The sequence below is a fragment of the Aotus nancymaae genome, unplaced genomic scaffold (assembly GCF_030222135.1).
Source record: "Aotus nancymaae isolate 86718 unplaced genomic scaffold, 86718_ANA_hifiasm-v0.15.2.pri h1tg000016l, whole genome shotgun sequence".
In the NCBI taxonomy this organism is placed as follows: Eukaryota; Metazoa; Chordata; class Mammalia; order Primates; family Aotidae; genus Aotus; species Aotus nancymaae.
In genome coordinates, this window is record NW_026988428.1 from 40,602,156 (window position 1) to 40,724,051 (window position 121,896).

At 48.2% G+C, this 121,896-nt stretch overlaps 8 protein-coding genes and 1 pseudogene across 16 annotated transcripts in view; 3 read left to right on the forward strand and 6 right to left on the reverse strand.

Moving 5' to 3' along the window:
* GPR182 (G protein-coupled receptor 182) overlaps positions 1-2,891 on the forward strand; it is a 4,292-nt gene extending 1,401 nt beyond the window's left edge. For both annotated transcript variants that reach the window (XM_012469691.3, XM_064377253.1), the window contains 2 exons: positions 1-918; positions 1,724-2,891. The exon at positions 1-918 is cut by the window's left edge. In XM_012469691.3, coding sequence (XP_012325114.1) covers positions 1-876 — 876 coding nt within the window. In that variant the 3' untranslated portion in view covers positions 877-918; positions 1,724-2,891. The remainder of the gene's footprint in view (positions 919-1,723) is intronic.
* LOC105729072 (uncharacterized) lies at positions 970-2,891 on the forward strand (annotated as a pseudogene).
* A 383-nt stretch (positions 2,892-3,274) lies between these two features.
* On the reverse strand, positions 3,275-10,874 carry ZBTB39 (zinc finger and BTB domain containing 39). The gene is made up of 2 exons (XM_012469690.3): positions 10,806-10,874; positions 3,275-9,350 (listed from the first exon to the last, which is right to left on the reverse strand). Exon 2 carries the CDS (start codon positions 9,304-9,306, stop codon positions 7,141-7,143), a length of 2,166 nt encoding a protein of 721 aa, XP_012325113.2. The 5' UTR covers positions 9,307-9,350; positions 10,806-10,874; the 3' UTR covers positions 3,275-7,140.
* A 5,016-nt stretch (positions 10,875-15,890) lies between these two features.
* On the reverse strand, positions 15,891-23,191 carry TAC3 (tachykinin precursor 3). 2 transcript variants are annotated; one of them, XM_012469796.3, is made up of 7 exons: positions 22,535-23,183; positions 21,829-21,947; positions 19,758-19,854; positions 19,533-19,568; positions 19,002-19,055; positions 18,562-18,636; positions 15,891-16,177 (listed from the first exon to the last, which is right to left on the reverse strand). In XM_012469796.3, exons 2-6 carry the CDS (start codon positions 21,940-21,942, stop codon positions 18,563-18,565), a joined length of 375 nt encoding a protein of 124 aa, XP_012325219.2. In that variant the 5' UTR covers positions 21,943-21,947; positions 22,535-23,183; the 3' UTR covers positions 15,891-16,177; position 18,562. The 2 variants fall into 2 exon arrangements, with proteins under 2 accessions (XP_012325219.2, XP_012325220.2); XM_012469797.3 differs by lacking the exon at positions 19,002-19,055 and having other exon boundaries at positions 22,535-23,191.
* A 10,521-nt stretch (positions 23,192-33,712) lies between these two features.
* Positions 33,713-64,547, reverse strand: MYO1A (myosin IA). Of its 2 annotated transcripts, none has more exons than XM_012469694.3 (28): positions 64,500-64,547; positions 52,833-52,966; positions 52,612-52,727; positions 52,254-52,348; positions 51,932-52,036; positions 51,693-51,739; positions 51,495-51,558; positions 51,197-51,295; positions 48,783-48,886; positions 48,533-48,680; positions 47,917-48,035; positions 47,749-47,835; positions 46,153-46,218; positions 45,892-45,996; positions 43,614-43,676; positions 43,212-43,412; positions 42,815-43,041; positions 42,269-42,469; positions 41,964-42,057; positions 41,340-41,489; positions 41,170-41,238; positions 40,715-40,789; positions 35,878-36,012; positions 35,396-35,502; positions 34,923-35,055; positions 34,628-34,780; positions 34,324-34,451; positions 33,713-34,073 (listed from the first exon to the last, which is right to left on the reverse strand). In XM_012469694.3, exons 2-28 carry the CDS (start codon positions 52,944-52,946, stop codon positions 33,947-33,949), a joined length of 3,132 nt encoding a protein of 1,043 aa, XP_012325117.2. In that variant the 5' UTR covers positions 52,947-52,966; positions 64,500-64,547; the 3' UTR covers positions 33,713-33,946. The 2 variants fall into 2 exon arrangements, with proteins under 2 accessions (XP_012325117.2, XP_012325116.2); XM_012469693.2 differs by lacking the exon at positions 64,500-64,547 and adding an exon at positions 54,506-54,595.
* On the reverse strand, positions 52,891-83,301 carry NEMP1 (nuclear envelope integral membrane protein 1). 5 transcript variants are annotated; one of them, XM_012469696.2, is made up of 10 exons: positions 82,939-83,066; positions 77,736-77,860; positions 75,427-75,646; positions 73,392-73,464; positions 69,240-69,333; positions 68,668-68,782; positions 67,549-67,774; positions 65,397-65,570; positions 64,500-64,680; positions 52,891-52,966 (listed from the first exon to the last, which is right to left on the reverse strand). In XM_012469696.2, exons 1-9 carry the CDS (start codon positions 83,063-83,065, stop codon positions 64,500-64,502), a joined length of 1,335 nt encoding a protein of 444 aa, XP_012325119.1. In that variant the 5' UTR covers position 83,066; the 3' UTR covers positions 52,891-52,966. The 5 variants fall into 5 exon arrangements, with proteins under 5 accessions (XP_012325119.1, XP_012325118.1, XP_012325120.1 ...); XM_012469695.2 differs by lacking the exon at positions 52,891-52,966 and adding an exon at positions 54,650-54,727; XM_012469697.2 differs by lacking the exons at positions 52,891-52,966; positions 82,939-83,066 and adding an exon at positions 83,283-83,301 and having other exon boundaries at positions 59,681-64,680.
* Positions 83,302-95,134: 11,833 nt separating this feature from the next.
* On the forward strand, positions 95,135-101,111 carry NAB2 (NGFI-A binding protein 2). 2 transcript variants are annotated; one of them, XR_001110184.2, is made up of 8 exons: positions 95,135-95,337; positions 96,779-97,652; positions 98,101-98,234; positions 98,569-98,620; positions 98,715-98,847; positions 99,059-99,250; positions 100,246-100,553; positions 100,660-101,111. XR_001110184.2 is itself a non-coding variant. In XM_012469700.1 (7 exons), exons 1-7 carry the CDS (start codon positions 95,303-95,305, stop codon positions 100,353-100,355), a joined length of 1,530 nt encoding a protein of 509 aa, XP_012325123.1. In that variant the 5' UTR covers positions 95,135-95,302; the 3' UTR covers positions 100,356-101,111. The 2 variants fall into 2 exon arrangements, 1 of the variants encoding a protein (XP_012325123.1); XM_012469700.1 differs by having other exon boundaries at positions 100,246-101,111.
* Positions 101,112-101,452: 341 nt separating this feature from the next.
* Positions 101,453-116,529, reverse strand: STAT6 (signal transducer and activator of transcription 6). The gene is made up of 22 exons (XM_012469699.3): positions 116,278-116,529; positions 113,649-113,785; positions 113,143-113,281; positions 112,769-112,852; positions 112,236-112,374; positions 112,072-112,124; positions 111,736-111,884; positions 111,008-111,139; positions 110,680-110,868; positions 110,259-110,346; positions 109,990-110,112; positions 108,932-109,024; positions 108,394-108,600; positions 105,643-105,737; positions 105,414-105,550; positions 104,937-105,083; positions 104,677-104,740; positions 104,455-104,565; positions 104,173-104,265; positions 102,712-102,777; positions 102,494-102,622; positions 101,453-102,405 (listed from the first exon to the last, which is right to left on the reverse strand). Exons 2-22 carry the CDS (start codon positions 113,762-113,764, stop codon positions 102,216-102,218), a joined length of 2,544 nt encoding a protein of 847 aa, XP_012325122.2. The 5' UTR covers positions 113,765-113,785; positions 116,278-116,529; the 3' UTR covers positions 101,453-102,215.
* Positions 116,530-119,222: 2,693 nt separating this feature from the next.
* On the reverse strand, positions 119,223-119,660 carry LOC105729078 (large ribosomal subunit protein eL42-like). The gene has a single exon (XM_012469701.3). It carries the CDS (start codon positions 119,617-119,619, stop codon positions 119,305-119,307), a length of 315 nt encoding a protein of 104 aa, XP_012325124.3. The 5' UTR covers positions 119,620-119,660; the 3' UTR covers positions 119,223-119,304.
* Between the last annotated feature and the right edge of the window lie 2,236 nt (positions 119,661-121,896).

A 121,896-nucleotide genomic window follows, 5' to 3' on the forward strand; every position in this document is an offset into this window, starting at 1 on the left:
CTGGAGGTCATGCTGGACTACACCTGGCTCTGGGGCAGCTTCTTCTGTCACTTCACTCACTACTTCTACTTAGCCAACATGTATAGCAGCATCTTCTTCCTGGTGTGCCTCAGCATCGATCGCTATGCCACCCTCACCAGCACCTCCCCCTCCTGGCAGCGTCACCAGCACCAGGTGCGGAGGGCCGTGTGTGCAGGCATCTGGGTCCTCTCTGCCATCCTCCCGCTGCCTGAGGTGGTCCACATCCAGCTGGTAGAGGGCCCCGAGCCCGTGTGCATCTTCATGGCACCTTTTGAAATGCATAGCCCCTGGGCCCTGGTGGTGACCCTGTTCACCACCATCCTGGGTTTCCTGCTGCCCTTCCCTCTCATCGCAGTCTTCAACGTGCTGATGGCCTGCCGGCTGCGGCAGCCAGGACAGCCCGAGAGCCGGCGCCACTGCCTGCTGATGTGTGCCTACGTGGCCGTCTTTGTTATTTGCTGGCTGCCCTACCATGTGACCCTGCTGCTGTTCACACTGCATGGGACCCACATCTCCCTCCACTGCCACCTGATCCACCTGCTCTACTTCTTCTATGAGGTCATCGACTGTTTCTCCATGCTGCACTGTGTCATCAACCCCATCCTTTACAACTTTCTTAGCCCGCGCTTCCGGGACCGGCTCCTGAACGCCGTAGTCCGTTACCTTCCTAAGGACCAGGCCAGGGCAGGCACACATGCCTCCTCTTCCACCCAGCATTCCATTGTCATCACCAAGGTGGACAGCCAGCCCGCTGCAGCAGGCCCCCACCCTGAGCCAAGCCTGTGCTTTCAGGCACCCCCTTTGCTTCCAAATACTTCCCCCATCGCTCCCCCTCAACCTCTTACATCCAGCTGAAGTAGAGGCCAGGCTCCTCCAACAGTGAAGGAAAAGGCACAGGTGAGAGTGTAGGTGGGAGATTTGGGGGTATGCAGTGGGAGGGCCAGAGGATTCATGTTCAATTTTGAGTCTATCTTAAAATACTGAGGTGGGGAGAGGGAGACAGGGTGGGGAGGGATAGAGAGCAGGCCTTCAGTGTTGTACTATTTGTCTCCGTCCTTGTGTCTAAGGGAGCCATGCAGGAAAAAAAGGTGAAATAAATGGGAGAGACAGCCATGGGCTCTGGATCTTTTAAAAATCTGTACTTCCAGCTGGGATTGGGAAGGGAGCCGAGGCTAAAGAAGTGCTCAGCAGAGGAAACTAGACGCATTCATTTCATAAATCACTCTGGCTGGAAAAAGTGAGCTCTGCAGAAACCTCACAAAACTCCTTTTGTGTTTGTGAGCTTGTTGATTTTCAGTTCACTATGCACGTTATGGGAACAAGAGGCCAGAGGCCAAGGAACCAGGCGGCTCCAGCAGGACGTTCCCTAGCTGTGCATCCTATGCACAACTATGATAAGTGAAGGGGGATGGGGACGGCAGGGGTGGGGCGAAGCCAAGGTCTGAGACCTGCACCCTGCAGCTGGGTCGGCAGGATAGTATCTCCACCCACCGCCATCCAGGAAACACAGCTCCATTTCCTTGCTGACACCCTTCCCTCCCTGTTGTCCATCCTGCTCCCTCCCCACAAGCAGAGGAGCTGTCCCAGAGCCAGCTGCTCATAGTTGACCTCCTCCTGGCTTTAGGTCTAGGACACTTCCAGACTTCTAGGGAGACACCGAGCTACCAGAAAGCCTAACGCACCCTCATCTCTTTCTTTCCAGATAACAGGACAGTATCAAGGGATGTCATTCTGGGAGCAGCCCTTGGGACGGCCAGCAGCAGGTGCTGACAGATGCTCTGTCCTTCACCCTCTGTCCCTGGCACAGATGGGTAAGGCCACATCTCATTCCGTCACAGGGCAGAGCGCTGACGCTGTTATAAGTCAGTTTTCCCTGGCCACGTCTTTTCATAATTTTCCTGTCCCACAACTTACGTTCCTTGACATTTGTTCTATGGATGAAACAAGTCCTCTGTTAACAAGTAGGCCTTCTGGAAAAGGATCACTTACATTTGGGAGACCGGGACCCTGTCCATGAAGAACTCTGAGGTGAAGGCCTAAGAACAGGATCTAGTTTCCACCCTCCAATTCCATGTCCTTTGCCTCTTAATCCTGCCTGTGGTGAAGGGACTGGATGGAATCACTGATAGCCTCTTCACCATCTCCTCTGTCCTGCTCAAGTGCTTGATGTGTCCGGAATGTTTAACTTGGAGTAACTACTCACTGACCCTGAGACCACCTGTTCTGCTTTGATAAATCAGAACCTGTTCTGCGGATGCACTGACCATGTGCTCCAATTGCATATACACCCTGGTTTACCAGGAGCATGGAAGGAAACCTGCATCTGTCATCCATTCCCCTCCTCACTGGGCCCAAACCTGAAAGGGTCTTACACTGCAGACAGCTGCTCAGTAGCACAGAGCTGAAGGCTTTTTGAACCAGGAGTCTGGGTTGTGGGTTGGGTCACAGTAAGGGCTTAACCTACCAACACAGAATTCACATTGAAAAGACTTTCCTCCCTTGTCCCAACATAAAAAAGCAAGCCAAGATCTGATGCGCATATCACTGCCTCCTTTGACTTGGGCTACAGGAGTTTCCCAAGGGAAACCAAATTTTGTATCTATCACATTCCAGGTCACCTCAGAGGCCACTCCCCCAAGATTAGTTGTCACCCTGGCAGTATGAATACTTCCCTAAGGCCTCCCATCCATGGAGGGCAAGAGTGGGAACCAGCTGTTATGCTCAGCATCTACTGAGCATTGATGGGTGCCCTGCCCGGGCCATGTGCTCTGGGACCAAATGGACATCACTCCCTGACTTCTTGAGGTCTGTCTCCTCTGTGGAAATACCCGTGTATCAACTTCATTAAACTACGCCAAACTTTTGCCTCCTCCCTGTTTGAATCTGACTTGCTCCGATCAAAGAAACATGATGTCCCAGCAAATTAAATGACACTGACAAGATAAATTGTAGCCAAATCTCTCACTTGGTAAAAATTAGTTCAACTAGACACAGGCAGAGACCCACCACTGTCTCTGGGCTGATGGAGGATCCTCTCAGGGACACCCCCTGAAAAGGTTGAGTCTTTGACTTAATTTCCCACTAAAAACGGGTCAACAAGTTAATCCTGGGGAATTCCAGCTATAGGAAAGGAAAATGTGCTACCTGAGAGAACTGTGGCATCTGCTGGGCAGAAATGTGCTACTGAAAGGGTGATAAGCCCAGGTATTCTTAACTCCAGGTATGTGCATATGATAGCAGACAGGAAGAGAACTCCCATTTCAAATTTCTTTTTTTATTCTAAATAAAAACCACACTTTGTGCTCAACAATGGAATATAAAAGAATCAGATGTACAACGATTTTAGACATCTACTATTTGGGGAAAAAAGTTTACAAAATATACAAAACTTTACAGCGATAGTAAACTTAAATATTAGGAGGTCAGTACTTATTAATTTAATGGAAGGAGTTAGACATCGACTCGTATCTGTTTCATAGAAGACTTTAGCTATTCAAGGTGGGGGTCGGGCAAGTGGATTGGACGGGGCAGGGTTATAAAGAAACATCAAAATCGAGAGTTTCATTTTCATTCTGATGTTAAGCTTAATAACCACATTGAAACTAAAGCTGTGCACCCTGCCTCCTGACACATTTGGTGCAGGATTTAGGGAAAAGGGTCCCAGATGGGCACAGACCACTCCATAGAGCCCACTCCCCTACCAACAAATTCAGCGTCCATCTAGAAAGAAGTTTAAATTGGGGAAGTTGAGTAGTCTGGGGCCTGGTGAAGGGGGCACAGCAGGAGGCCAGAGGAGGAAGAAAATTCAACAGTAGCAAAAACCTGTCTAGGAAAAAGATATTTAAGCCCAAAGGTTTGGCCTGGAGACAAATGGGTACTCACAGATCAGAAAAGAAGGATGTCAAAAAACCTTTTACCCATCTCCTTGTTCTTACAAGTCACCTGGGCCTGACCCCATCCCACCTCCCTTCTTCCCAACTAGCCACAGACTATGGGAACTCCACAGAGTCGTAAAATTTAGGACCAAATACTAAGATTTAGCAGAGCTTCCCAGCAGGTGCTGTGGCATCAGTGCAGTGGGCCACTGGAGTGCCAGGATATTAATCTCTGCCTCTGGCCACATGGAGGCTTTGCTGTTTAACCCCAGGTGCCACACAAGGATTACCATTTTCCCTTCAGAAAACAAGTTGGGAATGGCCTCCTATTTGGTTTGATGCTCTATGATCACCGTCTTGAAATTCTTAATAATTTGTGAATAAGAGGGCTCCACAAATGATGTGGCTGGTCCTGAGTACATACCAAGAAAAAGGGAGAAGAGGACATTCAAGGCTCAAACAGAACTTCAGAGGAACACAGAAGACAGTACTAAACAGGGCTCCAGGAGAGAGGGAGCAACAAAATCAAATGAACAGAAAGTCAAAACAACTAAAAATGCAAAATAAAATGAATACCTTCTACCAGGTATCCCAGGGTGCCCTCTGCCACAATGTAGTGTTTCAAGTAAAACCATTCAGAAGAGGGTGAGCTAGAGGCAGCGGAAGCAGACATAACTTGGCGGGGGTGAGGAATGGGGAAGTATAGGGGTTTAGTCAACAAGTCTCATGAGCTACTGATCCTTCGACATATCTGACTGGGACCAACTGAGCCACCCTGATCAACCACCTAGCCCCAGGGGGATCAGGAAGTGCAGTTTTTTGTTTTGTGTTTCAAGGGCAAAGTTTCAAGGATCTGCTTTTTGGTTTACTGGCAAAAAGGGAAAACTTCACAGTTTCAGTTTAAGTATGCAGACCACCCAGCATCCATGCTGCCCTCTGCTAAGGAAAAAGATTTCTCCAGCACATTTATCCACTCTCAGCCACTTGGATGGTTCCAGTAATTACTGCCTCTCTCACACCAGCATTTTAAAAATCAGTCCTCACCAACAGTCTTGGAGGGATTGCTCATGCTTGAAAATGTAGCAGACACTTGATTGTAGTCTGTTACACATCTCCTTTATAAATTCTAATGGTCAGTGTCAGAAAGGGAGCCAGTCAGTAATGAAGAGTCTCAACACTGCTTTCCTGATGAGAATGTCCTGAGGGGACACTGAATAAGGTGGGTTTAGATGGTCTAAGGTGGACCTTTAAACTGGCCACTGTACAAGTCCCTTCATCTAATAGTCACCCCATCAGAGAGCCATACACTCCAACTCTGCGGCTTTATCAGTTCAGGGCTGGGGAGAAGCAGCAGGTCCAACGGGATGGAGCTTTGGTTTGTCTGACGTCTAAATATAAATAAGGACAGGAGGCTTCCAAACTGTGCAAAAAGGTCCTTCATGTCACTTGTTCCCTTCAACCCCATCCCCAATCTACTCCATCACAGGATGGAAGGGGATGAAAGGCCTGGAATTAAACTGGTCCAAACTTTCTAGAACATATACCCATGGCCTAAAGGCTTCACTGGTTTTATTATGCTAGAGACAATCTGGAGAATAAAAGAATTTGCTTAAGGGCTTAACATGTCCTCCCTTAGTTATATCCCTGGTTCTCCAAATCTCTGGTCAAGACTGTTCTCTGGAATATGGCTACGTGCTGGGGAGAAACTCATTTTTCTAAAGTCTCTTACACAAGAGATGCTGGATAATAGGTATACAAAAACAAAAATAAATAAATATTAATGTCCAAAAAGGCTTTGCGAGTTAATGAAAACCACTTGCTTGTGAAACATCCCGGGGTGCTGTGGAATCCCACCAGGGGCAGTGTCAGGGCTGAGGCCAGGGCTCACCTGAGCAGGGTGAGGTAGTATGAGCTCCTGAGGTGACACCTTGCAAGTATGCAAGATCAAGGGCCCTCTCCCTCAAGCCTTCTTTGGGCAAAACCCCTTAGAAAACCAAGTAAGAGTGAGCTAACCAGCTGCATGGGCTGGGCGGACACACTCTGCAGCCACCCAGGGAGGGCCTGAACCAGCTGCCATCTAACAGCGCCCCCTGGAGGTGACAGCAACGACAGCTCAGGATAAATTCCAGCAGGTCAAAGGTGAGCTGCCAAAGCTCCTGCACTGTTAGCACAAAGTAAACAGGTTACCCGACTAGCACAGTCAGAACGCACCCTGCTACACACCACCAGCTACCCAGGTCCCTTTAATCCCGAAGGGCTCAGGATCCACCACTCCACTAACTCATGGAGTCAGCTTATCTACACCACAGGCCAAACACTTCTGGGTGGGAGGCCAGATATAAATTAAGGCAAGGCTGCTGCTGTCAGAGACATCCCCACCTCTCCACCAGGACACTCACGGCCAACAGGAGTAGCCACAACAGAAATGACTATATCAAAGTGGTTCCCTATCCTCTCTGCCCCACAGGCCGGACATCCCGGCCCATGACTCCATAAAATCATGTTTCTTTGGAAATGAGGAGAAAAGAGAAACCTTTCTTGTCCATCCAGACTGCCACTTCTGGTAGCACCACAGAGCACCCCTTCTGGCTGGCAGGGATTCAACCCAAAGCTTTCTGACTTAAATAGAAAGTTCTGTCCCCAGTGTGAATCTAGCTGCCAAAGATTTTCACTGTCCAATCAGCAGATTAGGGCCGTAAAGTAAGCAGACACCTACATCCCTGATACCCAGCTGAGGGCTGGAACCTGAGGGGACTGCCCTGCTGACCTGCCTTTTCTGAACAACCGCATTCCCGCAGTCTTTCTCAAAGCTGGTCATCCCAGTTGGAGGCCTGGCAGTACCACCCACAGTGAAAAGCTCCCTTCACCTCCTCTGTTCAGTGAGGCTGTTGGTTGGATTCTTAGCAGCATAAAACCTATCAGTAAATTAAAACTAGAGAGGCTGGGGAAGGGATCTAGTTGATACCAACTGCTTGACTAGATCCCAAAATCAGCCTCAAAAGAATGAAAAACGCAGCCCTTCATGGGCAAGAACAGGTATGGAGGTAAATGTGATAGGGCTGTTGCTTCTCAAAAACAGTAACAGCTTATGTGCTATTTCTTCTTCTTTCTTCTTTAAACACAAACACAGAACAGAATTCCTACCAAGGCAAAATAATAACTTCAGCTGGGGAGGGACCAACAGCCCTTAGAAATCAACGTCCTGGCCGCTGCTTGGGTGCTCCCCTGGCTCTGCGGGACCCAGTCAACTGTCTGGGTTCTTTTCTGCCTCTTTGGAATGGATGATGTACATGAAGGTCTGCTCGATGGTGAAGTCAGGCGGGAGGCTGCCTTTGTGCACACCGACATGCTTGCTCATGAGGTTCAGGGTGGAACTGTAGTGTCCACAGACTGTGCAGCGGTACATGAGGGCCCCCGAGTGTGTCTTGAGGTGGCATTTGATGGTTGAGCGGCCTCGGAAGAACTTGTGGCACACCTTACATTGGTATGGCTTCTCGCCTGTGTGGATCCGCCGGTGGTAGTTGAATTCACTTGTGTGGGCAAATCTTTTGCCACAGACCTTGCAGCTATACTTGCTACTCCCAGGTTGGCCCTGCAGTGTCAGCTCTTCACTCAGCAACTCTGCTGGCAGCTTCCGCTTCTGGAGAGCTGGGTGCTGTAGCCCCAAACCAGGCCATGCGTCAAGGCCACTGTTACATTTGTGCTGGCTGACGTGGTAGTGATAGGCAGCCTCTGACTTGAAACTCTGGCTGCACAAGTGGCAGTGGAAGAGGGCGTCTTCCAGGCTTTGGTGCACTGCCATGTGCTTCTCTAGAAGATGACAGTCCACAAAGCTGTTGGCACAGACAGAGCAGGAGAAGACTGAAATGCCGAGATGGGACAGCGTGTGCCACATGAGGCTGCACAGGTTAAGGTGACGCTGGTCGCAGACACTGCAGGCCTGGCCCTTCAAGTTCAGATGGTCAAGGATATGGCCCCGGACCACATGAAAATCTTTGGCCAATGCTTTCCCACAGGCAGCACATTTCAGCTCTGGGGAGGCTGCCCCTGAAAAGAGACCCAGCTTCCCTGGCAGGGGATCATTGGGGTGGACAATGATGTTGTTCTCAAATATTCCATCCCGTCGGTGAAGGGTCAGCTGCCACTGGGTAAAGAACTTAGTTTCACACATGTCGCAGGAGAAAAGGAAAATACCAATGTGGGACAGGACATGGGTTACCCGGGAGTTTCGGTCCTGGAAGTGGGTCTCGCAGACCTTGCAGTTGCCCGTCAGCAGGTCCACGTGGTCCCGAGCATGCTGCCGGATCAGTTGAATGTTGGGCTCTAGAACTTTCTTGCACACCTGGCAGGGCATGGCCTTATTCTCCCGATTGTCATTCTCTCCAAAAGTCAGTTCATCCTCACTGTCATCACTTAGCTCAATCACCTCCTCAGCTGTGCCTATATCCTCAGCAGGGTCTTCAAACTGCAAGTCATCATCCCCAAGGTCCTCCATCTGGAGCTCATCCATCTGCCCAAAGCCTGGATCTCTGGAGTGCTCACTATTGCTCAGATAGGAGTTGGTCCCAATGGTAATGTCTACTGCATCGTCAGGGGTGAGGAAGCTGTTTTTACTGAAGTCTCCATTGCTTTGAACTTTGTATGGCTGGCAGGAGCTCGTGCTGGTCTGGATGCCCGTGCTGCTCTGGATGCCTATGCTGACAGTGCCTAGGACTGGCTGGGTCATCATGCTAGGAATGGACGTGAAGGGAGCAGGGGTATCATGGTCTTCTGTCTTTGGTGGTGGTGGTGGTGGTGGTGGTGGTGGTTGCGGCAGAGGCAGGCTATTGTTGGCGTCACTGGCAACATTCCTCTCTTCCTCTTTATAGCTCCCTCCAGCATCACTGGGCAACACATAGTTTCTATCAGCACCAAAGTGGTCCCCACCACCTCTGAGTTCTCCAAAGGGATGGGCAGATTCTGCCGAAGGACCACTCAGGGTACTAGGGTGACTCTCACTGGTGCTGGTCAGGGGCTTGGCCCTGGCAGTGCTCTCCAGGTCAGGAAAGGTAGAGTGACAGGCCTGGAGGAGGTCCTCCATACCCAGACGCTCAGCCACCTCGTAGATGACCCCAACATTGATCAGGTCTGTAAAGAGCTCTGATGTGTAGACAAAGCTCAGAACCTTCTCAAAATTGGCAGGGGTGATGAAGTCCACCACATAGGTCCTGGCAGCATCAAGCCCAGTATTCAGGAAGAGGTTCTGGAAGTAGCCAGCTGCGCAGGCCAGCACAGCCTTGTGGGCCGGGAAGGAGCGGCTCCCCACCACAATGGTGACGTCACACATGGTCTCCGAGAGCCGGCACTTGTTGAGTTCCTTCAGCAGGTTGTTGGGGTGGTTGGTGCTTTGCAGTTTGATCCTCATGCCCATCTTAGCAGCTCCTATGAAATTATCTCCTTATCAGCACGGTTAATCTGTGGACAGCAAGAGAAAAAGACGGATGGCCAAACACATCTGTGCAAAAGAGAGGCTATGGAGGAGAAAATACCACCACTCCCAATTCTTCCAAGCCCCGGGTGGGAATCAGGAGTAAATGGGCATGGAGAGTTCCTCCATTATGACAAGGCAGTGGCATCTCCCCCTGCATATACTCGAAGAGTTATAACAAAAAACAAAAGGACTGATGACAATCTGACAGCTTGGTCTTAAGCTAGTGCCTAGAAATGAGCCAGAGGCACTCCCTCGGACACAATCTTATACTTCATTACCAGAGCCACTGGATCAAATTTTTCTCCTATTAATTTCCTCCTAAATACAAGCTTCCCTAATTCATTGAGGATATTCTTTTCCCTCATGATGCCAAATGCCATACACATGCTTGAACACAACTATCAAAGCTCCATTAGCTACCGAGGAACAGTAAGGGGGTTCCATCTTTTAGCTTTGTCTGTGCTGCGTCTTCAGCCTCTCAATAAATCTCTAAATAAATCTCACATTCTTGAATCCCCATCTCTCTCTGCCTATACAACATACTTGCTCTCGGGACTTTCGATAACGCAGAGCCACTCCAGATACTGGTTCATCACAGTCCCTGTATTCTGTGAAGTTAAAACACTCAGAATGCACAGTAAAGCAAAGTAGAACACAACTGTGGTAGCATTTAATGTCACTTTAATATGATGTATTCTTTTTTTGCCACCCTTTTCGGGGTCTATGCTTTGTTGGCCCTGTGCTAACAGATTTACTTGATGCCGCAAGAAAGACTTCTGATCATACAGTTAAGACTCCTAGAGGCTAGTTCATTACCACTTTCTGCCCTTTCTGACTCTTGCACGACTAAAGAAGAGCTACTCGAATCCCTGTTCAGTCTCACAACTCTGCGCAACACAGCCCCTTTCTCCACCTCTCCAGATTCTACCAACAACTCCCAACTTTTTCTGGGGCCCAGGAAGCGTCTGAGTATTGTGGGGTACCGGCCAAGCATCTCCCGGGCCGTGGTGGCCACCCTTGAACGATCGGCGGGTCGGAGCCCTGAGCAGCCGTAGTGCGGGGGTGGCGGGAGGGGGCAGGCTGGGAACTTCCGAGAAGGACACCCCAACAATCCCGGGGAGCGGCGGTCTCCCCTCCGGAGAATCGCATCTGGGAGGGAAGGGCACGGGATCGGCTGGGGCGCTCCCTCTGGGGGGCACCGCGCGCCTCGGTCCTTCCACAAACAGCGTCGGGGCTCAACCGGGTGAGCCCGGAGGGGGCACGGGGCTGAATATGGGGCCAAGGGAGGGGCGGCGGGCCCGGCCGGGGTCGACGCGCGGGCAGGGAGGATGGGTCCGGTCGAGGGGAGCTGGCAGGAGGGACCCCAGCAAGAGCAAGAGAAATACCGAGCCGGGGGTCGGGCCTCGGCTAGCGGCAGCCCTCTGCCCGGCCGCGCTTACCCGGCTCCGCGGGGCCCCGAGCACCATCGCCGCCGCCGCCTCACACAAAGGCCCCAGCCCGCCGTGCCCGGCCCGACGAGGAGGTGGCGCCGCCGGCCGCGGCCAGACTCTCCATCCGCCGCGCGGCTCGCCGCGCCGGCCCGGGCCGCCCCCGCCGCCCGGCCCGCAGCGCCCCCCGCCGTCCCGGAGGAGGCAGCGCCCCCCGCCGCCGGGCAGCAGCGCCCCCCGCCGCCCGGGAGGAGGCAGCGCCCCCCCACGGCGGGGCCGGGGCCGGGGCCAGGACCCGCTCGAGCGGTGCAGGGGCTTCCAAGCCCCCAGGCCCGACGTTTTCCAAGCGATGTTTCACTGTGTGGGGGACCTGGTGCCTGAAGAGTGAAAAACCCTATCGAAACCCTCATTGCTTCCCCTCTTCTGAGTTCACAGTTCCTAAAGCGTCTCCTTAGGACATCTGCTATGGGCATTTTACCAAAAGTTGTAAGATTGTTTGATTACTGTTTAAACACGCGCTTTGAATGAAGAGACCCCCCCCAAACAGGCTTTGTGTGAGCAACATGGCTGTTTATTTACCTGGTGCAGGTGGGCTGAGGCCGAAAAGGGCGTTAGCGAAGGGCGGTGGGATAGGAGTTGGTTTTATAGGTTTGGGGTGGGCAGCGGAAAGTTGCAGAGTAAGATTAGTTACAGTGGTGGGGGTAGGGGCAAGGAGTATACATTACTGTAAGTTCAGTTACAATGGCGGGTGGGGTAAGAGTAGTTAAGATGGTAGGGTGGGGTGAGGAGGACTATTACATTACCATAATAACAGTTAAGATGGCAGGGTGGGGTAAGCCATCTTAACTGGGGGAAGCTCTGCTGGGCTATCAGGGATAATGGCGAATTCAGGCAGTGGGGTTGGGGGATGATCAGCCGAGGCAGGCAGGACTTCAGACTTTCTGGGTCCGGGCTTGCACATGGAGGCTTGACAATTACTATATATCTCCTCCACTAGGCTGTGGGCTTCCTGGAGGCAGGCATCTGTGACTTTGCACACGGCCGCATCTCCACACTGATTCCTACCACACCTCCTGGCACAAGAAGTGCTCAATATATTAAGCTTGTTTGAATAAATGAAGGAGCACTTGACGGCTATACCGCTACTACCAGACCCTTCTGATAATCCACTGCTGTCCCTCCTTCCACCTGTCAGGTCTCCATGGGCAAGCCTGGACCCAGAAAGTCTGAAGTCCTGCCTGCCTCGGCTGATCATCCCTCACCCCCTGCCTGCGTTCATTATTATTATTATTATTTTTTTTTTTTTTTTTTTTGAGACGGAGTTTCGCTCTTGTTACCCAGGCTGGAGTGCAATGGCGCGATCTCGGTTCACCGCAACCTCCGCCTCCTGGGTTCAGGCAATTCTCCTGCCTCAGCCTCCTGAGTAGCTGGGATTACAGGCACGCGCCACCGTGCCCTGCTAATTTTTTGTATTTTTAGTAGAGACAGGGTTTCACCATGTTGACCAGGATGGTCTCGATCTCTTGACCTCGTGATCCACCCGCCTCGGCCTCCCAAAGTGCTGGGATTACAGGCGTGAGCCACCGCGCCCGGCAGCCTGCGTTCATTATTATCCCTAATAACCCGGTGGAGCTTCCCCCAAGGAGCCTCTCACCCCACCCTGCCATCTTAACTATTCTTATGATAATATGAATACTCCTCGCCCCACCCTACCATCTCAACTTTTACTCTTACACCTTACCCCACCTGCCATTGTAACTGAACTTATGGTAGTGTACACTCCTTGCCCTACCTCCCACCACTGTAACTGATCTTACTCTGTAACACCCCCGCCCCCCCAAAAAAATTGCCCCAACCTATAAAACCAATTCCCACCCTTACCCCCTTTGCCTGCTGTTTCTTGGATTCGGCCCGCTTGCACCCAAGCAAGAAATAAAACGGCCTTGTCGCCCACACAAAGCCTGTTTGAAAGATCTCTTTATTAAATGTGTTTAATATTCGGTACTATTGGACATGAATAACACCACCTAGATGGCTAAATGAAAGAAGTCACTGGATCTCACCGTACTTTGGTACCCAGGCTTGTTTCCTGAAGCCTGCCCTCCCCAACCCTCTGTAGAATTTGATCACTCTTCCTTCCCATCCTTCTTCCAAATCATCTTCTCAAATGCTCCTGCCCAAGAATTGTCATCAAACCAAAACCACCTACTCTGCCTGCCCCACCCACCACCACCAAAGACATTAGAAGTCTTGATCATGTTACCCTCCCTCCACAGAACAGAGGAAGCTGTTAGGCTCCTAGACCCTTCGGTTTCATCCTCTCTCCCATCCCATCCCAGCCACTGCCTGAGAGTAGCCTGCACCAAGCACAAACTCCCAGCATAGGTGCATGGAAGAGTTCAGTAATTTCTTGATGGATAAGTGGAAAGGAAGCGACACACTGAATGTTACAACGAATCTAAGCTAGTTTGGCCATTCAACAATTGTCCATTCTCTTAATGAATTTGGGAGATTGTGTGTTCTCCTTTTTACAACCTCACTAACTGGTGGTAGATTATACTGAAAGCAAACACTATATCAAATGCTGCCAAACCGTAACATTTGTTAGCCAGGAGACACAAAAACAGCCATATGACTGCTCTTATACTTTGGGAATGAGAAATCTCACTTTGCCATCTAGTGAAAGGGTCACTTGAAGTCCGACACAATGTTTCAATGGCAGACCCAGCTCCCACAGTTGTGCAAGGTGACTGAGTCTCCTTAAAGTGGAATATCACTCAACTGGCAGACCCAGACCTCCAGCATGACTCTGGAGACCTAGGGCTGCTGGGCTTGCAAGGGCCTGGGCCTGTTCAGTCTTTCCAACCAACTGTCCCAGCAATCTCTGGAGTGTTGACACTGTGACATGGTAATTGCCCCATAAGCTGCATACTTCGACCATACCTCGGCTTTCCATTGAAACTACTCTCTGTAACCCTAATATGACAGGCAAGCAGTCCAAACCCACGCCATCCTGGTCCCTTCAACTTGTAATAAGTAACTAAGGTCTGTAATTTCCACCCTGCCCAATGTGTAAACTAACACTTTATCTTAACTTCTGTAAATCACTTAAGTAACAATCGGAATGTCCGAAGCCCCTCGCACTCACCCCCGCCCGGGAGGTGGTTTATGGGCATAAAAGGTCTTGACACCCTCCTTTCGGGGCCACGGGTTAGAGAGACGCAAGTCCTCCATGGCCTCCCATTTCGCGTTCACTGGGTTACAATACCAATAAGCTTCACATGCAAACAAAGCACCCAAATGGTGTAGATGAAAGTATATACCACTTATACTGAAGTCTTTTTAAAGTAAATCACCATATAGTCACAATAACACACATATACAAAGTTAAATGGAGGAGAAAGGGCCAGGAATTTAGTCAAGGTCTTGTTGACCAGATCTCTCTAGACATCAACCATTTTACAACAGGAAGGGGAGGGTCAGGATCCCTTCACACATTCTTCAAATACAAAAACAGGAATCTAACTTAACATTTGTCTTCATTTTTTTTCTGGAGTCCCCAGTACTGCAATTTTTGTCAGTCCCACTAGAGAGCAATCTTTCTGCATTTTTGTTCCTGCTTGCAAAGCAATTGTCTCATCTCAGCCTACGTGCCTAACTCCCACCAAGTCTGAGCAGAACCAACTCTTGCAGCTTTCAGGATCCAAAGAAAGCCCCTAGACTCTGCAAAAGTGTCTCCAATGTTAAGCCCTACAGATAGATAATTTTGAAAAGTCAAATTGATGACTCACTGGAAAACGTATTGACCCCAATAAACTTCACATGCTCTGGTGTAGAGGCATTCTTTGACCTCTGGCTATAAAGCTGACATACTGGGGTGATTATTCCCTCCTTTCTCCGCCTCCCACTGCACAGTTGTCATTCCAAAGTGGGCCCAAGTCAGGCTCTGGGAAGACAGAACTTTCACTGGAATGAAAGGACTGTAGGAAGTGGCCTTTGGCTCTGTGGCCCTGTCCTTACACTGCCTTGGGAAATCCACATGTGGATGTTGTATCAGTGCAATTCAGGGGCATAACCAAGGCCTTTGTACCAGGCTAAGAATAAGGAGCCTGAGGATTTCACTGGCTGTTCCATTAGGGTACCGAACCCCCCTTGGGATGATAGGCTGATAGTTGACATCTCAGCTTAATAAAAGACACCCATACCCATGCATACCACATGTAAGTGCCTTACACATTCTGGGGACTGTCAGGTCAGACCTGCAGGGGCTGGTAACAGGCACATTAGAGAAGAGTCAGAGATAAATGTTTTCCCCTTTATGATAACTAAGGCAGACAGTTAACGCTGAAGGTATCTGCTCCTCTCTTTCTTGGTCTCATTAGTAACTTCCCTGTCCACACCCCATCCTAGCTGGATCAAGTTCTGTTTGCTCATCCACAGCCCTGCTAGACTGTAAACTCTGTGTATGAGTCATCATTTCATCTGCAGGATCTGTCACAGAACCCAGGCTTGGCATTTGGAGACAGAAAAATGGTATAGTATTATAGATTCCTCCTCTGTGGCTAGGTCTCTGCACAGCCTTTATCCCCATCTCCTCTAATTAAGTCAAATCCGATTCAGGAATGCATGTCTCCCAGGCCCATCCTAGTAATACAAGTCATTCGGAATGTTTTTTCTTTATCTAAAACTGGTCTGTGAATATCTTTGTGTTAGAAACCATCTTCTGAGCCGGGCATGGTGGCTCATGCCTGTAATCCCAGCACTTTGGGAGGCCGAGGCGGGCGGATCACGAGGTCAGGAGATTGAGACCATCCTGGCCAATATGGTGAAATGCCGTCTTAGAAAAAAAAAAGAAAAGAAATCATCTTCCATTCACATATTTATTATTTTAATCACTAAATAAATCTGATACTCATCATGCAAAGCACTGTGTAAGGCACTGTTCAGGAAATAGATGTATACAGAAAGATATGTGAAGATATTTACATTTAAATATGAAGGTGTGTATCATACGTATGTGTGTATTTATCATGTAGCTGGAAGAGTCAAGGAACAGAAAACCCGCTAACCAAACAAGTAAACACACATATCACATCATTCATATGCAAAAATCCTTTATTGTTGAGGAGTAGAGAGACATTCTATTTTTAATGTAGGACACTTCAGGAACTCTAGGGGACTCTATACTCAATGCTCATTGGGATTGGGGATATTCACTATGCAGTTTCCACGCCAGGGTCAGGTGGAAAAGATGGGGAAGGAGTCAAATCACAAGAATGTTACAAGAATGGGGAAGAAAAAGGGCAATAGGAGCATGTGCACCTGGGGATGGGGGCAGGGAGACAGGTCTTCCTGATGTAGTCCAAGGGTCCAAAAGTGGAGTGCTGAGGACCAAAAAAAAAAAAAAAAACACCGAAATCATCTCTATGTCCTGTAAAAAACTTCCACTAAACACCTGCTAGGGCAGCAGGAGAGAAGGGAAGGGGCATCGGGGACAGACAAAAGAACAAGAGCCTTGACCCTCAGCCTCCCCTCCAGCCTTTGGGCCTGAGGATGGAACTCTCCTAGCAGCAGGTGCTTGCACCTTCCCAGCTGCCATATTTACATTACTATACACACCTGTGTGCATGGCCAGTAGGGCCCATGTGAACCAAAAATGTAGAACCAAGTTCATGCCATTCTTGCACCCCCATAAGCCAAACAGACACACAGCCCCGTCCAAGGTGCCCTATTATGAATGCTCCCCTCCTCTTCCTAGAAACCTCCCAGAGGAAGGACAGGCCCAGGAGAGCTTCCTTTTTCAACAGTTTCACATGAATGAAATCAGATGACACAATGATTGGTGTTGATCCATCTCATCTCATCTTTAAATGCCAGCTCCCAGAAACTTTATGTCCTATTCTGCCTGCCACCTAACAGGTTGAGAATGCTCCCTCAGTGGTAAGATTATGAAGGCTGCAATTATGGGTCCCTCTGAAAGAGCCTGGATACACAAGCAAGCATTGAAAGTAGATTTCCACAATGCACCTGTTTTTGCCATTTATATAAAATACTATGGCAAAATTGCACTGTAATTATCTTTATGGCCAGTGCATAACGCTGGAGGAGAGTATGTCATCCAGATATAGCTGCTCGTGTAATTATCTGGCCGTGGGTAGGACTGAAATAACCATCTAATGAGAGCAAAATGATACGGTAAGTACCATGTAATCAGCAAGTTACAGTTATTATAGCTCTTTGTGCCCTCTCACCCAACACTAAATGGGGGGCCAGACCCAGTCTCTGGTCCCAGGAAGTCATGCATAGGCAGCAGCATCAAGCACCAGCTCCTTGGGTCTCAGGCATGCCACCTTGAGACTAATGAGTATGTGTAACGGGGACACAGGGAGAAAGGCAGGAGGCTCTCCATGATTCTGAGGCTTCCCAATCCCTCTCCCTCTTCTTTTTGCTTCCCCCGCCCCACTTCTTTAGAAGCTAGTGAAAAGAAAGCCATTGGCGGAGCTGCTATTGCTGTGTGTGGGAAGACGGTGTCAAGGCGGAAGGTTCATGTTTTGACTAGACACTTCCCCGGGGGACTGTCACGCTTGCATACCAAATGAGGAATCTGTCATCCCACTCAGGCCTGGGGTCCAGACAGAGCCAGTCAGGGGAAACATTAGGACATCCCCCACACCTCCCAAACTGGGACAATCACCAGAAAATTGGCACACAGCACTGTGCACCAGGCACTGTTCTGAACACTTTACCTATACTCTATCCTCAAAACCACAACCTTGCGATGATACTATTATCACTTTCATTTTTCAGATGAGAAAACTGAGGCACAGAAGGGTTATGTAACTTGGCCAAAAGGAAACAGATAGAGAGTGGCAGATCCAGGATTCATATGCAGGCCATGTTCTTATTCATTATGCTAAAAAAGAGAGAGATTAGGCCGGGTGCGGTGGCTCACGCCTGTAATCCCAGCACTTTGGGAGGCCGAGGCGGGTGGATCACGAGGTCAAGAGATCGAGACCATCCTGGTCAACATGGTGAAACCCCGTCTCTACTAAAAATACAAAAAATTAGCTGGACATGGTGGTGCGTGCCTGTAATCCCAGCTACTCAGGAGGCTGAGGCAGGAGAATTGCCTGAACCCAGGAGGTGGAGGTTGTGGTGAGACAAGATCGCGCCATTGCACTCCAGCCTGGGTAATAAGAGCGAAACTCCGTCTCAAAAAAAAAAAAAGAGAGAGAGATTAAGATATGGTTTCCAGCTACTCCCCATTAGATTTCAGAGTTCCTTGAATTTCTTCCTGAGTCACCCTTGTGTATGACTACCCTCTGGACCCGGTAACCCAGGATTCTGAGTGATCTAAAAACCTCAGCCTGTCCGGGAAGCAATGCTTGCCTGTGAATTGGTTGTGGTATTTGTAATTATCAGATAATAATCTCTCCATCTTTTTGCACAGATCACAAAAGAATGAAGTCCAAACAACAGAAGTTGCCATCTAGGAAGCTCCTCTCTCCTCATCTCCCAACCCTCACTCCTGCTCAAAGCTGAAGTCTATGATCCAGGGCGAAAGAGAGGAAAGACGGGGGAGATGTGCATGCACACACATTTGCCTCCAAGTGTCTGTGTTTGACCGACAGTGTGCTGGGCACTGGCAGTGTATTTCAGGGCAAATCTATGAGCTTTAATGCCTGTAGTAGGGGAGGAAATGCACAGCTGGCAACCCCCACAGCTCCCTCCCCAGTCCCCTCTCCCCTCTCTAAGGAACAATCCTTACCTCATTTTGCACTGGGGGGATACTTGAGGGTGCCGAAGCTAGGGACACTCTCTTGATTCCCATCAGTAGGAGAGTCTAGAGTAAAGTGAACAGTGTAAGAAAGAGGCATTTTTCTCATAGCCAGCCTTACCCAACAGCAAAGGGCTGGCTATGAAGGGCAGCATTCAAAGACAGAGTTGGAAGACTGGGGAGGAAGCAGAATCTTCCTGTTCTTCCTCCCAGCTGCAGCAAGACTACCTTATAAAGGTACCCCCTCCTCTTCTCCCAGGGAAGGCTTGCCTGTGAATCCAAGCTGATTGGGATGAAGGGACTGAGGAACGCTCACTAAAGCTAAGAAAGGTCCTGTCTTTCCCTCTGGTGACAAATATGAGGCATGTGACTTCTATCATATACTCTGCCCATACCCTAAACCCTTCCAATGTACCCACACACACTCCTACCTGGCTGGACGTTCCTCTTGCCCATAAGTCCCACAAATAAGTCCTGCATGTTGCCTATAGAAAAGGGCCAACATTGTCAGCAGTGATGATGAGAAAGTGATGCATTTCCCCAGACATGGGTCAGCACTTCCAGATTTCTGGTCTCTGTTCCTTTTTCTTGTCAAAGCATGACTCCTCACATTAGCAAGTGCCTCCCCTAACCACTCTCTCTGCCCACCTTTCCCTCCTCCACATTTCAAGAATTTTCTGCTCTAGCAGGTGCTTGGCTTGGAATCTTCAGGGCCACCAAGAGATCCTCTTGTTTCCCAATGACCAGCCAGCAGAGAGAGAGTCCACCATGCACCTCACACTGGCTTCCTCCTAGTTCCTGATAGCCTCTCCTTTTCAGGAAAGGTTGGCTGAGCACTGGCAGCTGGCATATTGTTTGTACCAGGTGAGAAGGAGCTGGACAAAATGGCCCCTCGGCCCAATGCCCCATGGAGCTCTAGGCAAGTGGTCATCAAAGATAGGGAGGGAGAAGAGGCTACTCACGCTTCCGGCGAAGTGGTATTTTTGATCCCCTAGAATCTGTGAAACCAAGAACAAGTGTCTAAATGGGGAGAGAAGTTGGAAAGTGAGGAGAGGGGGGTTCGGATCACACCGTCACCAATTCACTAGACTATCCCCCATCTCCCTCCCAGCTGAAAGGGTCTACCAGGCCTTTCAACTTCAGAATCCTGCCCCTCACTCCCCTCTCTCCCTAAGGCGGCCTCCTACCCAAGATAGCCTGGCTCAGGGCTATGAGCAGTTCCTCCGGAAAGGAGGAGTGGATTTCGTGGAGTCTCTGGACCATCTTTTGGAGATTCGTGTCTTTCTACAGAAAAAACAAAGAGGGCTAAGGCAGGAGGCTCCCACCTGGATTCACTCATCCTTTTCCCACAATAAACTGCCTCTTCCTGAACCCATCCAGAATCCGACACCCTATTTCTTTCAGAATTTCCTCTGGTTCACACCGGATGAGAAGTAGGCACTCCAAGAGTGACCTGTGGACCAACAGCAACACCAGCCCTGCATGGAGCCTGTTAGAAATACAGACTTTTGGTCCTACCCCAGACCTCCTGAGACAGAATCTGCATTTTAAGCAGCCCCCCAGGTGATTCACATGCATGGTGACCTGTGATTCCCCCACGCTGCACAATGTCCACGGATGTTTCTCTCCCTGTTTTCCACTGCCTCTTTATTCTTCATGGCTTTCTGCCTCTAGTTTTCTTCCCTTTCCTTTTTCAGCCCTGGGTCTAGAATTCCAGGAAGGCAACATGCTCAGAAGGTACCCCTTCTCCTCCCCACAACTGAACCCCAAATTCTAGAGCTGTTGCCCAGCAGGGGCTCTTGATTGTCCCTGTGATTTTTTTGTTAGCAACTTGGGCACAGCAGGATGGTGGGGACACATAGCACAGCCAGTTAATTGCAGCTTCAGAGAGACAATAATAATGATCATGGTTGGAGAGTCTCACCTCAGATCTCAAGTCTTGGCAGTGCCTCTCTTTCCAGAACCCAGGCATCCTTGGGCTGTTGTGCACACACAGAAGTGCATTTACACAGAACACACCCCCCACACATACCAACCCAGTTGCCTAGGCACACATACATACTACCCTCATCCTGCCCCAATTTCCCTCATTCTCACAGATTCTCAGGGAGAAGGGGTAGGATAGAAATCCTTCTCTTTCATTGACCAAGAGGGGCAGAGGGGACATCTCATTGGCTAAGGTCCTGCAGCAAGTTTGTCTCAGAAGAACCCAGATACTCTATCCTGGGCTGGAATTTTGTGGCTCCAAATGGTGTCCAGCCGTACTTGGTACTCCCTGGGTGTTTTCTGAATGATTCTGGTCTTTTGGATACGGCACAACTGCTGCCACCTGCAAGGCTGCCCTGGCAATATCTCCCTTGGCCCAGCATGTGGCTATCAGGCAGCCGCTTTTCCCAAATTGTTGAATACTCTGCCCACCTCCTGTAATGAGATGCTAAACAGATTTGAGCTGAAGAGGAGGCAGTTAAACTTCACACATTGAATTTGTAATAAGTCCCACCTGTGATCATCTTAAAAGCATTTGTACTGATGTAATTGCTGTCATTTCAAAACCTTGAAAAGGCTTCCTCCCTATCCTCCCCCGTACACCCTACCCTGACAATTCCTATTCTTTTTCATAGAGGAACTGTAGACATGGAGCCTCAACCTGGTTTTTTTGCTGTTGTTGTTTTCCTATCCTGACTAAGCAGAGGATAGAGGTGGGCAAGGGAGAGGAGAGAAGAAGGAAGGAGTTGGGATCTTAGAAGCACCTGAGGTTACTGGGGGCAGATGAGCAAAAGATAAGGGGATTTATTTGCATTTTGAAAATAAAACAATACACATAACTGATAGGTAAAATAGCACACAAATGACCATTTGGGAAAGAAATTCTGACTGTTTCATACCATCCAGAAAATAAAAGGGATCTGTCCCCTGCAAAGGGACCTGAGGTAGACCACAGAGAGCCTTAGACCACCCTAGCTCACCCCTCATAGTCCCAGCAAATCACCAAGTCTCCCATCAATCAACCCACCAAGCAACATATTTGTAGGGCACCTTTTATGTATAAGGTGTCAAAGACATGAAGAGATACAGAGACACAAACACACCTGGAAACAGTGGGAACATGAGAGGACCAGAAAAGCAAAGAAATCCAAAGGGAGGCAAAATGCCCTCTGATGGATAACCCACCCACCCCAGCTTCCTCATTACAGCTGTCCAGACAGCCAGAGTCCCAGGTTCCCGTGATGTCCCCAGTACTCTACTGGGGGCACATACCTTGTTGTGGCCCCTGTGAGAAGCCACCTCCTTCTGTGTCCCATTACAGATGGCCCCAAAGCTCTGAGCTAGGCTGAAGGCCAGGATGGCTGTGAATAGCAGTATGATCCTCATGGTGCCTGGGAGAGCAAAGGGACAGGACTCAGGTTAAGGGGAAGAAGAGGAGGATATAGCATGGGTGAAGACACAAGAGATATTCATTACCAACAGCTTGGTTTGACCCTGCTTCCCCAGCCCCCAACTCCGTTGTCTAAGCCCTGGTCTGGAGAGAGGATGGAAAGTATCCCTGAGAAGTGGGTACAGCCCTTGGGCTTAGTTTCCCTCCTCCCCCATCAGACATCTCTGCAGGAGATGAGCAATGGTATAGTGATGCCAGGGGGACTCTAGCTCCCAAGGAAGATGATAGATTTATAGGACATGGGCTGGTGGTCTGTTTCCTTAGTCAGCTGGAGGAGGAATCCTGGATGCTATTCTCCAGTACTAGATAACCCCAAGACTTAGACAAAAACTTTCTGGCATGAAAGAGTTAGTCTGTAGCCACAGGCTCCAAACACTAACCAGCTCTCAGCCCTACAGGTGCTTTCTGCTCACCTTCCCAGTCCCCTGCTCCCCTATCAAAGGCTGCTATTTCCTTTATTCCCTCCTAATGCTGGCTTCTGTCCCTGGTGCCAACTCCAGTCCATCCAGCATTCTCCCGCTCACCTACCTGTGGAGCAGCTCTGTGCCTGGGGCTGGGTGGTCTGGCAGTATCAGGGAGCTGGCTGGGAGCTCTGCCTGCTCCCCTCACACACTGGTGCTGCCTGTGCTGCTGCAAAGAGACAAACCGAGTGGAGGGGATCTGGGAAGGCGGCAGTCACTCAGTCCCAGCTCCCTGATAAACGCTCTGGGAGGGTCTAGGGGAGCTGAGGGGCGGGGCTGAGAGTCACCAATCCCAGGGTGGCTGGAGAGGAGGCGGGGAGGCTGGTATGGGGAGAAGGATGCAGACAGCAGCCACACACCCAGACATACACATACCCCATAGACCCAGCCAGGAGCCCATTTCCTAACAGTGCTGTGTATGGTTTGTGTACACTTTGACACTGTTGGGGCTTAGAGGACAATACCCCAAAATGAAGCCCTCAACAGCAGCCTCAGAAGCAGTGTTTCTCTGACCCTCTCCTGTCCTCTTGTCACTCAGTTCCATTCTCCCCAAAGGCCAGCTATAAAAACCAGAACCCCTTTTCCCCAAAGCCAGCCATAAAACCTAAAATTACTCTATGTAAAAACTGGCCATAAGAAATTATCTGACAGGCCTGGGCATGGTGGCTCACAACTGTAATCTCAACACTTTGGGAAGCTGAGGCAGGCGGATCACAAGGTCAGGAGATTGAGACCATCCTGGCTAACATGATGAAATCCTGTCTCCACTAAAACTACAAAAATTAGCTGGGCGTGGTGGCACATGCCTGTAGTCCCAGCTACTCGGGAAGCTGAGGCAGGAGAATCGCTTGAACTCAGGAGGCAGAGGTTGCAATGAGCCGAGATCTCACCAATGCACTCCAGCCTGGGTGATAGAGCGAAACTCTGTCTCAAAAAAAAAAAAAAAAAAAAAAAAAAAAACTGACCTACGTTATTTGACTTAGGTCATAAGACCTCAGTTCCAGAGAGGATCCTGCCCTACACCCGGAAGGAAGGAATGCAAAAGGCCAGGAGGAATCTCAACAGACAGGCCTTGCTGGGTTTCCCCATTCACTCTGTTAACATTAGACCTTGAAATTTCTGTCCGGTCATATTTCTACACAGCTGTCCATAGTTCGTAAAACATAAATATAAAAAGAGACAATTTCCCCTATATCTTCAGGGCTTCATTCTAAAGGCTCCCATTCATATTAAATAAATTTGTATGCCTTTTCCCCTATTAATCTGCTTCATGTCAGTGATTTTTACTGAAACTTTAGGGGGCCAAGACCACAGTTTGTCATCACAAATAAGATCACCAAAGTTACTGCGCTTTTCTGGAAGCCGCAGAGAAGGAAATACAGGAATTTGACAAGCCAGCAGAAGAGTAAGAATTTCCTGCCAGACTCCCAGTTTTCCTCTCTCTTTCCGTGGACTCTGGATGAGTAGACAGTAGAAATCGTTGTTTCCCTTGTCCTTTCCAAATGTAAGATTAACGAGAGAACGGGTTTTGTGTGTGACTAACCTTGGTATAGTGACGCTGATATATTTTTTGGTATTTTTTGCTATGAATATTCATGTTGTTTGACCCCGTTCTTTTCAGAAATAGCCTTTTTGTTGTTGCAGTTTTCCTTTGTCTTTGCCTTTTGGTGTTCTGTCATAAGGAGGGGTAGGTACCCTAGGGGAGAACAGGCCTGCAACCCACTGTTTGAGTAGGCCCTGCAAACCCGTCAGTTTCGTGGTTCTGCTTAGACCGACTTCTGTTACGACAAACTTTGCTGCCCGTCCCTGAAATAAAAACAGGGTGAGGTTTCCCTCTTGTCTTGTTTTATGTCCTTGAGAGCATGACATGACTAGATGGGGATATTCCCGCTTGGTCTCCACCATCCAAAGGATGTGATTTTTCAGATAACATCACAGCCTGTATGAAATGATTGGGAACCCAAGACGTCTTTTCAAACATTCCGAGCTCTTAGGGGCGTGTCGTCTTACAAGGTCTCATCCCTACTAGACTTCTGTCTTCTTTGACATAAAGAAACTTTTCGATTAAGTCACTATCGGAATTAAATACCCCATTAAAAATTCTAATTGTCAATGGTCAAAAGATAAATCCTTTAGACTAAAATTTGTAAATTTTTAAAAAACACTCTTAACAATTGATAGAAAGATCAAATTAAAAAGACACATAATAGTGTCATAGCTATCCTTAAAAATTCTCTTGATTAAAGTACAAAAACCTGACCTAAAATAATTATACGCTAACTGCTCACGTTGGACTGCTCACGTTGGATTCTATACAAAATTAACAACGGAGGCTGCTCCATTTTACAGTTTAATAATTAAAATTCCCACTGTGGCTTAGGGTCTCCTTCCTAATCAGAAATCAGTCCTTTTCAACTTAATATTTATGTGACTTTTAAAATATCAGCTATTTGGCCCAACTAAGATCTGGTAACAAGAGATTTAAGGCCGGGCACAGTGGCTCACACCTGTAATCCTATCACTTTGGGAGGCCAAGGCAGGCAGATTGCGTTAGCCCTGAAGTTGCCCAGGCTTGAGACCAACCTGTGTTAACATGGTGAAACCCCAGTGTCTATAAATTATAAAGTTTTAAAGAGGAGGGAGAGAGAGATTTAAAAGAATTTTTGTTAAAGAGCTCCATGGTTAGAAGTCAGCTTAATTAAAAGCTAATATTCAAGCTATGTGTCTATTTTTAAAGCCTTTCTGTGTTTTCTTTTTAAATCCTATTTAAAAAATTTTTTTTCAGTAGACTAAAATCTTTTTTAAAAAATATGTTTGATATCTCTATGCACTTCCTTTCTTAAAAATTATTCTCCCATTTACTTTTATTCTGTCCTATTCCTCCTTCCTCTTTGCCATCTTCAATACCATGTTTTTAAAAAATCTAGAAAAGACTTCTAATGACTCAGACTCCTTAAAAAACTCAGAAAAGGCCGGGCGCAGTGGCTCATGCCTGTAATCCTAGCACTTTGGGAGGCCAAGGCAAGCGGATCACCTGAGGTTGGGAGTTCGAGACCAGCCTGGCCAGCATGGTGAAACCCCGCCTCTACTAAAAATACAAAAATTAGCTGGATGTGGTGGCGCATGCCAGTAATCCCAGCTACTTGAGATGCTGAGCCACAAGAATAGCTTGAATCCAGGAGGTGGAGGTTGCAGTGAGCCAAGATCACACCACTGCACTCCAGCCTGAGCAACAGAGTTGAGACTCTGCCAAAAACAAAAAACACCTCAGAAAAGATGTCACTCTCCCCTTGTTTGGGGTCTCCTACTTTCCTTGTGGAGTTTCAAGAGTCATGGGCAGATTCTTCTCAGGTCTAAAGCTCTGCTCTCCTCTACACTAGATTACCTAATCTCTTTTGTTTTAGAGGATACCAAAAATTTGTATTATTTAAAAAACTATACAAATAGCTAGTCATATATAACTAGATAAAAATACAGTTTTAGAGATGACATGACAGTTATTCACAACAAATTATTACTACTATACAGGGCTACTTCTTTGCGCATTTAAATTTTTTAAAACATGGTTTGGGACACATAAAGACAATAAAAGCAGTCCCCACAGAGAGATGAAACTCCCATTAAAAATGGGCCAAGCACGGAGTGGGCTAATCAGCACTGGGCTGCCCGCCAGCCTTGGGGGAGCATCTTTGCAGTGGGGCACTCAATAAAAAACACCACACATTTTGTCCCTCTTTTGGAGGAACCAGGATTCAATATAAAAATGGGATCCTTGATGGGCGGGGATCTGTATTCTACCTTCCAGCTATGCCTGCTTTACACATTTAAATATGAGGCCCTAAAAACTACGTTTTCTTCCCCCTATTTATTAAAGGGCTCCACCCCAAAGCCAATAATCTAATTTTAAAAAGCTAGTTAAAAAGCCCAAAATACAGCTTTCTAAAAAAAAAAAAAAGCCAAAGGCCGAGTGCAGTGGCTTACACCTGTAATCCCAGCACTTTGGAAGGCCAAGGTGGGCGGATCACGAGGTTAGGAGTTTAAGATCAGCCTGACCAACAGGTGAAACCCCTGTCTCTACTAAAACTACAAAAATTAGCTGGGCATGGTGGCAGGTGCCTGTAATCCCAGCTACTCAGGAGGCTGAGGCAGGAAAATCGCTTGAACCCAGGAGGTGGCAGTTTCAGTGAGCCAGGATCACGACACTGCACTCCAGTCTGGGAGACAGAGGGCCTCTGTCTCAAAAAAAAAAAATCTCCATTTGTAAGGGCATCTCCCTCTCTACATCCAAACCTCCAAAACCTTTTAGAATAGAAAAGACAATGGCTTAAAGTTTAGATAACAAACCTTACCTTTATTTAGATCTAAATTCTGTGCCTTCGAGATACACATTTTCTACCTTCTTATTTCACCTAAAAGTCATGTCTTAGAGATACAAGTTTAGAGTTGCCTAGTTAATAATTAAGACATAAAACAGATAATTTAAAAATTGATAGTCTGAAGTTGGGGAAAACTACCTAGAAACTGACAAATAAAAAATTCTCTTTTGGAATTACTGATAGAACAGACTAAGTCTGATAAGAAACATACATTTATTTATTTATTTATTTATTTATTTATTTATTGATACAAAAATGCCTCTTACTAAATAACTGATTACTGATATCACATAGAGGCCTGGCTTTGGTGGAAGCCCATCTGCAACACCACTGCCTAAAATGAGACACAATTAATAACTTACTAGACGAGCCTATTCTTAGGACTAAGAGACTAGTTCCATGGCTTATAAGACAATTCACCAACTCAATTTCTGGACCATAAAATTTCTTTTAAAATTTTCACACTGAGGAATGCCGGGACTCAGAAGACAATACCCTAAAATTAAGGCCTCAGTAGCAGCCACAAAAGCAGAAGTTTTTCTCTGACCCTCTCCTGCCCTCCTGTCTCTGGGTCCCATTCTCCCTCAAGGTCAGCTATAAAAACCAGAACCTCTTTTCTCCAAAGCCAGCCATAAAACCTAAAATTACACTATGTAAAAACTGGCCATAAAAAATTGTATGACGGTCGGGCGCGGTGGCTCACGCCTGTAATCTCAGCACTTTGGGAGGCCGAGGTGGGTGGATCATGAGGTCAAGAGATCGAGACCATCCTAGTCAACATGGTGAAACCCCGTTTCTACTAAAAATACAAAAAATTAGCTGGGCACGGTGGCGCCTGCCTGTAATCCCAGCTATTCAGGAGGCTGAAGCAGGAGAATTGCCTGAACCCAGGAGGCGGAGGTTGCGGTGAGCCGAGATCGCGCCATTGCACTCCAGCCTGGGTAACAAGAGTGAAACTCCGTCTCCAAAAAAAAAAAAAAAAAAATTGTATGACCTACCTCATTTGACTTAGGTAATAAGGCCCCCATTCCGGAGAGGGTCCTGCTCCACACTCAGAAGGAAGGAATGCAGGAAGCCAGGAGGAATCTCAACAGACAGGTCTTGCTGGGTTTCCCCACTCAGTCTGTTAACATTAGATCTTGCCCTTTCTGTCCAGTCATATTTCTACACAGCTGTCCATACTTTGCAAAACATAAACATAAAAATTGGCAATTTCCCCTATATCTTTGGGTCTTCATTCTGAAGGCTCTCATATATACATATTAAATACATTTATCTACCTTTTCTCCTATGAATCAATGAGTCTTATGTCAGTGTTTCCATGCCTGAGTCCAGCTCAGTAGATGTGGACCCTGGGCCTCTTTCCCCACCTTGTTCACCCACCAGCTCCTTGCCATTTAGCCTTCAGGCTTGACTCCTGGGCCCTAGCGACAGTCTCAGGCAGGTGCCCCTCCCAACCCAGGACAACCAGGCTCAGGCCCCTGAAGGTTAGAAGGTGAGTTTGGCATTCCCTCCAGTCCTCTCCCATCCTCCTCCCAGAGGGAGCTGCCCCATCACAGTGGTCCTCAGGAGTGGCACACCCCTCCCCTGCCATTGGGCGAAGAAAGCTCCAGTGTCGGCCTCCCTCCACTCATCGTCAGTGGTCATGCCTCTCCCACCCCAATCCTTTTTGACCCCTGAAGCAGCTGGATTTAGCTGCATCCTTCTAGAGTTCTCCTGATATAATCTCAGAGAAGATGAACAGAACTTGATGGCTGCACTGCCCCCATCCCCTCCCAGGCCTTGATCTCTTAATTGCTTCCCTTTTTCCTCGAAGTTACATTTTCCCCACTCTAATTCGTCTCCCTGCAGTTCAGGTATCTTCTCCTCTGACCTTTCAAGACTCTTGTTGACATCCCACACAAACGAGGGGGATTATCTGCTTATTTCACACCCAAGGGAGAGAGCCCCAGGGAAGAGTCAGAGCCAGGATTAGAGCCAAGAGCCAGAGCCAGATGCTGCTGCTCAATGAGACGGGGGAAATGCAAAATCAAACCCAGAGCCATCAGTCAGCCCAGTGTTTGTAATGGGTGCAGTGTTTGAATGTTTGCAGGGTGCTTTGGCATTGAGCAGTCCATCTGGTTTTCATCACCATGACCATGTAAGTAGGAAATATTCCCATTTTCCAGATGAGAAAACAGGCCCAGAAGGTTCAGTCATTTGCTCCAGTACATATGGCTACTAACCAGTGAAGAACAGCCTCAAATCCAGTTTGTCTCACCCGAGATCTCCCACTCTTTTTACTGCACTGACATAAACTTTGATCTGTGAGGGAACTGTTAACTGTGCCAGAGGGAATGGGTGGCCCATCTCTCCAAGAGACTTGAAGATTTGGAATCTGCTACTCTTCTACATCTTGGGATTGGGAGAGAACTGTATTTTTATATCGTATTTACTACAAAAACAATCTGTTCAACAAGGCCTTCCCCAATCACCCTATTTAAAATTATCACCACCCCAAAACTCCATATATCTCACTCCAGTTTTTTCCTTCATGAACTTATTACATCCACCATGCTAAGTATTTTACTTATTGTCTCTCTACCCCCACTCCCACCCAGAAATATAAGTGTCATGGTGGCAAGAATTTTTGTCTGTTTTGTTTGCCATTTTATCCCCCATTTTATGTTTAACATATAATAGGTGTTCAATAAAAATATACTTACAAGCCTGGGCGTGGTGGCTCATGTCTATATTCCCAGCACTTTGGGAGGCTGAGGTGGGAGAATTGCTTGAAGCCAGGAGTTCTAGACCAGCCTGAGCAACATAGCAAGTAAGACCCCATCTCTACAAAAAAAATTTTTTATAAAAAAAATTTTTTTTTTTTTTTTTAAAGATGGGGTTTCACCATGTTGGATAGGCTGGTCTTGAACTCCTGACCTCAGGTGATCCACCCGCCTTGGCGTCCAAAGTGCTTGGATTACAGGCGTGAGCCACCATGCCCGGCCCAAAAAATTTTAAAAAATTAGCCAGGGATGGTGGCATATGCCTGTAGTCCCAGCTACTCCAGAGGCTGATGCAGGAGGATCACTTGAGCCCAGGAGGTCAAGGCTGCAGTGAGTTATAATTGCATTACTGCACTGCAGCCTGGGCAACAAAGTTAAGACTCTCTCTTAAAAAAAGAAAATGTTTACAAAATGAACAAGGAAGCCAGAACCAAGTTTCTTGTATCACAGTCTAAAAATGGATCCACCATGGAACCTCTCAAGTGCTGCTCGGGTCCTGAAATGTTTGTCTCCCACCCCACCCACCCTAGAACTTAAACTGTACTGACAGAAGTCACTGTGGCTACATAGGGCCCCATGTTCATCCCAGAGTGAGGACAGCAGCTGGGTCTCAAGGCCTCTTTATTACGTGAGATGCTAATAGGGCCTCATTAAAAGCTTCTCATTACCCAGCTAATTACAGTGCTGTGTGGGTAAAGAACATGGGCCAGGACCCAGGGTTGGGAGCATTTGGTAGGATGAGGAGAGAAGTGAGAAGCTGTTTACATGCAAATGGCATGACTGGTTCATTCCTGTGAGAAGCCCAAGTGCTGTTGCTAATTGGATCCATCCATCTCCCTCCTCCTTCTCTCCTAACCCCACCAGTCTGGAGCTGCAGTCCCAAGCTAGGCAGCCTGGAGGAAGCTGGATATCCAAGAGGAGGAGGTGTTAAGCCAAGAGCTGAGGACCAAAAGCCTCCTGGGTCCAATCTCTGCATCCATCCCTGCTCCCAAGCCCTGGCACCAGGGAAGCAGCGCTTCAGCAAAGGTCCACTATAAATAATGTCCTTTGATGATGCACCATCTCACAGAGGATGGCAGGAGCCGAGGATGGAGGGTGGGAGGCAAGGCGATGGCAGGGAGAGCTGATCACCCCTTGATCTCTGGGATTAGCAAAGACTTGAAAGAGCTAATGCTAGGCTATGTTGGAGAGGTGATAAGGGAGGGAGGTACTGGAGGGTTAGGACAGCCTGGGCTTCATTTTGCCTACAGATCATATGGAAATGACATGCAAAGTGGATGTTGCAGCTATAGAGCCCCCAAGTGTCTTTTCTTGAATACCCACTCTTTATTTGAGCCACATCTCAGACGATGTCCATGGCCTAGAGGAGCAGGGTATTTGGAGTCCAGGGTCCTTAGCAGCTCCTCCCCTGCAACTTCCCCTCTTTGCTGCTAGGATGGGTTAGGGATGAGGCCAGGAAAAGGTGTGTACTGTTGTGCTGTGATGAGACAGGTTAGTCAGCAATTGACTAAGGGCCAGAGGTAGAAGCAGACCCTCTAGCTTATGCACACGAGATGGCCTGAATATATCCACCACATGCACAACCTCTGGACTCAAAATCCCAGAGGGATACTGGCGAGGGGAGGGCAGGGCTAGGGTCATACGTGACACTGGGTGGAGATACCAATGAAGAGAGAAAGGATGACAGCATTCTATGTCCTGCCATGTCCTGCAGCCAGGAGAGAGCTGGAGAAAACCACAGACCAAGGAACAAGAGGCCCTCAGAGCCTGGGAAGAAATGGACTAAGCCAGGAGGACTGAGCTAGAGCTGGTTTAAACGGTGAGATGCTAGAATGGCTCCTCATGTTGTTAGGGGAATCCAGGATGGCTTGTGCCCCTCAGAGGCTGAAACAACCCAGATTCAGAGTGCTGAACTGGCCGCCAAAGGGAGGGGGCAGGGCTGGGAGGGGAGGACTGGCAGCAGAACTCCAGCTTCTCCCACAGTGATGGAGCCAATTCCAACCCTACAACACAGGTGGGGAAACTGAGTCCCTATTGGTTTCAGGGGATGAAAATACACACTCCTGGGCTCCAGGCAAGAGAGGCAGAGACAGGAAAGAGGAGGACAAAGGGGGAGATGGAAGAGTAAAGGGGAAGGGAAGTGCCCACCCTTCCTTGAACTCCAGTCTGTCCACATGATGGACACAGAACAGGAGTGAGGCCTGGGGCCCTAGCCCTTCTCCTCTCCCACCACCCCCAGCCCAGGGAACTGAGAGTGCCTTCAGCCCTGCAAAGAGAAATGCAGGATAGGGAGCAGCAGCTGCATGTTCTGAAATTGCTTCTGAAAATGACCAGACACTTCACTGGGAAAGTGACGACAATTTGGGCCCTGGGAGCAGGAGATGAGACAGAGAGCGGGGGCGATCAGGCACAGGTCACCACCCTCCCTCAGCCAGACAGGCTCTTCTTGGCCTGATTCTGAGAAGTCAAGGACAGGGGGAGTTGTTGCGTGTGGAAGAAGGCTGGCCAGAGCCTAAGCTGCTCCTATTCTGAACAGAGCTGCTCTCCTCCCAAACAAGGCAGGCTCTAGCCCCTCACCCGCCTGAAAACAGATGACTCCCCAGGTCCTATCTCAGCTCAGAGCAGGGTGTGCCAGAAGCAAGTGGCTTGTGCTCAGAGCAGATTAATCTGCAGGCAGGAAGAGAAGTTAATCAGGTCTCCTTCACCAGCATGATTGCCAGGGGCCGTGAGCTGCCTGCAGATGGAAGTCAGGTGGAGGGAGACCCCAGCCTCAAGGCACAGTGAGCTCAGGGAAAGAACTGGGAAGAGGTAGGCAAGGTAGAGATTTCGAGAGGGGGAAGAGACAGCCAGAGACAAAGGCAGCCCCTGGTAAACTCCCACAGACCACAGATCTAAATTTTACTGTGAATATATGAGCAGCTTGTTCCCCAAAGGTAGAGGCCAGGATGGTGAGAGGCTGAGACGAGACAGAATCTATGAGAAAATAGATATGAGGGGGAGTAGAAAAATATTTAAAGCATTTCACAAAATACTACATATTAATATTAGTCAGAGCCCACAGAAACAGGGACAATGAAGGCCGGGCGTGGTGGCTCACGCCTATAATCCCAGCACTTTGGGAGGCCGAGGCGGGTGGATCACGAGGTCAAGAGATCGAGACCATCGTGGTCAACAGGGTGAAACCCCGTCTCTACTAAAAATACGAAAATTAGCTGGGCATGGTGGCGCACGCCTGTAGTCCCAGCTACTCGGGAGGCCAAGGCAGTAGAATTGCTTGAACCCAGGAGGCGGAGGTTGCAGTGAGCTGAGATCGCGCCACTGCACTCCAGCCTGGGTAACAAGAGCGAAACTGTCTCAAAAAAAAACAAACAAAAAGAAACAGGGACAATGAGATGGTGTGAGATTATTGGAGGGTGAGAAAAAGATAATGACGATGATGCAGAAAAAATAAAGGAAGAAGAGAGGAAAGGGCCAGTTCACAGGCATGGGAGGGTCTTGATGAGGGAGCCTCCCAGTGAAGTGCTACCCGCTGCAGGCCCCAGCTGTGGGACAGCGTCAAGCAAGATAACCAGCAAGATAACCATCGGCAGCAGTTTGGCCATGGGTGTGTGGGAAGGAAGGGGGTGCCAGGGAGGCTGGTGTGATGCAGCCCTGTGCTGTGTATGGGAGTACAAGGGTGATGGCGTTCCCAGCTACAGGGGACCCTGCAATCCCCCGCGCCCCCAGCATACGTGAGCCCTCTAGCCTTGGGCCGCTTTTCAGGCTAAATCACCAAAGGATCCCAGTTTCTGCCAAGACAGGGATGCTCACTTCTTCAAGAACCTCCAGGGACACACTTAATGAATCAGTCCACTGGCCACCTGCGACCTGAGCCCCATCCTTAACTCTTCCCGCAGCACCCCCACCCCCCTCAGTCTCTCCAAACCCCCGCAGAGCTCAGCCGGTCAAGGAGCCTGAAGACAATTTCCCTTCTTTTCTTTTCTTATTACCTCACTAGCTGGCTCCAAGAAGCTTGAGGAGGAACAAGGGCATGGGGGGCAGGGGTCTAAGTACACCTGGGTGAAAAGACATGGGGAACAGGGACCCACCCACCCTGACCAAACCTTTCCAAGGCACATGTTTTATTAGTGGGCAGAGAGGCTGAGGGTGGCAGGAAGCTACTTTTGGAGGAGAGAACTAGAAGGGTTTGGGACAAGGGTCCTCTTCAAGGTAATTTAATCCCCAAGCTGTGCCCCACGATCAGAGGGGTTAGACAGAGATCTTCCCACACAGGAGGGCAAAGGGGGGTTAGTGCTGGCCAGGAGGAAGCAGCTGCCATCTCTGCATGGTGCCCCCTCCTCACTGCACAGTCACTTCCAGGGAATGACTCCCCTTCTTTTTGCAGCGTAGCTTGCTGTTGTCACCACCTGCAGGGCCCTGGACGACCCTGACAGCCACACTGTTCTCCTTGAACCTCACTGAGAACCTGGAGAGGGAACAGAAGAACCAAATCTAGTGCCAATCCCTTTACCTGACTCCTGCATTTCCATGATAGCTCCCCCATCATGCAAGTCAGAGGACTCGAGGCCCCAGAGAATCTGGTTTGGGGGTCTGAGAAACACCTCCAAGCCCTGCCCTGCCCTGCCCTACATGCTTCGCTTTCTGATCCTGGTCACAATGACCATCAGCCTGGCTGTCTGCCCTAAGCCACCCCTCACCCCAACTCATGGCCTCACTTCTCAGTCACGGTGACTGCAAGCTGCCTCTGCGTGGCATCCAGCACAGCCCGGTACATTCTGGTCAGCAGTTCAATCACATGCTCGCTGACCAGCAGGAAGTCCCCATTGGAGCCCACGGATGACATCTTAGAAAGAGGGAAAAATAGCAGGGAAGGGATTCATTTTTTCTCTCCAGGAGCAGCCTGAGGGATGGCAATGGCCCAAAGCGAAAGGTCTGGTCCCCATCACCTCTGGCCTGCCCCAGTCCTGGGATGCATACCACCTTCTCCAGTCCAAGGCCTGCCCCACCTGACTCTGATACCTCACTCAGATGCAAGCTAAAGAGCCCATCCTTGAGGCTGGTGACTGACACCCCAGCCACATTGTCCAGCCCAATGACAGTTTTGGCCTGGGACTTCTTGGTGTCTGTGAGAATCACATGGCCCTTGGTCAGGAGGAGAATCCGAGAAGAAGTCTAGGGATAGAATAGGAAAGGATGAGGAAAGGCAGGATTATTGCCCCCACTCCACCAGGCAGGGCACACACACAGCCTGCTATCCACTTTCCAGCTGCTGGCCCACAGTTCTGCAGAGGAGTTCTGCCCGCAGGCCCTTTACCTTTCCATTGCCACGATTGACCTTCATCACAGCCTCTGCCATCAGAACAGGGCCTTCCTCCCCACCTTTCAGCTTCTGCAGTTTGGGGTTCCCTTGCAGTCCAATGTAGTCACCACAGAATGGAATGGGGACACTGAGAACACATGGGAGGTGTGTGGTGAAAACAAGGCCCCATAAGGCCTCTCCCCCACCTCCAGAGCTCCCATCCTAGTCCTCCTGGGCCCTTCCCCACATCCATGTATCCTCTGTCAGTGCTCCACAGAGCACAGTCCAGGACCAAGACATCAGCACCACCTGGGGACTTGTTAGAAAGGCGAATTTTGGGCCCTACCCCAAGACCTGCTGGATCAGAGACTCTGAGGAGGGGCACAGCGCCTGGGGATGACAATCCTGCCAGATGATTCTGAGGCAGACTCAAGTTTGAGAACCACCACCTGATGGAACTGGCTGTGCAGGGTCCGGGAGGTCCTCACCTCTGGGGATATGAAGCCTTCTTGCCCTTGAACAGTTCACTGGCACAGAGCTTTTCCCTCAGGATCTCTACCTGCTTCAGGGACAGCTGATCCCGGAACCTCTTGCACTGTGAGGAAGGAGGGACAGGAGCTAAAATCATAGAGTGGGAGGGCAGGCTGGGGAGGGAGGTAAGAAATATGGACTAGAAGACACCAGGAGAGGAGAGAGTTCGAGAAAAAAGGACAGGCACTAAACACCTCAGGGAGAGGCTGGGGCTGCAGGACCATCGAGGCAGTGATGGTTGCACAACAAATGAATGTAGCTCATGCCACTAAACTGTATACTTAAACGCAGTTAAAATGGTAAACTGTATGTTACATAGATTTTACCACAATTTTTTAAATGGGAAAAACAGAGAAGAGGGAGGCAAAAGAGGAAAATCATCAGGAGGAAAAAAAAAAAAAAGACGAAATGAGAGGAGGGGTTCCTGGGCTCCACTTGCCTTCCACTGGTAGAAGAGCTGCTGCAGCTCCTGATTTGCTGTGCTAAAGCACTTGTAGGGGGCTGCTGGCCACGTCTTGTCCAAGACGTTTGTGGATGGCAAATTGTTCTTCAGCCCCAGTAGGAATTTCTGTACCTGGGTTGGGAGCAGGGGGATTGGGAGTGGAGTGATGAGAAGAAACACTTCCTAGCAGGCAAACTGGCACCCAGATCCTGCTACTTCAAAGGAGGAAGTTAACCCACAGTGAGAAGCAAGGGGTGCTGCTGAAGAGATGGAAAGGAGTCACCTCTTAGATCTTTTTCAGCATTAGGTGCAGGCTTGAGGCTGGGAGGTAAGAGCATGAATAGGAGACTGGAGGGAGAGAAGGATTAGTTCCAACCAGAGACCTGCTACCCAGGGCAGTGACGTAAAAGGAACCAATATGAAAGCTGGTCCCATTGTTTTACCCCTGTAGCTTTGTATTCCCTCTGTTCACAATTGCCTACAGGTGGCAGCCACTGTGTCAACTGTTGGCTAGGTACCAAATTTCCCCTCCTCTCACATCAGTCAAGTCCAAACATGTCAGCCTCCATTCAAAGGAAGAAGGAGCAAATGAAGGAGCAAAGGAGGAAGAGCAAATGAAGGTTCAGGGAGCAATGAAGAGGCCCAGAGCTTCAGAGCCCCCATTCCTCTCTTGAGCTGAGGGATCCAGACCCTTGAACTACAAAGAAGTGCTGCAAGCAAATGTATCTCATGTCTGAATGTGCAATAGTCAGGGTCCTAACCACAGTAAAATATCCAATCAGTGGCAGTCAGTTACAATTTGTTCCAGCCTCTGTCCAAGATCCCATGCTCTTCCTCCTTCTCTCTGGCCTTTCCCAAGGTTTCACTGGAAGTGCTTCTCTCTCTCTGGTTTACTCCATGACACTTAGAGCCCAGCCTCATGTCACAGGACCCCTGCATTTCCCAGGCACACCACCCAGATAGGACTCTTTCCCATGCCCCCTCCCCAGCCCAAGCATGATGACTGTGTGGTTTGGCTCCCGCTGCTCTCTTGACTGCCAACCTGAGAGACCAACACAAAGCCCTCCCTGATTCCCCAGGCCCCGGATTGCTGCTCCTTCCTTTGAAGCTCCACAGCACTTTGCATACACTTGTCTTTGTACTATAGTTATTTGCATGGAAAACATCTCCCTCTCCTAGATACTGAGTTGTTATAAGTCAGGATCCCAGGTCTCACTCCAGCCTGGGTGACAGCAAGACTCCATCTCAAAAACAAAACAAAAAGCTGCCAGGCATGGGGGCTCATGCTTGTAATCCCAGCACTTTGGGAGGCTGAGGCAGGTGGATCTCCTGAGGTCAGAAGTTCGAGACCAACCTGACCAACATGGAGAAACCCCATCTCTACTAAAAATACAAAAGTAGCTGGGCGTGGTGGCGCATGCCTGTAATCCCAGCTACTTGGGAGGCTGAGGCAGGAGAGTCACTTAAACCCAGGAGGCGGAGGTTGTGGTGAGCAGAAATCACGTCATTGCACTCCAGCGTGGGCAACAAGAGCAAAACTCCATCTTTATATATATATATATATATATATTAAAAAAAAGCATGACCAGAATCACTTGAGCAGGAAGAGAGAGGATCAGAGAGTTGGTCGGTGCAGATCATGATAGGCCTTGTAGGCTATGGTAAGGAGTGAAATGGAACAGATGGAACATCATTGGAGAGTTTATGCAGAATAGTAGCATAATATGATGTAAGTTTTTAAAATTCAATATAGCTTATTTATTATTTTGAAAGTTTTTAAACTTACAGAAAAGTTGGAAAAATTGATATAATTAACATCTGTATACTGTATGTCCCTCATTTAAATTCACCAACTGATGTTAACACCTTGCACTGTGTGTTCTAACACATACACACATATATGTGCATATGAATACATGCATACACACATTTACACAAATCCTTGTTACCCTACCAACCTAAAGTAGGTTACAGATATCATGACATTTTACCCTAAAATGTCAGCATGCCTCTCCCAAGAACTGGGACATTCTCTTACACAATCGTAACTCTGTTACCACACCTAAGAAAATCAACAAGTTAAAAAATTAAATCGAAGGCCGGGCGCGGTGGCTCAAGCCTGTAATCCCAGCACTTTGGGAGGCCAAGGCGGGTGGATCACGAGGTCAAGAGATCGAGACCATCCTGGTCAACATGGTGAAACCCCGTCTCTACTAATACAAAAAATTAGCTGGGCATGGTGGCGCGTGCCTGTAATCGCAGCTACTCAGGAGGCTGAGGCAGGAGAATTGCCTGAACCCAGGAGGCGGAGGTTCGGTGAGCCGAGATCGCGCCATTGCACTCCAGCCTGGGTAACAAGAACGAAACTCCGTCTCAAAAAAAAAAAAAAATTAAATCAAAAGAGGCAGAACACACAGTAAATTGCTGTAACTGCAGGAACTATCCGAGCTCACTGTAGCCTCAGACTACAGGTCTGGTAGGTTTGGTCCACGGGATCTGGGCCTGGAAAGGCCTCTAATCATCCTGGAGTCCCTAGTCCCTGGTCTGATTTTATTTATTAATAATTCAACAATATGTCTAAGCATCTGTCATAATCCTCTTTGTTCCAATTAGTGTGGAGCTTCTGAAGGCTTTCTTCTTTTTATTATTTTTTTCTAGATCTAGAATGTTCTGTCTTTCCCTATGCAGCCCTCCTGCCCCCAGGTCTGCCTAGAGCCACAGGTTGCCTAAGCATCTATTGGGTGGGGGGGCGGTCTTAGGCAGTGTTTAAAGCTCTAGAGTCAAATAGTTTGTATCCCAGCTTTACCACTTATAGCTGTGGAACCCCTGGCAAGTTATTTAACATCTCTGAGGCTTGGCTTTTTAACTATAAAATGGGAGAAAGAAAAGAGACTACCTCACAGGGTTGTTGAAAGTATTAGAGTTAATTAATGTAAAGAGCTTAATGCATAGTAAGTGTTCAAAAGATAATGGGTAAGGCCAGGTGCAGTGGCTCACGCCTGTAATCCCAGCACTTTGGGAGGCCAAGATGAGCAGATCCCTTGAGCTCAGGAGTTTGAGACCAGCCTGTGAAACAATGGTGAAACCACATCTCTACCAAAAATAGAAAAAATTAGCTGGGCGTGGTGGCATGTGCCTGTGGTCTCAGCTACTAGGGTGGCTGAGATCATGCTTACTGCATTTCAGCCTGGGCGACAGAACAAGATTCCACTTCCAAAAAAAAATAGGCTGGGCACAGTGGCTCACACCTGTAATCCCAGCACTTGGAGAGGCCAAGATGGGCATATCACTTGAGGTCAGGAATTCAAGACCAGCCTGGCCAACATGGTGAAACTTTGTCTCTGTTAAAGATACAAAAATTAGCTGGGCATGGTGGTGCGTGCCTGTAATCCCAGCTCAGGAGGCTGAGGCAGGAGAATCCCTTGAACCCAGGAGCTAGAGGCTGCAGTGAGCCGAGATCATGCCTTGCACTCCAGCCTCAGTGACAAGAGTGATAGTAAATAAATAAATAAAAATAAAACAAAAGATAATGGGTACTATCATTAGCTACAGTCAAGGCAATTGCAAACTGGAATAATCAGAAACACTGGGGGGATCAGTGCCCAGTGGCTGCAGGCTTCTGTGGGGGTGTGATTTATTGAGACCCTGGTCTAAACCCAGCAGCTTCTGGGTTGACATTTAGTAGCTGCCTGACAATATACAGGTAAAACAAAAGGAGGAAGAAGAGCAGTCAGGAGATAAGAGCAAAATCAGATTACAAGTCTCAGGTGTGTAGCAAGACGTACGTACGGTGGGAAGGTGGATGCTCTAGCACCACCACAAGAGGCGACCAGGCAACTAAAGAGACCTGGAAGATGGAACTTCCCTGGGGAGGGGAAGAGGATGAGCAAATGAAGGCTCAGGAAGGCAAAAAGGAGGCCCGGAGCTTCAGAGCACCCACTCCTCTCTTGAGCTGGGGGATCCAGATTCTTGAACAACAAAGAGCAGCTGCAGGCAAATGTGACTCATGTCTGAATGAGCACAGTCAGGGTCCTAACTATGGTCAAAAACCCAATCAGTGGAGGTCAGTTACAATTTGCTCCAGCCCCAGTCCAAGACCTCATGCTCTTCCTCCTTCTTTCTGGCCTTTCCCAGGGTTTCATTGGAAGTGCTTCTCCCTCCCTGGTTTCCTCCCTGACACTTCTCAGAAGCACCATTACTATCTGACTGATACCTCCAGAAGTTACTCTTCTGTCTTTGTTTCTCTCCCCCTGGGAATTGCCTGTAAGTTTGATTGTGTAGGCCTTCCAGGTGGGTCTTTCTACCCAGTCTGACCCAAGTCCTCCAGAATTAGGATAGGTCCTTCCTAAGATTTACTTTCTGACTCACCCACAATAGTTTCAGAGGAAGTAGAAGGAAGACATAATTCCCCCACCTTCACCCCAACCCTAAAATGGATCTTGGGAGGTTGGGCTAGTGTGCAGATCACTCTACTCTTCAATGAGGCTTAGCCTCTTCAACTGTTGTTAAACATCCAGCCCCAGGCTCTTCACAAGCCTATTTGCCCATAGACCAGATGATGGGTGTGCTGAGACCTCTTTCTGCCATAAGGTGACCATAAGGTCATCTGCAGTGTCCACTCATGCCAAACTGCTTGATTCTGCCCCTGAGTCCAAGGCGCTGGGACCTGCTCCCTGCAGGTAGCTGCCCATCCCCTCTTCTCCTAGGACTTAAGTACATGCAGACTGAGGAAACTCTTGGAGGAAAGGTTTGGGTTGCCTCTTCTCAAACCCATCTCCCAAATCTGTATCTCCCTGCTTCACCCCCAATATCCACCCTAACCGCTACCACTTACCATGCTCTTATAAATGAAATCTGCCAAGGTGAGTGCAGCCTCTGACCGGAAATATTTGCGATAATTCTTTCGGGCCTGGCAGAAAAGTACAAGAAAGGAGCCAAAGTGAAGATAGATTCTAGAAGAGGTTCTACTATTTTTCAACCACACAAAGAACAGAGGAAGATAAAGAGCTGAGATTGTAGCTGGAGAGAGGAAATAGACAAGTCGGCAGTGAGGACACTTAGAGCAGAAGGCAAAGTTCTGCTGCCAAGTTAGGCATCCACACACCCAGACACCTACACAGGTCTCCCCTACAGGCCTCTCACTCCCAGGCACCCACCCACACATGGACAGGCTGATACACAGAGGTATGGCCTGGGTGCAGGTAGGACTAGCTCTCTGCTGCTGTAGCCAGCAGGTGGCACAATCCAGGAGGAAAAATGCGAGGAAACCCCTCTTCCACTCTCCATTACCTTCCACCCTCTCACAAAAGCCTGGATCAACAACACGGATGCCTTTATCTTCCCATAGTGTTTCTTTTGCTGTAGAAAACATGGGAGTTGTTAGAAAAAAGGCACCTCCTGAGCCACCTCCCACCCTCCCTATTAGAGTGAACGGGATGGGACTTTGGGGGTGACTATACCACGTTTCCTCGAAACCAAGAGGAGATGAGGATCTGACTCTTTCGCATCAGCTGGTAATGGGTGCGGCAGCGCCAGCCTCGGTAAATCTTCTGTATGAGTGTGGCCAGCTGCTGGAGTCTCAGGCGCCTCTGCTCTTCAAGGTAGAAAAGCTGTGAAGTGGAAGGGTGGGACAGAGAGACTGGCCCAGAGGAACAGTGCTTTCCTCTCCTGTACCCCAACAGTACTGAGGCTTCTCAAACAGGCCTTATTTGATCATTCCTTTGTCTTCTTAGTTCATTCATTTATTCATTCAGTAAACAAGCATCTACTGAACTCTAATTCTGTAGCAGGCATTGAGCTAGATGTTGGGAAATCAGACACGAGCAGCACATCACCCCAACCCTCAAGAGTTCTGCCTCAGGCAGAGGCACTTAGAGCCATGCAGCACGGAGCTCCCCAGGTTCAGGGCAGTTTAGGAACCCAAGAGTTCAGTTTCCAGGGATAAGGTTCCTGCAGACAGGAAACTTCCCAACCTCTATCCATTCCACATTATACATGCTCCCTCCCCCTCCAGCCTTTCTCAGGTGGGCTCTCACTCTTCCACCTTCCACCCTCACCAAATGCAAGTGCATTCTCTAACTCACAGTCTTGGGGCTTCTAATGAAGATCTTTGTCTTGCCAAAGGCCAGCTCCCCTGAGGATATGCTCAGCTCCCCCAGGACCTTCTCGACACCTTCCCTATGGAAGCAAATGATGGAGAGCTGCAGAAGGGTACCTCAGGAGAGAGTCTTCTTCCACCTTTCCCCTAATCCTTTCAGCTTCCAAGAAGTGATCATTCAATTCATTCTCTCAAGTATCCATTCACCCAGCTTCAACAGATGTGCACGACACCTCCAGGTCTCTTCCTGCACTGCCCTTTCCTGATGCCCATCTCCCCATGGGGGCTTACCGGTCTCCCCCATTCCAGCAAGGCCAGGTGCTCCGGCTCAGCAATCGGTATCTTTCCAGGAAGGGCCCGTAACCCTGGCGGTGGGCATAGCCTGCCCGTCGCACCCGCACATTCTCCAACAGTCCCAGGTACTGAGCCTGAGTTGCCACCAGGTCTGAAGAGAACTGACCTCTCTGCTGATGCTCATTGGGCTTTATGCACCTGGGTGGGAGGCAGGGTAAGGTACAGGCTTCAGGAGCTGAAACCACTTCCAGTGTAGCCCATCCTACACCCCTGTGCTTCACACAGTCCACTTCGTTGAAAATTTTCAAAGAAAGTAGACACACTGGCCTCCCAAGTTTCACTCACTTCTAAGTATTCCCTACTGAATCTGATGCTCTCCTCCTATGGGACTCTCAGCTCCTTATCTGGCTCTGGTTTCTGTGAGGAAAGGACTTCTAATATCCTTATTCCAGAGGCACCTCCACAAGAACATGCTCTACAGCACAAGGACCCTGCACATGCCATCACATATGTAGCATGTTCCCCTGCATGCCAGCATGTCACCTGATGTAGTTGGGGTTCTTGGAATACAGGTTCTTCATAAGGATGGCCACAGAACTCTTGAACTGGGTCCCAGCAGTCGGGGGTCGTTTGAGAGATGCCTGCTTAGGATTGCCCTCAGGAAACAAGGACCGAATGAGGGGGTGCTGGGCCTTCCACATGGCCTGTGACAGGTCTCGGAAGAGTAGGTCATTATTCTTGTCAATAAAGCTGGCCACATTGTATGTTACCTGTAAAGGAGCGGTTATTGGTTTGGAGACCCCACAACCTTGTCCTAGCACTTGGCTCTCCCAGTCTCATTGTGAAGTATTCCAGACTCTCACTTTCCCCAGGTTCCTCCCCTATTGCCTTCAACCTGGGCCTGGGCCCTAATCTCTGCCCTCCAGCCCTGTTATTTCACCTTGCCCGCATAGTGGCAGATTCGGAAGCAGCTGAGGCCCATGGTGTGGTCATACTGACGCTGGGCATTCTGGGTGACTTTGCTCTCATAGTGGCTGTGCTTAGAGAAGAGCTGGTTCAGCTTTGCTAGGAAAGTCGAGTCACTGACCATCCCAGGCCGCAGGCACTCCTCATCCAACATGGCCAGGATACCTCGCTGATTCTGGGCCAGGGAAACAAAAGAAACCCAACCTAAATCTGGTCCTCCAAGATGTCCACGTTCTCATTGCTTCCCCCTCTTCCCCCTTCTCATTTTCTGCCCTCTTTACTGTGCTTACCAAGTGAGGAATCAGGAAGAGACAGGGGAAGGATGTTCAGGCAGTCTGGAAGGGCAAGTCCCACAGATAAGAGAAAGATAACTCACGTGCTCAATGAGATTGCAAATGATGCCATTATCAAAGTAGTCCACCTTTGTCCACGGTATGCCCTGGTCAGGAGAGACAACAAATTACAGGGAACCGGTCCAAGACAAGTCTCCAGAGACCTCACCAGATCCAGCCTTTCACCCACCCAACAAAGGACATCAGAAAGCCCCATAGTTCACAGGGGTCTTTGGTATGATTTCTATTTTGTCTCCATCCCTCCAAGGTTGGTGGAGAATTTGTGGAGTGGGTAGACAGACACACGGAAGGAACTGGAGCAGCTGTGAGAGAGTGAGACAGTGCAGAGATCCCTGTAGGTGGTGTAGGGTGGAGAGGAAAGTGTAAAATGTTGAGTGAAGATTAGGATAGAGATTTCCGATGTGGGAGTGGGGAAGGATACATGTGTATGTGGAACAGTGGCCACACTACTCTGTGCTCTATAAAACCACAGCACGTGAGTGAGAGTTTATCATCAAACAACAGGGCTAATGGGTTACATCTTCGAAGATCTATATCAGTGATTCTCAAACTTGAGTGTGCAACACAATCACCTGAAGGCTATTAAAATACAGATCACTGGGTCCCACTCCCTAAGTTTCTGATTCAACAGGTCTGGGATATAGGCCTGGAATCTATATTTCCAACATGTTTCCAGGTGATTTTGATGCTGCTGGTCTAGGGCTACTCTTTAGGAACCACCTTATCTACATGAGACTTTGAGACTATATAATTTTTTGAAAAGCAAGAATGGTACAAAAGCAGAAGACACAAAGATAATTGTTCTCTACTTTGGGGACCTGCTGGGCATCAGGCCTACAGACAGGATAGCTCCTGATCCCACCCAAGGGCCAGATGCCTCAGGCTGAGACATTCCTAGGTATGGCTGGGAAGCATAGGTCTTTCTTTCCTCCCTCTATCACAGATCTTTACAGAAAACAGAATTAAATTAAGTTGCCCTCCCACTTCATCCCCAAAATACCTTCCCCAACCAGTTAAAGGAATTATGATATCCTTAAAATACTATATAAAAGCATCCTTACATACTGATATGGAAAGATCTTGTTACGTGATGACAACAAAGTACAGAACAGAGTGTATTTACTGCCATTTGTATAGATTTTTGTGGAAAAATATATTTATAAATTTGCTTGCATATGTGTAAGAGACTTCTGAAAGGAGGCCCGTGTTGGTTGCCTCTGGGTAGGGAGAGGAACTAGGAGTCTAGGGGCAGAAGTAGGAGGAAACCTTTCCTTATATACTTTCTAAGCTTTTTGAATTTTGAAGCATGGAAATGTATTATGTATTTGATCATTTAAACTGTTAAAATTAAAACACATAAAATAACTAAAAAAACTGTTTCACACATTGTGACCACATTGTCTGAAATTCTGTTACAACCGATTCCTGAGAACTTACAAGGGAACATCCCTGGGAGGGTTTTGATGCGTGAGACTCAGCCATTAACACTTTGAAGGGAATGAGCTCAGAGAGCTTTTCTAACACCTAGCCATAGATATTGGAGCCATGGGGCACTTCTGGTGAGGAAGTCTGGGATCATGGTGTTACAAGAAGGGACAGCAACAGTAGCTAGGGCCTGGGGAAGACCAAGGGCTCTGAGATGTTAGAGAAGGGCACAGAAAGAGATGTGGTTGGGCTAAGCCCAGGAGAAATGTCCTTTCTATATTTGGCTCACAGTCTGCCATAGGCCAAGTACAGATGTCACTTCCCTCTTGTCAGGACTTTCCACACATGCACCCTTTCATCAATGTGCCCCCTGCCTTGCCTGGCCTGGAATGGTAAGCCACGGAAATGGAGGATGGAGAGCAGAGGATTAGGGCTACTTGGTAATGCTGGAATGATCTACTTTTTTTTTTTTAATTTTATTATTTTTTTTAGAGACAGGGTTTTACCATGTTGGCCAGGCTGGTCTTGAACTCCCAACCTCAGGTGATCCGCCCGCTTCGGCCTCCCAAAGTGCTGGGATTACAGGCGTGAGCCACCGCGCCTGGCCAAAAAAAATTTTTTTTTTTTTTAATGAATGAGAGGTTCTTATGTTGCCCAGGTTGGCTTTGAACGCATAGCCTTGCCTCCTCAAGCGCCAGGACAACTGGTCCAAGCCACTGCGGCTCCTTGGAATGATCTACTATGCAAGGGCAACATTTTGTCCTCTGTGTTCCCATCTAGGGATGACTTAGAGGAAATTGTCAACAAGGAGAAAAGAAGCTCTGGCATATTACTAGAAGTTGTTTAAGAGGGGGAAGTAGAAAAGACTTAGTTTACTTCTCTCTTATATTCCTCTTGCTCTTCTTTCAGGGTCATCTCTATGAACACCTGCTGCAGCTTCTCATTGCAGTAGTTGATCACGAATTGCTCAAAGCTGTTATCCTGAGAGAGGGTGCACAGGTTAGAGAGATCACTCCAAGACATTTTCTCCCTCTCAGCCCTACCTCCCCTCCCTCACAACTTCCCCCCACCTGCCCGCTGTGAGGCTGTCCACCTCTAAACTTAGGGGAGCAGGGTGCTGAGGTGAGGCGCCCTCACCTCTAATATCTCAAAACCGTAGATATCAAGGACTCCCATTACCTTCTTCTTTTCCCCGATGCCCACCTGAAGAGGAGGGAAAGATAAATCTGAGAACAGGCCCCCTCTGCACACCAGGAAAGGTCCTTCTGGAGCAGATGGGGTTGGAGTATGGGTTAAACAGAATTAGCAAGAGCTTTGCCAAACTGGAAAGGAACTGTTGTGATTTCACTCTCCCTCCTCCACGCAGTAAAGGACAGGCAAAGAGGGAGGAAAGGAGGAAAAGGAAGATACAGATAGATTCCAGGAGGGTGCTCCCATGGTACCAGGTAGAAAGACATTAAAACCTCTCAGGATAATAACTATCTCTTATATTTGTAGAGCATTCTACAAAAGAGTCCATAGGTTTATTTAAGGCTTATCATAACCTTATAAGGTATTAGTATTCCCATTTTACAGATGAAAAAGTCAAACTTTAGAAGGATAGATACTTACCCAAGCCTAGACTTAAATCCCTTCTTATCCTACTACCTGTCAGTAATAGCTTCTAAATAGATAGCACTTCCATCAGGATAATTTGTTAATAACAGCTTTACTGAATATAATTCACATATCATGTACAATTCAGTGGCTTTTTAGTATATTTGAAAGGTTCTACAACCATCACTACTACCTAATTTCAGAGCATTTTCATCACCCCCTAAAGGAAATCCTATACCCATTATTAGTCACTCCCTATACTCCTCTCCCCCCAGCCCTTGGCAGTCATTGACTTACTTCCCATCTCTACGGATTTGCCTATTCTGGACATTTCATATAAATGGAATCAAACAAAATGTGGCCTTTTGTGACTAGCTTCTTTCACTCAGCTTAATGTTTTCAAGGCTCATCAATCTTGAAACATGTATAGTACTTCATTCTTCATTATTTTTGTGGCCAAATAACATTCTTTTGTACAGATATACCACATTTTGTTTATCTCTTCATCAGCAGATGGTTATATGGGCTGTTTCTACTTTTTGACTGTTACAAATAAGGCTTCTATGAACATTTGTGTACAAATTTTAGTGAGGACATCTAATTTCAGTTCTCTTGGATATATACCTAGGAGTGGGAATTGTGGAATCATACGATAACTATTTACATAATTTATCTGATCCTCATTAAACCCTGTGAAGCAGGTAGGCATGCACTAGTGTTTCTTAAATAGTTTTTATTTACTTTTTTTCATAAAATAGAGAGTTGGGGTCTCACTGTATTTCCCAGGCTGATCTTGAACTACTGAGCTCAAGCAATCCTTCCACCCAAGCCTCCCAAAGTCCTGTTACAGGCATGGGCCACCACACCCAGCACATTAGTGTTTCTTAGTGGGCATTTCCAAATCAGGAGACTGAGCCCCAGAATCTTTGTGAAATTGAAAGTCCACATGACTGGTTAGTAGATAATGGATCCAGATTGTCTAACTCAAAAGTCAGTGATGCTTCTATGACAACACACTGTTGGAAAGAACTGTACCCTCCCTGTCATCTTCCCTACTCTGCTCATCTCAGAAACCAAGGTTTGGGCAAGAAGGTGAGGCAGACAGGAGAGCATTGAGAGAGGAGAGTGGCCACTTGCCTTGATGCTCTCATTGATTCGATTCACTATCCAGTTGAAGAGGCGGCTGTAGATGTTCTTAGCCAGGGCGTCCCGAGCATACTGAGCCTGTGGGTGAGGCCCAGCTGGTTAGGGTGCCATCACAGAACAGAGTCAAAACAGACCCCTCCACTCCACTGAGCCCCTTACCTGCATGACACTCAGTGCAGTGACCACCTTTTCCTTGGCTGTTTCCATGGTCCTTGAGCACAAAGCTCTCTCTAGTTCCTCTGAACTCAAGTCCACCATCTCCCCAATCTCCTGAACACCTGAGGTAATGAGAAAGTACAGCATGTCCTTAGAGGCAGCTTTCTCTCAGGGGAGGGACCGCAATCTGATATGTGAAACTGCCTGAGAAACTGGTGTCCTGGGGTCTCACTGGAGAAGTCATTGCAGCCAATCCAAAACATGGCCCTTGGAGGAATCTCAGGGAGCTGGGGGGCAGAAAAAGGGGGATCTGGGCACTTTGTATGTATCATCTACTTTAATATGAGAATCTCCTGAATTAGGTGTCATTACCCCATTCTGCAAAAGAATCAACTCAGACTCAGAGAATTTCCAGACCTAGGTCTATCAAATTTCAAAACCTCATTCCAATATGTTTCATTGGGAGTTCTCAATGAGTCTGTTTAGTGGAGAACTCAGGAGTGGGCTGAGTGGGGCTGCATCAGGGCGAAGTCAATTATGCTAGAGATGGTAGAAGGACACGACTTAAAGTAGGAGATTCAAGGCCTGGGTTGGGGATCCAGCAGGGTAGGGTGCAGACCTCTCCCATCACAGATGCCACTTGCTGGTATCCCATTGGCCTGGAACTCATCAGCCACCATCACGTTTCCCAGCTTTAGCACCAGGGCTGTCACCTCTAGCACTTGTCGAATCTCCTCCTCCGAGAACCCAATCACTGCCATTGCACTCTTAGGCAGAAAACAGAAATCAAAACCTGAACTGTTGGTGCCAGTCCAGTGAGAATTGAGGATGACCTAAGGGCTCAGGCCCGCCCCACCCTGGGTACCCACCTGTACAGCACTGAAGCTGGAGGCATCGTCCATGCCATCCACTTTGGATACCTCCTGGTTCAGATAGGCATAGCCAGTTGTATCCCGCTCAAGCTTCAGGGCCTCTGGGAGGGCCAGTGTTGGGGAAGAGGTTAGTACCCAGGCTCTCTGGAACCCTCCAGCCTTGACACCTCACAGCCCTTGCCCTGATGGATTCATTCATTTATTCAAAGGAGCCATTTTTGTTTTGGGTTCTTCCCCTGCCTCCTTTGTTTTGGGATCATTAATTCCTATAATGATAGACTAATTTTTTGTTGTTGTTGAGACAGGGTCTCACTCTATCACTGTGCTGGAGCACAGTGGTGCAATCTTGGCTCACTACAAGCTCCACCTCCCAGGTTCAAGTGATTCTGATGCCTAAGCCTTCTGAGTAGCTGGGACTACAGGTGCATGCCACCATGCCCAGCTAATTTTGGTATTTTTAGTAGAGACAGGGTTTTGCCATGTTGGCCAGGCTGGTCTCAACTCCTGGACTCAAGCAATCTGCCCACCTCAGCCTCCCAAAGTGCTGTGATTACAGGTGTGAGCCACTGCACTCTGCCTAATAGACTAAATTTTAAGTACACTTTTAAGTAGCGTTTAGGGTTTTGACACTCATACTGATTAGGTTTTCCCCCAACTTTTATGAAACAAAAGCCTATTTAACTCTTCTCCCCACCCTCGGGGTTCTAAACAATAACAAATAAGCAACCCCTCCATCCTATGCAAGTGCCTCTGGAGGGTGATGGTAAGGGGAGAAAGGTAAGCTTATATCTCCTGCCTGTCCCCAGCCTCAACTCTTGGCCTGGGTTGCTCATTCATTGTTTGAACACTGAATACCAATAAAGGCAGGTAGGATGTTCCCTGACCCTGAAACTTCTTCTAAAAAGTTTTCTCTGATGCTGAGGGCCTGAGCCAAGTGGCTCTCTTGCGTTCCCCACTGGTGAATCTCTATCCCAGCCCATATCATATGGATTAGGTTATGTTTTTTTCTGTCTCACTCATAAATGAGCAACTTGTGTGTTAGGACTGTGTTTCTCATCTCCATATTTTGTACGCCTGTCTGGCAGGCAGGAACTTTTCTCTTTAATAAATGAATCAAGTGAATGATCAAAGCCGTTTCCCTAGGATGGGAAGGATTGGGTTAATCATGGAGTTTGAGGGATGTCAATTATCTGGTATGCAAATGATCTGAGAATCAGGGAGTATCTTTCAAACTATATTCTAATGGCAGCTCCCCCTGGCACGCTAATTTTGAAACAAGAGCCTGCTAAGGAGGGGCATCTGGAGGGAGAATGAGTCAGAAAGTCTGGGGATGATGACACCTGGGAGACTTCATCCAGAGTTGATTTAAACCAATAGTGACAGAACCAACCAGAACAAGACACTAATGCCTGTGATGCAGACAAGTTGAACACTACCAAAACTATTAAGCTAGAAATGAGCATGAGATCTGCAGTGGTTCCTGGAGATCATAGAGATCTCCAAGAGTGGAAAAGGAGATAGCACAGGTCCAGCATAGAATCACCAGAAACCAAAGAGACATTCTTGGGTGCCAGACACCCATGGTGCTCACAGCCAGGGGGAAGATTGGGAGGCAAACTCTAGTAGGACTTAAAGTCCACGAGCCCCTCCAGGGATGTCTACCCAGAGCCACTTCAGGCCAGTCGAGCATCCAGGCTGCGACGGACTCTTCCCTAGGCCAAGGCAAGGGGCTCTAGGCCTTCTGCTCTTACAGTCACTTGCACAGGCCTGATGGCCCCGATCACACAATATTACAATGGATCTGCTCACATACCTGTTACCCCTAAAAGACTACAAGTTCTTCAAGGACAGGGTCATGTCTTACTCAACTCTGTTTCCCTAGAGGCTAGTATAACATGTGATCATAGTAGGTGCTCAAGAGATGTTGAATGGATGAAAAAAAAATCAGGAACAGTGTCCTAGGTGAGGCAGATGTAGACCCAGGACAGCTTCAGCTGGAGCTCACTGGAAGTTCCTGAACACTTACAACATTCTGCCTGATTCCCTGCTTTAATGAAATCCCCTTAAATTAAAGGTAGAAAGGAAAGTAGATGGAGACGAGTGTTTCATATTTGAAGCCAGCTCAGGGAAAGCGGAACCCAGGCAGGAAACAGGAATAAGAACAGTGAAAAGGCAAGAAGCCATATCCCTGGCAATAAAACCCAGAAAAGTAAGAGAACAGGCAGGTAAAGGAATTTGTTCCCAACAAGTGGGTGAGGCTCAGAGTGGGAAATGCAGCAAGGAAAATCTGGGAAGCTCAAGGGAAGAGGGCTTCAGGGGTTCAGAGGCAACAGGGGTTCTGGGACTGAATGAAGGTTGGGGACTTTGCCATGTGTCACTCATGAGGACGCTTTTCCCATGCAAGCACATACTCAGCAGCTGTGCATCTGCTCCAGCCAGCAGCTGATAGAAGATGTGGAAGTTCCTTTCTCCTTTGAGCTGCTTCACCACTCGGGATTTCTCAAGCAGATCTGGAAGATAATTAGAAAACATCCTGAGGGCCTGGGAGATACCGAGTCTTCCCTCCAATTCTGCCTCCATCACCAGCATTACTAGTGGTTGGGAAGTCTCCTTGACGTCTAACATTCTGCCTTTCTACAGGGACAGATTAGCAGAAAGGGCTACCCGAGGCAGGTGGAAGATAGGTAAGTGGAATGGGAAGACACGTACAGTTTGTGATGACACCACCAAGGGGGGATCCCTTGAAGTCAAATTCAATATCCATGTATTTTCCCTTCAGAGAGAGACCAGAGAGAGAGACTTAGCTTCTTCCTCTTCTCACCACCCTGCCCAGGAGGGGTCTGTGCTACATCCCTCCCTCTCAAGCCCCCATATCCTCTCCTCCCAGGTGGGGAGACATTTACTCACAAATCGGGAAGAATTGTTGTTGCGAATGGTCTTGGCATTGCCAAAAGCTGCAGAGGTGAGGAGGGGAGAAGTGAAACTCTAGAGAAGGGAAAGGAGGAAGGGATTCCAGTCCTCGTGCCAACAGATTTTTGGGGGCTGAACAAGAGCAGTGATTTTGCAGCACTGGAAAAGAGGGTCTAGGGCTGAGTGATTCTGAGGGCTAGGTGGAGGGTGGAGAGGCCAGAGACCAGAATTCTCACCCTCCAGCACTGGGTTAGACTGCAGCAGCTGCTCCTTCACAGAGTTCACCTGCTCTCCTTTCCCACAGACGGCGGCCACGTAAGACATCACCAGCTTGCTGGCCTCTGTGCAGGAGAAACACTTGTGGGTCCCCACTCAGGACCAGCCCATACCCCCACCTCCTTAACTTCCCTCATTCCAGTGCCTCACTACCCCTTGGAGTCAGAAAAAGTGGGAAGGAAGTTCTGCAGGGTGGAGGGTCAGGTCTAGGACTGGCTTGGAAAGAGACAAAGAAGCAGTTCCAGAGGTGACTCCATGTGTTCCCCCAGCCAGGGGCCTCACCAGTCTTCCCCGATCCACTCTCGCCTGTGATGAGGATACACTGGTCTCGGTCCCTGTCCCTCAGTGACTGGTACGCCACATTTGCCAATGCATAGCTTGTGGGGAGGAAGTGGGCAATGACTGTTGTGGAGCCAGTTCAAGACACCATCTTTCACTCAATCTCCAGCACACAGGTTCACCCACTCTCTCTACTTGGAGCAGACTGTGCAAGATGTGACAGGGCTTGGAAGGGACCTCCAGAAGGTCAGGGAAGGAAGGGGAAGCTGGAGAAGCCCCTTCAGGGGAAGAGACAGAGGAAATTAAGATGCCTCAGTGTCAAAAAGCTGGGGCCCTGTCGGCCTTCCCTTGGTCTACTCACATATGGGGCTTCAGCTCATAGAAAGTATAGTCTTGATATTTGGCAATGTACTCTGGCCCATAGATGGGAAGCTGTTGATAGGGATTCACTGAGATCACCACATTCCCAATGTAGGTCTGGAGTCAGGAAGAAGGTGAAGGGAATCAGCTGGGGGGTAAGGCAGGAACCTGTGACCTCTCCAGCCACAAATCCACAGCCATAGACATCCATATGACACTCACATAAATCTCCTTGTTTTCATAGCGAAGCTGAAGATTCTTGAGCAGTGACTCCTCCACCAGGGGTTCCAGGAGGACAAGATCCTCCACTCCCACAGAACCTTCCAGGAGAGGCATGTCCAGAGGGGCCACTGATCCTGGGGATAAGGAGCAGTTTGCTGATGTCAGCTCAGCCTTAGGGGCCAGTAACTGAGGGGAGGATGGCAGAAGGTCCAAAAGAGCCTTCCTTTCTTCCTGCCCTGGCCCTAAAGAAAGCCCCCAGTCTAGGAGAGGCCTCTGGACCAGCCCAAGCTAGCTAAGGGAGGCTGAAATTCTCAGCAGGACATGGGGGGATCCCCTGCTACCTGGGTTAGAGTTAGTGGGGTTGGGGCAGAGGTGGGACAGGAACACCTGCCTCTGATCACCAGGGGAAGACAAGCATCCAGTGGGCTACAACTGGGGAAGCAGAGTTGTGACTGAAGGAGAGAGGGCTGAGGAGGAAAGCGTAAGTGAAGACTTGTGCTGCCACCAGGTACAGAAAGCCCTCTCTCTCCTGCACTGGGCCCTGGCCAGGGTCCAGACTCCCTATCTGCCCCAGTGCTTCTTCTCAATGCCTTACCTCTCACAGCCCCTATTAAAGACACCCAACCTACCCATACCCATTTCAGATTTTCTTCCAAAGATCTCTCCTCCCCTGTCATTGCTACAGTGAGTTTCATTTTTAAAATGGGAACTGGACAAGGCAGAATTATAGAGGACAGAGGCAGGAGTTCCTCCATAAGAGACTGGAATTTCCCAAAGAAAATGAAAGTGAGGTTTACTTCCCCAACAAACAAGCAGTTGTCAAGACCTCTGGATGTGCTACAGATCTGTCTCTATTTTTCCATCTCCAGCTTTTACACACACTCCTGTAACCTTCTGGCATGGACTCTGTCCCAGAGGGACACACCCAGCTTCTTGGTGGGAGTGAGTAAGAAGGAACAGAGTTGGAGCTGCAGGGAGGGTGGCAGGGCTTGGCCCCCACGCAGAAGGCACATGGCAGGTGTTCCCTAAGGAGGAAACCCGGCCCTTCTCAGTCTTTCCTGTGAGACTGAGTAGGCAGAGTGGCTGGGTACAGAACAGAATTATTAGTACAATGGTCAATGCCACTCCCAAACATGAATGAAAGAGACACATCCTCCTAGGCTATTGCATCTCTGAACCTGGGTGGGGGCGGAGAGAAAGCAGGAATGGAAGTGGGGCAAGAAGGGGCACAGGCTTCCTTCTCCCTTCACTTGGCTTTCCCCAAGCTCTAGGAAAAGAGGGCACTTGTCAATTCCCAAGAGGACACACCTGAGGAAGCAATAAGAATACCAATAATAGCAGTCTCTAGGAATCATGCAACATTTACCATGAGCTGGGCGGGGTTCTAAGCACTGTACATACACCAATTCGTTTAGTGCTTACAATATCCCCACGAAGTACATACTATTCTTGTATTTTCTAGATTTTACGAAAAGCTAAGTCTTTTAACTGATTTGGCAGGGAAGGATGAGAAGCAGAAGGTGGATGGGGAACCGGCAGCTTCTTTGGATTTGGATTTGAAGGGAGCGGGAATGTGACTGGTTGAGGGTGGGGAAGGGAAAAAGGCAACAGGCCCCAAATGGAGCACTCCAAGGTATTAAAGAGATGCAGTGACAGATTAAGGTAGGACTCACCCAACACAGGAACGAGGGTGTAACTTCACTGTCCTTTGGAGAATGGTGGATGAAATCTCAATTTGACAGGAATGGGGCATAGGAGTTCCGGCCCCGAGGATGGAGAGGTGGCTTAATGGGAGCTGTCCATGGTTCGGGGAAGCCAGGAAAGAGGCTGCCCTCCTCTTGCCAGTGTCCACTGTTCTGATTTTCCCTTTTGCTGCCTCTTCCAACCCAGGTTCCCTGCGCCAGTCAAACCAGGAGAGGCCAGAGACAGTTGCTCAGCACAAAGTCCAGGCTGTTCCTGCTGAGGGTGTGGCTCACTTAACCCTTAACAGGCCTGAAGCCCCAGAGGGAGACACCCAAGCTTGCTGTAGGTAGGAAGGGGTATTTGCCTGGCTTTAGCTGAGAGGCTTAACTAAAGGGAAGATTCTTGCTTCACTGTCTCCCAAATTTGGAAATGAAAGCTGGAATAAGGAAACTTATAGCCAAGGAAAAGATTTCCCAAAGAGAAGTCAGGAATTTTGTCAAAGACAAGTAGGGCCGCCGGGCGCGGTGGCTCACGCCTGTAATCCCAGTACTTTAGGAGGCAGAGACGGGTGGATCACGAGGTCAAGAGATCGAGACCATCCGGGTCAACATGGTGAAACCCCGTCTCTACTAAAAATACAAAAAATCAGCTGGGCGTGGTGGCGCGTGCCTGTAATCCCAGCTACTCAGGAGGCTGAGGCAGGAGAATTGCCTGAACCCAGGAGGCGGAGGTTGCGGTGAACCGAGATCGCGCCATTACACTCCAGCCTGGGTAACAAGAGCGAAACTCCGTCTCAAAAAAAAAAAAAAAAGAAAAAAAAAAGACAAGTAGGGCCAAGTACGGTTGCTCCCAGCACTTTCAGAGGCCAAGGCGGGAGGATCACTTGAGCCCAGGAGTTCGAGACCAGCCTGGGCAACATGGCGAGAAACTGTCTCTACAAAGAGCGTCTTCTTAGCACAAAAAAAAAAAAAAAAAGTACCTCCCTCAAACCTACTTTCCCTATCTTATTGGAAGTCAGGGGGTGTTAAATGAGATTACTTGGAGAGCTAAGCAGACAAAATCCCCAAATTCTTCTCCACTTCCCTTCCCCCATGTATCAGGCACCATCATAGAGATTAAGTGATTAATAATAATACCCTACACGTGTATAGATGTCCCAGTTTCATTGAACTCCCTCCGTATTGCCTCACTAAATAGCACCACCCTGAAGAAGGCAATACAGATACTCCATTAAAATGGAAAACTCGAGGCAAACACCAGACTCAGAGAGGTTACACAATGTGTCCACAGTTCCATGATAGTACATGCAGAATCAGAAACAGAATGCAGCTCCCTAACCCTAAGTTTGCCCTAGGTTGCAACCCAAGTTCTGATATTTCTAATTTTAATTCTTCTTCAGAACTAGGCTACTAAGACCCTGACATGCTGTAACAGCTCCCTCTGACAGATAAGAAGTACCCCTTCATGCAGCCAGGAAAATTCCTAAAAACAGTAGTCCCCCTCTGCCTACCATCCTCTCTCCCAGGCATGCACAAAGAACAAATTAGGTAATTATAGACACTTAATTGAAGACAGAGACTTGATTGTCCAATTCCCAGCTATGGCTGCTTGGTGCAAGGTCCAAACTCTATTGCTTTCACTGAAGCAGTGTGCATAAGCCCAACCCATTAGCAGTTCTATTATCAACCTGCCTTTACATAATTTATTAATCTACTACATATATTTGAAGGTGGAGGGGGGCAAGGAAAAGAGAGAAAGCTGAGTGGAGGTAACATCAAAACATAATGCCATGTGTAGGTAAAGGAGTATCCATGTCCTAGAGGCAGAAGTGGTTACATATCCCCTATCTACTAGTGGAGGAAACAGACCTAGAGTGAGAAAACCACTTTCCCAGGGTCACACCACTGCAAACCTGGCAGAACTTGCACCAAAACCCAAGTCTCATGTTCTCTAGGCCAGGAATCTACAGCCATGTGGGGTTTATCTGCATGACCACCCATTCACTCAACTGAATGCCTACTATGTGCTTGCTCATGAGAAAAGTGACTCTAAAACAAGATGGTAATCTCAGGCGTAAGAACAATGACATGAATGTCACAGCTAGGTCAACCAACTGTACTGGTCTGCCTGTGGGACACAAAAGGGGTTCTCTGGACATGGAAATTTGAGTGTTAAAACTAGGAAAGTCCCCGGCAAACTGGAACCAGTGGGTCTGCCTAAATTAACAAAATATGAAATAGCATCCAAGTCAGCTGGGATTTTCTAATCTCCTGCTTTCTAGGCAAAACTGAAGCGACTGGAATTTATTAGTCTTCCTCTACTCTGACTCCTAAATCACCTTCCTTTCTCCCCCATTAACATTTTAGACCATGGAAGGGGCAAGAGGTAACTTTTTGGGGTTATAGAAATTGTCTATATCCTGATTGTGGTAGTGGTTATACAACTGTCTCCATTTGTCAAAACTTAGCAAATCTGTACACTTAAAACTGGCGAATTCTATTGTATATAAATTGTACTTCAATGAAGCTGGCAAAAAAAAAAAAAAAAAACTAAGCCGGATACAATGGCCCTTGCCTGCAATCCTAACACTTTGGGAGGCCAATCACTTGAGGTCAGGAGTTCAAAACCAGCCTGGCCAACATGGTGAAACCCTGTCTCTACAAAAATACAAAAAAAAAAAAAAAAAAAAAAAATAGCCAGGCATGGTGGCAGGCACCTGTAATCCAGCTACTGAGGAGGGTGAGGCAGGAAAATCGCTTGAACCTGGGAGGCAGAGGTTGCAGTGAGCCAAGATCGCACCATTGCACTCCAGCCTGGGCAACAAGAGCCAAAACTCTCAAAAAAAAAAAGAAAGAAAGAAAGAAAGAAATTCTAAATCATTTGATTTCTGAAAAATTGGGAGGGCAGCAATCTGATTAAGCCAATTCGCTCATTAATCCTCCCACAGATATTAACTTTTAAAAAGATGTTACACAACAAAAATGCAGGTATTTTCAGATATGGTGAGGAAGATATTTGGTGGTAGAGGATCTTCTTGGCTCTCATAAATTATCTGGTGTTAATAACATTGATCATACTTACACTGGACTAAGATGTGCCAGGCAACAAGCTAAGTGCTTTACATCACTGCTATTCAAAATGAGGTCCACAGACCAGCACCATCTGATCACGTGGGAGCTTACTAGAAATCCAGAATCTTTGGGAGGCTGAAGTGGGAGGAATGCTTGAGCCCAAAAGTTCCAGGCTGCACTGAGCTATGAACATGCTACTGCACTCCAGCCTGAGAACAGAGCAAAATCCTTTCTCTTAAAAAAAAAAAAAAAAGAAAGAAATGTAGATTCTTGGGCACCATGGAAGACTTACTGAATCAGAATCTGCATTTTAACAAAATCTCCACGTGATTCCCATGCACTTTAAAGTTGGAGAACTGCTTTACGCAACTTATCTTTATTTATCCTCACTAAAACCCTATGATGTGTATCTAGCAATTATGCTTTTTTATTAGTTCTACCATTAATGATCACCTGTGTCTCTTATTTACCTAGTGGTAGTTATGGAAGGGAGAGGAGAAAAGATGTCACTAGTGTGCATTAATCAACATAAATTTATATGTGTTCTATATCCTGTTTTCCTCCTTGCCAAATTTCTGTTTAAAAAAAAAATAGACACTGCCGGGTGCAGCACTTTGGGAGGCCAAGGCGGGTGGATCATGAGGTTAGGAGATCAACACCATCCTGGCCAACATGGTAAAACCCCATCTCTACTAAAATACCAAAAATTAGCTGGGCATGGTGGTGTGTGCCTGTAATCCCAGCTACTCGAGACTGAGGCGGGGGAATCGCCTGAGCCCGGGACGCGGAGACTGCAGTGAGCCAAGATCGCACCACTGCACTCCAGCCTGGCAACAGAGCGAGACTATCTCAAAAAAAAAAAAAATAGACAGTGGATTTCCATGTAGTCTAAATAACTGAGAATGAACTTTGGGAGGCTGAGGCAGGCAGATCACCTGAGGTTAGTTCAAGACCAACATGGCCAACGTGGCAAAATCCCGTCTAAACTAAAAAATACAAAAATTTAGCCAGGCATGGTGGTGGGTGCCTGTAATTCCAGCTACTTGGAGGCCGAGGCAGGGAAAATTGCTTGAACCCAGGAGACAGAAGTTGCAGTGAGCCAAGATCACGCCACTGCACTCCAGCCTGGGTGACAGAGTGAAACTCCATCTCAAAAAACAAACAATAATAATAATAATAAATAGGCAGGGTGCAGTGGTTCACGCTTGTAATCCCAGCACTTTGGGAGGCCAAGACGGGTGGATCATTTGAAGTCAGGAGTTCAAGACCAGCCTGGCCAACATGGTGAAGCCCTGTCTCTACTAAAAATATAAAAATTAGCCAGCCGTGGTGGCAGGCGCCTGTAATTCCAGCTACTCGAGAGGCTGAGGCAGGAGAATCACTTGAACCTGGGAGGCAGAGGTTTCAGTGAGTCGAGATCACACCACTGCACTCCATCCTGGGTGACAAAAAGACACCATCTCAAAAAATAAAAATAAATAATAATAAATAACTGAGATGAAAGAAGACAGGTACAGAATATAAGAATACTACAAAGGATTCCCAGATCAAAGACAGCCAATACATAAAAGAAAATGAAAGGTACCAGACTCCTACAGCAGAAGCTAGGCCTAGACATAATTGAAGTTTTTATTCAATGGTTCATAATGCTCAGTACAACCCTATTCTTCTACCCTATATAGAGCTCTTGGTAGGGATCCCATAGCTGGAGCCATACATCTTCCCCCCATCCCAATGGACAAACAGATACTTTATGCCATTAAAAAAACAAAGAACTAAAGTATAATCAGAGTAGTTTCTTGGGCCAGGAATAACTTATATTTTGCTTTTCTATGAGACAGCATGGTAGTACAACCTGCTACTCCTACAAGAATATCCCTTAGAGATTTTGCATCCTGGGAAGTCATCCAGTCCAAGGATGAAAGCAGATCGGTACCGACTCAGGACAGGAAGGGTAGCTAAGACAAAAAGGGAAATCAATGGTATGCAAAACCATCTCGTTAGAAAGATGAAACTGAGGAGTTAATTGCTGATTACCTGAAAACAAGAAATCCAAACCAGAAAATAATATGTTTATTAAGAAAGACCACTATATATCTATAAAACTTTTATTAAAATTGGAATTAGAAACTATACCAAAAAAACTTTAAAAATACATAAGACATTGTTCTTTTTTCTTACAGAAAAGAGCGTGAAAATAAGACCCATGGCAAAGAGCCATCCCTGATAATTTTGTTCCTTTCAAACTTTCATGAACATTTAAATAAAATTACAAATATTTAAATAACCCTAAGCTATTACCCACAGGCTAAAACTTGCCCAGTAATTCCTTAGCCCTGTTATTTCAATATCAATTCCACAAACATGGGAAATTACGGCAATCGCAGGATGTAACAGTTTCTAATATTCACATTATGAACTATCTGTTATCATAAGAATGTGCTCATGCTACAGGCAAATTCAGAGAAGGTGATTTCACCATTTTCAAGTTATCAAGAGTATGAAAGAGGAAGATGACACACACGCAGAGTGGTGTGGAAATCCAAAGCCCCACATTTTGGGAGTCTGTGACAACTCCTGTCCCCCGCTAAAGCTACGAGTTGGTGTTGGCATGAATCTGCTTTGTTTATTCCCAGCAGGTTCTGGCTCATGTCACATAAGGCACCAACATTCTTTTCAAGGTAGTAACCATCTAGAATCCAACTAAACTGCAAACTGAATCTATAAGTTTAAGTCACCAAAAGACACCACTGGGTCACAATTATATAGGTTCCCCTAAAAAAAAAAAAAATCAATTTCTGCTATGTAGCAACAGAAACAAAAGGTCTAGTGCATTTGCCTTGTGCAATGGATATTTCATATGTATATTAATTGGTTTCAGTTAATACGTAATATGAAGGCATGATAAATGTGTCAAAACTGTTCTCGTTTCAGATAAAATTCTTGGCATTTCAATATAGGTTATTACCTCACATGTCAGACTTGAGTCTAGAGAATACTAGAAGGACATTTAATTTCCTTTCCTCCTACTTCCTTTTGTTACTCAATTCAGAGAACCATTTTTACGTAAGCATCCATCTGAGCCCATCTTTTTTTTCTAAAAGAACAAAAAGACTAAGGACAATTACATAATGCATTCCGAAGCCTTTTATGGATATCAGGGCCTGGGGGTACTATCTGGTCTATTTGGGTTCTTTCATTCACCAAAATTCTACTATACATGCCAAGGGTGAAAGGGAACACCATCAATGAAGAGAAGAGACGCTGGGCCCTAGAATGGAATCTATAGCATAAAATGGAACAGTGGGACCCAAAGAGTAATCATCAGCATAATTCCCTTTGTAAGAGATGTAAAAATCATGAATTTGAGGGGAAAAATAAACCAGTTTTGGTGGGATGCAGTGGCCAACAGGAATTACTTATTAGACGGTAACGAAGTTACTAAATTTTCCTTGTTTTTTAATCACTGTGTTCTCTTGGTCTCCTGAAGCAATCTCAGTGGAAAAGGAAAGTGAAAGAGAAATGTTTTATGCCACTTGCCTCTTGTATTCCCATTAATGAGAGTCTCTACATTAATGCTCTACACAATTTGGTCAGACTGATGAGAGTTGATAGATTTCCAATGCTGATGAGATCTGGAGCCCTGGAGCCCATTTATGGCTTGACATTTGCCAAGCAAGAGGCTGACATGGCAGCAAACATGACTCCGATGTCCATCTTACTTCATAGTTATTCCTTCAATTCTTGATGAGATTGGTCTGAGAGATGAAACTGTACTGAAATCACAAGAGCTATAACTGCTAGAGAAAATTAAATAGGGTCTTCAAGTAGTGACTGAGCCAGCAAACTAAGTGGCCAAGAGGGAGATAAGAGCAGCTCCTAAAGAAGGTTGAAGTCAAGCAATCTCCTGGAACACAGAGGCTCTGAAGCATCTGGGTGGAGCCGCAGGCAGGCAGGGCAAGGACACACAGCACACCAGAGCAGCACTGTCCTTGACTGTCTGAGACAACTCTCAGGCTGCAGAACCAATTGCCATCTCCACTGCCTACAGCTCAGGTCTCCAACTAACAGATAGGGAGTAAAAAACAGAGTTTGATTTTACTCACCTCAAATCTAAACACGGTGGGAAAAAAACTGGCCTAAAGATGAAAACTATATTTCATGGGGGTTTATTTATTTATTTATTTTTGAGACAGAGTTTCACTCGTTACCCAGGCTGGAGTGCAATGGCGCAATCTCGGCTCACCACAACCTCCGCCTCCGGGGTTCAAGCAATTCTCCTGCCTCAGCCTCCCAAGTAGCTGGGACTACAGGCGTGCACCACCACGCCCAGCTAATTTTTGTATTTATAGTAGAGACAGGGTTTCACCTTGTTGACCAGGATGGTCTCGATCCCTTGACCTCGTGATTCACCCGCCTCAGCCTCCCAAAGTCCTGGGATTATAGGCGTGAGCCACCGCGCCCGGCCCATGGGGGTTTATTAAACAGAGAAGGAGGAGAATCTTTCAGTATTTCACAGTGCTTTCTCATGGAAATAAAGACATGATCATGAAAAGTCACCCTTAGAGGCAAGCTACCACCTCCCTAAGTAGGGGAGGCACCAAAATCTCCGGAGAATCCTGAGACCACTTGCACAAGTTGAATGTTTTTTTAAAATAAATTTACGCTTAAATATGCTAGGTCTCAATTTCTATACCTAAGGTAAAAAATGGTATATTTCAGAAGTTTTAATAGTTCTTTGTAGATGATAACATTTTAACATGTACATAATTCACTAGGGTATAAAGGTTTCCCAGTGTAAAGTTCCTTTCACCCTTCAACTGTAGCCCACTGCATTTGCCCAAATACTGCTTCATTTTTCACTTTCTATTGTATGTCTCTTTCATGCCAACTGAGGTAGTTGTCACTTTAGGACAGTTTAAGGCTGTGGAAAATATTGGTGGAAATAATCAACTGCCCAGCTGGAGGGAAGTCTCAGAGCTGACCCTTTGGAAGTCAGCAATGGAGCCAGGTCTTTCAAAATTACCCACACTAAATGGCTGGTCTAAAGGAGTCATTACAGCTTTTTAAAAAATCATCTGCCTTTTTCATGATCATGGTGATCCAGTAAGTCTGATACTGTGCACTTGCCATGAGCATCTATCTTCCTGGCTAAAGTAATTACAGATTTTTCCAGGGTATGAGGATGAAGACCACAAAGAAAAAGAACCAAGCAAAGACAGACAATTGAGAATCTGCTTCGTCATAGATGACATTGCTGGCTTACAAGGGGTACTTTGCAATGGCGAAATAATCTAAAACTAATGCTATTGCAATAACAGGCAGCATAAATCTCACATCAGAAACATAATTACAAATAAGTGTAAAGTTCATGGAAAACTGACAACTGAATGAGGACCCAGAGGCATGAAGACAACCTGGAGTCTATTACCTGACAATGCAAATTGTGGCTGCTGCATAACACAAATTTTGTATCAGGAAACTACATAGTTTCAGGGCTTACAAATTAGCCAGATTTGGAGTAGTGTGGGTGGTGAGGAAAGGCTGAAAGGAATGGATAGAACATGTACATGAAGGAAGGGAAAGGAAAAGGAGACAGTTTCTTGATTTCACAGCAACTCAAAGATACATGACCCAATGACTGGAAAAATGGAGAACTTATAAAAAGCATCCAAATCCCCTAAAAATGATAACTTCTCCTAGTTAGCAGGAATAATGCTACTCTGAACATACATAGTTCACAGGTAAGGCATTTGACGCTTCCCGAAAGGGCAAAAGCAGGGCAAGAAAGAATGAGAAGGTAAGAATATGAATGTTTTTTAAGATGAAATTCAAAGTTGAATATAATAAAAAGCCCAACATACCTCACCTGCAGAAGAGCTACAGGCATGTTCCTAAAGGCAAATAGGACTTTATATCATATGTATGAGAACTAATTCAAAGCTTAAAACAACAGCTCCTGGGGCTTTAATGGATAATCCATATTAATAAATATGTAGGGGCCCAAGGGGTTTGTCACTCTGGAGTCCTTGCTGGTTCTGGAACATGAGTTTGTTACGTTTTTTAAAAGACATTCATTTAAAAAACAAAAAATGAAAATCTATTTTCCTCTCAAAACAGTTAAGTCAATAATTATTCTCAAGTCACTGAAATAAAAGCCGGAGTGAAGGAAGCTCAGATCTGTGAATTTCTCTCTGGAAGATGCAGACTATAGTCTAAAAGCATTCCTGCACTTAATAATAGTTCTTACTTTGGAGAGCCAGCCAGTGACAGAAATGCCATGACTGAATCAACTTTCAAAAAGGAGCTAAAATTCCCTGCTAGCTGTGGCCATCCAACTTCTTTGGGAACATAAAAGTGGACTGTTAGGTTGTTTTTTTTTTTCCTGAGATGGAGTTTCGCTCTTGTTACCCAGGCTGGAGTGCAATGGCGCGATCTCGGCTCACCGTAACCTCCACCTCCTGGGTTCAGGCAATTCTCCTGCCTCAGCCTCCTGAGTAGCTGAGATTACAGGTACGCGCCACTATGCCCAGCTAATTTTTTTGTATTTTTAGTAGAGACGGGGTTTCACCATGTTGACCAGGATGGTCTCGATCTCTTGACCTCGTGATCCACCCGCCTCGGCCTCCCAAAGTGCTGGGATTACAGGCTTGAGCCACCGCGCCAGGCCCTGGACTGTTAGTTTAACCAATGGGAAGTGAACTACCACAGCATTCACTACTTTATCCACTCTCCTTCCTCAGGGATCCTGTAGAGACCTCCCATTTCCAAAGGGAGGCCTTTTTAGGCCTCTTAATCAGTGGGAGAATGTCTACACTATTTTACTGTTTCAAAGGGTTGAAAGCAATTGCACAACACATGCAACATGGACCAAGGCACCAAATCACTCCACAATAAGATAACTGACCACCACCTAGGTTAGAAAGTTGTTCTGTGTGATAGCAGGACACCGAGTATATGAGTCTTCCTCCTCAGAGGACGCTTCCTCATAGATTTCATCCTGGGCAATAATGCTCCCTAATCCATACTCCTGCTCATGGACAGAAACTTCATTTGGTGTGAGGTGGGAAGAGCCTTCCACAAAGTCAGCAAATCTGGAAAACAGAAGATAATACTCATTAGAAATATGCCTTCTGTCCTTTCTGGTTTTCTTTCAAAATAAGAACAAATTGAAGCCCTTGTTATGCTCACAATTCAAATTACATTGAGTCTTGCCAACATCCCTGTCCTTACTCTGGCAGGTAAGTAGACTAAAGTGTGAAGTTAAAAGGAGAAAAGCAAAGCTGGGATCATAGGCCAATACCCCTGCAACTCTATCCTGCTTAATAAGCACTTGCCTATCCTTTCTAATTATGAAAGTGCCAAGGTTCCTTTACTCATCTGTAATCCTGATAAGAGAAGATTAAGGGGTGTCACACAGTTATTCATGTTTATAGCCCTATAAACTTTATGCCATCAGGATTCCAAATTGAAACTTCACATACTCATTGGTACAGTTGCTCCCAACTAAAAAGGAGGTGGGGGGAACCCTACCAACTCAGAGAGCAATGCAAAACTCTCAGAAGGGGAACAATATGGTACTGGAGTCTTTCCATCTTAATGCTACAATCAAAGCTAGAGTAGATAGTTCCCTGAGGAAACAGGTTACTTTTTAATGTGTGATTATATATCTACCTTTCTCTTGACTACTTGTAGATTAACAGGAAAACAAAAACCACAAGTGCATGATTCTCTAGAAGTATGATCTCTGGTAGAACTCAAGGTCACAATTACCCTTATAGATGCTTAGTATATCTGTCCAAGAGTTTACCTTTTTGGAGATTGTATTCGAGAAACAGTCTTCCAAGCAGAGCAGTCTGGACTGTTACAAAATTCTCGGAGCTCCTCTAAAGCCTTTCGGGTTTCTACCTCTCCTTGTATTCGATATTCTTCTTCTGTCAGGAGACGAGGGGGGACAGGCTTTTCTGCTGCCTTATACATCTTTCTGTGCTCACCAAAACAACATTATGAATCATTAATCAGTAATCCATATCTATCCTTACTTCTGGCTCCCTTTAGTGGGCCAAGCATACAGTAGACAGTCTGAACATTAAGAGTCATCACTCCTAACTTTTTTTTTTTTTTTTTTTTTTTGAGACGGAGTTTCGCTGTTGTTACCCAGGCTGGAGTGCAATGGCGCGATCTCGGCTCACCGCAACCTCCGCCTCCTGGGTTCAGGCAATTCTCCTGCCTCAGCCTCCTGAGCAGCTGGGATTACAGGCACGCACCACCATGCCCAGCTAATTTTCTGTATTTTTAATAGAGACTTTCACCATGTTGACCAGGATGGTCTCGATCTCTCGACCTCGTGATCCACCCGCCTCGGCCTCCCAAAGTGCTGGGATTACAGGCGTGAGCCACTGCACCCAGCCTCCTAACATTTTTCTATAGACATCTTTAGCTATGAGTGACAACTCAGAACAGTCAATATTATTCACTATTGCGAACAAACTCACATTATTTTCCTAAAAATGATAAAATACTTATTTTTTAATAGATGGGAAAATAACAAGAAAATTATGGTATAGGATTGTGGTCTTGGCTGGGCACAGTGGCTCATGCCTGTAATCCCAGCACTTTGGGAGGCCAATGCGGGCAGATCACCTGAGGTCAGGAGTTCAAGACCAGACTGATGAACATGGAGAAACCCCATCTCTACTAAAAAGTACAAAATTAGCTAGGCACTAGGCGTGGTGGCTCATGCCTTTAATCCCAGCTACTTGGAAGGCTGAGGCAGGAGAATCGCTTGAACCTGGGAGGCGGAGGTTGCAGTGAGCCGAGATCACGCCATTGCACTCCAGCCTGGGCAGCAAGAGCGAAACTCCATCTCAAAAAAAAAAAAAAAAAAAAGATTGTGGTCTAATAACTTGGTTTCCCAAACTGAAGGTATCACCTTCACTATCTACAATAGACAACCTCAGAACATTTTGTATTTATTTTGCAAAGTGACAAAACATTCTATGAATTACATCTTAAAATAAGACTAGAACCTCCAGAGCAATCTGAAAGTTAATGAGAAATAATCTGAAACGGGCCTGGCGCGGTGGCTCATACCTGTAATCCTAGCACTTTGGGAGTCCCAGGTGGGTGGATCATCTGAGGTCAGAAGTTTGAGACCAGCCTGGCCAACATGGTGAAACCCCATCTCCATTAAAAATACAAAAATTAGCCAGGCACGGTGGCGCATGCCTGTGGTCCTGGCTACTCAGGAGGCTGAGGCAGAAGAATCGTTTGAACCTGGGAGGTGGAGGTTGCAGTGAGCCAAGATCACATCAGCCTGGATGACAGAGCAAGACTCTGTCTCAAAAAAAAAAAAAAAATCTGAAACCAGGATATCTGAATGAGCATAAGGTATAAAAGTGATATAATCTGCGGCCAGGCGTGGTGGCTCACACCTGTAATCCCAGCATTTTGGGACACCGAGGCAGGCAGATCACCTGAGGTCAGGAGTTTGAGATCAGCCTGGCCAACATGGTGAAACCCTGTCTCTTACTAAAATTACAAAAATTAGCCAGGTGTGGTGGCACATGCCTGTAATCCCAGCTATTCGGGAGGCTGAGGCAGGAGAATTGCTTGAAACCAGGAGGCAAAGTTTGCAGTGAGCCGGTATCACACCACTGCACTCCAGCCTGGGTGACAGAGCGAGCCACGGTCTCAAAAAAAAAGTGATATAATTTGCACCACCTTGTGGTAACAGGAACACATGACATTTTACTAGATGTTTTTATTTTATTTAAAATGACTAGAATAAAAATATAAAAATGCCTACAGAAAGTTAAAAAAAATAGACTCGGGAAGGAACAAAAGTGGAAGTACAATACAACAACTTTTCATTAACAAAGAGGCTCCCAGGTCAACACCTCTGTATCCTCTTGCTGCAAATGCATCCCACACTGTCAATAGTTACATTGCCTTTCAGTCACCTGTAGGTGATGTACAGCCACTGAATTGGGTATTCCAGGTTCTTAGTACACAGAGCAATGATGATAATGGCAAGGGCAATATGTGGTATCTGGATGCCAGAATACATGAAACACAGGCCCAACAGCTGCAAGGTCCAGGTCAGCAGGTTGATACTTCGTTCATTCTCTAAGGGCCCATACTTGTAACACACTGCAAAACTCATGAATCCAACTGTCAGGACATAGCCTATAAGAAGAGTTATCAGAAGACATTCTTTTTCATCTATACTTGGTAAAAATAATTTGTGTGGGACGCAGTAGTAAATTTACTGTATAGCACCCATTGAACCAGGAAATCAGGTAAGATTTTAACTTAATTATTCACACTTTTTTCTTAAAATATACTTATCTAAGTTTCTATCATTTCTGTTGTCCCATATTTATTTAGTTCGAATAGAACATTAAAGCTGCATGTTGAACAACCCTGAAATAAGTCTATTTAAAAAAAGCAATATATGGAAATCCAGATTAGTCACCTCTTAAAGGATAAATCAAACGTTACTATCTGTATGACCAAAGGATTTTTACTTTGTAGATAAAATCTACAGCAGTTCATTCGGAAATGAAGGAGAGAAAAAAGTTAACTGCAAAGTCCTTTACTTAAGGTCCCCAAGTATATTTAAAATATGATTACATTAATAAAGTCAATTTACAGCTTTTCAGAGAGATGTTTATTGTGTAAAGAAAGGTATACTTATAAATACCAACAAATGAATGTCTTCTCCTTAACAGCACCATACTAATTTAAGAGGTGACCATTGTAGAGGGAGAGGTTAGAAATATGTGAAAAACTGTGATTTTTAAAAAGTTTTAAAAAATGACATGGGATTGGCGTGGTGGCTCATGCCTGTAATCCCAGCACTTTGAGAGGCTGAGGTGGGTGGATCACCAGGTCAGGAGATCGAGACCACCCTGGCCAACACAGTGAAACCCTATCTTTAAACATAAATAAATAAATAATTTTTGAAAAACATGACATGAACTATTAAATCCCATAAGCAGTCAACATCTTTTCATGATCAAATTAACTGAAACAGCCTATAAACGTACAAAAAGGAAAGCAAAACCAACAACACTTACTTAAAAGATACTGCCAGTAACACCTCCAGATCTCTTGTAAATTTTTAAAAACTAGTTGAATGAGGTACAGAGAAAAAGACCAGCCTCCCACCAGGATGACGTAAATGGGACTTTTCTAAGACAGAGAGTAGAAGTGAAAGCAAAAAGTTACAACAGGCTTTCCATACATAAAAGAAGCAAAATGGAACTATGATTTCAAAAAAAAAATTCAACCCACTCAAAATGCACAAAAACTACTTCTCTTAAAAATATGTCCTTTATACTTAAAATGATACAGTCTGCAAGGAACACTGGGAAGATGAGATGCTAAATAACTTAAAGCCTGGCTATATAATTAAAAAACAGGAATGAGACTTTAATACCCCTCTGAGCACAGGATTTTATATAAAAAGAGGGAATTTGTAATCAGGCTCCAAGATTCATCGTGGAAAGTACCTTTCTGAATCAAGGAGAGTAGGACATTGACTCATCAGCCATCAATACACATTTTCAATGTTCTAAGATTACCCAGGAAAACAGTCCTTCAGCTATCCAAATTCATCCTAGCTGCACATGAGGATTCTGATACTTACCTTAGGCATAAACTTAGATAGTATAAAAATGATGATTAGTAGAGAGGCCACAATTCCCACACTCATCCCGGTGGAGTAGTAAAATATTTGACTTCTGCAGAAAGAAAATGTATTTCATGACCATATGCATATATTTCATACATAGCACTGTTGAAACTAGGACAACTAACACAGCCAAAAGATTGTAAAAGGTACAAGATTAGAGTGGTACAAGCATACATCAGAGATATCTCAAATTTGGTTCCAGACCACTGCAATAAACCAAATATAACAATAAGTGAGTCACACAAATTTTTCGGTTTCCCAGTGCATATAAAAATTATGTTTACACTATACTATAGTCTATAAAGCATACAACAGCATTATGTCTTAAAAATGTATATTTCTATGGGTGGGCCTAGTGGCTCATGCCTGTAATCCCAGCAGTTTCAGAGGCGAAGGCAGGCAGATCACGAGGTCAAATCAAGACCAGCCTGGCTAACACGGTGAAACCCCATCTCTACTAAAAATACAAAAAAAAAATTAGCCAGGTATAGTGGCGCATGCCTGTAATCCCAGCTACTTGGGAGGCTGAGGCTGGACAATTGCTTGAACCTGGGAGGCAGAGGTTGCAGTGAGCCGAGATCGCACCACTGCACTCCAGCCTGGCAACAGAGTGAGACTCCATCTCAAAAAAAAAAAAAAAAAAAAAAAAAAAGTATATTCCTTAATTAAAAATACTTTGCTTAAAGACTGCTAAAGATCATCTAAACCTTCAGTGAGTCATCGTCTTTTTGCTGGTGGAGGATCTTACTTCCATGTTGATGGCTGTTCTTATCAAGGTGGTAGTTTCTGAAGGCTGCGGTGGCTGTGGCAATTTCTTAAAATACAATGAAGTTTGCTGTATTGACTCCTTTCATGAAGATGTCTCTAAAGCATGCAATACTGTCTGACAGCATTTTACCAGAGAACTTCTTTCAAAATTGGAGTTAATCCTCCAACAGCATTAGCCCTTAACAAGAGGATGACCCCTCCTATGAAGCTAGGCACTGATTTCTCTCTAGCCATGGAAGTCCTCAATGGCATCTTCTTCCAGTATAAGGCTATTTTGTCTACACTGACAATCTCTTTAGTTATAGCCACCTCATCAATGATCTTAGCTATATCTTCTGAATAACTTGCTACAGCTTCTATATCAGCTCTTGCTTCACTTTGTGGGTTTTTTTTCTCACTCTCTTGCCAAGCTGGGGTGCAATGGCGTGATCATGGATCACTGCAGCCTCGATCAATGGGCCCAGGTGATTCTCCCACCTCAGCCTCCCAAAGAGCTGGTACCATGCCTGGCTAACTTTTTGATATTTTTTGTAGAGGAAGGATTTCACCATGTTGCTCAGGCTGGTCTCGAACTTCCTGGGCTCAAGTGATCTGCCCGCCTCAGGCGTCCAAAGTGCTGGGACTACAGGTGTTAGCCACCACACCCAGCCCACCTTGCACTTTTATGTAATGAAGACAGCTTCTTTCTTTAAACCTCAAGAACCAAGAACCTTCACTAGCTGCAAACTTTTCTTCTGCAGCTTCCTCACTTCTCTTAGCCTTCACAGAATTGAGGAGAGTTAGGGCCTTGCTCTGGATCAGGCTTTAGCTTTAAAAAAAAATTCTATCTGGTTTAACCTTCTCAAAAGCCAACTAAAACTGTCTCCATATCAGCAATAAGGCTGTTTCACTTTCTTATCATTTGTGTGTTCCCTGTTTTTAATTTCCTTTAAGAACTTTCCCTTTGTATTCACAACTTGGCTGACTACTTGGGACAAGAGGCCTAGCTTTCAACCTATCTTGCCTTTTGCCATCCTCACTAAGCATAATCATTTCTAGTTTTTTTATTTAAAGTGAGAGATGTATGACTCTTCCTTTCACTTGAACACTTACAGTCTACTGTAGGGTTATTAATTGGCCTAGTTTCAATATTGTTGTTTCTCAGGGAATAGGGAGGCCCAAGAAGAGGGAGAGAGACAGGGGAATCACCAGTTGGTGGAGCTGTTAGAACACTCATGACATTTATCAATTAAGTTCACTTTCTGATATGGTTTGGCTGTGTCCCCAACCAAATCGCATCTTGAATTGTAGCTCCCACAATTCCCACGTGTTGTGGGAGGAACCTGGTGGGAGATAACTGAACCATGGGGGCAGTTTCCCCCCTACTGTTCTCATGGTAGTGAATAAGTCTCTCAAGACCTGATGGTTTTATAAGCGGTTTCTCCTTTCACTTGGCTCTCATTCTCTCTTGGATGCTGCCATGTAAGACGTGACTTTTGCATTCCACCATGATTGTGAGGCCTCCCCAGCCATGTGGAAATGTGAGTCCATTAAACTTCTTTAAAAAAAAAAAGATACGGTTTCACCATAATGGCCAGGCTGGTCTTAAACTCCTGACCTCAGGTGATCCACCCACCTCAGCCTCCCAAAGTGCTAGGATTACAGGCGTGAGCCACCGTGCCTGGCCTAAACTTCTTTTTCTTTATAAATTACCCAGTCTCAGGTATGTCTTTACCAGCAGCATGAAAACGGACTAATCTGTCTTACATGGGCATACGGTACCCCAAAATAATAGCAATAGTAGCATCAAAGATCACTAATCATGGATCACCATAACAGATATAATAATCATATGAAAAATTTGAAATATTGTAAGAATTACTAAAATGTGACACAGAGACACAAAGTGAGCACATGCTACTGGAAAAAATGGTGTGATAGACTTGCTTGACACAGGGTTGCCACTAACCTTCAATTTGGAAAGAAATACACTATCTGTGAAGCACAATAAAGTAAAGCACAATAAAGCCTGTATTTGCCCAAAACCTGAGGTCAGAGAACTGTAGAGACTGATACCATGTAGTTACTACCAGATTATGAAGATTAATGTCAAAGGGTTTCCCTCAAATAGTTCACAATAATAAACCTCTGCATAATGTCCTATTCCCATCCCCATCTTTCTCAACCTGATTATTATTATTATTATTTTTTTGAGACAGGGTCTCACTTTGTCAACCAGGCTGGAGTGCAGTGGTGTGATCATGGCTCACTGCAGCTTCAACCTCCAGGGTTCCAGTGATCCTATCTCAGATTCCCAAGTAGCTGGGATTACTGGCACACACAACCATGCCTGGCTAATTTTTGTATTTTTTTGTAGAGGCATGGTCTCAGTATGTTGCCTAGGCTGGTCTTAAACTCCTGGGCTCAAGTCATCCTCCCACTTCAGTCTCCCAAAGTGCTAGAATTATAGGTGTGAGCCACCGCAACCAGTCCTCATTCCAGATTTTTTCTACCAGTTATTCCTCCCTATTTCTCTCAGCATCCCCAAAATAAGGAACAACTTCCACCAACCCCATTCCAGCCCAACTTCAAACTCCAATTTGTTAATCTTTCATTCACTACTCCAGAAATACTTTTTACTTGTATATAAATTTAATGTTGATTTTACCTTCATTCAATGTTTATTTAGCTACTTATATGTTTTTTTCATATTAGTACACCTGTCTTAGCTAGTAGGTTCCTAAAAGAAGAAAATGAGTAAGAACTTGATTTTTTTTTTTTTTTTTGAAACAGGGTCTCCCTCTGTGGCCCAGGTTGGAGTGCAGTGGTACGATCTTGGCTCACTGCAACCTCCTCCTCCAGGCTCAAGCAATTATCATGCCTCAGCCTCTCCAGTATCTGGGATCACAGTCACATGCCACCATGCCCAGCTAATTTTTGTATTTTTTGTAGAGACAGAGTTTCACCATGTTGCCTAGGCTGAGCAGTTGATATTTGTCTCTTTACAACTGAACAAAATGAAACTCATCAACCCATGGATCTGTAAAGATGACAACTTAACACATTACTTCTAGCAATAGAGAGGGTGATGATGTTCCATTTCACTGTATTGACTAAGTCCTATCAATCTAATGATGGACCAACCTAATGTGGGAATTTCATTTCTGCCAATATCGTTCAAATAAGAAAAAACAAAAATCATAATACACATTAAAGCATTTTTTAAAATATCCAAGCAGGCAATGGCCAAGCCATAAAGGTTCTGGAAATGGGAATGGCAGTACTTAATAGTTATTATGATAAAACCCAAGCAGGATAGATTTGAGCCATGTCATTCTACACACTAGTCTTAGAACCTACCTGCTCAGCAAGTCTCCACAAAAAAATAGCATAAGTCCAAGAAGGAAAACAAGAAAGAGTTTGGGATCAAATCCTGAAATAAATAAATATTTTTGCTTAATAAGGGAACAAAACAGCTTAAGGCATTATAGGATAAAAGACAATATTGGCAGTATTCATCAGCTACAGTAAAAATAAATGCAAACAGCCCACCTAAAAAGCATTGTAAATTCCACCTAAAGCCTGGGCACCCTTCCAAAGTATAATTAGGTCTCTGTCTAACCTGTATTTGCCTGAAGATCTTATTTTTATTTTGACTACCTATGCTAAGGTTAAAATAAACTCAAGCTTCGTTTCGGACAGAAACTGTACATAGTACCATCAGCAATTCATGTAATCACCCACAAGGGGTCTCTATCACTCTGGCTTTCAAGTTTTAAGGCACCCAGAATCATGGAATTCAACAGATTTCCCCAAAACTGTGGGTCAGGGCCTTGTGTTGTTCTCTAACTGGGTGCTTTTCTTGCCCAACAATACCACCTACTTCCCTTTGCTACAGAGCACTGTGCTGGAAAAGCCTACACGCAAATACATCTCACTCAGGACCAGGGGGCCCTAGGAAAGGCCCCTTGGTGGCATACCAGATACTCCCACAGCTTTCACATTCAAGAGCTCTAAGTCTACAGGAGGCCCACAAACAGAACAGAAGCAGGAGGAATCAGTAAATGTAGAAGGAACGTCAAAAAACAAGCCAACCCTACGCAACCAAAGAACCCTAGGACAAATGGAAGGGCACAACCTATTTCATAGCTAAACCTGGAAACATTTCTGCTACTTACATCCCAGGATCCTGTATAGTAACCAAGGGGAAACAAAGTTAGAGAGAATTCAACAGGATTCGCCTCCTCTGAAACTTTCTCAGTCATTTCCCAGTTCCACTGAATAAGTTTTATTTTATTTTTTTTTGGAGAGCTCGTTACCCAGGCTGGAGTGCAATGGCACGATCTCGGCTCACCGCAACCTCTGCCTCCTGGGTTCAGGCAATTCTCCTGCCTCAGCCTCCTGAGTAGCTGGGATTACAGGCATGCGCCACCATGCCCAGCTAATTTTTTATATTTTTAGTAGAGACGGGGTTTCACCATGTTGACCAGGATGGGCTCGATCTCTTGACCTTGTGATCCACCCGCCTCGGCCTCCCAAAGTGCTGGGATTACAGGCGTGAGCCACCGCGCCCGGCCTGAATAAGTTTTAAACTGCAGTGGTTTTCATCTTTATTTATGGTTCCACAAATACTCTTTTTACTTGTGATTTTTTTTTTTTTTTGAGACAGTCTTGCTCTATTGCCCAGGCTGGAGTGCAGTGGTTCAATCTCAGCTCACCACAACCTCCGCCTCCCGGGTTCAAGTGATTCTCCGACCTCAGCCTCCTGAGTAGCTGGGACTACAGGCACACACCACCACGCCCAGCTAATTTTTTTGTATTTTTAGTAGAGACAGAATTTCGCCAAGTAGATCAGGCTGAACTCGAACTCCTGACGATGTGATCCACCCACCTTGGCCTCCCAAAGTGCTGGGATTACAGGCGTGAGCCACCACGCCCAGCCTTTACTTGTGAATTATTAATATTCAATTTTACCTTTCTCCAATTTTTATTGCTTAGCCATTCACGTCTTCAAATGTAGACATGTACACATCAGACAGTTACCTTTGTCTAGAAGTGTCCAGAAGGTAGAATATATCTACCTGATTTACTCTAAAAGTATTTGACATATATGCTCAGGGCCACTGGTAGCATACTGTATTAGGAATAAAAGTCTTCACAGTTCTAGGTAAGGAGGTACTCAGAATTTCCTTAGATGGAGTTTCAATTCTAGGCCTAAAGTGTCTGATGTCAGGTGAAGTCTCCATGAACTGTTTGGAGCAGTGGTATACTCAGGGTTATCATCAGAACCCAACTAGAGCTGTCCTGGGCGACTTCTCAGTCTCACTAATTATATCCCTCAAAACTCAGTCCTTATCACTATAGAATCCATCAGAAAAACAGAGGTGAGACTTACTCCGGATCACAATGACACTGTACTTGGTGTCTTTCTCTATAATCTCAACTTTGAGGCAGGTTTTTGTGCTGTATACACCCACGTTAATATAGGTGTCATTCAATTTCTCTTTTAAAAAGGAGGAAAAAAAGTTCCAGATACTAAACTGCTCTAGCTCCTTCAGTTTCTCCTCATTCTCCACCTGGATGACTCGAACCAATTTGGAACTATTTACGTGGATCTGTAACAAATAAAATCAGGATGAGAAAGAAGGAAGTAGGAATTTTAATTTTTCACAAATACAATTTTTTAAAAAACCCTCAGAGTAAACAGCTAAATCAGTAATAGTGCCAGTTTTCCACAAAGCTTATCAGAAATATAGAAATGCAGTGGCTAAAACATAATTGAGCAAATAACACTGCACATGTTACAGAGAGACAGCTGTTAGAATATCTTCTTGTTAACATGATCTGAATCTACTATTAGGCCTGAACATAAAGGAAAAAAGACTTCCAAGCTAAAAGTTATCAATAGAGATATTTGAGATCACACAAAACAAAGGTCTATAATATTAAGAAGATTGCCAGGCATAAACTGCCCCAGAAAACTAAAAGGTTTCCATAATGACAGGCCGAGTTCAATCCGTTGTCACAAGTCACTGATTGTGGGTAAATGTTGGTTATAATGTGTCCCAGATTAGAGTATGACTTTTTTATCAGACAATTTTTTTAAAGAATTTTTTTTTTTAATCCACAAATTGGCCAGGCATGGTGGCTCATGCCTATAACCCCAGCACTTTGCAAGGCTGAGGCGGGCAGATCACAAGGTCAGGAGTTCAAGACCAGCCTGGCCAATAGGGTGAAATCCTGTCAATACTAAAAATACAAAAATTAGCCAGGCATGCTGGCACATGCCTGTGGTCCCAGGTACTTGGGAGGATGAGGCAAGAGTCACTTGAACCCAGGAGGTGGAGGTTGCAGTAAGCCAAGGTTGTGCCACTGCACTCCAGCCTGGGCAACAGAGTGAGACTCTGTCTTAAAAAAAAAAAAAATCCACAAGTCCACCCTTATGTTTTTGATGTCAACAACAAATGCCCTTATCAGTAACTATGCTTATACCAACTACAACATTTCTGAAAGGACTCATTTTGTTCAATCACTATTATGGCCAGACATTCTTGTTTGCCAGGTGACTTAACAGTGTTATGAAATATATGAGACCAAAGTCATTCTTCAGCTCAGGGGGCTTACAAAATATCTCATGTAGGCCGGGCGCGGTGGCTCACGCCTATAATCCCAGCACTTTGGGAGGCCGAGGCAGGTGGATCACAAGGTCAAGAGATCGAGACCATCCTGGTCAACATGGTGAAACCCCGTCTATACTAAACATATAAAAAATTAGCTGAGCATGGTGGTGCGTGCCTGTAGTACCAGCTACTCGGGAGGCTGAGGCAGGAGAATTGCTTGAACCCAGGAGGCGGAGGTTGCGGTGAGCCGAGATCGTGCCATTGCACTCCAGCCTGGGTAACAAGAGCGAAACTCCGTCTCAAAAAAAAAAAAAAAAAAAAACTCATGTAGAATTAGAATAGAATAGGAATAGCAGGGCAAAAGTTTACATCCTGACAGGCACGTAACAGTTTCCAGCCCAAAGAAGGCATACAGTCTTTAAAAAGAAAGAGGGGGGCTGGGTGCAATGGCTCATGCCTGTAATTCCAACACTTTGGGAGACCGAGGCAGGCAGATTACTTGAGGTCAGGAGTTTCAGACCAGCCTAGCCAACATGATGAAATCCCATCTCTACTAAAAATACAAAAAAAATTAGCCAGGTGTGGTAGCACATGCCTGTAATCCCAGCTACTTGGGAGGCTGAGGCAGGAGAATCGCCTGAACCTGGGAGCAGGAGGTTGCAGTGAGCCAAGATTGTGCCACTGCACTCCAGCCTGGGCAACAGAGGGAGACTCTGCCTCAAAATATAAAAAATAAAAACAAAAAATAAATAAAAAGAAAGAGGTATATATGTGTGTGTATGCACATACCCATGCTGGAAAATGAAGGACAAGAAAAGGAAGCAGTTTCTTTGGGTAAAGGAGGGAGAAGGAAAGAAAGTTTATCTTAGAGTACTATAATCTACTTGAGAAACCAGAGAGGAATACAAAGTAGGCATCGATGCTTATTGATGAAAACACAATCAGGATAATCTCAACCCTAACAAGATTGTTAATAACTTTTTTTTTAAGTATGTGAAGGGGAGAAACGTGTCAAAATACTCATAATCACCAACAGACATAAATTTACAGAAGCTGCCCCTGCCAGAGGATTCCAAATTATTACCTGTATTCGTGTCCATATATCATGCCATTTTGGGATAAGCACATTTTTGTAACAGAATTGTTGGCTGGCATGCTTTTCACAAACTTGGGATTCCTGAAGCATGACCACATTTACATCAATTTCAGCTTTATGCAAAGAAAGGAAATAAGAATTAAACATAATAAGCTAGTAACTGTAACTCATTTCATGAAAAAAATTAAACTAACCACTTTCCTAAACTTTGGATTAAAACATTAGCCAGACTGAGAAATAAGAAAAAAAAAAATGAGAAGAACTAAGGCAGAGTCTTATTTCTGTCAAGTTTAATAATTTAAATATGACACAGTCATTCAGTCAGACAAGTAATAAAAACTACTACTAAGTATTAGGACATTATGCTGTCTCATTTAATGTTCCCATCAATGCTATGAGGTAAGCACTCTCATAATCCCTATTTTATAAATGAGGAACTGATGTTTAAGAAAGGTTAAGTAATTTGCTCCAAAATCACACAACAAGTAAATAGCCTGAGATTCACCCCTAGGCCTGACTATGGTCTTAAGCACTAGATATACTGCCTGTCTTATAAAGGAATAGTTAAAGTAAGCTAAAATACTCCGTCTGTTGATTTTCTCTATCCCTTTACTGAGTAGAACAGAATTGGCAACTTTATTTTATTTTTGAGACAGGGTCTGGCTCTGCTGCTCAGGCTGGAGTGCAGTAGTGTAATCATAGCTCATTGCAGCCTCAAACTCCTGAGCTCAAACAATCCTCTTACCTCAGCCTCCCAAGCAGCCAGGATTACAGGTACATGCCACTACACTCAGCTAGTTTTTTTTTTTTTTTTTTCCAGAGACAAGGTCTTACTACGGTTGCCCAGGCTGGTCTTGAACTTCTGGCCTCAAGCAATCTTCCCACATTGGCCTCCCAAAGCACTGGAATTACAGATCTGCTGCCACGCCTGGCCAGCAATTTTTTTTTTTTTTCAGACAGGGTCTCGCTCTGTCACCCAGGCTGGAGTACAGTGGTGCGATCTTGGCTCACTGCAACCTCTGCCTCCCAGGTTCCAGCGATTCTCCCATCTCAGCCTCCTGAGTAGCTGGGATTACAGGCATGAGCCACATCAACTGGCTTTTTTTTTTTTTCTAGTAGAGACAGGGTTTCACCGTGTTGGCTAGACTGATCTCGAGCTCCTTCCTAGCCTCAAATGATCGACCCACCTCAGCCTCCCAAAGTGCTGGGATTACAGGCGTGAGCCACCGTGCCCAGCCAGCAATATTTTTAATATACAGTACTTTAGGAGGATACTAAAAGATTTTAAGTTTGCTTCCTTCCAGTTGTTTTGTTTCATGTCATGTTTTAAGAACAGGCAATGATTACATGCAGTCCCTCTGGTTAACCAAAATAGAAGATTCTCCTCTCAATTTAATATCAGCTAATTCAAGGTTTAAAAGTGAACGCTGTCCGGCCCAGCATGGTGGCTCACGCCTGTAATCCCAGCACTTTGGGAGGCCAAGGCAGGTGGATAACTTGAGGTCAGGAGTTCAAAACCAGCCTGGCCAACGTGGTGAAATACCGTCTCTACTACAAATGCAAAAATTAGCTGGGTGTGGTGGCAGATGCCTGTAATCCCAGCTACTTGGGAGGCTGAGGCAGGAGAATCACTTGAACCCAGGAGGGGGAGATTGCAGTGAGCCAAGATCGTGCTACTGCACTCCAGCCTGGGCGACAGAGCAAGAATACATCTCAAAAAAAATAAATAAAATAAAAGAAATAAAAAATTGGGACCAGGCGTGGTGGCTCATGCCTGTAGTTCCAGCACTTTGGGAAGCCAAGGTGAGGGGAATGCTTGACCTCATTTACATCAAGTTGAGATCAGCCTGGCCAACATGACAAAACCCCAACTCTACCAAAAAAAAAAAAAAAAAAAAAGGCCAGGCACAGCAGATCATGCCTGTAATCCCAGTTACTCGGGAGGCTGAGGTAGAAGAATCGCTTGAACCTAGGAGGTGGCCAAGATGGCACCACTGCACTCTAGCCTGGGTGATATAGCAAGACTCTATCTCAAAAAATAAATAAAAATGTATACACAAAGATGTTCACAAACTTACAACAATGAAAAACTAGAAATACCACAAATATCCAACCAATAGTACAAGCCACCAATACCCAACCAACAGTACAAGCCAATACACAACCAAATGTTTACTCCAGAAACATTAAAAAAATAATGATTTTTAGCCAGGCAGATGGCATGTTCCTGTAGTCCCAGCTACTTGGGGAGACCAAAATAGGAGTTTACAGTGAACCATGATTGTGCACTGCACTCCAGCCTGAGTGAAGGCTGCATGTGGTGGCTCGCGCCTGTAATCCCAACACTCTGGGAGGCCAAGGTGGGCGGATGACGAGGTCAGGAAATCTAGACCATCCTGGACAAGATGGTGAAACCCCATCTCTACTAAATACACAAAAATTAGCTGGGCGTGGTGGCACATGCCTGCAGTCCCAGCTACTCTGGAAGCTGAAGCAGAATTGCTTGAACCCAGGAGGCGGAGGTTGCAGTGAGCTGAGATTGTGACACTCCACTCCAGCCTGGGTAGCAAGACTCCATCTCAAAAAAAGAAAAGAAAAACTTAAAAGAGAAAGAGACTACTGATCGAGTGCTTACTATGTAGGAGCATTTTTGCCTATATTTTCTCTTTTCCTCACCACAACTCACTACCCTATTTATTGAGAAGTTTATTCACATAACAGTCCTTCAAATGTTATCCTGGGCCATCTTCTAAGGATGCTGAGATCACCTTAAAGCTGTAAGGGCCGAGGTGGGTGGATCAAGAGGTGAGTCAAGAGATCGAGACCATCCTGGCCAACATGGTGAAACCCCGTCTCTACTAAAAATACAAAAATTAGCTGGGCGTGGTGGCATGCACCTGTAGTCCCAGCTACGCAGGAGGCTGAGGCAAGGGAATTGCTTGAACCCGGAAGACAGAGGTTGCAGTGAGCCGAGATCACACCACTGCACTCCAGCCTGGCGACAGAGCGAGACTCTGTCTCAAAAAAAAAAAAAAAAGCTGTAAGGATAATCTTCAAGTGGCAGCATGAGACAGGCAGGAACCAATGGGAGAGATGAAAGAGCATGGCCAAGCATGGTGGCTCACTCCTGTAATCCCAGCACTTTGGGAGGCTGAGTCTGGTGGATCACCTGAGGTCAGGAGTTTGAGACCAGCCTAGCTAACATGAAACCCCACTTCTACTAAAAACACAAAAAATTAACTGGACATGGTGGCACGCATGCCTGTAATCCCAGCTATTCGGGAGGCTGAGGCAGGAGAATAACTTGAACTAGAGAGGCAAAAGTTGCAGTGAGCTGAGATGGTGCCACTGCACTTCAGCTTGGGCAACAAGAGCGAAACTCCATCTCGAAAAAAAAGAAAAAAAAGGCCAGGCGCGGTGGCTCATGCCTGTAATCCTAGCACTTTGGGAGGCCGAGGTGGATGGATCGCCTGAGGTCAGAAGTTCAGAGTTCAAGACCAGCCTGGCCATCATGGTGAAACCCCATCTTAAAAAAAAAAAAAAAAAAAAAAAGGCTGGGCGTAGTGGCTCACACCTGTAATCCCAGCACTTTGGGAGGCCAAGGCGGGAGGATCCTGAGGTCAAGAGATTGAGACCATCCTGGACAACACGGTGAAACTGCATCTCTACTAAAAATACAAAAATTAGCTCAGCGTGCTATTGCACGCCTGTAATCCCAGCTACTGAGGAAGCTGAAGCAGGAGGATAGCCTGAACCCGGGAAGCGGAGGTTGCAGTGAGCCGAGATCGCACCACTGCACTCCAGCCTGGTGACAGAGCGAGACTCGTCTTAAAAAAAAAAAAAAGCGAGAGAGAGAGACCATAATGTGTGTTTATGAGATACCAGTTACTCGGGAAGCTGAGTCAGGAGAATCGCTTGAACCCGGGAGACAGAGGTTGCAGTGAGCCGAGATCGCATCACTGCACTCCAGCCTGGCAACAGAGCGAGACTGTCTCCAAAAAAAAAAAAAAAAAAAAAAAGAGAGAGAGATTGTAATGTGTGTTTGAGATACTACGATCTTTATTCTCTTGAGTTTCAACTTCCTCCAGCGGATTCTAGAAAACCTCACTTATTTTTCTGTTGTGAATTTAATGACAAGGGTGTTTTCAGAAACACACTCTAAAATTTTCTGGTTTGGAAGGGAAAGAGTTTCCTTTCCAGTCCAAATTTCATTATCCAGCAGCAGGTACCAAGTAAGTTTGCTTGAAGGAATAAATCAATTTCCAAAAGAAATCTATTTTATGCTGAATGGCACTCGTATCATTTCCGGAAAGTGGAATATAATAACTACAGTTCTGTTCTACAGGGCAGTTAGTTAAGTGAAGGTCTCGGCCCTGTGCAGTGGCTCACGCCTGTAACCCCAGCACTTTGGGAGGCTGAGGCGGATGGATCACGAGGTCAGGAGTTTGAGACCAGTCCGGCCAACATGGTGAAACCCTGTTTCTACTAAAAATACAAAAATTAGCCAGGCGCTGTGACAGTCGCCTGTAATCCCAGCTACCCAGGAGGCTGAGGGAGGAGAATCGCTTGAACCTAAGAGGCAGAGGTTGCAGTGTGCCGAGATCGCGACATTGCACTCCAGCCTGGGGAACAAGAGCGAAACTCCGTCTAAAAAAAAAAAAAAAAAGTCAAGGTCTTACAAGAGCAGAAGATAGTAGAGATCGCTGCATTTCTGTCAACTACATCCTTTCTGCCACCCGTGCCTTACGTCCTGACAGAGCATACGCTCAGATGGTGTTTGCTAATTTGCCAAATGAATGAGATGGTACATTTCCTGCGGCAGCTTTGCCTGCCCAGAACGGTCCCCGGATTTTCTCCCTTGTAAGCAAGAAATTCGAGGAGGCCGCCGCAGCGCAACACAGCCCCCAAGGACCGCTTCTCAACCAGTCTAGGCCTCCCTTCCTGTCTCCGCCAAAAGGCTCCAGGCTCCTCCCCACTCTGGGAAGCAGCCCCAGCCCCCTCCAGGACCCAGACCCACAGTCCCAACGCCCACTGGCCCGCCAAGTTTCTTCCACCACACCACACCGGCGCCCCTCGGTAGAGCCACCGCCCTTCTGCAGAGTAACGGCCCGTGTTCCCGGGACAATCCCCACTTTTCCAAAAATAACCCCCTCGGCACCCGCCCCCTTGGCAGCTGCTGCCCGGGCGGTACCTGTGCTGTAGACCAAGCAGCCGGAAAGGATCAAGAGTAGCCGCACTGCCCCACCGCCCCCGACCCCCCAGCCCAAAGGCCCGGGACCAACTGCCGGCGAGACCGCCACTTTCATTCCTCCCGCCATGGTTGCCTCAAGCCACCGCCTCCTCACAGGCCTTACCCCAGCAACTAACCCTGAACTGGCAGCGCCAGCAGCCTATCCTCTGCGAGAACTGCCCCTACCAACCAATCGGATGGGCAGAGCTTCCAGCCCTCAAGAGCCTTACGAGTCCCGCCCCTTAGCAACTGAAGAGAGAGGGCGGTAAAAGAAGCTTTCAGCCTATTAAAAAATAGGTTCTCACCCTAGCAATGGCGACAGGAAGATCCCACCCCCTAACAACATGCTTCCGTCTTCAGTTTATTTACAACTGGTGTGATTGATGGTAAGGTTAACCAATAGGAAATCAGAATGGGAGAGTCCTCCTTGACCAAACTCGGTATTTCCATCGAAACTGAAGTTCCTTCGGTTTTCTTTCAGTTCCTTTTTATCACGACGTTTCTGTTAAGAGACGCCTACAATTGAGATGGCTTTATGAGTAGGGTCCTGACAGGACAATTTTTAAAATCGACTGACAAAGTGTGGTTCTCCAAAGTCCTAAAGGATTTAAAATAGAAGTCACAAAAAAGTGTGTATTGTCAATATTTTGTAAGCATAAACATTAGCTTTTAAAAATGTATTTATAGGTACTTTTTTTGGGAAGCAAAATGAATGTTAGAATTAAGAAAGATTTGTGAATAAGTAAACGCTTATATATGATTTAAAAAGAAAAAGGAAATTAAAAAAAAAAGATTTATTTGGCTGGGCGCGGTGTCTCAGGCCTGTAATCCCAGCACTTTGGGAGCCCAAGGCAGGTGGATCACCAGGTCAGGAGTTTGAGACCAGCCTGACCAACATAGTGAAACCCTGTCTCTATTAAAAATACAAAAATTAGCTGGGCATGATGGCACGTGCCTGTAGCCCTAGCTACTTAGGAGGCTGAGGCAGGAGAATCACTTGAACCTGGGAGGCAGAAGTTGTGGTGAGCTGAGATCGCACCACTGCACTCCAGCCTTGGCAACAGAGCAAGACTCTTGTCTTGGAAAAAAAAAAAGAAAGATTTATTTATTCCTCTTATCATCTCGTGAAACAAATATAATTCTATTTAAGAAGCCAAAGCTAAGACAGCCACAGGAACCTGCCCAAGATTTCATAGTTCATCTGGTTTGTGGTCCTAACCTAAATCCTACTGACTCCAAAGCCTGACCTAAATCCTACTGACTCCAATCCATATTTATATGGATTAACTGCTTCCCATTCAATGATTTAACACAATGAGGGCCCAGCAGAGAGCTACGTGTTCTGAAACTGTTAGTAGAAATTGAAACTTTTTTTTAAAGAGGATCTGATGGTGATGGGTAGGAAGACTACAAATGATAGAGCCAAGTGAATTGAGAAATTCAAGGAAGCGGGTATCTTCTGGAGAAGGTTCAAGTTTTCAAAACAAGAATTTAATTTTTTAAAAAATGTTTTTAGAGACAGGATCTCTCTCTCTGTCACCCAAGCTAGAGTGCAACAGCACCATCACAGCTCAGTGTAACCTTGAATTCCTGGGCTTAAACCATCCTCCCACCACAGCCTCCCAGATAGGTTGTACTACAGGGACTTTGTTTCATTGTTGTTGTTGCTGAGACAGGATCTCCTTGGGTCACCCAGCCTGGAGTGCAGTGGTGCAACCACAGCTCACTGCAGCCTTGAACTCCCAGGATCAAGCGATCCTCCCATCTCAATCTCCCAAATAGCTGGGACTACAGGTGTTGGCTGCTATGTCTGGCTTAATTTTTAAAAATTATTTTTTGTAGAGACATGATCTTGCTATGTTGCCCAGGCTGACCTCACACTCCTGGCCTCAAGTGATTCTCCCACCTTGGCCACCCAAATTGCTGAAATTACAGGTGTGAGCCACTGCACCTGGTCTAAAACAAGGACTTTTTTAAAAGTCAAAATGGGCCGGGTGCAATGGCTCACACATGTAATCACAACACTTTGGGAGGGTGAGGCAGGCGGATCACCTGAGGTCAGGAGTTCAAGACCAGCCTGGCCAACATGGCAAAATCTCATCCCTACTAAAAATACAAAAATTAGCCAGGTGTGATGGTGAGCACCTATAGTCCCAGCTACTCGGGAGGCTGAGGCAGGAGAATGGCTTGAATCCGGGAGGCAGAGGTTGCAGTGAGCCGAGATCCTGCCACTGCACTCCAGCCACCAGCCTTGATGACAGAGCGAGACGCCATCTCAAAAAAAAAAAAAAAAAAAAAAAAAGTCAAAATGGGCTGGGCGTGGTGGCTCAGCCCTATAATCTCAGCTCTTTTGGGAGGCTGAGGCCGGTGATCACTTGACTCCAGTAGTTTGAGGCCAGCCGGCCAACATGGCATAACCCCATCTCTACTAAAAATACAAAAATTAGCCTGGCATGGTGGTGGGTTCCTGTAATCCCAGCTACTCGTGAGTCTGAGGCAGAAGAATAGCTTGAACCCAGGAGGCGGAGGTTGCAGTGAGCCGAGATTGGGCCACTTCACTCCAGTCTGGGCAACAGAGCGAGCCTCTGTCTCAAAAAAAAAAAAAAAAAAAAGGTCAAAATGGGGCTGAGCTATGGGCAAGAGAAGAAATTTCATTCTAATAAGGAAAAGTCTAGGCCAACAGTGCTGGTATGCTCATCCTATGTTTCACACACACACTCCCTCAACTGACTTAGGGAAGTCAGCATCAATCACGTTGATGCTATTTACCCTCAATAAAATGACGTGAAAATGGCATTTTTTTTTTTTTAAGATGGAGTCTTGCTCTGTCGCCAGGCTGCAGTGCAGGGGCACAATCTCGGGTCACTGCAACCTCTGCCTCCTGGGTTCAAGTGATTCTTCTGCCTCAGCCTCCCGAGTAGCTGGGACCACAGGCACGTGCCACCATGCCTGGCTGTTTTTTTGTATTTTTAGTAGAGACGGGGTTTCACCATGTTGGCCAGGATGGGCTCGATCTCTTGACCTCGTGATCCACCCGCCTCGGCCTCCCAAAGTGCTGGGATTACAGGCATGAGCCACCGCGCCCGGCCGAAAATGGCATTTTAACTCTGTGGTTTTCCTTCCAAAAACCCATAACACCACTCTAATTATGAGAAAAATATTAGACAAATTCCAGCAAAGTCATCCTACAAAATACCTGACCAGTACTCCTGAAAGGTGTCAAAGTTATCAAAACATCATTATGGTTTTGTTTTATTTGTTTTTTGAGACAGAGTTTCGCTCTAGTTGCCCAGGCTGGAGTGCAATGGCGCAATCTCGGCTCACTGCAACCTCTGCCTTCCAGGGTCAAGCAATTGTCCTGCCTCAGCCTCCAAATAGCTGGGATTACAGGCACGTACACTACACTCAACTAATTTTGTATTTTTAGTAGAGTCGGGGTTTCTCCATGTTGGTCAGGCTGGTCTCAAACTCCCATCCTCAGGTGATCCACCTGCCTCAGCCTCCCAAAGTGCTAGGATTACAGGTGTGAGCCACCATACCCAGCCCATTATGTTTTTGAGAACTAAGCATAATATGGTGCTCTTGATGAGATCCTAGAACAGAAAAAAAATTAGTTTAAAAAACTAAGGAAATCTGAATACACTGTGGACTATAATTAATAATAATGTTTCAATACTGGTTCATTAATGGTGGCAAATGTACCATACTAATATCAGATAATAATTGGGGATATTGAATGTAGGGTGTATAGGAATTCACCATATTATCTTTTCAATTTTTCTGTACATGTAATGTTGTTTCTAAAAATAAAGTTGGCTAGGCCCAGTGGTTGACACCTGTGATCCCAGCACTTTAGGAGACGGAGGCCGAGGATGGCTTGAGCCCAGGAGTTCAAGACCAGCCTGGGCAACATAGTAGGACTTTGTCTCTACAAAAATACAAAAATTAGCTGAATGTAGTGGCACGCACCTATAATCCCACCTGCTCAGGAGGCTGAGATGCGAGGATCATTTGGGTCTGGGAGGTTGAGCCTTCAGTGAGCCATGATTGTGCCATCGCACTCCACCCTGGGTGACAGAGTGAGACCCTGTTGCTTAAAAAAAAAAAAGAATAAATAGGCCAGCCATGGTGGCTCACACCTGTAATTCCGATATCTTGGGAGGCCAGGGCAGGCGGATCACTTGAGCCTAGGAGTTTGAAACCAGCCTGGGCAACATAGCAAAACCTCATCTCTACAAAGAATACCAAAAAAAAAAAAAAAAAAATTAGCCGGGTGTGGTGGCATGCACCTGTGGTCCCAGCTACTTGGGAGGGTGACATGGGAGAATCATCTGAGCCTGGGAAGTCAAGACTGCAGTGAGCTGTGATTGCACCACTGTGCAGCCTGGGTGACAGAGTGAGACCCTATCTGAAAAATAAATAAATAAAATAAAAATAAAGTCTACTAATATATATGTATAGATATGTATGTGTATTTTTACGTGTAGGTATATATACACATATATAATCACATACTTCATTTTTTTTATCAGGCCCCATTCTTACCATTCAGAGCTTGCTCTTTGGTTTTCACTCAAGGCAAAACCAGGGGAACTAATTTGAGGTTTGGGAACTAATTTCAGAAGATCACTGACCACTGACTATTAAAATGTATAAATGAGGTGTATCATGATAAGACCGGCTGTCCAGAAACACATTACAACTTATCGAAATGAGTGCTGTCACTTCAAGATAGTCATTCAAGAAATGTTTAGCCTTGTTTTAATGAGGACACTGCTCAAAACACCAAGAATCTCCTTCAGAGTCTATAGCACACAATGCAATGAATATTCATTATCTGCAGGTGGATTGGATTTATGCAAATATCCAAAAGAACTCAGGCCAACACTGATGAGTAAATGGGGTGGGAAATCTGGATGATAAATGTGTTTCAAAATGTTTTACATTTTTGAAAGATAGTATGGTGCATATACAAAATATAAAGCAACAATCCCAATGGCATCTGGACAGTACCCAGTAATCAAACAAATTAATATTTCTGCAATGACATATATGACTGTTCATACTGTGATAAGTGAAAGATGAAGAAGTGAAAACTATAAAAAACCTTATGTAAGTTTAGGTGAGGTTTTGCCACAAAATAAATTCAGTTCATATTAGATTTTATTGTCAAATAAGTTATGAACAAGCCTCTGGTTTTTTTTTTTTTTTGTGACGGTGTTTCGCTCTTGTTACCCAGGCTGGAGTGCAATGGCGCGATCTCAGCTCACCGCAACCTCCGCCTCCTGGGTTCAGGCAATTCTCCTGCCTCAGCCTCCTGAGTAGCTGGGATTACAGGCACGTGCCACCGTGCCCAGCTAATTTTTTGTATTAGCAGAGACGGGGTTTCACCATGTTGACCAGGATGGTCTCGATCTCTTGACTTCATGATCCACCCACCTCGGCCTCCCAAAGTGCTGGGATTACAGGCTTGAGCCACCGTGCCCGGCCTGGTTTTCTTTTTCTTTTTTTTTTTTTTTGAGATGGAATTTTGCTCCTGTTGCCCAGGCTGGAATGCAATGGCACGATCTCGGCAATTCTCCTGCCTCAGCCTCCCGCGTAGCTGGGATTACAGGCACCCGCCACCACGCCAGTTAATTTTTGTTTTTTGGGTTCTTTTTTCCTTCTTTCTTTTTTTTTTTTTTTTTTTTGAGATGGAGTCTCACTCTGTCATCCAGGCTGGAGTGTAATGGTGCAATCTTGGCTCAATGCAACTTCTGCCTCCCAAGTTCAAGTGAATATCGTGCCTCGGCCTCCCAAGGAGCTGGGATTACAGGCCTGCGCCACCATGCCTGGCTAATTTTGTATTTTTAATAGAGATAGGGTTTTGCTGTGTTGGTCAGGCTTTTCTTGAACTCCTAACCTGGTGATCCATCTACCTTGGCCTCCCAAAGTGCTAGAATTAAGGGTGTGAGTCATTGCACCCGGCCAAGCTTTTGGTTTTCATAATTTTTTTGAATTTAGGAATTGTAGATAAAGGATTTTCAGACCATGAATGTTTAATGAGGGCAATTCCAGAGTTTTGAGAAGGAACACTCCATTCCACATACACAGTCACCCAAGCTAGGAACCTGATAGTCACCATAAACCCTCATTCTCTTCCCTCAACCCCTCAGCCAATCAATCAAATTCTGTCTATCATATTTTCTTTTCTTTTTTCTTTTTTGAGATGGGGTCTCACTGTGTCACCCAGGCTGGAGTGCAGTGGCACAATATCGGCTCACTGCAACCTCCCCACCGGGGTTCAAGCGATTCTCCTGCCTCAGCCTCCTGAGTAGCTGGGACTACAGGTGCACACCACCATGCCCAGCTAATTTTTATATTTTTAGGAGAGACGGGGTTTCACCATGTTGGCCAGGATGGTCTTGATCTCTTGACTTCATGATTCACCCGCCTTGGCCTCCCAAAGTGCTGGGATTACAGGTGTGACCCACCGCACCCGGCCTGATCATATTTTCCATCTTTTGAATATGTTCTTTCTCCCCATGCCAGTGCCTTGCCATCTCTCAGTTGAGAGAGTCCTTTAGTTTTTTTCAAGCTGACCTTCCGTTTTTGCAGCCGTAAATCCTTTCTCCACTTTGTTTCTAAGTGCAGATATGACCATGCCATGAGCCTTTATGTTTTCAGTCTTTACAGTTCCAGTAATACCACAGGATGAAGTCCAACATCCTTAGTATGATCTAAAACTCAGATGCAAAGACAAATAACTATAATAATGTTATTCATCCGGGCACGATGGCTCACTTCTGTAATGCCAGCACTTTGGGAGGCTGTGGAGGGCAGATCACAAGGTCAGGAGTTCAAGACCAGCCTGACCAATTGGTGAAACCCCATCTCTAAAATACAAAAATACAAAAAATAGCCAGGCATGGTGGTGCGCGCCTGTATTCCCAGCTACTCAGGAGGCTAAGGCAGACAAATCGCTTGAACATGGAAGGCAGTTGCAGTGAACTGAGATCATGCCACTGCACTCCAGCCTGGGCAACAAAGCAAGACTTCATCTTAAAAAAAAAAATGTTATTCAACATCTGTTACCAATCTGTAATGAAACAATTTTAGAAATTAAGTGTAAGCATTTAGAAAGTTCTATAGGAATTTGACAGAGAAATTTTATATATATTGAATCTAACAAAATGGTAGTTTGTTTTGTTTTTTGAATAACTCACATTTAGTGCATTCTATAAAAGTAGTGGACAATAATAGATGTTTTAAAAATTCTTCCTTAACCATATTTTGAGAAGCACTGGTCCATAATATTTGTAATGTAATGGCCTTGTACACCTCCCTAGGCTCATTTCTAATCACCACCCACCACCCAGCAATAATGAGCAACTTTTTATAGTTTCTGAAACATACCACTCTGTTTCATACTTTCATGGAAATGCACTTTCTGGCCTCTCTGACTTGATTTCCCTTCCTCCTGGAATTTTTTTTTTTGGGGGGGGTGGGGGATGGAGTTTTCCTCTTGTTGCCCAGGCTGGAGTGTAATGGTGCGATCTTGGCTCACCACAACCTCCACCTCCCGGGTTTAACCAATTCTCCCGCCTCAGCCTCCTGAGTAGCTGGGATTACAGGCATGCACCATCACAGGACTAATTTTGTATTTTTAGTAGAGACAGAGTTCTCCATGCTGGTCAGGCTGATCTCAAACTCCTGACCTCAGGTGATCCGCCTGCCTTGGCCTCCCAAAGTGCTGTGATTACAGGTGTGAGCCACCGCCCTTGCCACTCCTGGAAATCTCCTACTGACTGCATCATCACCTCCTTTGGATACCTGTCTAAACTAAGGCCCCTCACAACTCCAAGCAGAACAGATCACTCACCCTCATATACTTCTGTCATTGTTTGTACCCTATTATTGCACTATGTTGTAATTATTTGTTTATAGGTTTATTTCCCCTATTAGTCTGTGAGTTCCTTATAGGCAGTGGTTACAATTGTCTGTTTTTCAGGAGGGAAACATTTCTTTTTCTTTTTTTGAGACAGTGTCTCGCTCTGTCGCCAGGCTGGAGTGCAGTGGCATGATCTAGGCTCACTGCAACCTCTGCCTCCAGGTTTCAAGCGATTCCCCTGCCTCAGCCTCCTGAGTAGCTGGGACTACAGGCGTGCACCACCATGCCCGACTAATTTTTTGTATTTTAGTAGAGACAGGGTTTGGAGTGAAACACTTGTTGTAAAATAACTAACCTGAAGGACGACATTCCTTAGATGACAAATTCTGGCATGTTTCTGAAAGAGGAAAAAAGGGATCAATACTTTACATTTACATTTTTCTATTACCAGCAAGGGTTTCAGCCTACTACCTTTAGCATCTGAGTGTGAATTAATTTACTAGAATGGCGGACATTTTAGAAGGCCAAGGAGCCAGACTTATGGGACTCACTGGAAACTTTACAGGGGAAAGAGATATGGAAAAAAATGTCTCCACTTAAACAGTTTTGCCCAGGTTCAGCCCCTTTGGGAGTAAAATCTGTGTCACCTGCTGCCCTCTCAAAGTTGTGCAGCCCTGTGAATAGCATCAATTCATTCATTTCAGACAGTCCACCAGATACCAGGTTTATCCTGGAGAGGTCCTGGGTTTCAGTTGAAACAAGCAACTATAATTGGAAATGCGTACAAAGAGCAATGAGGAGGCCACCGAGGCAGGGGGAGAAATTAATTCTGCCTGGAGGAGTGGAAGGGGTCCAGGAAGGAGAGGTTTGAGCCAAACCTTGCTGAGTGAGTCGGATCTGGCCCAATGGAAACGCTGGGGGAGGAGTGAGCAGAGCAATCTGCTAGATGAAAATCTACACGTGCGTAGGGACGACAGTCTCCGCACTCCTCTTCCACCCACTTTCCTCCCTTTCCTCGCAATCGTTTCCCCTTTTCTTGGAAAACTAGGACTGAGGATACAGTTTCCCTTCACGGAGGAGACCAGTATAGATAAAGGGAATATTAATCCTTTTTATCACGAGATCAGTTGCTCTGCTCTGAACCTTTGAGAGCACTGGGGATGGGGGGAGCAGGTGAGTCAGGCAAAGAAGTGGTCTAGAGTGAGCAAAGGGGACACAGGGGAGAGAACAGGGCCCATGCAGGAAACAAATGAAAATGTTTGTATTTGTCCCCACTCCCTTTTTGTCACCACTCCCCCCTCCACACACACAAACACACACCTGTCTCTCTATTTTTCCACAGTTTCCCATGGTCTCTTTGTCTTTGCCTCTCTTTGCTAAAGGCTGGAAATTCCTTGTTCTCAACGGAAGGGAGTAGGAGGGGAGTTGGGGGTGGCAGGAGTGGGCGGGAAGAACAGACATCTCGGCAGCTCAAGCTGCGGGCTGCGGGGGCGCTCTGGGCCTCCGGCGGGCCCTAACAAGTCAACGATTTTTTAAATAGGGGCTCAGATACAAACCTAGAGAGAGACAGGGACACAGATATACAAGTGGATGTAAAGAAACATATAAATACATAATCTCGGGTAGAGAGACACAAACCGGCAGTAGTGTCTTAAATGTGTTTAGCATTCTACAATTTAGAGTTTTCCTATACATTCTCTCATCCGAATCTCACGACAATCTTGAGAAACAAGGACACAAAGACACTAACACCCAGTAGTTTCACTCTCACACACTGGTTCGCACTCGGACCCCCGCTGGCTCCCCTAGGGGAGTGGGCAGGCCGGTTCTGCGGGATTTCTCTCCCTTCGTCCCTCTCTGGCCCAGCACCCCACCCCCACTCCCGCCAGGACCCGGGAGTGGAGGGGTCAAAATCGGCTCCTCCCTCCTCCTCTTTCCTGGACCTGGACCTGGACCTGGACCTGGACCTGGACCCAGGCGCCCGACGCCCAGTAGGTTGTCGCCCACGTGATTCACGCCCTACTCCGCCCCCTCCTTGGGCGGGCATCTCCCTCCAGATCCCAAGGCTCAGCGCCGCCCCAAGGGGGCCGCGGTGGGAGGGAGGGGGGCGCCTCGAGCAGAGGCTGCGTGGGCGGAGGATGTGCGTCACGGGGAGCGTGGGCCGGGGGAGGGAGGGGGCACGTGGAAACCCGGGGCCAGCGGCTGGCAGCCCGGGATCCAAAATAACCTGAGGGGGGAGTGGGGGAGGGGGCGCCCACACCCCGGACTGGGTAGGCAGTGTCCCCAAGGGGAGCCCGTCTAGCCGCGCCCTCCAGTTGCGGGACAGGGGATTGGGAGACCGGAGTCTGCTCGTTCCCACCACCCCCACTGTGTTTGGCGCTTAATGGGATGGAGAAGAGGACCTGAGCAACTGAGATCCCCTCCACCAATAACGCGCTCCTTCTCCCCGATCCCCACAAGGCGGAAAGGTCTCCTCGCGAGGCCGGAATGTAGAACCAGCCCGGCCTACAGCCCCCACGCCCCGCCGGGTCCCCGCAGCTCAGAAGTGCGGACGGCGGGGCGGGGCTGAGGTTTCGGACTAGGAGGAACCTCGCCTGTGGCTAGTCCACTGGCTTCCCTCTGTCCCCCACCTCCCCCATTTCCCTGGGACTTAGAGCCGGGCCCTAAGAGCCCCCGCCTCCTCCTACAGCCCTCCCAGCCGTGGGCGGGAGTGCAATACGAACCAGATGGGGCTAGGAGAAACCAAAGGGGGAGACACTGGTGGGTTGCAGAGTGGGGGCTGAGCTCCTTGAAGGAGCTCCTCCCTCCAGCTCCGCCGTAGGAAGTCACGTCGGAGGCTACCCGACCTCTTACTCATCTTCCACTAAACTCTCGGGCGAGGTCCCCTAATAGACGGCCCCAGGAAGGGTATCGTCTTTGTCACAATCTTGCCACACAAAATTCCCAAGCAAGGCCTCATTCTCAGCAAACAGCGGACAAGTAGAGGAAGGCGGGGTTCCACCCCCGAATCCCTGCCTGACCTACGCGCTGACAAAACCCGACGCGTTTAATCAACTCGCGCACCTAAGTGGTGGCGAGCAGCATAACCCTCCCATCCCTGTTTCCTAAACTTTCCAGATTAGCATGGAGGCCTGGGTTTCTGAGAGCGCACTCCTCAGATTACTCCACTGGGGGCTAGGGAGGGGCGCAGGGATATCTAGGGGATCCCTGCAGAGCCCCACGCTCTCAGGCCCGCCTTAAGTGCACACCCTGTGGGAGTCAGATGCACGCACAGGAGGAGCCGCACACCCCGGCCTTCGCCAACTTTTCCCGGCTTCTAGCATTCACACGTCCAGCACCGCAAGGCCTGAGTGTGAGCAGTGGGCGTCCGCGTAGTTGTTTAGGCGCGTGTGCACGTCCGTGCGCTTCTGTGTCTGTGTGTACTTGTGCGTGGTTGTGAAACTCCGCTCTCAGCTCGGAGGGGTGGGGGAGAGTAGGAATGTCGCCGGCGGGGCGCTCACGTGGGTACGTGGGCTCAAGAGGGCCGGCTGCGCATCCGGCGTGGGCGGCACTGAGCGACCTCGCCCCGCCTGCTGGGTCCCCAAGCCCGTCCTCCACAGCCGGGCCTCGGTCACCTCGGTCCCTAACTCCGCGCCCGGGCTCTGAGTCCCCGCCCCCGCCTCCTGCTCCACACCCCCTCCCCCCAGTCTCCGCCTCTCCCAGTCTGTAAGCCGCGGTCTCAGCGGCCGAGAGGCCCCGGCGCCCGCCCCCCGGCCCCCGCCCCCACCCCCACCCCCGCCCCCGGCTCTGCCCACGCCCTCCGCCCGCCAGCCCGGCAGCCAGCGCAGAGCCGGGCCTCGCTCCCCGTGCGTCCTGCGGGGGCGGAGGCGCGGAGAGGCGGCAAGCGCAGCCGGGGAGGTTGGGGGGGGCAGAGGCACAGACAGAGGCTCGGAGGCTCGAAGAGAGAAGACGTGGAGGGAGGGACAGAGCCTGGACAGCGGTGGACACGGCATCTTGCGCGGGGAGGAGCGTAACGCGCAGCAGGCGCCGAGCGCCGGGCACCGAGAAGGGCAGCTCGGGTGGTCTCCGGCAGTCCATGCACAGAGCGCCTTCCCCCACAGCCGAGCAGCCGCCGGGCGGAGGGGACAGCGCCCGCCGGACCCTGCAGCCCAGACTCAAGTTAGTGGGCAAAGGGAGGCAGAGGGGAATGGAGATGGGTGGAGCTGGACTTGGGAATGGGGTCCAGAGGGCGGAGGTCGAGGGGAGGATGTGGGGAAGCGGGACGGGGGTGGGGGGTGGAGACTGATGGAAAAGGGGGTGCGTCTTCGAATTAGGGGGCCCTGGGAGCAAGCAAGCTTCTGATGAAGCGGGATATGAAAGAGTAGTACCTAATTCTCCATTCCCGGTTTACTCTGTGGGCTGGATATGGCATAAGTGCCCCCTGCAAAGAATGTGGGAGCCCCCAAGCACCAGGGGATGCCCTGGAGCTTGAGCTGGCATCAGTGCGGAAGGTAGGGGGACGCTCAGCTGCCTCAGTCCGTCGCTGGCACGGCGCGCGGGCCCCCCGGGGTCCAGGAGAAGCCAGTGCCTTTGAGTTAAGCGGGAGGGGGGAAGGGGGTTACGAGGGAGGCCTTAAGCGTTCCTTCCCCTATCTGTCCCTTTATTCACAGAGTGGGGAGGGGCGTTTCAATGTGCAGCCCCTTCATCAAGAGGCCTTGAGCCGCTCCCCCACTCCACTTGAAGATGCGGGTGGAATATAAGAGAGAGGAGAGTAGGCGGGAGCCTCTGGGCGGTTTTCGCCCACAGACGCTACCACTGTGGGAGTGTGTGTGGGCGGAACGGCCCCGGAGCAGAACAATTGCGCCCCTCCCCTGCCGCGGCCCCTGAGCTGAAAGAACAGGCCCACTGAGAAAGTGGCGAGTGTCAGTGCTAGGAGAGGGGCCGCTGAGGAGCACTGGTCAGCCTGGAAGGGTGGAGAGGTCCTAGCAGGAGAGAGGAAGCCTGCGTAAAGAATGCTTAATCCGGCCAGGCATGATGGTTTACGCCTGTAATCCCAGCACTTTGGGAGGCCGAGGCAGTTGGATCACGAGGTCAGGGAGTTCGAGACCAACCTGACCAACATGGAGAAACCCTGTCCCTACTAAAACTACAAAAATTAGCCGGGCGTAGTGGTGCGCGCCTGTAATCCCAGCTACTCAGGAGGCTGAGGCAGGAGAATCGCTTGAACCCGGGAGACGGAGGTTGCAGTAAGCCGAGATCGGGCCACTGCACTCCAGCTTGGGCGACAGAGCGAGACTCCGGCCCACCACCCACCCCCTCCAAAAAAATGAAGAAAAAAGAAAAAGAATGCTTAACCTCTGGGAAAAGCTGCGCAAGGAGCAAGGCACCACCTGGCTCACTGAGTGGGAAAGCCAGGGAAGGTGCCACACCCTCACTCTCAGCCACCTGGTGCTGTGGCCCCTCCACGGGAAGTGAAGCTGACCAGCTGCAGTGTCCCCCAGGGTCCACTGTGGGAGAGACAGGGTCCTACATTCACATTAGTATGGGTGACTTCACTTTCATTAGCGTTGAGACTGCCGGGTGTTTAGAGTGGAAGGTGAGGGTGTGTTTTGGGGGAGAGGGAGGGCCAGCCATCCCAGGTTGGTGCTGGTCAGATCTTGCCCCAGAAAGATAAAAGCCGAAGTTGGGGTTGTAAAGAGACTTGCACTCCTGCAGACGGGCACTGGCTTTTGGTGCTTCAGGCTAGTCTAGGACGGCCCCGGCTTGTCCATGCCTCTGAGCAGTGCCTGATTTTCAGGGTCTGTACTCAGACCTGGGTACTGGGCAGGAGAGCAACCAAATGAGGGAGGGGAAGAAAAGCAGGCAGAAAAGAGGGAACAATTGTTAGTGTGGGTGGGTACCCAGTAGGGGGACTTGCACCGACTGCCTCTCTCTTGTGCCCCTCCTTCTCAGGCCCAGTGCCCGAGCCATGGCACTGCCTCGGACGCTGGGGGAGCTGCAGCTGTACCGGGTCCTGCAGCGCGCCAACCTCCTTTCCTACTATGAGACCTTCATCCAGCAGGGAGGGGACGACGTGCAGCAGCTGTGTGAGGCGGGTGAGGAGGAGTTTCTGGAGATCATGGCACTTGTGGGCATGGCCACCAAGCCCCTCCATGTCCGACGCCTGCAGAAGGCACTGAGAGAATGGGCCACCAATCCAGGGCTCTTCAGTCAACCAGTGCCTGCTGTTCCCGTCTCCAGCATCCCGCTCTTCAAGATCTCTGAGACCGCGGGTACCCGGAAAGGGAGCATGAGCAATGGGCATGGCAGCCCAGGGGAAAAGGCAGGCAGTGCCCGCAGTTTTAGTCCCAAGAGCCCCCTTGAACTTGGAGAGAAGCTATCACCACTGCCTGGGGGACCAGGGGCAGGGGACCCCCGGATCTGGCCAGGCCGGAGCACTCCAGAATCGGACGTTGGGGCAGGAGGAGAAGAGGAGGCTGGCTCGCCCCCCTTCTCCCCCCCTGCAGGGGGAGGAGTCCCTGAGGGGACTGGGGCTGGGGGGCTGGCAGCAGGTGGGACTGGGGGTGGTCCAGACCGACTGGAGCCAGAGATGGTACGCATGGTGGTGGAAAGTGTGGAGAGGATCTTCCGGAGCTTCCCAAGGGGGGATGCTGGGGAGGTCACATCCTTGCTAAAGCTGAATAAGAAGCTGGCACGGAGCGTGGGGCACATCTTTGAGATGGATGATAATGACAGCCAGAAGGAAGAGGAGATCCGCAAATACAGCATCATCTATGGCCGTTTCGACTCTAAGCGGCGGGAGGGCAAGCAGCTCAGCCTGCACGAGGTAAGAACCCCCAGGCCTCCTAGGATTGCCCTTGACTCCTGGGCCTCTAGCTGCTTACCTCTGCGAGTTTCTCAGGTCTCCAAATCTCTTTCATTGCCCCTTGACCAGGACCCCAGGCCCTGACCCCCTCCCCCACAAGCCCCCATCCAGGGGCCGCAATGCTCCCATCCTCAGCTGAGGAGGACGCAAAGATACAGGCAGCACTCGGCTGTTGTCAGTTCCATGTCACTCAGGACCCCACAGGAGTAGTGGAGGCTCCGGGCATTCCTAGGAAGCTGTGGGTGCTGACCTCTGTCTTCTTTCTTCAGAAAGCTCCTGTGTAGTGTCAAAACCAAAGCAAGCATCCGATGGATGGGCCTCATTTGTCCAATGGTGAAGGGGTGCAAGGAGGTCTGGTGAGGCAGCGGGGGAGTTCCAATTCTGACTCCTGGCTGCCCTCTCTCCACAGCTCACCATCAACGAGGCTGCTGCCCAGTTCTGCATGAGGGACAACACGCTCTTATTGCGGAGAGTGGAGCTCTTCTCTTTGTCCCGCCAAGTAGCCCGAGAGAGCACCTACTTGTCCTCCTTGAAAGGCTCCAGGTGAGACCCCGTTCCCCAGGTCCTTCCTGGACTGGAATCCCACCATGGAGTTAGATCATGTCAAACCTTCAGCTCAGGCAGCTCTAGGCTTGCTTCCGCCCCACCTGCATGTCCTGCTTTTGGCTAAGTCAGCTTGTCTCAGATCTGGTCTCTCCTTCCATCCATGTTGGGTCCCCCAACCCCCTACAGCAATAGCGCCTGAGCTATACAGTCCTTCTCTGCCAATTTATTGGCAAAGGTTTTAAATAACACATGCCTCTAGCCAGGTTCTGGGCTCTGCCCATCGCGTGGCCCTCCCCAGCCTCACCTGCTTTATTCTTATTCATCTTTTCAGGCTCCACCCTGAAGAACTGGGAGGCCCTCCACTGAAGAAGCTGAAACAAGAGGTGTGTTTTCTGGGTTGCATGCAGGGGCGTCAGGCAGCCTTCCCCAATCCCCTCCCTTGCCAGGTCTTCATTTCCCCATTTTGGGCATCCACAGGTTGGAGAACAGAGTCACCCTGAAATCCAGCAGCCTCCCCCAGGCCCTGAGTCCTATGCACCCCCATACCGCCCCAGCCTGGAGGAGGACAGTGCCAGCCTGTCTGGGGAGAGTCTGGATGGACACTTGCAGGGTGAGTGTGCCTCAGAACACTTTTCTCTTCATTGAGGGTGGGGGAGTGGGGGAGGGGGTGGGGGGGAGGAGTGAGCCAGCAGGCAATGCCTGGAACAGGGCTGGGAGGCCTGGCTGGAGGGGGGCAGAAGGGCCTGTGGGCTGGCTGTGTGGTTGAGGGTGGGGGTTCCACTGGCTGCAGCCCCTTACCTGACCAGTGCCCATGCCCACAGCTGTGGGGTCATGCCCAAGGCTGACGCCGCCCCCTGCTGACCTGCCTCTGGCATTGCCAGCCCATGGGCTATGGAGCCGCCACATCCTGCAGCAGACACTGATGGACGAGGGGCTGCGGCTCGCCCGCCTCGTCTCCCACGATCGCGTGGGCCGCCTCAGCCCCTGTGTGCCTGCGAAGCCACCTCTCGCAGGTGAGGCAGCCAGCAGTGCTGTCCCCAAGCACCCAGGCCCCACACAGCAATTCTGGTGTCCTGGGGCCAGGTGGGAGGAAGAGGTATAAAGTCGTTAGAGAGGGCAGTAGGAGGGCCGGGCTACAGCCAGCCAGGCCTTGGGGTGCAGAGAGGCAGACCCTGCTGGGCTGCTTCCACCACGGAAAGTCTGGTCCTAGTGGAGATCTGTGAAAGGGGAACTGGGGAGTAGGGGACAGAGAAAAGAAGATGAAGGAGCAGGAAGGAGGAACGTCAATAAGGGAAGCTCAAATGGCACTTCCACCAACCCAGGAGCCAGGAGCGGGCTAGGAGTTGCAGGGATGGGTTTGCCCAGCTTGGAAGCAGAGGAGCCCAAAGCGGGGATGCTTTGTGTGTGGAAGGGGGAAGAAGGAGTGGGCCGGCAGAGGGCCGGGCAGCCGCTGGGCTGAGAGTGACGCAGCAGACAAAGCCACCAACCCTGGCTTGGTATTTTTAAACTGTGCGTGGGTGGGAAGTGGGGGCGGGGACTGAAAGGGGGGCTCTTCTTGAGGGAGGAGCCGGGAGGCTGGTTTCCTGCGCTCCCCCTGATTTGGCTACCAAAAAAAACTTGGGGGGTCATGGTAGGGTGGGTGGGGACTGGGAGGGGGCCAGGGATGAGTGGGGGTGGCAGAGCTTGGGAAGTGGGGGAGGGGAGAGGTCAGAGCCAAACCACCCCCGCAGCTCCTGACAGAACCAGAAATTCCAGCACCACGGAGGAGGCGGGGAGAGACAGAGAAAGAGAGAGACACAGACAGAGACAGAGCTACACAGAGCCAGAGAGGGGAGGGGGCTCCCACACTCGGGAATGGAACCCACTGTACACATGCAGTGGGAAGGAGACAGTAATTCAGTAAACCAAGCCCATCTTCACAGCTTTCTTTGCCCTGCATCTGTTCCCAACCACCTCTGTCTGCAGCCAGTCAGCCCGCAGACTCCTAACTGCCCCCCTTTCCCTGCAGAGTTCGAGGAAGGGCTGCTGGACCGCTGTCCTGCCCCAGGACCCCATCCTGCGCTGGTGGAGGGTCGCAGGAGCAGCGTGAAAGTGGAGGCTGAGGCCAGCCGGCAGTGAGGGGTGCACTGGTGTTTTCAGACACAGGACCCCAGACTTCTGGCTCACACAGACCCCCACGCTCTCCATCCCCGGAATCTAGTCACAACCCTGGATCCTTCCGCTGCCCTTCTCCTGCCTCCCCACCTGCTCCATGGGCATAGACTGTGGGGCTTCAAGCAATAACAAGCAGGGGCCTGGAGAGAGGACACAAGGAGGGTGCGTGGTGCCCTCACCCCTGCCCAAAGTGAGGGGGCAAGGACTCTGCCTCCAGGGCATCTGGGGTTCTCCCCTCCCTCATACAACACACTCCCATTCTCTTTAGGTTTGCACCAGTGGTGTGAGCAGTTGGACTCAGTTTGGACAAGGGGGAGAGGGGGACTTCCCTGGGAAGGTCCAGCAGCTAAAAGTGGCAACATTTGCCCCCAGAACTGGGGGCCTGGGAACAGTGGACCTGCTCCTTCTCCCCTCTCCTTCCCCATTTTTGTGCTTCTGGTTTGTTTCTTTAATTTAACAAGTGCTGCAGTTTGCCCTCCCATTCCCATCTCTCCCCCAAGTCCTTAGCAATTTCTTCCCTCCTGCCCTATGTGGGGGCGGTGGGTGTGGGATCCCTTCACTGGCCCCCTCGGGAGGCCTGGGTTGGACTCAGGGTCTCCTCCAGCTGGGGGCTGGACCACAGCACCTATCTGAGCAGTTAGAGTATCTTTCTTTTCAGATTGTGTACAGTAGATTATTTATTTTGTTATTTTGGAATAAAATTTATTTTATGGCTTAGGATTTATGACCCCTGACTCAAGAGGGAGAAAGGGTGGCATGGGATAGGGGAGTGAAGGGAAGCTGGCAGTGGATAGGGCAACAGAAAAGATGCAGCAGGCAGGGCCCCTCATACACTGGAGGGCCACGTGGCCAGGCCTGGACCCAGACTCTCACCCTGGCTCCCAGGCAGCATTGGAGGTGTGGAGCCATATGTAGATGTTACTGCTACTTGGACCTACTTGGGCAGTCAGACTCCAAATTCAGAGTACTTTTGGGTTAGCATATGTCAGAGAGGGGAGCACACTTGGTGCTGTCTTCTGTGCAGTGTCTCACTCGCAGATTTGTGTTGTCACACAGGCAAAAGCAGATAGACACATATTCTTTGTTTTCATGCAACTGATGTGCCAACTATACATTAACATAGGTACATACACGTTCACACAGCTATACATGAGAAACTTGGCCCTTGTACTTCTGCATAGTTTCATACACATATCAGAAGCCTCCATCTGGCTGACAGGAATTTGGGGCTCTGGGAGATTTGTTTTTTAATCAGGGCAAAACCTGTGTTGGTAACCACATGTCCAGAGCCCTCCTGTACTCCCATCCAGGGTCCCCCTGAGCTGCTTCCCATTCCCCCAGGGCTAAGACCCAATATCCTCTATCCCTGCCCTCTAGTGTAAATGTGTATATTCCTGCCTATCCATCCTAGGCCCTGGCTTAGAGTGGGTGGAGAAGCCTTCCATGCCCTAACCTGTGCTCCTACCCAGCCCCCCTCCTCCTCAGCCCTATCACCCTCAGCTCTGTGTGTGTGTGTGTGTGTGCACGTGTGTGTGCGCGCACTGCAGGTGCAGGCATGTTGGGGCGTGTCTCATTTCAGAGGCTGAACTTCCCTTCCAGTCAGTGCTGGAAGGAGGTGGGCAGGGGAATGATAGGAAGGAAGGAGTGGATTGGCTCCACCCACCGTGCATTCTCCTGGTAGTCTTTTCCTCCGGACCGAGGAGTAGGTGGGGATAGGAGGGCACCCTCCCCATCTGCTGCTTGGCAGGGCATGAGCAAGTGTCCAGAGCAGGTCTATGGGGGTAGTAGAAGAGCTGTCTCTCTGGGCTCTCCCTCCAGCTGGGATCACCAACTGGGGTTGGCCCTTAAGTCCATGTGGGACATTGAGATCCCAGATTGCCCATAGTGGGAGGGCTGCAAGAGGGGCTGGGCCCCCATGGACCCTCCCCCCGACTCCCCCTGCCCCTCCAGGAGAAGCTTAGTGAGGTCCTGTTCAGTGGGAGGCAGCAGAGGAGGGAACATGTCTTCACCAATCCTGCAAGGAGACAGGAGAAGCAGTGGAGTAGGCATGGCGCTCACTCCCCTAGATGCCACCCAGCCTCCACCCCCAAGCCGCCACTTACCAAGTGCCCTGAGGAAACGGTCTCACTGGCTGGCTCAGGCAGCTGTCTTCCACCATGGGCACATCTGAGCAGAGCAGGGGCTCAGGGCTGGACACAGCATGTTCCTGAGGTTGGCACGGCAGCAGGCCCCTGCCAGGAACCAGCAAAGGAAATAAGGAGGGTGGGGCAAGGCCAGGAAAGAAGAAGTGCATGGGGTCAGGAGGGGCTTTGTCACTCACTGGGGATGAGGCTGGTCAAAAGGCAGACTCATCTGGCCCAGGCTTGGGGGCATCTGCAGGTGAGGCCTGGAAGTAGGGAGAGCACAGTCAGAGGAAGGCAGGCTAGGCGAAAGCAGAGTGGTGCAAAGTCAGGACCTCTGAGTGAGGAAACAAGCTCCAGCTCCTTATCCTGACTTAGTAGTGACCCTGAGCAAATTATTTCTATGATCTGAGCTCAGTCTTCTCATCTATAAAACGTGCATGTGTTAGGGGGGTGGATGAGCCAATTTCTAATGTTTCTTTCGACTCTGAACTTTGGTGGTTCGTAAGTCCCCAAGTCCTCACGCCCATCTCACCTTCTGGGAGGGGAGATGTTGTGCCTTGACTAAGAGTTAATAAGCATCTGAGCATCATACTTGGGGCAGAAAAACATCTAGGCCATTTCAAGGCCAAAACAGTCAAGTAAACAAAAATTAACAGCAGAGAAGTGACAGTGGCTCTCAGGGGCAGGACAGAAAATACAATAATACAGTCATGCACCACATTATGACATTTCTGTCAAAAACAGACCACAGTGGTCCCATAAGATTATAATCAAGGCCAGGCAGAGTGACTCACACCTGTAATCCTAGAACTTTGGGAGGTCGAAGTAGGAGGGTCTCTTGAGCCCAGGAGTTTGAGACCAGCTTAGGCAGTAAGTGAGACCTTGTGTGCAAAAAGACCTTAAAAAAGAATTAGCCGAGTGTGGTGGTGCACAGCAGCAGAAGGATTGCTTAAGCCCAGGAGGCAGAGGTTGCAGGGAGCCGAGATCTCATCACTGCACTCCAGCCTGGGTGACAGAGTGAGAGCCTGTCTCAAAAAAAAAATAAAAATAAATAAAAAATATATATATATAATCAATCTCAAAATTCATATTACACAAATATTTATCATTATGCTACTGTTTCCTTTTACTATTCACAACAGTATCATGCTGCTCAGGTTCATAGCTAGGAGCAATAAGCTACACCATATAGCCTCGGTGTATAGTAGCCTATACCATATAGGTTTGTGTAATTACACTCTCTGATGTTTGCATAACGATGAAACTGCCTAAGGACAGAAAGTGCTCCCTTGCTAAGTGATGCATGACTGGACTTACACAGCTTTTGCTATGAGCCAAGCACTCTGCTCAGCTTCACAAGTATTATGAATTCATTTAATGCAGTAGGGTAGGTTATTATTATTAGCATTATTATCCCCCATTATGCAGATGAGGCACCAAAGACTAAGTAATTTACCCCAAACCACTAAGTGGTGGAGCTAGAATTCAAACCTAGGCAGTCTTGATCTTAACTACTACCCCCTCATGAGAGTGGACAGAAGAGAAGAGGAAAGGCTGTTAGCATTTGCTGCTCCTTACTCACAGAGGAGCCTCTTCTAACAATTCAAATGCTCACCCCCTTGGAGTGGGATGGTATTGCCATGAGGTTTTTCACTTACTCCTGGAAGGTTGACAACACGTTGACCGATTCTTCTGGGGAGAGGCCTTGATATGAGGAGATGGAGTGAGAGTGTGGTGGGTACACCTGGGGCCTGGGGAAAGAAAACAGACCCCCTGATGCCAGCCCTTCTCCTGGACACCACCACACCCTGCTTTGGGAACTGGTGTCCCTTTCATAGAAAGGAAAATTCCCTGTTCTGCCCCTGCCAGTTCTCCCATCTGCCCATGCTAAAAGCCCATCTGCACAGACCACTCCCATTCCTGTCTTTCCAGCTCCTTACACCATCTCTGGGCCAAGCTGCATGCTCATGGAGGAATCAGAGGCCATTCCAAGTTCATAAGAGGGCACCATGGTAGGCATCTGGGGCTCTGGAGTAGGAAGTGGCTGGTCCCTGGAGGAGGGAAAGAGGTCCACGTGACTGACCAAGGTTGATGCTACCCCTCCTTCCTGCAGATAAGCACTAGGCTCCTGACCTACCCACTGTCCACACCACCACACTCACCTTTCCACAGTCATCTTGATAGTAGCTGGGACATAACCCCTGCCATCCTTACCCATCTGTTCAGCTGTTGCAAGAAGGAAAAGAGAGCCATGGAGTGCTCTGGGGTGAGGGAGGAAGGGAGGTGGAAAAGGTAGGCATAGATGATGGGGAGGTAGGAGAAGCACAGCTACATAATAGGGAGTGACATCAGGGAGAGGAGGGCAGCGGGGATCAAGAAGGTGGGTGACAGGAAGGAATCAGAGCCACCAGTTCCAGCTCACGCTTGTAGTGGCTCCGGAACGCCTCATCCTTGGGCTTCTTGGGATAGAGGTTCTTGAGCTGAGCAAGATCCCGGATTCGGTCCCCCAGTGAGCGAATGGACAGGTCTTTGGCAGAGAATGGCTGGATGTTTTCTATCTGTGGAGAGCCTATGGTAGGAATGAGATGCTGAGAACCCTCTGTTCAGACTTTCTTCCCCTTCCCCAGCCCCCACCATAAGACCTGTCCTCACTCCACCAAGGCAAGGGAGAGAGGACCTAGGGTGGGGCTCCTGAGGGAGAGAGGTCCACTAGTCCCCATTCCCACAGAGCTCACAATGAGAAGGTGAAAGTTTAGACCACAGAAGGAAGAAGAGAAGTTGGAAGAACTTCCTGAAGATCAGGATTGGCATCAGAAAGGTCAGGACATTTCATTCCCAGAAGAAACTCCAGAGGGAGGGCAAAGGCACAAAGACAGAGGACTGGCTGGGGTGACCTCACCATCCTGGCCCCGGATGACATGGGCAATGGTGATGCCCCCAATCTCTGAGTCGCTGAAGCGGAGGAGAAAGGTTCCATCGGGCTCATTGAGAAGAAGGCTAGTGACGTACTGTTTGCTGATGAAGCCAATGATCAGCCTGGCCGGGAGGAAGGAGAGGATGGGGCATGGGCAGTGGGTATGGAGGAGATTGGGTTTTGGCTGCTCAGACCACCCAGGGCAGGGACTCACTGGTCAGACCAGTAGCTCCGGAGACAGCGTTTGGTGAGATCCAGGACACCATCAAACCACTGCCAAAAGGTGAAGCCACGGCCCAGCAGGATCTCCTGGGGGACAGGGGACTGGTGTGAGTTGAGGGAGGGTCAGAGCTGGAGCCTGTTTAGGGCAGTTAGTGAGTTGTGAGTGCCTTCATGACAGAATCACAGGGCTGAGGGATCAAACCGGACCTGAGACCCCATCAATGACAACGACCAACCCTCATACTTACACATGCCAGCCACTATTTCAAGCCTTTCCATCTATTAATTTATTTGCTCTCTACAAGGTTATGGAGGTAGGCACTATAATAATTCCATTTTACAGATGGAAAAATGGAAGTCCAGAAACATCAAATGATGTGCCCAGGTCTACACAGCTGGTAAGAGGCAGAGCTAGGATTTAAACTCAGGCATTCTGGCGCGGGAGCCCCTCATAACTACTATGCTACACCCTCTCCCTAAGGAGGTGTGGCAGAGGTGAAGCCCAGAGGAAGGTAGCCTGCTGGGTGTGACTGCCTTGCTTCCTTTTGCTAACACACCCTCTGGTCACATGAGCATTTCTTTCTTCTCTTTAAAGATTCTCACACTTGAAAAAACAAACAACAAATAAAACACCAAAAAATAATATAACATAAAAGAACAAGAGTCAGAAATATGTGGTTCTTTCCCAGCCATGCCACCCACCTGCTTTGGGACCTTGAACAAACTACATAACCCTCTGAGCATCAGATTCCTCGTCTGTAAAATGGGGATAATTATAGCATCTACCAGCCGGGCGCGGTGGCTCACGCCTGTAATCCCAGCACTTTGGGAGGCCGAGGCGGGAGGATCACGAGATCAAGAGATCATCCTGGCTCACACGGTGAAACCCCGTTTCTACTAAAAATACAAAAAAATTAGCTGGGCGTGGCAGCACGTACCTATAGTCCCAGCTACTCGGGAGGCTGAGGCAGAAGAATCGCTTGAACCTGGGAGGCAGAGGTTGCAGTGAGCCAAGATCTCGCCACTGCATTCCAGCCTGGCAACAGAGCGAGACGCTGTCTCAAAACAATAAATAAATAAAATAATAGTATCGACCTCAAAGGGATGTTGGGAAGATTAAGTGAGATAATATACATAAAGCGTTAAGCACAGCGACTGGCATATAACAAGCTGTTGACACATGGTAGCTGGTATTACTGCACATGTCCCTGTGGGATTCCGTTCAGTTTTTGCAATAGGAATTATTTTTCTTTTCTTTTCTTTTTTTTTTCAAGATGGGGTTTCAATTTTGTAGCCCAGGCTGGAATGCAAGGGCACAATCTCAGCTCACTGCAACCTCTGCCTCCCGGGTTCAAGCGATTCTCCTGCCTCGGCCTACCAAGTAGCTGTGGTTACAGGCATGCACCACCACACTTGACTAATTCTGTATTTTTAGTAGAGACAGGGTTTCTCCATGTTGGCCAGGAGGTCTCCAACTCCCGACCTAAGGTGATCTGCCAGCTTCAGCCTCCCAAAGTGCTTGGATTACAGGTGTGAGTCACCATGCCCTGCTGTTATTGTTTTTTTTTTTTATTTTATTTTGAGAGGGAGTCTTACTCTGTTGCCCAGGCTGGAGTACAGTGGTGCAATCTCAGCTCCCTGCAGCTTCTGCCTCCGGGTTCAAGAGAGTCTCCTGCCTCAGCCTCCTGAGTAGCTGGGATTACAGGTACGCACGACCACGCCTAGCTAATTTCAGTAGAGACAGGATTTCGCCATGTTGACCAGGCTGTTTTTGAACTCCTGACCTCAGGTGATCCACCCGCCTTGGCCTCCCAAAGTGCTGGGATTACAGGCGTGAGCTGCGACGCCCAGTTTTTTTTTTTTGAGATGGAGTTTCGCTCTTGTTACCCAGGCTGGAGTGCAATGGCGCGATCTTGGCTCACCGCAACCTCCGCCTCCTGGGTTCAGGCAATTCTCCTGCCTCAGCCTCTCGAGTAGCTGGGATTACAGGCACGCGCCACCATGCCCAGTTAATTTTTGTATTTTTAGTAGAGACGGGGTTTCACCATGTTGACCAGGATGGTCTCGATCTCTTGACCTCGTGATCCACCCGCCTCGGCCTCCCAAAGTGCTGGAATTACAGGCTTGAGCCACCGCGCCCGGCAGCTTTTTTTTTTTTTGAGACGGAGTCTTGCTCTTTCACCCAAGCTGGAGTGCAGTGGTGTGATCTCAGCTCACTGCAACCTCTGCCTCCTGGGTTCAAGCGATTCTCCTGCCTCAACCTCCCAAGTAGCTGGGATTACAGGCATGTGCTACCATACCTGACTAATTTTTGTATTTTTAGTAGAGATGGAGTTTCACCATGTTGGCCAGGCTGGTCTCGAACTCCTGACCTCAGGTGATCTGCCCGCCTCGGCCTCCCAAAGACTGGGATTACAGGTGCTAGCCACTATGCCCGGCCAGGAACTATTTTTCCAATGGGTCAAAGTCACTTTGAATCAGAGCTCTGTTTACACACAACCTGGGTGAGTCATACAGTAAAGAGGAAGGACAGATGGCCCCCAAACCAAAACCTCAGGGATGCCAGAGAATGCAGCTCCAGGGCCAACCCCAGGCCTGGGGTCCATGACCCGCCTTCCTGAAGGACCTGAGGAGGCACTGTGGAGACCCCAACAGGAGGTCCCTGCGTGGAGGTTGGGCAGGCCCTGAGTGCCCCAGGGATGAAGAGCTTGGGGGTGGGAGGTTCAAAGAGCAGGAGAATGACCTTGTTGAACTGCGACCAGGACACAGAACGGTGCTGGAAGGCCTCCATGCTGAGGCTGTTGTCATTGAAGATCTTCTGGGCCAGGAAGAGGAAGTGCTCTGGGAGCAGCCCCCGGTTGGTTCCCACCTCAGCCATGAACTTCAGATTCAGAGTTTCACACATCCTCTCCCAGGGCACCCGCTCGGCCACCACAAAGGGCACGCGGTCCTGGGGAGAAGCGGGAAGAAGAGAGCACCGCAGGCTACCGTCTTATTCTTCCTCGGGCTGGCCTTCATCCCTCCCACCTGCCTGTGGCCTACCCCTCCACAGCACCTAAGCTTGCTCACAAACATGCTGCTTTTTCTAGGTTACGGTGCTGTGGCCTGATAGTTGTTAAGACTGGGGTGAAAAGAGGTCAGAAGCATGAAAGCAGGCCCATGAGAAGCCATTAAGACCACGCCCATTTGAAGATGCCTGCCACCCCATCAACAAGCCTGGACCACTGCCCATGTTAGAACCCACCCTGCCCCATCCCCTCCAACTCCAGGCCTTTCCTCACCATCTCAGAGAAGGCATTGTCCCACAGGATGGTGGCTTTAGCATTGTTGTCTTGGTTGCCATGGACGATGACCACAAGGGGCAGAGACAGGGCCTGAAGAGGATGAGGACAGGGGTTTCTTTTCATCCTTTCTTTACTTTTCTCTCCTCTCTCTCTCTCTTTTTTTTTTTTTTGAGATAGTATCTCACTCTGTTGCCCAGGCTGGAGTGCAATAGTGCAAGCTCAGCTCACTGCAACCTCAACTTCCAGGGCTCAAGCGATCCTTCCACCTCAGCCTCCTGAATAGCTGTAACTACAGGTGTGTACCACCTAATCCAGCTAAATTTTTATTTTTTGTAGAGACTGAGTCTCCCTATGTTGCCCAGGCTGGTCTTGAACTCCAGGCTCAAGTGATCCTCCCATCTTGGCCTCCCAGAGTGCAGAGATTTTACAGGGGTCAGCCACCATACTCCATCAGAGGACAGAGGTTTCTTAGTGGAGCAAGAATGTTCTTCAGGGGGCTCGCTCTGAGCACTCAGAGAAGTTATTGGACTCACACATCAGAATCAAAAAGCTCATGGCACGTTATTAAATGCTTTCTGAAGCTCAATCAGGGCCTCACTGTAGAGAAGTGGTTAGGAGTCACTGCTATGGGGCCAGACCTCCGGGTTTCAAATACCAGCTCCAACACTTAGCTGTGTGACTGGGACAAGCTGCTTAAACTTTCTGTGTCTCAACATCCTTATCTATAAAATGAGGCTAATAATACTGCCTACCTCATAATGTTATTGTTAAAACCAAACGTGTGTGTGCTGCCACGCACGTGTGTGTGTAACATTTAAAAGAGTGCCCTGGTCTATGGCAAGCGCTTCCTAAGTGTTTGCTGCTATCCACTACCATCCCCTGCTCTGTGAGCTCTGTGCTGTTGCTCCTCCCCACTCACCCGGACCCAGCCTGCATGAACCCCAGATACATGGGGTATGGGGCAGTCACAAGGGGTGTGGGTCCAGGACCCCTGTGTGTGGCATTCAAGGAGGACTCGGGGTCCCAGGTAGGGGCAGGGCTGGGCCACAGTTCACCTGGAGCTGGATGGGGAGTTTGCCGGGTCCGAGCGTGAGGCTGGCGGAGAAGAGCACAGCACACTTCTCCTCTGTGACAGACTCGGTGCCCTTCCGCTCACACCGCTTGATCTTCTTGAGAAGCTGTGGGTGGGGTGAGGGAGAGCAAGGGCGAGGGCATGAGGACAGAGACCGAGTCTCCTGGGCTTCCCGACATCCTCTCCAAGGAGAATCCCATAGTCTCCTAGTGGTGCCCCCCTCACTGCCCACTGCATCTCAAATCCGCTCACCAGGTTCTTGAACAGGGCAGAGCAGCAGTTCCCAGGAATGCTGTTCTCCAAGGGCACAGTGTTGTTGATGATTTCTCCAGTGCTTTCTCTGCCAGGGGAGGTCAGAGTGTGAACGAGCTCAGCTCACTTTGGCCAGGTGCGGTGACATGCTTGAGTGCATGGGTGAGTGTAGACTACCCACTGTCATCAGCCTTAAATCTCCATGTCTCTGGGTTCTTAAGGCAGGAGTCCCCATCTTGGCCAAATCATGATGCCCCCACCCCATTCCAGCCCTAACTGGGTCCCTTCCTTTCTTCTGCCTTGACTGTTCAGGGTCTCCACCTCCCATGGCTCTCCCTCCCCATCCCTTGCTCTTTTCAGTGCCAGCCTGCCTCTATCACCCTAACAGGCCTCTCCAACCCCAGGTCCAATCCCAGCTTACGCTCCAGCTCCAGGACCCTGAGGCACACTCAGCTCCCTCGCCTGCTTCTCTGTCACCATGTCGGCCCTGACCAGTGGAGGCTTGGCTGGGGCCCCCAGGAACCGCAAGCCCAACAGGAATCGAACTCCAGCCTGGAACTTGGTCTGAGTCTTCAGTACCTGAGGGGGCTGCTTCTCCACCAGGAAACAACTGGGAGTGAGGAGGATGCAAGGGGAGTTGGAGGCTGGGTCCTTGTCCTTGTTGGTTGGTGCCCTCCCCACAGCGCTAGTCCCCTTCTTTTCTTCCTTGGGGTCTGTTCTAGGCCGGACTGAGGGCTCCCAGGGCATACCTGGTGACGAGGGTTCGCAGGACTTCATCTAGCCGGCTAATCAGCGACGCCCGGGTCTTGGGCTCAAGCTCCCCACCAGTCGCCCCTACCTCCTGCTGCAGCCGGGAATAAATGTCCACCAGGCTCTCACACCTGGGGCCAGGACAGTGGTCAGGGGGCACAGGATCAATGCTGCTTGCTCCGGCCCAGGGTCCCTTCCCCTATACCCAGGCAGAAAGCAGGCTATCGTGTGTGGAAGACTGGGGTGGATAGTGGGTATGGCTGCAAGGCACCGGGGGTTGAGGGGGGTTCTGTGATCTGTCGGCCTAGGGTCTGGGTGGGAGGTTCATTCTCAGTGCCTACACCCACGACGGAAACCCATCCGCCTCTCCCCTGAGGGCTCGTGCACCCAGGACAGCTACCAGCACTTACAGTGCTTTGTGGAAAACTGGAAAGTGTTCCCACTTAATAAACCAAATGGAAAAGCCTTCCTAGTCCTCTGGGCATGGGGCTTGAGGATAGAAGCATGGGTTGGATGAGTCCCCGACTGTGCCCTCAACTGGCCCCCCTTGTACAGGATGTGAACTGATCAACGGTGGGCATAGGCTCGCTGGAACTGGCTTTTATGCATCTTCGTCCACTCCAAGGCCCTCCTGCCTGGCTGCTTCTCTCTTTCACCTGTAGGGCCTCCAGCAGGGTCAGCTGTCCACCCCCAGCTTGCCCCCCTTCCCCATCAGCCCTGGCCCAACCTCTCCTGGAGTGGGGCCAGGCTCTCCTCAAAGGGCGCGCCATTCCCTGCCAGCTGCTGCTGCCGTTTCCAAATCTGGATCCTCTTCAGTACCAGGGCCTTGGCTGCCTCCAGCTCCCCAGTGGTCTCCTGCAGTAGCATGGCCAGGGCCTACGGGCAGAGAGGGGCCTGAGCCAGGGCCGCATGCTGCCGCGCACCCAGCTCCTGGGATAGGGCTCTTCTTCTCACTCCTCTGGCGTTCCCTTACCCCACCTCAGTCTGCGTGTCTCTGAGGTCTAACTTCCATCCCTCCAGCTGCACTTCAACCTCAGTCTCCACCTCTCAGCCCATTACTCACCTCACTTGGCCCAGTCCCATTAGCAGGAGTTTCTACGAATCTGTGCAGAGACACTGAGGGTGGGGGCAGAAACCAGGGGTGCAGACAGATTAGAGGTTCAGTTAAGGCTGAGATCTAGGAGGGGACCACTCCCATACACTCCCCAGAACTGCCCTGGCCCCCACCTTGGCCAGTCTCAGCGCCCTCCTGTAGGGCTTCTCGGAGAAGGTGGATGTCCCCTACTCGGTGCTGCAGCCTCCGCAGGGCTGTGTTAAACTTGAGTTCTTCCTGCTTCCAGTGGAAAGACATTGGCAAGTGACGGAACTACACAGGAAGGACAGATGCCAAGAGGTGAAACACCCCACTCATCCCTCTACACTGGCCTCCACCCTCTGGTCTGCAGACACCATTTTCTTGCTCCCCTCTCCTCTTTGGCAGTTCTTCCTGACCTTTTGGAATATCCTGGGGATAAGACCTTTCTCCTAGCAGAATCAGTTCCTTATCCCTTGCTCTGCTCTCCCCAGGCCTCCTACCCTCAGTCCCTCATAGGAAGATTCCCTGGGCTTGACTTGGGGTTCACTCTGACCCTAGGAACCTCCTTTGGTCACTCCTGGGCCTAGAACACTGAGCCTTTACTAAGGTTCAAATTCTTTCTAGTTTGTGACGGCTCAGGCCAAAGTCTCAAGGAATTGAGCTGGGAAGTGGGATATCACAATACCTGTTCCATAATAGCTTTTTTCTCTCCTTGAAGTATTTGTCTGAAAGTGGCCACCAGCTTCAGGGGGTCCCTCTGGTATATGCTCTATAGAAATAAGGGTGGTAAACAGGGAGCTTGGCTCCTACCCATGTCCTCCAATCCCTCCAATCCCCAGGCCCCCATTCACATATACACTTTAAGGCAGCACAGCTGTAGACTCCAGAAGTTTTTGTGCATTTGCATACTTTTAAAATCTAATTTGCCTGCTCGCTAGCAGCTAACCACAGGAACACCAATTTGCTTCCAACATCCAACCAATTTTCTTCCAGTGCCCAATGCTCAACCCAGCTCTACCTCAGCCCCACCCAGCCTTGTCCCCTCCCCTCCTGCCCCACCTCCAAGGTGCTGATATGTTGCAAGATGGTGCTCCCCTCCCCCTGCTCTCCCGCTGAGGCCTGAAGGCGCTGGACAGTGGCTGAAAGTAGGGCGCTAGCCATGTTGCGGCAGAAGTCGTCTGCACCGACCAGGAACTCCCTGCAGGAAGATCAGGATGAGGCTACCTCAGGCCAGGGCTTCCTCAGCTCTCCTGACCCTCCACCCTACAGGCAAAAGCTCAGCAGTTCCTTTATTTCCCAGTCTTCCGGCTGTTATGAGATACGCCCTTGTCCCAGCCCAAACCCCACTCCTCTTTGGCTCAGCCTCCTAAGAGATGGGGTCTCCATGTGTCAACATTCATAGCCTGGTCTTGATGGGGCACAGACTCCCTGCTAAATCTAGGCCACTACGTATGGAATAACAGGTCTCAAGTTCTGAATCCATGGGTGAGGGGAGGAGAATCTAAGGAGAAGGAAGATGAGTCAGGGAAGACTTGGGGGACCAGCAGGGAGCAGCCAGGACTCACCAGGGCTGGTTCTCCAGCCAGTCGCCCAGAAGATGCCGCAGGTGTTGGGGAAAGTCGACATAGAGTCGCTGCACTTTTTCTGGGGGCATCTTGGAGACCAGAGCCCACAGAGACATGATCTGGGACTTGGAGGTTGCCTGGAGGAGAAAAATAAGGCCACTCTGAGAGGTGCCCAAGAAACTTGGCCTATCTTCTGGGGCAACCAGGGACCTCTTATAGATAGCTGTCTTAGGAACCGTCCCCACCACCACTCACGGCCAGACCACCTTTAACCAGGGGCATTCTGGGTCAGTGCCTGAGATGGGGATAACTCCTTCAATGGTAGATACAGGGGCAGGAAGAGCTAAGCTGCAGCCAGAGGGGTGGGGAGACAAAGGGAGACAGGGCAGTAGGGAGAGAGCTCTCTTAGAGATGGCAGAGGATTTGGTTGCAGCTCTAGACCTGGCTCTGGTTCTGTAAGCAAGGAGCCTTCCCTGTGTGAGCTTCGATCTTCTCATCTATAAAATATGAGTGTTAGATGAGCGGCGAACTTTCCAAACTTTTTAAAGCACTAGTCAATGTCAGCTTTTAATCTGTGGAATCTGAATTACATAAAAGGTATGAAACTGAAGATGCCCTGTTGAAAGAGAGCATGGGAAGCCTGAAACTCAACTGTTCTATTTCCCTCTCCCCACCTCCTGACTCCAAAGGTGTCCCTAGACAAACCTCTCAAAATTCTTTTTTTAAACCTATCAAAATTCTAAGACTCCATGAGATAATTTGAAAACCACAAGGCTAGATGATGAAGCGGATGGGACAATAATAACACCTACTATTTGTTAAGCGCTTACTATGTATGAGGCATTAGACTCAGTGCATTATCTCACTCAAGCCTCACAACACTTTTGAAAATATATAATATCCCATTTTATAGATGAAGGAACTGAGGCTTAAGGAGTTTCTCTAACATGCCTAAGGCCACTCAGTAAGTGAGTTTGGAAAGCAGGCTTTCAATCTGAGTGGGGATTAACCAACTCACTGTGCTGTTAGGATCCCTTCCAGGGGCAAATCTCATCATCCTAAGACGTGGGGGAAGGTGGGAGGAGACTTGAAGGAGGAGAGATGGAAAAGGAAAGTGGAGAGCTAAGGAAGAGGATGGGGAGCCTGGAAAAAGGTGGGCTTAGTAAGCCAGGAGTAAAGAGCCTAGAAGAGAGAGGAAGCTGGAGGGCTAGAAGGCGAAGGGGAGAGATGAAAAGAGGGAGAGAGGAGAGGAGGGGATGGGGAAGTAGACAAGAGGATTGCATCCCCATTTCCAGGTTGGGGGGACTGGGTAGACCAGTGGTTTCCCAGGGGCCTCTTAGTTCATGTTTCTCATATCCCCCTCCCAGAGATGAGGGAGAGGATGGGATGACAACTCCCTGGGTCTACCTGAACCCAGTAACCCCAAGTCCTCCTGTTGTATGTTCAGCCTCTCCCCTCTCCCAGGACTCTCAAAGGGATGGAAAATGGAGAGGCCCCATGCTCCAAGACCCTCATGCCCCTCTCTCCTCCAGTTCCCACTTCCCCCAGCTCTTTTCTCCTCAAGGCAGAATCCTTCTCTCTCCTGCTCAGGGTCCTCCAACAGGCCTTTTATTAACCCATGAGAGACAGGGCCTCTGGACTGGGCGGGCATTGCTTTCCTCTGCATCCCCTTGTAGAGTGACCAGCCTCCTGGCATGACCCTGGCTAGAAATATCCAACCTTTCTCCTTCCCCAGACATCAAGAAGACACATTTCTCCCCATCCCAACCCATAACAAGGCTGGGTCTATTGGCTGGACCAGGACAGGGGCACCTTTTGCCTTCAGCCCCCTGAAGGTGAAGGGAGGGAGGAGCCACGGCGTGGGGGGCGGGGCCAGTGTTCCTTCCCAAACCCAGAAGGGAAGCGCTAGGTCCGGGATCCTTGTCTGCCTGCTTGGTGGCCTAAACTCGCTCATCCCAACCCCTACCTCCCCGAGTCCTCTGACCGTGGCATCACAGAATCGAAAGTTAAAACAGCTTCTGAGTTGCCCAATGTGTGGATGTGGCGGTGGGGGCGGGGGGGGGGGGAGGCGGAGCCAGTTCAGCACGAGTAGGGTTAACTCGGCGCCGCCACTGGGAAATCTCAGCGTCTACAGCAGCCAAGCGTGGAGCAGTTTTGAGGGGGAAATTCCCCCTCCTCTGGGGCACCATGAGGTCTACATCTGGGGCTTGCTCACCCCCCAGCCACACCCTTGAACAGGAACCTTTAGCGGAGGGCAGGATAGGGGTTTAACAAGGATCCACTGCTCTCTGGCATCAACCTTCCAGGGAGGGGCGGCCACTTCCCCCGACCCAAGGCAGAGGGGCACTCCTTCACCTCCTTTCCCTGACTTTCCACGACGCTGGGGGTACAGGGGTGAGGCTGTGAGGACATGACCCATGGCGGAGGGGAGTACTGAGGCCTGGACCCTCCCAGATTCCTCCAGGAGTTCAAAACTGCCAAAACCCAGTGCCACCAGCCACCAACACTAGCTGAAACCATCTCCTGGGGACGATCCACTCAGCCAGAGGAGGATCCCGAGAGCTCCCCGCCAATCCACCCCCACACACTCATAGAGGGCCCCGCACCCCCCTCGGAGGCAACCCCTCACCTTGGCAACCCCTCTGCTGTCTTCTCCCCTTCTCAGTGGGCACTGCCAGGCCCCATGGGTCTGTAGCTCTGTCCAGCGAGTTCAAGGCTGGCCCTGCTAGCACCTCCCCCCTTCCACCACCACTACCAAAAAGAAAAATAAAATAAAACACACACACACACACACACACACACACACACACACTCCTCTCCCGTCCTCCCTCTTCAGTGTAAGCAGTGGCTGCCCCAGCCCGCTGTTTCCGGCTTCTCCTTCTACCCAGGTCCCTCCCTGGAGCTCTGACGACACAGAGAAGAGAAAGTGGGCTGGAGGAGGAAGAGGAAGAAAGTGGGGTGAATATGTGTGCCTCCTGTGCCGAGTGGGGGAGCACGTGTGGGATCAGGACTAGGGGCCAGGCCTTGGAGCCAGGCTGGGGGGGGAGGCTGACCCCCACTTATTCCAGCCCCCTCAAAAGCACCAGCTTTTCTCCAGAAAGTCACCCAGTATGAAACAGAGACATGCCACCCCTAACTGCCTGGCTCCCAAACTCAAATTCTGCCAAGGGCGGGGGTTTGGGCCCACGAGGGACTGGGCTCCCCAGGGCCTCAGGAAAAGTAAATCTCTCAGGACTCTGCGCTCCCTCCAGTGGAGGACCCTGAAAGCAGCCGGGGACCTCGATGCCAGCGGGAACTCCTAGGTTCCCCCCCTCCCTTCTAGCAGGGAACGCCTTAGAGTTCGGTCTCGTGACCACTGATGGGAGGGAGTGGGGGAGGGTAACCCTCAGCTCAGAATTCCGGAGGACTCCAGGAGTCCCTTGGACTCAAGCTGGTCTTTGCCCCCTCCTCACAGGGCACCCCTCCTTAGACCGTGGTGGGAACCAGAACTAGCTGGAGCTGCTGTCTGCAGATTCACAGGGGACAAGTTTGAATACGAATCTGCTGTGTTCTTGTCTGCCAAGTTCCTATCTGTTTCTGGGGTAAACACTGAGACACGCCAAGAAACAAACACACATGCACAACTTCCCTGACCACAAGACTACACACACACACACACACACAAACACACGTGCAGGCAGGCTCACAAACATGTCCGCACTCAGAGCCCATTGCAATCACATCACACACACACACACGCGCACGCACACACGTCTTGCTCAGCTTCTGAGTCATCATGATAACTAGTGGAGGGTTCTGCAGTTTTTGCTGGGGGAGGAGCTGGAGGAGACCAAGGGACTCAGAGAGGCCTTTATTCCCCCACACCTGAGAGCCCCAGTGGAAAAGGTGGTGTCTGAGGGGCGGTGGGAAGAAGTTTCTGTTTCCTTCCTCCCTCCCATAGCAGGGCTGGGCCAAGGGGCCAAAGCTAGGCCTATGCTGCCCCCTGGTGCCTAAACTGATTTCCAGAACCAGCTCCTCCCTCTCCATGCCTTGCTACCTGGCAGGTCCTGAATGAGTGCACGTGTGTGTGAACCCAACCAGGTGGCAGAGGGTTTGAAAACAGCAGAATATGGCAATTAAGATCTTGGACTGTGGATACAGCTGGTTGGGTTCAAATCCTGCTAATACTGCTAACCACACAACCCCGGGCAATTTACTCTGTGATTCATTCTTGTCATCTATAAAAATGGAGCAAATAAGTCTTAACCCATAATGTGAGAATAAGATGCACTGATACATTTGAAGTCTTAGAACAATGCCTGACACACAGTAACTGTCAGGCACTATTTTTGTGGTTCGGAATTAACCAGGTATGAGGAAAGCAGAAGGGTCTCCATCCTACATAGAAGTCCCCAGATTTGGGGGGTCATATTACTGCCAAAAGGATCCTATTGAGGGTACATGTGCATATGTGTTTGCTGTGTCTGCAGGGCAGTGAATGAAAGAGGAAGGCGAGCAGGGGTGGAGGTGCCAGGCAGGGACTCTGTCCACTGGCTTATCCAGCAAGCAATGCTAGGATCAGGGTGTGTGCACATACATGTTAATAGCACACATGCTTTGTATGTGCTCCTGGTTGCCCACTCTGCCTGCAGAAATCCACAGGCAGTAGGTGAAGCCAGGCCTTACCACCTAAGGGTGTCAGAGCTACAAGTTCCCAAAGACTTGGGCAGGAGGAGGGAAAAGAGTAAATGTGGTCTCTGACTTTGGTTCCTTTTAGAGGGTAGGAAGGTGAGGAGCAAGTACTGGTAGAAAAATAATATTTATTGTCTCCCTTTCTAACCGATTATGCTAGTGGGAACACTGTGATGTTATGGGGGTAAAAAACAGAATTTAGAGATAAATCTGGCTTGAGTCTGACTCCATTTAAGAGCTTCACAATCAGGTGTCAATCCCTCAAATGTGAATAATCGTCATACCTGCTTCAACAGAGTCTAGGCTAGGGTAAAGTGCCTCGGGTGTGAAATTTAAGAAGAGAGTCATCTTTGGATTGTACATTGCAGGGTCTGTCAGACCTTTGTTAATGACATCTGTGCCCGCATGACTGTGAGGGTGACTGTATCACCCTCCTCTGGACCCTGCCATCCCATCAAGTGGTGGTAAAGATTGCACAAGAGAAAGCATAAGGAAAAACTACCTTTATGTCTGTTTACTGCAGGTTACAACCCAATAGTAAGTCACAAAATCCATCTGGTGAGTGTACTAGTTTGCTAGGGCTGCTGTAACAAAGTAATACAAATTGTATGACCTAAACAACAGAAATCTGTCCAAGATGCTGGAGGCTAGAAGTCCAAGATCAAGGTTAACATTAGCAGGGTTGATTCCTTCTCAGGGATGTGCAGGAAGACTCTGTTCCAGGCCTCCCTCCTTGGCTTGTAGATAGCCATTTTCATGTTCACACGGTCTTCTTCTTGTATGCAAGTAGGCCTTTAAGTATCCTTTTTTCAAGGACACCACTCATATTGCATTACGGCCCACCCTAATGGCCTCGTTTTTTTTTTGTTTGTTTGTTTGTTTTTTTTCGTAAGAATATCACTGTATTTATTTTCCTACAGGTAATTTTTCTACGGCTTCGACATTTTCTTTCCAATATTAAAAGAAAAAATTCTAAAGTTTAGAACTAGATCACTTGGCCCTTTCTCTTTTTATCTCCTCCCAGTTCAAAATGCTTGCATCTCTTAATGGCCAACATCCTCTTGGATCTGCAGTTAGGCTCAACACATTCCAGCCGGAGCACTATCTTCTTTGTGGTCTTAGCCTGCTTCCAGAAAATTGGCTTTGTCTGCCCATCATAGCCACTCTGCTTCTGATCATAGCGCCTCTTTCCCTGGGCATACAAGGAATCCTTGCCCTTCTTATACTGTGTCACTTTGTGAGGCTGATGCTTGCCACACTTCTTACAGAAGGTTCTTCGGGTTTTAGGTACATTGACCATCTTTGCAGAAGGGCTGGTCTGTCTATATGATGGAAACCAGAAACGGCGTCTGAGACATTCGACTTGCACAGCTCTCGCCTCGCAACAGGAAAGGGAGGAAAGGCTAATGACCTCGTTTTAACTTAATTGCCTCTGTAAAGACCCTATCTCAAAATAAGGTCACATCCTGAGGTACTCGGGATTAGGACTTCAAGAGAATTTTTGAGGAACACAACTCAGCCCATAACAGCATCTTGGCCAGGTATAATGGCTCACACCTGTAATCCCAACACTCTGGGAGGCTGAGGCAGGAGGAGTACTGGAGGCCAGGAGTTTGAGACAAGCCTGGGCAACATAGCAAGATCCCATCTCTAAAATAAAAACAAAATTAAAAAGAAAACATTAAAAAACAGTGTCTTGACCATCGCTCTTTAAAACTGAAATAGAGGCCAGGTGCAGTGGCTCATGCCTGTAATCCTAGCACTTTGGGAGGCTGAGCTGGGTGGATTACCTGAGGTCAGGAGTTCGAGACCAGGCTGGCAAACATGATGAAGTCCCGTCTCTACTAAGATACAAAAAATTAGCCGTGCATGGTGGCACATGCCTGTAATCCCAGCTACCCAGGAGGCTGAGGCAGGAGAATCACTGGAACTCAGGAGGTGGAGGCTTCAGTGAGCTGAGATTGCACAACTGCACTCCAGCCTGGGCGACAGAGTGAGCCTCTGCCTCAAAAAAAAAAAAGAAAAAAAACTGAAGTAGAATAGAACAGTATAGAAGATACCAGCAGAAGGCATCATGCAAAGTAAGGATAAGTATTGTTTAATTAAACTTTTGTTTCAGCTTTATATACGTATCTGAATTTTTTTGGGGGGTGGGGGACATAGTCTCCCTCTGTTGCTCATGCTGGAGTGCAGTGGCTCAATCTCAGTTCACTGCAACCTCTGCCTCCCAGGTTCAAGCAATTCTGTCTCAGCCTCCTGAGTAGCTGGGACTACAGGTGCATACCATAATACCTGGTTAATTTTTGTATTTTTAGTAGAGACAGGGGTTTCTATCAGTCAGGCTGGGCTAGAACTCCTGACCTCAAGTGATCTAGTTTTGTATTTTTAGTAGAGACGTGAGTTTCTATTGGTCAGCCTGGTCTAGAACTCCTGACCTCAGGTGATCCACCCACCTCGGCCTCCCAAAGTGCTGGGATTACAGGTATGAGCCACCATGCCTGGGCCTATATGTATCTGAATTCTGAGTCATAATGTAAAACATACTTTTTAGTGCTGGCTGTGTTAAAGGAAAAAAAAAAAAAAGCATAGCGGGGCATGGTGGCTCACACCTGTAATCCCAGCACTTTGGAAGGCCAAGTTGGGGAGATCACCTGAGGTAAGGAGTTTGAGACCAGCCTGGCCAACATGGTGAAACACTGTCTCTACTAAAAATACAAAAATTAGCCAGGCATGATGGCGCAGGCCTGTAGTCCAAGCTACTCAGGAGGCTGAGGCACGAGAACTGCTTAAACCCAGGAGGTGGAGGCTGCAGTGAGCCGAGATAGCACCACTGCACTCCAGCCTGGGCAACAGAGTGAGACTTCAGCTCAAAAATAATAATAATTGGCCAGCGCGGTGGCTCACGCCTATAATCCCAGCACTTTGGGAGGCCGAGGTAGGCAGATCGTGAAGTCAGGAGATCGAGACCATCCTGGCTGACACGGTGAAACCCTGCCTCTATTAAAAATACAAAAAAATTAGCCGGGCATGGCAGTACACACCTGTAGTCCCAGCTACTCAGGAAGCTGAGGAAGAGGAATTGCTTAAACCCAGGAGGTGGAGGTTGCAGTGAGCCAAGATCGCGCCACTGCACTCCAGCCTGGTGACAGAGTGAGACTCCATCTCAAGAAAAAAAAAAAGAAAATAGAAGCACAATTTGGATACTGGTGGCCACCACATATTCCTCTGCATAACTTCTTAATTATTTTGTGGTACATCTTCCTTCCTTTTTTTTGGAGACGGAGTTTCGCCCTTGTTACCCAGTTACCCAGGCTGGAGTGCAATGGCGCGATCTCAGCTCACCGCAACCTCCGCCTCCTGGGTTCAGGCAATTCTCCTGCCTCAGCCTCCTGAGTAGCTGGGATTACAGGCACGCGCCACCATGCCCAGCTCATTTTTTGTATTTTTAGTAGAGACAGGGTTTCACCACGTTGACCAGGATGGTCTCGATTTCTTGACCTCGTGATCCACCCACTTCGGCCTCCCAAAGTGCTGGGATTACAGGCGTGAGCCACCGCGCCCGGCCTACATCTTCCTT

What these genes read in the sequence shown, in the direction of transcription:
- ZBTB39 (XM_012469690.3), bottom strand. Translation starts at nt 9,306, where the DNA reads ATGGGCATGAGGATCAAACTGCAAAGCACCAACCACCCCAACAACCTG.
- TAC3 (XM_012469796.3), bottom strand. Translation starts at nt 21,942, where the DNA reads ATGAGGATCATACTGCTATTCACAGCCATCCTGGCCTTCAGCCTAGCT. An exon ending in CCTGAGCCAGGCTATCTTGG is followed by an intron (nt 19,569 to 19,757) that starts GTAGGAGGCCGC and finishes TTGGTTTCACAG; the next exon opens with ATTCTAGGGGATCAAAAATA. An exon ending in CAAGAGGAACGTCCAGCCAG is followed by an intron (nt 18,637 to 19,001) that starts GTAGGAGTGTGT and finishes ACTTTACTCTAG; the next exon opens with ACTCTCCTACTGATGGGAAT.
- MYO1A (XM_012469694.3), bottom strand. Translation starts at nt 52,946, where the DNA reads ATGCCTCTCCTGGAAGGTTCTGTGGGAGTGGAGGATCTTGTCCTCCTG. An exon ending in GAATCAATGAGAGCATCAAG is followed by an intron (nt 46,219 to 47,748) that starts GCAAGTGGCCAC and finishes CCTCCTCTTCAG; the next exon opens with GTGGGCATCGGGGAAAAGAA. An exon ending in CTTTTGTGAGAGGGTGGAAG is followed by an intron (nt 40,790 to 41,169) that starts GTAATGGAGAGT and finishes CTTTTCTGCCAG; the next exon opens with GCCCGAAAGAATTATCGCAA.
- NEMP1 (XM_012469696.2), bottom strand. Translation starts at nt 83,065, where the DNA reads ATGGCGGGAGGAATGAAAGTGGCGGTCTCGCCGGCAGTTGGTCCCGGG. An exon ending in CTGCTTGGTCTACAGCACAG is followed by an intron (nt 77,861 to 82,938) that starts GTACCGCCCGGG and finishes CTTTGCATAAAG; the next exon opens with CTGAAATTGATGTAAATGTG. An exon ending in TTACTGGCAGTATCTTTTAA is followed by an intron (nt 67,775 to 68,667) that starts GTAAGTGTTGTT and finishes CTCTTCTTATAG; the next exon opens with GCTATGTCCTGACAGTTGGA.
- NAB2 (XM_012469700.1), top strand. Translation starts at nt 95,303, where the DNA reads ATGCCCTGGAGCTTGAGCTGGCATCAGTGCGGAAG. An exon ending in TCCTCCTTGAAAGGCTCCAG is followed by an intron (nt 98,235 to 98,568) that starts GTGAGACCCCGT and finishes TCATCTTTTCAG; the next exon opens with GCTCCACCCTGAAGAACTGG. An exon ending in TGAAGAAGCTGAAACAAGAG is followed by an intron (nt 98,621 to 98,714) that starts GTGTGTTTTCTG and finishes GGGCATCCACAG; the next exon opens with GTTGGAGAACAGAGTCACCC.
- STAT6 (XM_012469699.3), bottom strand. Translation starts at nt 113,764, where the DNA reads ATGTCTCTGTGGGCTCTGGTCTCCAAGATGCCCCCAGAAAAAGTGCAG. An exon ending in CAGGGTCCTGGAGCTGGAGC is followed by an intron (nt 110,347 to 110,679) that starts GTAAGCTGGGAT and finishes CTCCCCTGGCAG; the next exon opens with AGAAAGCACTGGAGAAATCA. An exon ending in GTTCCGGAGCCACTACAAGC is followed by an intron (nt 104,741 to 104,936) that starts GTGAGCTGGAAC and finishes TTCTTGCAACAG; the next exon opens with CTGAACAGATGGGTAAGGAT.
- LOC105729078 (XM_012469701.3), bottom strand. Translation starts at nt 119,619, where the DNA reads ATGGTCAATGTACCTAAAACCCGAAGAACCTTCTGTAAGAAGTGTGGC.